The sequence below is a fragment of the Tursiops truncatus genome, chromosome 21 (genome assembly GCF_011762595.2).
Source record: "Tursiops truncatus isolate mTurTru1 chromosome 21, mTurTru1.mat.Y, whole genome shotgun sequence".
NCBI lineage: Eukaryota > Metazoa > Chordata > Mammalia > Artiodactyla > Delphinidae > Tursiops > Tursiops truncatus.
The window spans coordinates 10468149-10610377 of record NC_047054.1 but is presented as its reverse complement, the minus strand read 5'-3'; the positions used below and the strand labels follow the sequence as shown (position 1 = coordinate 10610377).

Below are 142229 nucleotides of genomic sequence, written 5' to 3'. Positions count from 1 at the left end.
TGAGTCTACCAGACAATGAATTAAAAATGCTAACTGAATTAAGAATTGATCTAAGCACAGATTATTTTAATAAGGAACTAGAAGCTATAAAGACAGCCTAATCAAAAATAGATAATTTTAAAAAAACAGATAATTAAATCTGAGATTAAAAAGCGCTCTAGAAGCAATGAATAGCAGACTGAATGACACAGAACAACACATAAGTGAACTGAGAGAGAGAATAGAAATCACCCAATCAGAACAGCAGACAGACAGACGCATGAAAAAAGGAAAGCAACATACAGGCTCTATGGGATAATATAAAATTGTGTCAGCATTTCCATAATAGGGATTCTCCACAAGGAGAAGGAAGGGGATCAAATGTATTTTGAAGAAATTATGGCTGAAAACTTCCCAAACCTAAAAAAGGAAACAGATACCCAAGTACAGGAAGCATAGAGGGTCCCAAACAACATGAACACAAAGAGACTCACACTGAGACATACCATGATTAAAACAGAAAAAGTTATAGAGGATTCTAAAGGCAACAACAGGAAAACAGAGTTATATACAAGGGAATCCCCATAACGCTATCAGCTGATTCCCCTGTGGAAAATTTGCAGGCCTAAAGGGGGCAGCATATATACAGAGTTCTCAAAGGGAAAACCCTGCCACCTCAGATACTGCACCCAGTAAGATCATCATATGAGACAGACGGATAAAGAATTTCTCAGGCAGTCAAAAACCAAAAGAATTCAGAAATACTAAAACTATTCTAGAAGTGTTGAAGGGTCTTTTTGAAACGGAGAAGTAGCAGGAATCTGTAGGAAAGGGAAAAGCCCAATAGGAAAGGCAAATATATACTAAGGATTTAAGATCACTGAAACCAGTATGTAGACTGAAACACAAAACAAGATTGTAAAAGTAATTATAACTACAACTAACAAAAAAGTGATGAATGTGAAGATGTAAACTATAACATCAAATATACACAGTGTACGAGGGGAGTAAAAAAAAATATTTTAGGACATGTCTGAACTTAAATGACTATCAGTTTAAAGCAAGTACATATAATTATGGGTCAACATATAAGCCCCATAGTAACCACAAATCAAAAACCTACCACAGATACACAAAAATCAAAAAGAAAGGAAACCAAGCATACTACTGAAGAAAAATCAAACCACAACATGAGAAACAAGAAACAGAAGAACTACAAAAAGTGGGAAACAAAGAATAAAAATAGCAATAGGTATGTACTTACCAATAATGCCTTTAAATGTCAGTGGTCTAAATGCTCCAATCAGCAGACACAGGGTGGATTTTTCAAAGTGTGCATTTTTCTCTGAGCTGGAACTCCTCCACAACTGACTATCCCTAAGGGGCTGATGAGCTGCCCGGGCCTGGGAGGAAAGGATCCAAACCTTCCGAAAGGCGAGCTCTGTGTTGGCCAAAAACGTTAAAGGTCTGATTTCCTCTCCTACAAGTGTGAGGACATAAATCAGTTTCTGGGCTGGAGAAAACTTTAGATAAACTAGAGGCAAGAAGGGAATAAAGCTCTCCAGCCTCTTCTTCAACTTGGTCACCGCTGCTGCTGCAGCCCCTCCTAGGATTCCCACCAAAATCACAACTGCTGAACAAGCATTGACAAAAAAAAAAAATGGAACTGAGATTGGTTCAAGATGGCAGAGTACAAGGACGTTCTGCACCAGAATCACAACTAACTGCTGAACAGTCATCCACAGGGAGACACTGGAACTCACCAAAAAAGATACCCCACATGCAAAGACAAAGGAGAAGCCACGATGAGACAGTAGGAGGGGCATAATCACAATAAAATCAAACCCCGTAACTGCTGGGTGGGTGATTCACAAACTGGAGAACACTTACACCACAGAAGTCCACTCACTGGAGTGAAGGTTCTGAGACCCAACCTGGGGGTGTGGCAATGGGAGGAGGAATTCCTAGAGAATCAGACCTTGAAGGCTAGTGAGATTTGATTGCAGGACTTCAACAGGACTGGGGGAAACAGAGACTCCACTCTTGGAGGACACACACAATGTACTGTGCACACTGGGATGCAGGGGAAGGAGCAGTGACCCCATAGGAGACTAAGCCAGACCTACCTGCTAGTGTTGGAGGGTCTCCTGCAGAGGCAGGGGGTGGCTCTGTTTCACCGTGGGGACAAGGACACTGGCAGCAGAAGTTCTGGGAAGTATTCCTTGGTGTGAGCCCTCCCAGAGTCCACCATTAGCTCCACCCAAGAGCCCAGGTACGCTCCAGTGTTGGGTCGCCTCAGGCCAAACAACCAACAGGGAGGAAACCCAGCCCCACCCATCAGCAAACAAGCAGATTAAAGTTTTATTGAGCTCTGCCCACCAGAGCAACACCCAGCTCTACCCACCACCAGTCCCTCTCATCAGGAACTTGCAGAAGCCTCTTAGATAGACTCATCCACCAGAGGGCAGACAGCAGAAGCAAGAAGAACTACAATCCTGCAGCCTGTGGGAAAAAAACCACATTCACAGAAAGATAGACAAGATGAAAAGGCAGAGGGCTGTGTACCAGATGAAGGAACAAGAGAAAACCCCAGAAAAACAACTAAATGAAGTGGAGATAGGCAACCTTCCAGAAAAAGAATTCAGAATAATGATAGTGAAGATGATCCAGGACCTCGGAAAAAGAATGGAGGCAAAGATCGAGAAGATGTAAGAAATGGTTAAAAAAGACCTAGAAGAATTAAAAAAACAAAGAAACAGAGATGAACAATACAATAACTGAAATGAAAAATACACTAGAAGGAATCAATAGCAGAATAAATGGGGCAGAAGAACGGATAAGTGACCTGGAAGGCAGAATGGTGGAATTCACTGCCATGGAACAGAATGAAAAAAAAAAAGAATGAAAAGAGGGCTTCCCTGGTGGCATAGTGGTTTAGGGTCCGCCTGCCGATGCAGGGGACATGGGTTCGTGCCCCGGTCCAGGAAGATCCCACACGCCGCGGAGCGGCTGGGCCTGTGAGCCATGGCCGCTGAGCCTGCGCGTCCGGAGCCTGTACTCCGCAACGGGAGTGGCCACAACAGTGAGAGGCCCGCGTACCGCAAAAAAAAAAAAAAAAACAACCAAAGAATAAAAAGAAATGTAGACAGCCTAAGAGACCTCTGGAACAACATTAAATCCAACAACATTCGCTTTGTAGGGGTCCCAGAAGGAGAAGAGAGAAAGGACCTGAGAAAATATTTGAAGAGATTATAGTTGAAAACTTCCCTACCATGGGAAAGGAAATAGCTACCCAAGTCCAGGAAGTGCAGAGAGTCCCATACAGGATAAATCCAAGGAGAGACATGCCGAGAGACACATAGTAATCAAATTGGCAAAAATTAAAGACAAAGAAAAATTATTGAAAGCAGCAAGGGAAAAAGGACAAACAACATACAAGGGAACTCCCATAAGGTTAATAGCTGATTTCTCAGCAGAAACTCTACAGGCCAGGAGGGAGTGGCATGACACATTTAAAGTGATGAAAGAGAAGAACCTACAACCAAGGTTAACTCTACCCAGCAAGGATCTCATTCAGATTCGATGGAGAAATCAAAAGCTTTACAGACAAGCAAAAGCTAAGAGAATTCAGCACCACCAAACCAGCTCTACAACAAATGCTAAAGGAACTTCTCTAAATGGGAAACACAAGAGAAGAAAAGGACCTACAAAAACAAACCGAAAACAATTAAGAAAATGGTAACAGGAACATACATATTGATAATTACCTTAAACGTGAATGGATTAAATGCTCCAACCCAAAGACACAGGCTCGCTGAAAGATACAAAAACAAGATCCATATACATGCTGTCTACAAGAGACCCACTTCAGACCTAGGGACACATACAGACTCAAAGTGAGGGGAAGGAAAAAGATATTCCATGCAAATGGAAATCCAAAGAAAGCTGGAGTAGCAATATTTATATCAGATAAAATACACTTTAAAATAAAGAAGTTACAAGAGACAAGGAAGGACTACATAATGATCAAGGGATCGATCCAAGAAGATATAGCAATCATAAATATATATGCACCCAACACAGGAGCACCTCAATACATAAGGCAGCTGCTAACAGCTCTCAAAGAAGAAATCGACAGCAACACAATAACACTGGGGGACTTTAACACCTCACTTACACCAACAGACAGATCATCCAAACAGAAAATTAGTAAGGAAACACAAGCTTTAAATGACACGATAGACGAGATAGATTTAACTGATATTTATAGGACATTCCATCCAAAAACAGCAGATTACACTTTCTTCTCAAGTACACACAGAACATTCTCCAGGATAGATCACATCTTGGGTCACAAATCAAGCCTCAGTAAATTTAAGAAAACTGAAGTCATATGAAGCATCTTTTCAGACCACAACACTATGAGATGAGAAATCAATTTAAAGGGGAAAAAAAAACATAAAAAACACAGACACATGGAGGGTAAATAATACGTTACTAAATAACCAAGAGATCACTGAAGAAATCAAAGAGGAAATCAAAAAATACCTAGAGACAAATGACAATGAAAACACAATGATCCAAAACCTGTGGGATGCAGGACTTCCCTGGTGGCGCAGTGGTTGAGAGTCCGCCTGCCGATGCAGGGCACACGGGTTCGTGCCCCGGTCCGCGGAAGATCCCACATGCCGCGGAGCGGCTAGTCCCGTGAGCCATGGCCACTGAGCCTGTGTGTCCAGAGCCTGTGCTCCGCAACGGGAGAAGCCACAACAGCCAGAGGCCCGCATACCGCAAAAAACAAAAAACAAAAAGAAAACCCTATGGGATGCAGCAAAAGCAGTTCTAAGAGGGAAGTTTACAGCAATACAAGCCTACCTCAAGAAAAATCAAACAATCTAACCTTACACCTCAAGGAACTAGAGAAAGAAGAACAAACAAAACCCAAAGTTAGCAGAAGGAAAGGAATCATAAAGATCACAGCAGAAATAAATGAAATAAAAACAAAGAAAACAATAGCAAAGATCAATACAACTAAAATCTGGTTCTTTGAGAAGATAAACAAAATTGATAAACCATTAGCCAGACTCATCAAAAGGGAGTGGACTCAAGAAAATTAGAAATGAAAAAAGAGAAGTTACAACAGAAATACAGAGCATCCTGAGAGACTACTACAAGCAACTCTATGCCAAAAAAATGGACAACCTGCAAGAAATGGACAAATTTTTAGAAAGGTATAACCTTCCAAGACTGAACCAGGAAGAAATAGAAAATATGAACAGACCAATCACAAATAATGAAATTGAAACTGTGATTAAAAATCTTCCAACAAACAAAGGTTCAGGACCAAATGGCTTCACAGGTGAATTCTATCAAACATTTAGAGAAGAGCTAACACCCATCTTTCTCAAACTCTTCCAAAAAATTGCAGAGGAAGGAACACTCCCAAGCTCATTCTATGAGGCCACCATCACCCTGATACCAAAACCAGACAAAGATACTACAAAAAAAGAAAATTACAGACCAATATCACTGATGAATATAGATGCAAAAATCCTCAACAAAATACTAGCAAACAAAATCCAACAACACATTAAAAGGATCATACACCAGGATCAAGTGGGATTTATCCCAGGGATGCAAGGTTCTTCAATACATGCAAATCAATCAATGTGCTACACCATATTAACAAATTGAAGCATAAAAACCATATGATCATCTCAATAGATGCAGAAAAAGCTTTTGACAAAATTCAACACCCATTTATGACAAAAACTCTCCAGAAAGTGGGCACAGAGGGAACCTACCTCAACATAATAAAGGCCATATATGACAAACCCACAGCAAACATCATTCTTAATGGTAAAAAACTGAAACCATTTCCTCTACGATCTGGAACAAGACAAGGATGTCCACTCTCACCACTATTATTCAACATAGTTTTGGAACTCCTAACCACAGCAGAGAAGAAATAAAAGGAATCCAAATTGGAAAAGAAGAAGTAAAACTGTCACTGTTTGCCGATGACATGATACATAGAGAATCCTAAAGATGCCACCAGAAAACTACTAGAGCTAGTCAATGAATTTGGTGAAGCTGCAGGATACACAATTAATGCACAGAAATCTCTTGCATTCCTATACACTAATGATGAAAAATCTGAAAGAGAAATTAAGGAAACACTCCCATTTACCACTGCAACAAAGAGAATAAAATACCTAGGAATAAACCTACCTAGGGAGACAAAAGACCTATATGCAGAAAATATAAGACACTGATGAAAGAAATTCAAGATGATACAGAGATATACCATGTTCTTGGACTGGAACAATTAACACTGTGAAAATGACTATACTACCCAAAGCAATCTACAGATTTAATGCAGTCAAATTGCCAATGGCATTTTTTTACAGAACTAGAACAAAAAAATCTTAATATTTGTATGGATACACAAAAGACCCCTAATAGCCGAAACAGTCTTGAGGGGAAAAAACAGAGCTGGAGGAATCAAGACTCCTGACTTCCGACTATACTACAAAGCTACAGTAATCAAGACAATATGGTACTGGCACAAAAACAGAAATACAGATCAATGGAACAGGATAGAAAGCCGAGAGATAAACCCACACACTTATGGTCAACTAATCTATGACAAAGGAGGCATGGATATACAATGGAGAAAAGACAGTGTCTTCAATAAGTGGTGGTGGGAAAACTGGACAGCTACATGTAAAAGAATGAATTTGAACACTCCCTAACACCATACACAAAAATAAACTCAAAATGGATTAGAGACCTAAAGACCGGACACTATAAAACTCTTAGAGGAAAACACAGGAAGAAAAACCTTTGACATAAATTACAGCAAGATCTTTTTCTATCCACCTCCTAGAGTAATGGAAATAAAAACAAAAGTAAATAAATGGGACCTAATTAAACTTAAAAGCTTTTGCACAGGAAACCATAAACAAAACCAAAAGACAACCCTCAGAATGGGAGAAAATATTTGCAAATAAAGCAACTGACAAGGGAGTAATCTCCAAAATACATAAACAGCTCATGCAGCTCAATATCAAAAAAACAAGCCAATAAAAAAATGGGTGGAAGATCAAAATAGACATTTCTCTAAAGAAGACATACAGATGGCCAAAAAGCACATGAAAAAAAGTTCACCATCACTAATTATTAGAGAAGTGCAAATCGAAACTACAATGAGATACACCTCACACCAGTCAGAATGGGCATCATCAAAAAATTTACAAACAATAAATGCTGGAGAGGTTGTGGAGTAAAGGGAACCCTCTTGTACTGTTGGTGGTAATGTAAATTGACACAGTCACTATGGAGCACAGTACAGAGGTTCCTTAAACTAACAACAGAATTACCATATGACCCAGCAGATGTGGATGGACCTAGAGTGTCATACAGAGTGAAGTAAGAAAGAGAAAAACAAATGGTACAGATGAACCAGTTTGCAAGGCAGAAATAGAGACACAGATGTAGAGAACAAACAGACGGACACCAAGGGGGTAAAGGATGGGTGGAATGAATTGAGAGACTGGGATTGACATATATACACTAATATGTATAAAACAGATAACTAATGAGATACTGCTGTATAGCACAGGGAACTCCACTTAGCTGTACAGCAGAAACTAACACAACGTTGTAAAACAACTATAACCCAATCTAAAAAAAAAAAACTTACAACGAGGTATCACCTCACACTGGTCAGAATGGCCATCGTCAAAAAGTCTATGAACAATAAACGCTGAAGCGGGTGGGGGAAAAGGGAACTTCCTACACTGTTGGTGGGAATGTAATTCATTTGGTGCAGCCACTATGGAAAACACTATAGAGGTTTCTTGAAAAAACTAAAAAGAGAACTACCATATGATCCAGCAGTCCCACTCCTAGGGATATATCCAATGAAAACGATCATTCAAAGAGATACATGCACCCCAGTGTTCACTGCAGCACTCTTTACACTAGCCAAGACATGGAAGCAACCTCAATGTCCCATCAACAGAGCAATGGATAAAAAAGATGTGGAACATACATACAATGGAATATTACTCATCCATAAAAAAATGAAACAATGCCATTTACAGCAAAATGGATGGACCTAGAGATTGACATACTACGTGAAGTCAGACAAATCTCATATGATATCACTTATATGTGTAATCTAAAAAGATGATTCAAATGAATTTATTTACAAAACAAAAACAGTCCCACAGACTTTGAATACAAACTTATGATTACCAAAGGGAAAAAGTGGAGGGGTGAGAGAGAAACTAGGAGTTTGGGATTAACATACACACACCACTATAATTAAAATAGATAATCAATGAGGACCTACCGTATAGCACAGGGAACTGTACTCAGTATTCTGTAATAACCTATATGGGAAAAGAATCTGAAAAAGAATGGATATATGTATAACTGAACTGCTTTGCTGTACACCTGAAAGCAACCCAACATTGTAAATCAACTATACCTGAATATAAAATAAAATTTAAATTAAAAAGAAAACAAATGCCCCAAACCAAATTATTATTTACTCCTTCCTCTGATATTGTTTTATCCTTTCTGCTTATAAGTTTAGATAATTATGTTGTTTTACCTTCAGTAGCAATATTTTAGTTGCAGGTAAAGTCATTCCTATGTGAAATAGTACGTAATACATGCACGTTTGGAATGAACATTATTCAACACATTCTGCTGTTACTTACAATTAGCAATTTATATTTTAATGTTGTAAGTAGTTGTGGAGTTTAGTCATTTATGTACATTGAATTATTTACTGTCATTAAATAAGTATCTTTTTTCTTTAGTGGCTCAAAATATAGCTTTGTAAATAAAAAAGACACAGGGTGGCTGCCTAGATTAAGAAAACAAAGCTCTTCAATATGCCGTCTACGAGAGACTCACTTCAGGGTGAAAGATGCGATGCACAGAGACTGAAAGTGAGGGGATAGGAAAAGATTTCACGCAAACAAAGAAGAAAGCAAGAGTAGCAATACTCCTGTCAGGCAGAACAGTCATTAAAACAAAGGATGAAAAGAGACACAGAAGAGCATTATATAATGATAAAGGGATCAATGCAAGAAGAGAATATTTGTTAACAAATACACACCCAATATAGGATCACCTAATCTATATAAAGCAAATACTGACAGACATGAAGGGAGAAATTGACAACAGGAGTAGACGAACACCCCAGTGACATCAGTGGGCAGGTAAGACCAAAAAAAAGTCAAGAAGGCAATCGTAGTCTTAAATGACAGAACAGATCAGTTGGACTTAAATGATATCCATAGGATATTACATCTAACAAAGCAGAATACAAATCCTTTTCTTAATTAATTAACTAATTTGTTTAATTAATTTTTTGTGTGCATTGGGTCTTTGTTGGTGTGCCCAGGCTTTCTCTAGTTGCGGCCACCGGGGGCTACTCTTCATTGTGGTGTGCGGGCTTCTCATTGCAGTGGCTTCTCTTTTTGCAGAGCACAGGCTGTAGGCACGCAGGCTCAGTAGTTGTGGCTCGCCGGCTCTAGACGCAGGCTCAGTAGCTGTGGCACACAGGCTTAGCTGCTCCATGGCATGTGGGATCTTCCCGGACAAGGGATCAAACCTGTGTCCCCAGCATTGGCAGGTGGATTCTTAACCACTGCGCCACCAGGGAAGTCCCACAAATCCTTGTTGAAGTGCACATGGATCATTCTCAAGGATAGAGCACTTACCACATGACAAAATAAGCCTCAACAAATATAAGAGGATAGAAATAATGTCAAGCATTTTTCCCACTATTACATCAACTGAAGAAAAAATGGGAAAAGAACAAACATGTGGAGACTAAACATGCCTCTAAAAATAATATCAGTGGGTTAACAATGACATCAAAGAGGAAATAAAATACCTGAAGACAAATGAAAATAAAAACATAACTACAGGGCTTCCCTGGTGGCACAGTGGTTGAGAGTCCGCCTGCCAATGCAGGGGACACAGGTTCGTGCTCCAGTCTGGGAAGATCCCGCATGCCGCGGAGCAGCTAGGCCTGTGAGCCATGGCCGCTAAGCCTGCACGTCCAGAGCCTGTGCTCCGCAACGGGAGAGGCCACAACAGTGAGAGGCCCGCGTACCGCAAAAATAAATAAATAAATAAATAACTCTACAAAATCTATAGGATGAAGGAAAAGTAGATCTAAGAGGGAAGTTCATAGCAATATAGGCCTCCAAGAAACAAGAAAAATCTCAAAACGACTTAACCTACCACCTAAAAGAATTAGGAAAAGAACAAAGCCCAATGTGAACAGAAGGAAGGAAATAAAGATCAGAGGGGAAATAAAAGATTAATGAAACAAAGACCTATTTGAAAGGATAAAATTGATAAACCTTTAGCCAGACTTACCAAGAAGAAAAGAGAGGACCAAGTAAACAAAATAAGAAAGGATCAATAACTGACACCACAGAAATATAAAAGAAAATCACATTACTATGACTAGTTATATGTCAACAAATTGGACAACCTAGAAGAAATGGACAAATTTCTAGAAATCTACAGACTGTGAAGACTAAGTCAAGAAGTAGACCATTTGAACTGATCACCAGAAGTGAAATTGAATCTGTAATAAAAATAAATAAATAAAAACTTCCAGCAAACAAAAGTGGGCTGTTTCACAGGGGAATGCTACCTAGCATACAAAGAACTTCTATCTATCCTTCCGAAACTCTTCCAAATAATTGAAGGGGGAGCACTGCCAACATCATTCTATGAAGCCACCATCATCCTGATACCAAAACCAGACAAAGACACTACAAAAGAAGAAAATTACTGGCCAATATCTTTCATGAACAAAGATGCAAAAATCCTCATCAAAATGTCAGCACACAAAATCCAACAATATATAAAAAGGGTCATATACCATTCTCAATTTGGATTGAGAATGAAATTCTCAATTTGGATTCATTCCAGGGTTGCAAGGATGGTTCAACATATGTGAAACGAAAACAAAAACACCAGTGTGATACTCCACACTAACAAAAGGAAAGACAAACCACATGATCATTTCAGTATTTTCAGAAAAAGCATTTGATAAAATTCAACATGACAAAAACTCTTACCAAAGTGGAGAGGGAACATGTCTCAACATTAATAAAAGTCATTAAAGCAAACCCACAGCCAATATAATACTCAATGGTGAAAAGCTGAAAGCCTTACTGCTAAATTCAGGAACAAGACAAGGATGCCTACTCTCACCACCTCTATTCAACATAATATTGGAAGTCCTAGGCACAGCAAATCAGATATGAAAAAGAAATAAAGGGTATCCAGATTGGAAGCAAAGAGGTACAACTGTCCCTATTTACAGATGACATGATACTGTGTATCAAGAACCCTAAAGTTTCTCCACCTAAAAACTATGAGAACTAATGAATTCAGCAAGCTTGTTAGTATACAGAAATACATTGCATTTCTATACACTAATAATGAAATATCAGAAAGGGATGTTTTTTTAATCCCATTTAAAAGTCACACTAAAAAAAAAAAAAAACCCTAGCTGAATAAACTTAACCAAGGAGGTGAAAAGCCTATATGCTGAAAACTATATAAAACATTGATAAAAGAAATGGAAAGAAACCCCATGCTCTTGGAGTGGAAGAATATTAAGATGGCCGTAAAACCCAAAGCAATCTACACATTTAACTCGGTCCCTATCAAAATACTAAGGAGATTTTTTCACAGAACTGGAATAATCCAAAAATTTGTACAGAACTACAAAAGACTATGAATTGCCAAAGCTATCTTAGAAAAAAGAGCAAAGCTGGAGGCATGACCCTCCCAGGCTTCAGACTATACTACAAAGCTACAGTAGTCAAAGCAGTGTTGTAGCGGCAGAAAAACGGACAGAGCAATGTCACAGAGAAGAGAACCCAGAAATAAACCCGTGCCCCTACAGTCAATGAATCTACAAAGGAGACAAGAATATATGATGGGGAAAAGATCGTCTCTTTCAACAAGTGGTTCTGGGAAAGCTGGACAGCCACATGTAAAAGAAAGATTATTTTTATATGTGGTGTGAGGGAACATTCTAAACTCAAAATAGTTTTAAGACCTAAAAGTAAGACAAAACCATAAGAGAACATAGGAACACTCTGACATAAATGGTAGCACTATTTCTTGAATCAGTCACCTAAGGCAAAAGAATTAAAGCAAAACAACAACACATAATAATAATAATAAAGACAAATAAGACCTAATTAAATATAAAAGATTTTGCACAGCAAAGTAAGCCAGCAACAAAACGAAAACACAACCTGCTGAATGGGAGGGACTGTTTGCACATCATGCACATCAACAAAGCGTGAATATCCAAAATACACCAACAGCTCATACAACTCAATACCAAAAAAAAATCCAATCAAAAAAATGGGCAGAAGACTCAAATAGACATTTTTTCCAAAGAAGACATATGGATGGCAAATGGGCCCATGAAGAGATGCTCAACTTTGCTAATCAATAGAGAAATACAAATCAAAACTACAATGAGGTATTACCCCAAATCAGTCAGAATGGCCACCATCAAAAAGTCTATAAATAATGCATGTTGGAGAAGTTACAGAGAAAAGGGAGCCTAAGTACCCTTTTCATGGGAATGTAAGTTGGTGCAGCCACTATGGAGAACAGTACAGAGGGTCCTCAAAAAACTAAAAATATAACTGCCACGTGATCCAGCAGTTCTACTCCTGGGCATATTTCCGGAAAAAACAACACCAATTTGAAAAGATACGTGCACCCCAATGTTCACAGCTGCACTATTTACAATATGTAAATAGCCAAGGCATGGAAGCAACCTAAATGCCCATCGACAGAGACATGGATAAAGAAGATGTAGTACATATATACAATGGAATATTACTCAGCCATAAAAAAGAATGAAGTAACGCCACTTGTAGCAATATGGATGGACTTACAGAATATTACGTTTAGAGAAATAAGTCAGAGAAAGACAAATACTATATGGTATCACTCATGTGTGGAATCTAAGAAACACAAATGAATGTATATGTAAAACAAACAGATTCACAGACAGACTTCTAGAAGACAAACTTAGGTTACCAAAGGGGAGATGGAAGCAGGGAGAGACACATTAGGGGTAAGGGAGTAACAGATACGAACTAGCAGATAAAAAAAATAAGCAACGAGGATTTACTGTATAGCACAGGGCACTACACTCATTATCTTGTAATTTGTAACAGTACAATCTGTAGAAACGCTGAATCTGAATCACTATACTGTGTACTTGAAACAATATTGTAGAACAACTATACTTCAATAGAAAAAAGAGGACCCATGCCCCAGAGTGGGTGGCCCACAAATGAGAGAAGAGTTACAACTGCAGAGGTGCTCCCCAAGGAGCAAGGGGTCTGGGCCCCACATCGGCTCCCCAGGCTGAGGGTGCCGCACCAGGAAGACAAGTCCCTAGACCACGTGGCTTTGGAGGCCAGTGGGCTTGCTTTCAGGAGACCCCGAGGGCTGTGGGGAAGAGACTCCACTCTTAAAGGATGCACACAGGCTCTCACAAGCTCCAAGACCCAGGGCAGCAGCAGCGATCTGAAGGAACCTGGGTCACACCCACCTGCCGATCATCTCATCCTCCTGGAGAGGCTGGGGGCTCACCCTGGGGACACAGACACTGGCAGCCACCATTTGGGAGGCCAGTGTACCACATGGACACTCACTGGCAACCTGCACTGTGGAATCCTCCCTCTAGCTTCTCAGCTTCAGGACCCAGCCCCACCCCTGCCCAATAGCCTCTAGGCACCAGTACTGGGATGCCTCAGGCTACGCAGTGAGCGGGCAGGGGCACAGCCCCACCCAGCAGACAGGCTTCTTTGAGAAACCCCAGCCCACAGCCACCCCTGGACATGCCCTGCCCACCAGAGGGCCCAGGACCTTGCCCCACACACCGGAGCACAGGCACTAGACCAGGGAGCCCCAGGCCCTGCAGTCAGAGATCCTGGGACTCAGCCCTGCCCACCAGCAAGCCTAGTCCAGCCTTGAGGCCACCCTCACCTACCAGTGGGCGGACACCAGCCCCAGGACAACTGCAGCCCCGCAGCCTGCTGTGACAGGACCCAGCCCGCTGACCAGCAGGCCAACACAAGCTTCAGGACCCCTGGACCCCACCCATAAGCAGTCTGACACCAGCTACTGAACCCCTGGGCCCTGCAGCCAGCTCCCAGGACCTGGCACTGCCCACCCGTGAGCCAGCACTAGCCCGGCGTGCCCCTGGGGATTCTGCAGCCAGCCACCTAGTGACCTGGCCCCACCGACCAGAATGCGGCAGCTCTGTGCAAGGCAGGGCCTGGCAACCAAATGGATGGGGGCTGGCCATGCCTACCAGGGCACCCTCAGTAGTCAGACCACCACAGCAGTAGGACCTATGCAGCCCTCACTGGGGGAACCACTAAAGCATACAGCTCTGGCGACAGGAGGAGAGTGTGCTTCTGGGGCACACAGGATGCCTCCTACAGAGCGCCACTTCTCCAAGGGCGGGAAACATAACCAACCACCAGATGCGTAGAAGTACAGCGATTCAGGCAAGATGAAGTGACAGAGGAACATATTCCAAATGAAGGAATGAGATAAAACCCCAGAAGAAAACCTAAGTGAAGTGGAGATAAGCAACCTACCTAAGGATAAATGATCACAAAGCTGATAGAAGAACTCAGGAGGAGAATGCATTAACGGAGCAAGAAGTGAGAAGTTTTAAAGAGTTAGAAAATATAAAAAGCCCAACAGAGATGAAGAGTGTAATAACTGAAATGAACACAGTAGGAGAAATCAACAGACTGATACAGAGGAACGGATGAGTAAGCTGTAAGACAGTAGTGGAAATCACTGATGCTACAGAGAAAAAATAAGAAATGACAGTATAAGAGACTCTTGGGACCTCAGATGCACTAATATTTACATATAAAGGTCCTAAAAAGGGAACAGAAAAAGGGGCAGAGAACACTTTTGTAGAAATAGCTGAAAACTTCTGTAACCTGGGAGAGGAAACAGACATCCAGGTCCTAGAAGCACAGACAGTCCCAAACAGGACCAACCGAAGGAGGATCACACCAAGACACACTGTACGTAAAATAGCAAAAATTGGAGCGAACGTTAAAAGCAGCAAAGGAAAAGCAACAGGTAACAAGGGGACTCCCGTAAGGCTATCAGCTGACTTTTGAACAAACTCTGCAGGCCAGAAGGGAGGAGTACAATATATGTAAAGTGATAAAAGGGAAAAACCTACAACCAGGAATACTCTGCCCGGCAAGACTTTGATTTGATGGAGAGATCAAGAAATTTACAGATGAGCAAAAGATAAAAGTTCAGCACCCCCAAACTAGCTTCACAAGAAATGTTAATGGGACTTCTCTAAGCAAAAAAAGAGAAGGCCACAACTAAAAACAGGAAAATTACAAACGGAAAAAGCTCATCAGTAAAGGCGAATATTTAGTAAAGGCACTAAATCATGTACAAAGCAAGTAAGAAAGTTAAAAGTCAGTTTAGTGTGATCATCTACAAAACAGACGTAAGATATGACAAAGATAGTAATCGTGAGGCGAGTAAAAATGCAGGATTGATAAAATGCGTCTAAAATTAAGTGATCAGCAACTTAAAGTAATCACACGTGAATATTACTATATATAACCTCATGGTAATGATAAACCCTAAATCTATAATGTTACACAAAGATACAAAGAACAGAGGAAATCTAAACACTAAAGATAGTCATCAAATCACAAAGAAAAGGAATTTTAAAAACCACAAAAACAACCCCAAAACAATTAACAAAATGGCAATAAGTACATACATATCAATAGTTACTTTAATGTAAATGGACTAAATACTCCAATAAGACAGAGTGACTGAAATGGATACAAAAGCAAAACCTGTATATACGCTGCCTACAAGAGACTCGCTTCAGATCTAAACATACAGACAAAGTGAGGGGACGGAAAGTGGTATTCCATGTGCACGGAAATCTAAACAAAGCTTAGGTAGCAACACTTATCAGACAAAAGAGACTTCAAAATGAAGACTGTTACAAGAAACAAAGAAGGACATTATATAATGCTCATGGGGTCAATCCAAGAAGATACAACTGCTGTAAATATATATGCACCCAACATAGGAACACCTAAATATATAAGGCAAGTATTGAGATAAAGGGAGAGATTGACAGCAGCACAGTAATAGTGGGGGACTTTTCAACACCACTTACAATCAGCGGACAGATCATCCAGATAGAAAATTCAATAAGGAAACACTGGCCTTAAACGACACATTAGTTCAGATGGACTTGATATGTACATATTTAGAATATCCCAAAAGCAGCATACAGTAAGTCTCCTACACATGAACCTTCAAGATGTGAACTTTTAAAGATGCAAACATACACTCGCATGTCCAATCACATGTTAGTTCACGTCTGGCGTGCATTGTCACATGCGTGCATCCTCTACAAGTGGTTGTGCTTTTGTGTAGTTTACTATACAGCATAGAGTACAGTAGGTACAGTACCTTTATTTCAAGCCCAGGATGCCGGAAGCAAGCGTAAAAGCAGTGGTGATGTAGCTGGTACTGCTAAGAAGCGCCAAGCGATAACAACTGAAACAAAAGTGAAAACAATTGAGAGAGTGGAGCAACAAGAGGAAGAAGAAGTAAGTGAAGAACCAAAGAGATTCACGAGTCATGAAATGGCATGGGGGCTTTATCTGAGGAGGCACTGTTAGTGTTTGAGGCACAGGACCCGAATGCAGAATGGTAGACAAAGGTTGCAGCCACTGTTCAGAATGTAATTCCATGCTACCGTGTCACCTATGATGAGGAAAAAAGAGCTACTACCCAGACATCACTGGGTCTTTTTTTCAAGAGGGTAGACAGAATTGAATCCAGCAAGGAACCAGAACGTGTGGCATCAACGTCAGGGGTGAGTGAAATGGCAGCTCGCCCTCTGTCTCCTATTGCTGACGATCCTTCAGCTCTACCATCTCCCACCTCCTCTCCCTCCTCCAGTCAGTAACTCTTCTCGCCTGTTCACTTGATGCCAGCCCCTGTATGCCAGCTGTTGTGCTGTACTACTGTACTTTTCAAGGTATTGTACTGTTAAAAATTAAAACATTTTTAATCTTGTTTGGTTTTATGTATTATTTGTGTGAAAAGTATTATAAACCTATTACAGTACAGTACTATATAGCTGACTGTGTTAGTTGGGTACCTAGGCTAACTTTGTTGGACTTACAAACAAATTGGACTTACAAATGCACTCTCGGAACAGAACTCATTCATGTGTAGGGAACTTACTGTACACATTCTTTTCAAGTGCACATGAAACATTCTCCAGTATAGATAACATGCTAGGCCTCAATACAAACCTCAGTAAGAAAATTGAAATAATATCAAGGATCTTTTCCAACCACAATGCTATGAGACTAGAAATCAACAAGAAAACTGCAAAAAGCACAAACACATGGAGCCTGAATAATATGCTACTAAACAACCAATGGGTCACTGAAGAAGTCAAAGAGTAAATTAAAAAAATACCCGGAGACAAATAAAAACAAAAACACAATGATCCAAAAATCTATGGGGTGCAGCAAAGGCAGTTCTGAGAAGGAAGTTTTAGGGATACAAGTTTACCTCAGGAATCAAGAAAAATCTGTAACAATCTAACCTTACACCCAAAGGAACTAGAAAAAGAATAAACAAAACCCACATTCAGAAGGAAAGAAATCTTGAAGATCAGAGCAGATATAAATGAAAAAGAAAACAGAAAGATCAATGAAACGAAGAGCTGGTTTTTTGAAGAGAGAAACAAAATAGATAAACCTTTACCCAGACTCAATCAAGAAAAAAAGGGAGAGGGCCCAATCAGTAAAAATCAGAAGTGAAAAAGAAGTTACAACCGGCACCACAGAAATACAAAGGATCGGAAGGAGACTACTATGAGCAACTATACACAGTGAAATGGGCAAACTGGAAGGAATGGACAAGTTCTTAGAGATGTACAAAATCTTGAGACTGAACCAGGAAGAAACAGAAAGCACGAACAGACCAATTACCAGTGGCGAAACTGAATGAGTAATTTAAAAACTCCCAACAAACAGAAGTCCAGGACCAGATGGCTTCACAGGTCAATTCCACTGGACTTTCAGAGAAGAGTTAATACCTACCCTTCTGAAATCATTCCAATAAACTGCAAAGGAGCACTTCTGAACTCATTATATGAGGCCACCGTCACCCTGATACCAAAACCAGACAAATCGAAGAAAAAACAAAGTTACAGGCCAGTAACACTGATGAACATACATGCAAAAATCCTCAGTGAATTAGCAGCTGAATCCAGGAATACATTAAAAGGATCGTACATCATGATCAAGCAGGGATATAAGAATGGTTCAGTATCCACAAATCAATGTGATACACCACATTAACAAATTGAATTAAACCCATATTATCGCAATAGATGCAGAAAAAGCTTCTGACAAAACTCAATAGCCATTTATGATAAAACCTCGAAGTGGGTATAGAGGAAACATACCTTGACATAAAGGCCATATAAATAAGCCCACAGCTAACATACTCAATGGTGAAAAGCTGAGACATTTCTTCTAAGATCAGGAACAAGACAAGGATGTCCTCTCTCGCCACTTTTATTTAGAAGTCCTAGCCACAGCAATCAAAGAAAAAGCAATAAAGGGGATCCAAATTGGGGAAGAAATAAAACTGTCATGTTTCCAGGTGGCATGATACCACACATAGAAAACCCTAAGACGCCACTAGAAAACTACTAGAGCTCAATGAATTTGGTAAGGTTGCAGGGTACCAAATTAATATACAGAAACCTGTTGTATTTCTGTACACAAACAAGCTTATCGGATGATGGTACAGACGAGCAGACACACATACAGCGGCTCTTCAAGCAATTCTGTGTAACCGTATTGGAGACGCTGGATTTATTATATCAATAGCATGATTTCTGTTTAATTTACATGCGTGAGATCTGCAACAAGTCTTCATACTTGACCTAAGGCACTCAAACCTACCTTTAATAGGACCTGTACTAGCTGCAGCTGGAAAATCCACCCCATTTTGGTCTCCGCCCTTGACTCCCTCGGCAATAGAAGGTGCTACCCGTTTCAGCCTTTCTCCCCTCAAGCACAACAGTTGTAGCAGGTATTTTCCTCCTCATCCTCTTCTCCCCTTTAACAGAAAAGAATGAGCTTATTCAGACAATAACACAATGCTTAGGGGCTAGTACTGCATTACTTACAGCAATATGCACTCTTACCCAAAAGGATATTAAAAAAATTGTCACTTTCTCCACTTCAAGCCAGTTAGGCCTTATAATGGTAACAACCGGTATTAACCAGCCTTATCTAGCATTCCTCCGTATCTGCACACACACACCTGTTTTAAGGCCATATTATTTATATGCTCTGGGTCTACTATTCACAGCCTAAACGATGAACAAGACATTCGAAAAATAGGGGGCCTAATCAAAGCAATACCCTTTACTACAACAGCCCTCGTTATCAGAAGCCTAGCCCTAACAGGAATACCTTTCTGTACTGGATTTTATTCTCAAGACCTAATTATCAAGACTGCTAATACGTCTTATACCAGCCGGCTGAGCCCTGCTAATAACCCTAATCACCACATCCCTCACAGCTGTTCACAGTACTCATTATCTTCTTTGAATTATTCGGACAACCTCGCTTTCCCACCTTAACTTTCATGAGCGAAAGTAACCCATTCCTAATCTATTCTATCAAACGCTTATTAACGGGGAGCATTTCGCGGGGTTTATCATCTCCAACAATACTCCTCCAGTAACAGTCCCTCAATCACCTATACCCTACTTCGTAAACCAGCTGCCCTTGCTGTAACTATCCTCGGCTTGACTCTAGCCCTCGAACTTAATCTTACTTCTCAGAACTTAAAATGTAAGTATTTCTCAGACATCTTCAAGTTTTCCAACCCCTCAGGATACTTTCCCACTCTCACACACCATCTAACACCCTACTGGAACCCGTCAACAAGCCAAAAATCAGCATCTTCTCTCCGAGACTTAATTTGACTAGAAAGCATTTTACCAAAAACCACCTCCCTTATTCAAATAAAATTCTCTACATTAGGATCAGAACAAAAAGGCCTAATCAAGCTATATCCCCTCTCACTCCTCACAACCCTCGCCCTGAGCACGATTCTAGTTACGAGTAACCTCTATAATAACCCCAACACGAATAAGCAGTGATCAACCAGGAACAATCGCCTGCCAAGAAGCGCAGCTGTACAACGCCACAATTCCCACAGCCTCTTCCTAAAACACCAGACTCACCACCCGTATCATAAATTACTCAATCCCCTAGCCCACTAAACTGAAGTACAGTTTCTACCTCCTCATCTTTCAAAACATAAAACACCACTGAAAACTCTATTAGTAAGCCTGAAATATACCCAAGACAGTCTTATTAAGAACCCACACTTCTGGGTACTGTTCAGTAGCTATAGCTGTCGTATTACCAAACACTACCAACATCCCCCCTAAATAAATCAAAAGTACCATTAATTTTCAGCCAGTTAAGCCAACTGTGCCCTTTTCCCCGTGGGGGCCCGGCGTGCACCTCCTCAGTGGTACGTGCAGCCTGTTGCCTGTACGGGTTGTCCTCAGGGACGCTGGGTTCAGCCCTTTCCAGTGGACACTCGTGACTGGAATGCTGTCCCCAGGTCTAGGCTGCAGACAGGGATGCGAGGTGCCCTTGGAGAGCTCCAGAGCACAGTGGCCAGGGTCCACGATGGCCAAGTCATCATGCACATCCACACCAAGCGCAGGACAAGGAGCTTGTGACTGAGGCCCTCTGCAGGGCCCAGTCCACGTACGTGCTCTGGCCTCCAGAAGATCTACGTCTCCACGAAGTGGGGACTTACTAAGTTTACTGCGGATGAATTTGATGACATGGTGGCAGAAAAGTGGCTCATCCCGGATGGCTGTGGGGTAAAATACAGCCCTAGTCATGGCCCCTGGACACGTGGCGGGCCTTGCACTCAGGAGGGCCTTGGCGCCATCCCCTCCTTAATCAGGCGCACCAATACATCCTACTTTCCTGCTTTTTTTAAAAAAGAAAAAACCATTAAATCTAAAAATGAACCACCAAAAGTCAACACAGTCCCACAACCAGCACCACCACCCAGTCAGTCCAAGCCCTCCAGAGACAGGGGAAGGTTTTGAAGAAAACCCCATAAAATCACAAAGGACTCAAAATAAATACATTGTATCATTATTCTTACGTGGAATCTAACCATGGCCAATGACATGCAAAATCATCATTGTTATTCAACTGTAAGAACACTAGTGACCAACATCTGAAAATCACACCCATTAATAAAAATCATCAACAGTACATCCATTGATATTCCAGCCTCATCAAACATTTCATCATGATGACATTCTGGCTCCCTGTTGGGTATCTTTGATTTTACAAATCTTAACAGGCTTGTTCCTAGCAATACATCACAATGTCAGACACAATAACTGCTTTCTGATCAGTGACACCCATCTGCCGTAAATCAGAGAAGAATCATTCGGTATGTACATGCAAACGGAGCTTCCGTATTCTTCATTTGCCTACTTATTCATGTAGGACGTGGGCTATATTATGGGTCCTGTGCTTTTCTAGAAACATAGAAGATCAAAACTATCCTATTTACAGTGACAGCCACAGCATTCATAGGCTAAGTATCACCCTGAGGACAAATACCGTTTTGAGCAGCAACAGTTCTTACCAGCCTCCTCTCAGCAATCCCATTCATCGGTACAGCCTGTCGAATGGATCTGAGGCTGCGTCTTGGTAGACAGAGCAACTCTACACAATTCTTCACCCTCCCTTTTATTCTCCCATTCATCGCTGCAGCACTAGCAGCCATCCACCTACTATTCCTTCACGAAACAGGACCTAATAACCCCAAAAGAATCCCATCTGACATGGACAAAATTCCATTTCACCCCTACTATACAATTAACGACATTTTAGGTGTTTTATTACTAGTTCTAGCATTGATAGTATTAGTCTTATTCTCACCCTACTTACTAGGAGACCCCGACAACTACACCCCAGCAAATCCTCTCAATATACCACCTCACGTTAAACAAGAATGTACTTCCTATTTGCATACACAATCCTACAATCAATCCCCAATAAACTAGGAGGAATACTAGCCCTAATCTTTTTGATCGTAATCCTAGCATTTATCCCAATGCTCCACACATCCAAGCAATGAAGCATAATATTCTGACCCCTTAGCCAATGCCTGTTCTGAATCCTAGTGGCAGACCTATTCACACTAACATGAATTGGAGGACAACATGTAGAGCATCCTTTCGTTATCACTGGACAACTAACATCTATTTTATACTTCTTTCTAATCCTAGCACTAATGCCAGTAACCAGTATTGCGGAAAACAATCGCCTGAAATGAAGAGTCTTTGTAGAAGATACATCATCCTGGTCTTATAAGCCAGAGAAGGAGAACAACCACCTCCCTAAGACTCGAGGAAGTAGCTCCAGCTCCACCACCAGCACCCGAAGCTGAAATGCTCCTTACACTATTCCCTGAAACTTTGGTCATGGGCCATTTACAAAATTGAGTACTATTTCAGTATTAAAGTGACCTCATTTTACAATAAACTAGTGTGTACTTCGTGCATATCTGCATCACCACATCAATACATACATACATGCCGTATCATACATAATACATTTTATGTATAATCATACATTTACCCCGTGCTTATAAGCATGTAATTGTATTATTGATATTACATAGAACATATACATTGTCAATCGTGCATAGCACGTTAAGTCAGATCAATTCAGGTCAACATGCATATCATATCCGATAGATCACGAGCTTAATCACCAGGCCGAGTGAGACCATCGATCCACTTGGCAGGTGTCCCTCTTCTCGCTCCAGGCCCGTGATCTCTGCAGGTTTCTATTGATGAACTTTATCAGACACCTGGTTCTTATTTCAGGACCATCTCACCTAAAATCGCCCATTCTTTCCTTTTAAACAAGACTTTTTTTTTTTTTTTTTTGCAGTACGCAGGCCTCTCACTGCTGTGGCCTCTCCCGTTGCGGAGCACAGGCTCCGGACGCGCAGGCTCAGCGGCCATGGCTCACGAGCCCAGCCGCTCCACAGCATGTGGGATCTTCCCGGACCGGGGCACGAACCCGCGTCCCCTGCATCGGCAGGCGGACGCTCAACCACTGCACCACCAGGGAAGCCCTAAACAAGACATCTTGATGGACTAATGACTAATCAGCCCATGCTCACACATAACTGTGGTGACATGCATTTGGTACTTTTTAACTTTTAAGGGATGCTTGGACTCAGCTATGGCCATCTGAGGCCTTAACTCAAATAAATTGTAACTGGACTTTAATTGAACATCATTTACCAACATCATCAACCATTAAGCTGCTGTTCAATGGTTACAGGACATAAGATTACACGCACGTGTGCAAGTAGAGTTTAACCACCTACCCAAAATTAAACAGACGAGAAAATAACCCAAACGCACTGTTGACCTTTTAAAAAACGCACAACATGAGAGTTGCGAGTTAAGTTTTATTTGAGACAAAATGAGGACTGCAGCCCAGGAGACAGCATCCCAGATGGCTCTGAGAGACTGCTCCCAAGAGGCAGGGGGAAGGTCAGTATATACGTGACTCTGGTGCAGGGGGAGTACCTGCAATCAAGCACATACTTTTTACTGAAGGTTTCTGCTGGTCTTGTGCAGGTTACTCTGCTGGTCTTGTGCAGGTTACTCTGCTAGTCACGAAGAGCAGACGTTGCCATGAAGGATTTTAGTGCTTTTCTAGATGTAAAGAGACACAAGAATTGGGCTCATAAAATGGGCTCCTGAAAACATCTAACTATCTGAAGACCTGTTCTGCCAGTTCTTCCCAGCACAGAGAGCCTCGTTCCAGCTCTCCACCTTGAACTCCTTTCAGGGGGTGCTGAAAGGGAGAGCTGCAGCAGCACAGGATTTACTCCTTGTAGAGGTCGATGGCCAGTGCCAATTTGTCATTAACAGCACCAATAAACTACTTAGATATTCACCACTTATATAAACAGACATCTCCCTAGATCCAGTAGCCATTTTAATCAAAATTTTAATACTAAATCTGACATAAGCCACATAAAATAATCACATAAATATTAGTCCATCACATACGTCAACTTGTTAATGTAGCTTAAACCCTAAAGCAAGGCACTGAAAATGCCTAGATGAGTTCATTAACTCCATGAACACATAGGTTTGGTCCCAGCCGTTCTCGTTTTTAATAAAATTGCACATGCAAGCATCCACGCCCCGGTGAGAATGCCCTCTAAACCACTGAGATCGAGAGAGGCAGGCGTCAAGCACGCTAACACCAGCAGCTCACAGCGCCTCGCTTAACCACACCCCACAGCAAACAGCAATGGTAAAAATTAAGCTACAAATGAAAGTTCGACTAAGTTATATTAATTAGGGTTGGTAAATTTCACGCTAGCCACCAGGGTCATAGATTAACTCAAATAATAAGAGATACGGCATAAAGCGTGTTAAAGAGTAATGCAAAATAAAGTTAAGTTTTAATTAAGCCATAACTCAAATGAAAGTAGATGAAGACGACTTTACTATTTCCTGATAACAGAGCAGCTAAGACCCAAACTGGGATTAGATACCCCACTATGCTTAGCCCTAAACCCAAATAATTACAAGAACAAAATTATTCGCCAAAGTACTACTGGCAACAGCTTCAACTCAAAGGACTTGGTGCTGCTCTACACCCCTCTAGAGGAGCCTCTTCTATAATCGGTGAACCCCAATAAACCTCACCAACCCTTGCTAGTTCAGTCTATATACCGCCATCCTCAGCGAACCCTAAAATGGCATACAAGCAAGCATAACAATTATACATAAAAACGTTAGGTCAAGTTGTAACCTACGGGGTGGGAAGAAATGGGCTACATTTTCTGTATCAAGAACATATTTTCGTCACACGAAACTTTTTATGAAATTTAAAAACCAAAGGAGCATTTAGTAGTAAATTAAGAATAGAGTGCTTAGCTGAATAAGGCAATGAAGCACGCACACACCGCCCGTCATCCTACTCAAATATAATAACTTCCTATAATCTATCAGCAAATACTAATCATATGCAAGGAGACAGGTCATAACAAGGTAAGCATGCTGGAAAGTGTGCTTGGATAAATCAAAGCATAGCTTAAATAAAGGACCTGTCCACCCAGGAGATTTCATATCCCATGAATGCCTTGACCTAAAGCTAGCCCAACACCCCTCCCATTATATTAGCATAAGCAGATTAAACATTCACTCAACACTTAAAAGTATAGGAGATAGAATTTAAATTACCCTCTGGCGCTATTGAGGAAGTACCGTAAGGGAATGATGAAATATTAAAAGTAATAAAAAGCAAAGTTTACCCCTTGTACCTTTTGCATAATGATTTAACTAGCAAAAATTTAACAAAGAGAACTTAAGTAACCCAAAACCAAACAAGCTACTTATGAACAGTTTATTAGAACAAACTCATCTATGTGGCAAAACAGTGAGAAGATTCGTAAGTAGAGCTAACAAGCCTAACGAGCCTGGTGACAGCTGGTTGTCCAAAAAAAGAATTTCAATTCAACCTTAAAAAGTACTAAAAACCGTTTTAAGTGTCTTTTTGTTTGTTTGTTTTTGCGGTACGCAGGCCTCTCACTGTTGTGGCCTCTCCTGTTGCGGAACACAGGCTCCAGACGCACAGGCTCAACGGCCATGGCTCACGGGCCCAGCTGCTCCGCGGCACGTGGGACCCTCCCGGACCGGGGCACGAACCCGCGTCCCCTGCATCGGCAGGCAGACTCTCAACCACTGCGCCACCAGGGAAGCCCCGTTGTAAGTTTTAATGTATTCTTAAATGTTAGTCTAAAAAGGTACAGCTTTTTACAAATGGATACGACCATAACCAGAGAGTAAAAAACAAACACCACAGCTGGCATAAAAGCAGCCACCAATTAAGAAGGCGTTCAAGCTCAACAATAAATATATCCCAATACCAACAATAAACAAATCATCTCCTAGTCTTACTACTGGACCAATCTATTAAGTTATAGAAGCAATACTGTTAATAACAGTAACAAGAAATATTTCTCCTTACATAAGTTTATATCAGTAACTAATAATATGCTGATAATTAACAGTAAATAAATACAACTCAGCACTAAATTATTAACTACACTGTTAATATAACACAGGCATGCACCAAAGGAAAGATTAAAAAAAGTAAAAGGAACTCGACAAACACAAACCCCGCCTGTTTACCAAACACATCAGTTCTAGCATAACCAGTATTAGAGGCACTGCCTGCCCAGTGACAACTGTTAAACGGCCGCAGTATCCTGACCGTGCAAAGTAGCATAATCATTTGTTCTCTAAATAAGGACTTGTATGAATGGCCACACGAGGGTTTTACTGTCTCTTACTTTTAATCAGTGAAATTGACCTTCCCATGAAGAGGCAGGAATAACAAAATAAGAAGACCCTATGGAGCTTTAATTAGTTAATCCAAAAATATATAATTAAACCACCAAGGGATGACAAAATTTCACATGGGTTAACAATTCTGGTTGGGGTGACCTCGCAGAACAAAAAAGCCTCCGAGTGCTTAAAGTCTAGACTCACCAGTCAAAACACAGTAGCCCTCATTGATCCAAAAACCGATCAACGGAACAAGTTACCCTAGAAGTAACAGCACAATCTTATTCCAGAGTTCATATCAACAACAGGGTTTACAACCTCCATGTTGGATCAGGTGGTTCTGAAGAACCTAGGGGCAGGACAGGAATAAAGACGCAGACGTAGAGAATGGACTTGAGGACACGGGGAGGGGGAAGGGTGAGAGAGTGGCATGGACGTATATACACTACCAAATGGAAAATAGCTAGCTAGTGGGAAGCAGCCGCATAGCACAGGGAGATCAGCTCAGTGCTTTGTGACCACCTAGAGGGGTGGGAGAGGGAGGGTGGGAGGGAGGGAGACGCAAGAGGAAGGGGATGTGGGGATATATGTATACATATAGCTGATTCACTTTGTTATAAAGCAGAAACTAACACACCATTGTAAAGCAATTATACTCCAATAAAGATGTAAAAAAAAAAAGTCCTACCTGATCTGAGTTCAGAGCGGAGTAATCCAGGTCAGTTCCTATTATATGTTTCTTCCAGTATGAAAGTACAAGAGAAATAAGACCCACTTCACATAAGCATCTTAAAATAATTAATGATATAATCTTAACTTAATTAACAAATACAAAATAGCCACCCTAGGCCAGGGTTTGTTAAGGCAGCAGAGCCCAGTAATTGCGTAAAACTTAAACCTTTATTACCAGAGGCTCAAATTCTCTCCCCAGCAAAATGTTTATAATCAACATCTTAATGCCTATTATCCCTATTCTTTTAGCCATAGCACACCTAACACTAACTGAACGAAAAATTTTAGGTTATATGCAACTCCGAAAAGGGCCAAATATCATGGGACCATACGGCCTATTACAACCCATTGCAGATGCAGTCAAGTTATTCATCAAAGAACGGCTACTACCAGCTACATCCTCCATCTCCATACTCATCATCGCCCCAATCCTAGCTACCCCTAACCGTACGAGTCCCCCTACTCCTTCATTAATAGAAGCCTGGGAGTGTTATTTATACTAGCTACATCAAGGCTGGCTGTATACTCTACGTGATCCCGATGGGCTTCCAACTCAAAATACACACTAATCGGGGCCCTACGAGCAGTAGCACAATTTCCTATGAAGTAACACCAGCAATTATTCTTTCATTGGTTCTCCTAATAAATGGATCTTTCACTCTTTCAACCCTCATCACAACACAAGAACAATTATGATAATTTTCCCATACGACCACTGGCTACAATATTTCTTTCCATTCTAGCAGAAACTAATTGAGACCCCTCTGACCTGACAGGAGAATCTTGATCTTGCATCAGGTTTCAATGTAGAATACGCAGCAAGCCCATTCACTGTGTTTTTCCCAGCAGAAGATGCCAACGTTATTATGATAAATATCTTCGTGACAATCTTACTCCTAGAAGCATTCCACAACCTATACATACCAGAACTCTATACCACCAATTTTATCATCAAAACACTATTACTGGGTTTCCCTGGTGGCGCAGTGGTTAAGAATTCGCCTGCCAATGCAGGGGACACAGGTTGGAGCCCTGGGGTCCAGGAAGATCCCACATGCCACGGAGCAACTAAGCCCATGCGCCACAATTACTGAGCCTGCACTCTAGAGCCCGTGCTCCACAACAAGAGAAGCCACCGCAATGAGAAGCCCATGCATCGCAACTAGAGAGAGCCGGTGTGCAACAAAGACCCAACACAGCCAAAAATAAATAAAACAAAAATAAATTTTAAAAAAACCTACTATTAACAGTCTCCTTCCTATGAATTCAAGCATCCTATCCTCGACTCTGATATGATTAACACATTTACTCTGAAAAAATTTCCTACCACTAACGCTAGCCCTATGCATATGACCCATCTCATCACCTATTATAATATCAAGCATCCCTCCACAAACATAGTATGTCTGACAAAAGACTTTGATAGAGTAAATGATACAGGTCTAAATCCTCTTATTTTTAGGATCATAGAAATTGAACCTACTTTTCAGAATTCAGAATTTTTCGTGCTTCCATATTACACCATATTCTATAATAAGGTCAGCTAAATAAGCTCTTGGGCCTCAAAAATGTTGGTTTATACCTTTCCTGCACTAATTAATCCCATCATCTTTATTATCATCTTAACAACCATTATCCCAGGAACTATAATAACCAGCTCCCACTGATTATTAATCTGAATCAGCTTCAAAATAAATATACTAGCCATTATTCCCATTATAATAAAAAGAATTTAACCCATGAGCTATAGAAGGATCCACTAAATATCTTCTAACACAAGCTGCCGCATCAATACTACTTATAATAGCAGTTGTTAACTTGCACTCCGGCCAATGAACCATCACCAAAATACTCAATCCAACAGCAGCAACAATAGCCCTAACCATAAAACCAGGCCTATCCCCATCCCACCTCAGTGCATCCCGTTAATAGCAGGCTCAACGCCATTAACACGACAAAAACCTGCACCCCCGTCAGTACTGTATCACATCTCACCATCTATCAACCTAAACCTCATATTATCTATAGCCCTGTTATCCATCTTAATTGGGGGCTGAGGTGGATTAAACCAAACCTCATTCAACATGCATGTAGTGGAGGATATTTTGCAACCACGTGGATGTAATAGAGGGTATTTTGCTAAATGAAATAAGTTAGAGAAAAACATACTGTATGAGTCTCACTTAAATGCGGAATCTAAAAAATAAAACTCGTGAACAAAAAACACTCAGAATGAACTAGTGGTTCCCAGCGAGGAGAGGCAGGGGGCGGGGTAATGCTGGGGGATGGGATCAAGAGGTACAAGCTACTGCGTATACAGTCAGCTTGAAGGATGTGCTGTACAACACAGGGAACACAGGCGATGCTGCACAGTAAGTGGCGCACGATGTACGTGCTGTAAAAGCTCGGAATCGCCACACTGTATATCCCAAAGGAACGCTGCTAGCTGACTACACCTCAGTGCAGTTATGCAGACATGACCGTAAGGGTGGGGCAGGGGACCCATCCCCTACACTGTTCAAGGTCACCTGCAGTCCCCGCGGTCCTGGCGTTGCCGGGTCTTCTTCCCGTCTCTCCAGCCTCTTCTTCCTGGGAGGGGAGGCAGTTCTGGTCTGCCTCAGGCTGTTCCTCTCAGAGATGAGGACTCAGCCTGGCCTGAGCATCTGCAGGTGACCCTTCTCCAGCGTTAATGTGGCACAGCGGGTAGGTTCGTGCCCCCTGGGCTCCGGCCTCAGCCCTGCTCCTGAGATGGACGAGGTCTAAGCACAGCCACGTGTGTCTCCTGGCCCTGTATGCCTGCCCAGGAGAACGGGGTGGGCAGCCTGAGAGCTCCGGCCTTCACTCTGCCAGCCACCCGCCCACCCACCGGGCTGTGAGGAGGCGCCTAAGACCCGCCTGGCCCAGGCCACCCCCAGACTGGCGAGCACGGTGGGCGTTATAACTGAAGCCGGCCAGCGAGGGACCTGGGGCCAGCCCCAGCCATGTCGGGAGCCAGAGACAGTCCTCCGCCGGGTCCCCCCTTCCCTGTGACACAGGCTGCTGCAGGGCCCCTGGATGACCTGCTGCAGGGCCCACAGCACGTGCTGCGCGGTACGCATTCAGCAGGCACTGAGCGCAGAGGTGACGGCATCTGTCGCAGCAGTAGCAGTAGAAGAAGTGTCTCTGGAGAACGCTCAGCGGGCGAAGGGCAGTAGTCACCAGCTCTGCGTGTGGTCACCTCGCTGGGAGAGGGGCAGGTGGCCGTGTTCCCAGGCCGGCTGCCCCAGTCGCCAGCATCCTTGCCCGCGGAGCAGAACAGGAGGCCTCCGTGCACGTGTGTCTGCAGAGAACAGGACGCAGCCAGGACCTGCAGGATCCGGGCTTCCCCAACCCGCAGCTGTGGCTCCATCCACACACAGCCCCACGGCCCACCCTCCTGCATCCCACCACCCTCCCCGCTCAGCTTCCCCCAGGCCCCGCCCAGCAGGGTCACGGAGCTGCCCAGCCTGAGGGTCATTCCAGGGGTCCACCTCCTGCATCACCCAGTCTCCTTCTGTCAGACTGGGGAGGTTGCTCAGGAAGCTAACAGACCTGCCCCATGACCCTGAAATCCTGCTTCTGGGTATTTATGGGCAGGACACAAAAAACAAGGTCTCAGAGGTAAAAGTTTTACCATGCGTCCACGCTACTGGGTACACGAGCGTTTACTGTGCACCCGGGAGTAGTCTGCACCTGTGTGGATACAGGCTGGGGTTTGGGGAGGACAGGGCAGGAGCTGGGACCCACCACGGTCAGAGGCAGATCAAGCCGGCCCTGTAAGAGGAGGGTGTCCGGAGGGTCTCGGAGATCAGAGCCCAGGCGGCGGGGAGGGGGATCTGAGCCTCTGCACCGAAGAGAACATCCAGATATTCTCACCTTCAAGTTCATCATCTCCCGCTGCCTCGAGGGCCCCGTCCGCACCCCGTCTAAGGCCTCTTCGCGCTGGCGCCAGGGGCCCATCCAGGCCTTTCTCAGCAGCCGCCCTCTCCCTGCACCTGACCGTTTCCTCTTCTGCTTTATGAAGGTTACCCCACAAACGCAGCGACAGCTCCCGACGCTGAGAGGTCCCGGGAGTTCACTCCTCCAACCGCCACTTTCCCTCTTCTCGGAACACCCGGCAAGGATCTCCCATACACGCGCCCCCCCCCCCAGCGCCCTCTGCCCCCCACATCAACAGGCCTGGCTCCCTCACCACCTCCCACCGCCCCGCCCCGCCCCGCCCCATGGGCACTGGTACCGGACGCTGATGGCGTTCGCTCGCTCGCTCCCCCTTCGCGAGGCTCCTCCTGGGGGTCCTGAACACGACCGTCTTCATCCTTCCGTCCTCCCGCTGCTTTCCCCCATCTCCCAGCCTCTCCCATCGTGCCCTCCACGGGCGCCCCCCGGCCCAGCTTTCAGCTACATCTGTTCCCCACAGGCTCCCGGGTTTTACCTCCGCCCCGGCTGCACAGCCAGCTTCCCTCGAACATCTCGTCCGCCGTGTCGGGCAGGCGTCGGGCTCCACTTCACCCCAAACCGGCTTTGATTTTCTCGACGGCCTGTCTTCCTTCAGCTTCATCTTCACTGCCTGTTTACGTCACAACTCCTGGCAGCGTCCTCGATTCCACCGTGTGATTCCTGAACATCCACTCCATCAGCAGGCCCCGCTGACTCTGCCCGCAAGGCACACCGTCACCTCCACCCATGTCTCCCCAGCTTCCCAGCCTCCGCCGTCGTCCCGCTGCTCCCTACAGCCCGGCCCACACGGCAGAGCGACCCTGGTGCTGGAGTGGGCACACAGCCGCCCTCGGCTGAAGGTCCCCCAGCAGCCCTGCTCTCAGGGTTGGAGCTACAGACCTCACATGCCGGCCAGGCTGCCGATGCAGTTGCCCGGGGGTGGCCTGGGGCCCCAGAGGTCACAGCTGGGTTCCCATCAGCCCCAGGGCATTATTCCCTCCACACTCACGTTCCCCCAGTTACGGGCCAGGGTTCCGGGCACTGGTACCATTACTACCAACAAATTCAGAAACAGGTGTTAACACTTCTCGCTTCTGTCAGTCGAGGATAAGATGACAAAAATGTATAATTTACTCTTCTCAGTGGAGAGCTGTTTTTGGAAAGCAGTTCTCACAAAACAAGAAATGTTTTGTTAGTATGTAACGGGCTTACTATATTTTAGTGATTACTATAAGTGAAAACCGAGACAACTATCGATACAGCCCACCAAATCCCAGCTCCACTCTCTCTGTGAAGTCAGTTGTCGCCCAGTCCTGAGACCAAACACATGAGGACACTGCCTGACAGGACGCACGGCAGCCACCCCTCTATCCTTAGGTCCCGTCGCTGTCCCACCCAACACTTGCCAAGACAGAAAAAGATCCAGGCGACAGGGATTCATTCCTGCCCTGGGGTTGTACATGGGGGACAAGTCGGACTCACCTCCCACTGTGGTGCGGGGGTGACAGCCGGGAGCAGGGTGGTGCCACCAACGGGCAGTCAGAGGAAACAGCAGAGGTGGAGGCGTCTGTCTGAGCTGCTCTAACAGGACCGGACTGGGGGCTTAAACACAAGTCGAGTCCTCACAGCCCAGAGACTGGACGTCCAGGACCAAGGTGACGGCAGATTCAACGTCTGGTGAGGCTTCTTCCTGGTTCACAGACAGTGTCTTCTCCCTGTGTCCTCACATGCGGGAAGGGCTGGGGGCTCTCTGGGGGCTCTCATCAGGGCACTAATCCCATTCACAGAGGCTCCACCCTCATGACATCATCACCTCCCAAAGGCCAACACCATCACGTCAGGCATTAGGATTCGACAGGAGCTTGGGGGACACACATTCAGATCACAGCACTGAACCGACGTACAGGATTCATGCTGAGGGCAGACCAGAGAGTGAGACCTCATTAGGGGGAGGACGAGTAATAAGGAATCCAGCCAGATGTTGATGGTGGTCGGAAGTTGAGCCTGGGGAGCTCTGACTAAACTGACAGGAATCTTGCTGAAATGAACAATGAAAATCCAGACGCTGAAGCCTGAAGGATCAGGGCCTAGTTGGGAACTGCTCAGAGAAGCCCAACCAGTTTGGTCCAGGAGAGACTGTGACCCTCCTCTGCTCCAGACCACTTGTCACTTCTGTCACACTGGTCCAGGCTGTCCCTTCTACAGGGTGCAGGGGGGCACAGTGTTCCTGGAGCCCCAGTCCTGTTCCCAGAGCTCCACAGGCTCCCCCAGGGCGTGTGACAGGCAGACCTCAGATGTGAATCCAAGATCTCTCCATCACTGGAAACTGATCACAATAACACGAATCACATGACTTGGTGGGTGTCCCGGTGCATATAAACCTTGTTCACACTATGTTTCAACCTGTTATGTATACAGACTTGCACCTGAACAGCCTATACACCTTAACACTTCATCGCTAAAAAACACTAACCAGCACCTGAGTTTTCCAAGTCAGAATCAGTAAAATCACTGTCACACATCAAATAACGGAAGTTTGAAACACTAAGAATAACTAAAACACGACAGGGTGAGTAAATGCAGTTGGAGAATCGGCACCAGGTTTGCTCAACGCAGGACTGCCACAAACCTTGGATTTGTAAGAAACGCAGCATCTGCAGAGCACAGAGCAGTGGTCGCCGGAGCCCGTGGGGAACAGCAGAAACGTGAGCGGCAGCTACTCGGGAGAAATGTGTTATCTGACCCAGTGCCAGGAAAGTCACCCAGGGTCCCACTCAAGGAGCACCTACCCTCAGCGCAGGACCAGGCGGGGGTCTCACGTGCAGGAAGCACAGCTGCCCACCACCCTCTCCTCAGCCCTGCAAACAATGGCATTTCCCACAGTGGTCGGGGGACTCGGCCCTTGTCCTTCACATTCAGAGCCTGCCATCTCTTGGAAAAGCGTTAGTGACCCTGGGCTTGCCTCGTACCCGGTTCCTCAGGGCTCCATCCTGCAAGTCGGCCCCTTGGGTTGATTGGGAGGGGCTGCACAGGCCAGCCCCAGGCCAGCCCTCCAGACCCCAGAGGCCTGGGCCACCTTCCTCCCCTGCTGCCCCGGGTAATTCCAGAGAACTCGGTGCTCTGACGGCACGGGGTCCGCTTCTCACTTTTAAAGGTGAGCAGCTTCCCCTGACGGAGGCTTTGCTGGGGTGAGACCCCCTTTCCAGCTGTGGCCCGGGGGTCACGCGACAACGCCCCCAGGATCAGCCAGGACGTGACAACACGGTTCCCTGCGTAGAGCCCGAGTATCTTATCTTGATCCACCCCGGAGGGGAGCCTGCCTGTCGCATCTTCATTTGGAAGTGGCAGCACAGGCGACTTACGTCTTGTGAAGTAACCCCACTTCCTCATAGCTCAGAAGACACTGAAATACGTACACCTGTGGTTTCTATTACGTTACATTTGAAACTGTACAATCAGACTTCCCTGGTGGCACAGTGGTTAAGAATCCACCTGGCAGTGCAGGGAACATGGGTTCGAGACCTGGTCCGGGAAGATCCCACATGCCGCAGAGCAACTAAACCCGTGTGCCACAACTACTGAGCCTGGGCTCTGGAGCCTGTGAGCCACAACTATTGAACCTATGTGCCACAACTACTAAAGCCAACACACCTAGAGTCTGTGCTCCACAATGAGAAGCCACCGCAGTGAGAAGCCCGTGCACCACAAAGAAGAGTAGACCCCGCTCGCCACAACCAGAGAAAGCCCACGCGCAGCAATGAAGACCCAATGTGGCCAAAAATTAACTAATTTAAAAAACCTGTACAATCAGGGAATGGAAATCCTGTGTCACAGCTGCTGATGAAATCCACAAACACGGTCTTACGGTGTTGAAGCCCCGGGCTGAGAATGGCATTCTGTCCGCTGCACCAAGGGCACATCCGCTCAGCCCGCAGCACAGGACGGCACGTGGGGACACAGCCCAGCGCCCCGGGCCTGAGTCTCTGCTGCGACGACTGGCCTTGCGGCCACGGGCAGCTGGCCCTCCCTCCGGCTCGTTCCTCCACCTGCAAGCTGAGCCTGGCCCTCACAGCCGCAGAGTTGTATCCGTGCTGCCAGGGACAGACAGACAGGACCCAGTCTGTGTCGAGGGTGAGGGGCTGGGGCTGGGTAGAAGCCTCAGGTCCCCACGCGGGCTGAGCGCAGATGAGGTTCCCTCAGCAGGTGACCTCTGTTCCCTGGGATGGCCTCCCTCCAGCCCACAGCTCTGCCTGCGGTGCGTCAGCCTCCCCCTCCAGCTTCACCTGCCGTGAAGGGTTAGGCGTTAGGAGAGCCGTTTACTAGTCCTCTGCGCCAAAAGCCAGATGTTTACCTCAGGCAGTCACCTCCCCGCTCTGGGTCAGGCTCGCCTCCCTGGGAGCTGAGATGCTGGACCGGTCCACGGGACCAGCTGGCGTCCATCCTGGAGGTGGGGGGACGGTCTACACCCCCCGGGATCCAGTGCCCTGGGCTCCTCCAGCCTTCGTCCTCCACTCAGGAAGTGCACTAGCCAGGAGGGAAGGGAGGACTGCGGGCCTGGGAGGAAGGAATTGCCTCCGAGTTCTGAGACCTAAACAACTGAAAGACTAGCTATTTCTGGTAACGAGTTACTTGTGTCTTCAGACCAACTGGAAAGGCCCAGTGTCTGAGGGTGCTGAGCCCAGCTGGACCAGGTTTCCCATGGGGGCTTTCTGGAGATGGTGCATTCGAGCACCCTCCTAGGCGACGTGTCACAATTAGTCACGGTTGCTGAACCAGGTTCGTTCTGCCTGGTGCACAGCCAGCCAAGACACTAAGCCGCCGAGGTCTGCAGCAAGAAGTGCTTAACTGCAAGGCAGCCAAGCAAGCAAGCTGGAGAACAAATCCCAGGTCTGCCTCCCAGAAGGCAAGGCGCTGGGGTGCTAATGGGACAGCAAACAGGGCAGCCACAATGGGAAAAAGGTGTGTACTCGTCCTTCTGCGCAGGCGTAACTAGGCTCCAGGCCTCTGCACGTTCACAAGGTCTCCAGTGCAGGCGCAGGCCCAGCTGAGGGGCCGGTGGTCCTACCCCATCTCAACTGGCTCAGCCCTAACTCTACACAGCTGACTCCAAGTTCCTGGAGAACAACTCCGACAAACACTGATTAGGCTGCCACGCAAGTCTTCACAACCTTCATTAGGGACGGCAGGTGAGTGCGTTTAACCCACGGTTCAAGGTTCAGCACCCCCATCTTCTCATCGTTCCTCAACCTCAGGGGAGGGGTGAGGATGCCTCTGGCTACTCCCTGCTCGTAAGGGGCATAGATCCAACAAGGGCTTGAGAAGTCAAACTGTCAAGCACTCATTTGAGTGTATTTTCTTGTTTCTGGTTTGACATTAACACTGATCCCAATAAACAAATTCCACCCAGACACCGCTGTCAAGGTAGCCACAGGACCAAGATTGGTAATTGAAACTGCAAAGACGTACCCCTCAGGGACACAGAGAATACCAGCCAGGGTTAACATTTAGGATTTTTAGGGATCCAGGGAAAGACAGGGGTCAGGTGATCAGCCTGATAGGTTACCAGCACAACCAAAGCAGAAGTCCTTCCAAGCCTGGGAGGTTAGAAACAAAGGACTGACAAGAGAACAGATCCTTCTTATAACAAGTTATTTAAATTGCCTTCTGAAGCATCTGATGTGACCAAAGCCACCACTGCAGCAAACCCACTCACCCTGATTTCTTTCTCGCAGCTTCTGAAAAGCAGCTGAAGATCTGTTGGGGTTCACCTGCCGCTGGAAGAAGTCAGTGTCGGGGACTGGAACCAGGCAAGGTTTGGATGACCTTGGTCGCGGTTTTCCATCGCATTTCTCATAACATCCCGTCCTGCAGGGATGAAGCCGGTCTCCTGTACGTTTATCCTTCAAGATTTCAGCCTAGGGTTTCTGTGTAACTGCCTTTAAAAGCTTCATTAAAAGGATTTTGCTATGAGTCCAAACCTGGGGGTCCAGGTATAGCAGCACCCAGGCGCTCCCAGGAATCCCACAGTTGTCTCCTGGTGGCAACTGCAGTCCTGGCTAGAGCTTCCCTCCCGGCAGGGAGCAGCTCTCTGTCCTTGAGTTCAAAACCCCAGAATATTTAACAGAGGGCTGAGAATCTATATTTTTCTTGGACACCTGACAGCCTCTTTCAGCCAAGAAGTTGGAAGTCAAACCCATACCTTGGTCTCAGAAGTCCTTTGTCTCACTGGTAATGAGGGCATTGTCCACAGCCTGGAGCAGGGCTCCCCTGTTTAGTTCAAGGTCCCTCAGGTCTCGCCAGGATTTCTCCAAGTATTGCGAGAATTTTTAACTCCCTGAGGAAGCACTGTCCAGCAGTGAAAGCAGACAACTCGGGATTCAAAACTCAAGGGTGTGCAAAAAAGACCTCCTTCAAGTCCAAGATGGTAACCCAACAAGAGTCTGTGGAGAGTGTCCTTAGCAGAGTATGGTTAGGGGCTAGGGATGAATTCCTACAGCTTGTTAATTGCTCTTCAATCACGTAACACACATTCAGCTGTGGACCAGTCAATCACCACGTGACCAGCAAGAGCATATTGGCTCATAATGCGAGGAGGCTGTTAGAAGTTCACCCCACGCTTTGCTTGCTGCTTTATTGGATACTGCATTAAGTTTGGAATGTCTGGCCCCCTGCAGAGCCTGGCCCATACAGGTGTGGCCATCTCTGCTCTCCCCAGCACCCCCCATCCGCCCATCCCCCAGACTCACCCTCTGTGGTATCGCTCCCGGAATCACTGCAGGCTGTTTCTGAGGTTAGAGCGATAGAGCCTGCAGCGTGCAGGTCTGCTCAGGCGGTGCTTCAATGTCCACTCAGCGTCCAGAGGCAAAGGCAACCCTGGTGTTTAATTCAGTCCGTCTCATCCCAGAAGGGGAGTGAGGCCACCAGGCATGTACGGAAAGCTATCAGTGGTTCTTTCCCAGCCGGAGAAAAGGTTTTCTCAAGGGCTCTCCGCACACCCCTATTACTAACAGTCTCAAAACAAAGTTTAGAAAGCCAGATATTTAAAACCGAGTTCCCCCCACCACCTGTGCTGGTAAGCCCCACCCTTGACTCCCACTGCCACGTCACCCATATGGAAAACAATAATGGACTCGGAGCGATCATTGGTCACCGGCATCATCAGTTACCTGGGGTACCTGAGGATCATCCTTGGTCACCGGCATCATCGGTTACCTGGGGCACCTGAGGCGCCACCTGCTTACCATCAAGAGTCTCAGGATGGGGCACTCTTCCAGCGTCCCTCCTGCCTGCAATATCCACATTTGCGGGGGGGGGGGTCCCTCTATCAGGCTCCGCATTCAAGGAGGGGGGCCTTGAGGCCTCCTACCTTTTGCCGAGTCCCTCACGGGGGCCTCCGTTTGGTCCGGCTCTTCCCTGGGTTCAGGCGGCCGCCAGCAGAATAACCTGTTTCATTCTCCTTTGCTCCCTTTTCTCCTGAACCTGGTCCCTGCGATTAAAAACAAAACAAGCAGACACAGACAGACATGAACACATGAGACCAGAAACCAGAGCCCCAGCCTCCCACCCCGGTACCTCAGCAGCCGCGACCTTTCCTATTGTCCCCCAAACGCCCGCCAGCCGGGCCTCCAGCCACCATTGGGTCAGGACCAACCAACGATGGAGACGCAGGTGCGGTTCCACTCACCCAGAAAATGTCTTCCTAACCAAACCCAAAAACCGTTTTTCTGGCACAAAACGAAACAAGCACAGAAGGTCGGGGTGCCTGGTGGGGAACTGGGGGACGGCCCTGGAGCCAAGGGACCCGAGGCTCAGGCTCGGCCACCGGCTCCCGGTACCCAAGAGGGGCCACAACCCTCGGGCCAAGGTTCCTCTGGACTCCCTCCCGGCCGGCTTCCAAATCTGTTACCAAACCAAGTTCGTTTTGCTCAACGCACAGCAAACTGAGGTTTGAAGCAAGGAGAGGTTTACTCACAGCCACACCAAGAGGAGACAGGGAGCCTCAAGCCCACCTCAGCGAAAGCCAGGCCTTGCCGGGTCAGGAACAAAGCGGCTGGGAGGGGTGGGGCCTGAGCTGCGTGGGGCACGTGGGGGCGGGCTGAGGCGGGGCGTGGAGGGGTCGCGGGGGACGTGGGGGGCGGGCTTAGGCCGGGCAGCTATGGGATGTGGGGGGGGGGGGTGGGCTGAGGCGTGAAGCACGTGGGGGCGGGCTGAGGCGGGGCGTGGAGGGGGCGTGGGAGACGTGGGGGGCGGGCTTAGACCAGGCGGCGTGGGGGACATGGGGGCTGGGCTGAGGCGGGGGGCGGGACGTGGGGGACGTGGGGGAACGGACGTGGGGCAACCGACGTGGGGCACGTGGGGGGCGGGCTGAGGCGGGGTTGTGCGGGGGCGTGGGGGATGTGGGGGGCGGGCTTAGACCAGGCTGCGTGGGGGACGTGGGGGGGGGGGGGGGGGGGGGGCTGAGGCGGGGGGGCGGAGCGTGGGGCACGTGGGGGGCGGGCTGAGGCGGGGCGTGCGGGGGCGTGGGGGACGTGGGAGGCGGGCTGAGGCGGGGCAGGGCGGGGTGTGGGGGACGTGGGGGGCGGGCTTAGGCTGGCGGCGTGGGGCACGTGGGGGCGGGCTGAGGCGAGGGGGGCGTGGGGGGCGTGGGGGCGTGGGCAGTGCGGGGAGGGCGCGGGGAAAGGGATGAGGTGCGTAATGGACCTTCTGCGCAGGCGTAACTAGGCGCTAGGCCTCCCCAAGGTCACTAGGCCTCCAGATCTCCGGCAGGCCCAGTTGAGTGGTCAGTGCTCCTATCCAGTCTCAACTGGCTCAGCCTAAGCTCGACGCAGCTGAGCCTGCAAGCTGCCGGGAAACAGCTCGGGCAAACAGCTTACTGTTTAGCATCCCTGCCGCTTGGAGGACATGAAGTCTTAAAATGACCTTGATTAGTGAGGGCAGGTGCAATGTATTGACTCATTACCCACGCTTTCAGTTTGAGCCTCAAACGAGGGACGTGGCTGTGATCCTTGACTTATAAGGAGGTTTTAAAATGAGATTGCTCACAGGAATAGAGCCTCCAGGAGACGTTCAATTGTTCACGGTCAGTGTCCGGGGTTGAAACCTGGCCCGACTAATAACAGGGTCTGGGTGGGGGCACAGCGTGTCTCATGCCTGCTTCCTCCTCCTGAAACCCCGGGGCAATGCCTCTGACGAGTGTTTAATGACTTAATGTAGGAAAGCAAATATCTCGACTTACTCTCATGTTTTAAACTGACAGCCAGCCCTTCTGAGGATCAGAACCTCAGGAACGGAAGCCTTAAAAATCATACAACCCAAGTTTAAAATGCGTTTTAGAGCATCACATAAGCAAACAACCTGACCTATAGGGGTTCAGAGAAAGAAGAAACCGCTAGGCGGCGGGGGCTACAACGGAGACAAGTCTTAAGCCCCGAGTTAGATGGGAGCTCTGAGGGCACAGGTGTGGCCTGTATGGTTGTTGACTGCACGAGGGACTTGTGGCAGCTGAAATCCAAGAGCTCCACTCACCAAGCCCCGTACTTCCACTTTGTGGACCAGTAGGAGAAGGGCAGTGATGAACCTCGTTCAGGGGGCAGAATCTATCAGCGTGGGTTTAGGGAGAAGGGCTGCACCACCTTCTAGAACTGGGACTTCATGGAGGGAGAAGGGAGCTGACTGGGGGCCAGTTTCAGCAGGAATCCGCCCTGCTTTACTTTGGTGCCTGGCAAAACAATCCCTCAGCATCAGCTGGGTGCAAGTAACAGCGGTACGAGCAATAAATAGTGATACAAGTAATAACTAGTGATACAAGCAATAAATATACAAGCAATAGTGATACAAGTAATAGTGATACAAGTAATAACTAGTGATACAAGCAATAAATAGTGATACAAGCAATAGTGATACAAGTAATAGTGATACAAGCAATAAATAGTGATACAAGCCATAAATAGTAGTATAGTAATAGTGATACAAGCAATAGTGATACAAGTAGTAAAGAGTGATACAAGCAATAAATAGTGATACAAGTAATAAATAGTAGTATATGTAATAAATAGTGATACAAGTAATAGTGATACAAGCAATAGTAGTATAATAAATAGTGATGATACAAGCAATAAATAGTAGTGTAAGTAATAAATAGTGACACAAGTAATAAATAGTTATAGAAACAATAAATAGTAGTACAAGTAATAAATAATGATAAAAGGGATAAGAGCGCAGCCACCACCACTCTTTTTCTTCCCCTGTGTCATGAAAGGCTTCATTACATTTACAAGGAAGTTCAGGCTTGAGTTTTATCGGTTTTTTTTCCAATTTTTTTAAAAAGGTATATTTGACATATAGCATTGTATTAGTTTCAGGTGCACAACATAATGATTTGATATATGTGTATATTGTGAAATAATCATCACGGTAATTCTAGTTAACATCCATCCCCTTACATGGTTACAAAATGTTTTTCTTGTGATCTTTTAAGATCTAGTCTCCTAGCAACTTTCAAATATACAATATTGTTAACTTTGGTCACCATGCTGTACATTACATCCCCGGAACTCATAACTGGAAGTCGGTAGCTTTTGACCCTCTTCACCCATTTCGCCCATTCCCCACCCTCATCTCTGGCAACTGTCAATACAATCTCTGTATACACATATATATATGTATACATAAGTGTGTATATATATACACACACACACATACACACACACACACACACACACACACACTACACCTTCTTCATCCAGTAATATGTTGATGGACACTTGGGTTGTTTCTATATCTTTGCTATTGTAAATAATGCCGTGGTGAACATGGGGGTGCAGATATCTTTTCCGGATAGCGGTTCTGTTTCCTTTGGATAAGTACCCAGAAGTGGGATTACTGGACCATATGGTAGTTCTATTTTTAATTTTTTTAGGAATCTCCATACTATTTTCCACAGTGCCTGCACAAATTTACTTTCCCACCAACAGTGTACAAGGTTTCCGTTTTCTCCACACCCTCACCAACACTTATTTCTTGTCGTTTTGATAACAGCCATTCTAACTGGTGTGAGGTGATGTTTCACTGTGGTTTTGATTTGCATTTCCCTGATGATTAGTGATGTTGAATATCTTTTCATATGCCTGTTGTCCACTTGTATGTCTTCTTTTGAAAAATGTCTATTCAGTTCCTCTGCCCATTTTTAATTAGATTGTCTGTTTGTTTTTTTTTGGCTACTGAGTTGTATGAGTCCTTTATATATATTTTGGGTATTAACCCCTTATCAGAAAAACAGGCTGTCTATTCCCCATTGTATTACTGGGGGGAAGTGTGAGATCATCCATCCCATCTCACAGGGCTGAGAAATTAAACACTTTATCCAGTCATCCAACTAGTTGAAGCATGGCTAAGGTGAAGACATACATCTTTCTATTTTCAGCCAAATTCACATTTTATTACCACAGGATGGTGCTTCTTATGAGTAATGTTTAACTAGCTTATCATTTTCCATTAAGATTCCCATGTCTGTTTTCAGAAAAGGAAATGCTTAGGAGATTTTAGAAAATGGTATCGTTTTCCCCCTCAAATTAGTTGGTTGATTTTTTTCATCTTCAGCAACATGGTGGTCTTGTCTAAGTTTCATTTGGGAGGGAAATAGGAAAACCACCATACTGTGAGCATACACTGAGTCATAGCTTTTCCACAAACACTTTCAAATCTTGGCTGGATCTGACCCAGCAGGGACCAAGAACCGGAAAGGGTGGGGCTCTTTGTTTTTGAGAATAGCTTCTTTGTTGTCTGCTTGTTAAATAATTCAGTCAGATTTAAATTTGGGGATAATTAGGTGAAAATCAAAAAAGGTAAAAAGTGATAAAAGCTAATTAAAATCTCTGATTTGGGATGTAGTAAGAAAATTGAATCTATTGCTACTAAGGGCTTGCCAGTAAAATTGGCACCTTATGGGGGAGTGTCTGGTAGACCGAGTGTCCCTAAGCTGAAGGTGGCTTCTGACACAGAACTTATCCTGCTCATTAGTTGAAGTTAATATCTGTGACAGTATTGCTCTGATTGCTGCTTTATACCCAGGCAAGCGCACAAAACCTAACAAAGCTACAATACCATGCATTTGGAACTATAACATAGAACACAGTGTTTCTATCCACATAAGTAAACCAAAGAGAAAAATAATAGAATTGAACCTGAAATTATTTAAATTTTCTATCAAATGTTGCTGCCCCCAAAGAAGTAAGTTTAATTAGAGAGGAAGGAGGGAGAGCCTTGAGAGTCTGAAAGGAGGCCGCAAAGATGATGAACTCTAACATTCACAGTGTTTCTTTATCACATTAAAACTCACTTCCGGGATTCCCTGGCAGTCCAGTGGTTAAGACTTCGCCTTCCAATGCAGGGGTACCGGTTTGATCCCTGGTCAGGGAGCTAAGATCCCACATGCCTTGCGGCCAAAAAACCAAAACAGAAACAATATTGTAACAAATTCAATAAAGACTTTAAAAATGGTCCACATAAAAAAAAATCTTAAAAAGAATAGTCTCTTTAAAAAAAAAGAAAAAACTCACTTCAAATTCTGCCTCTTCTTTACCTTGATATCTGACTCACTTAAAAAAAATGAACTCGGGGCTTCCCTGGTGATGCAGTGGTTGAGCACTTATACACTTAATTTATGAGACTGCAGGTGGTGTTCCCAATACAATGTCCTATCTGTGCCCCCATCACCAACATACAAGAATTCCAGTCGTCCCACAGCCTTGTCGACACTTGGTGTTGTCAGAATTCTCCGCTTTATCATTCCAGGAGCTGCCTCGTTAGTTAATCTTTCGAATAACTACAAGAATTAAACTGTAGTGTGATCTGCTAACACGGTCTAGTGGGAAAGGCAGAAACCAATGCAGCTGACCCTTGAACAATGTGGAGGTGGGAGCACTGACCCCCAAGCCATCGAAAACATGGGTACTGCTATCTCTGCCTCAAAAACAAAGGAAATGGTCCATGACTCGGCCGAGGGCAGGAAGCTGAAACAGTCTGGATGGAATCAGGACTCCACCCCTCGTTCTTTTGATCCCACATATTGTGATCTCTAATCAAACACAAACTTTCCCCAAACTTAGTCAATTTAAAAATCTGTAAAATGAAAATACAGGTACTACGCTTATTGAAAAAGAAAATTTGCATATAAGCAGACCCTTGTAGTTCAAACCCGTTCAAACCCGTTTAAGGGTCAGCTGCAATTATACACTCCAAGCTGCCCATTTCTGTAAAGCAGAGGTTGGGACTTGATTCTGCCGGGGGTCGGGAGGGAACCATCCTAGGTCCCTGAGATTCGGCGTGGCTGCATCCGATCTGCTTTGTGCGTCTCTGGCTGCTCTGCAGAGACTGGCCATCAGGAGGATGAAACTTAAAAAGGGAAAACACAGACACATGACACAGACCAGACTCTGATCCTGAAAGCTGACTGTAGGGCGGGAGAGAGTGTAGGCGGAGAAACGGGCGGGTCTGAAAACACCTTAACCAGGAAGGCACCATGTCAGCTAAGGGAGAAGGCAGCTTTGAGCAGCCAGGCCTCAGGGTGCAGAGCTCGGCACAGAGACAGAGCTGCCCGCTCGCTGCCTGGGGGCAGCAGCCGGGGACCAACCAGGTCCTCAGCCAGATGTTTCAGCAGAGTGATGGCAAGAGAAAGAACTTCTACTCACAACACTTCTGACACCAAGCGTGCGGGTTTTTCCGCATGCCAACCAATCCTCCGACGCCAGCTGGGTGTGCTACCATCCACACGGAGTTAGCATCACGTCCTGCAGTTGAGGGCTTGGTGCCACGATGCCCAGCTCCACACACCAGCCCAGGTCTCTCACACTTCTGACTTGGGTCCCCACAAGCCCTTTCTTGGGTTCAGTAATTTGCTCACAGAACTCAGGCAAACACTGCTTACGTTTACTGGTTTATTACCTACTGAGGGATAAGATTAAAGGTTACGGACGAACAGCCAGGTGAAGGGGCACAGAGGGCGAGGTCTGGGAGGGTCCTGGGGGCAGGAGCTTCCGTCCCGGGGAGTTGGGGATGTGTCCATCCACCTGGAAGCTCTCCAAACCCCATAGTTTGTGAATTTGTTTGGAGGCTTCATCACGTAGGCACGATCCATTGTTAACTCAATCTCCAGCCCTCTCCCCTCCCAGAGGATGGGGGTGGGGCTGGAAGTTCCAAGCCTCTCATCCTGGCTCAGTATTTCTGAGCCATCCGGGAGCTGCCTCACTAGAACCAACATGCTCCCATCACCCAGGAAGCCCCAGGGTATTGCGGAGCTCTGGGCACGGGCACTGGGGGCAGACACACATCTGTCCGCTAGGTCACAGCTGTGTCACAACAGCCAGGTGGGACGGGGCGCAGCGGGCAGGGGAGCTGGGAATTGAAGCGGTGAGCATCTCAGGTCGGGTTCTGCAGACACACACCCTCGTTCAGAGTTCACGTGAAGGGTCCCAGAAACAGAGGTGGGGCCCGCCTGCAGGCACCGTGATGAAGGTCTGGAAGTCGGGGTGGGGATCTGTGGGGTGGATGGAAGCAGAGACAGAGCAGAGGTCTGAACCTGGACTACAAAGTAACCGCGGTGACCTTGGGCAGGAGCAGGGCGACTCGTCCCCGAGAAAGGCGTTCATGTCCTTCTGGTGTGGACGGGAGTGGGCAGAGGGAGGTCACCCTCTGCCTCAGCAGTTCTAGATACAATGGGAGTCAGCGTCCTGCTGAGAGGGAGAAGCAGTGGTCAGGGGGTCAGCCCCGTGGGATGGTCAAGGCTGGGATCATCCCTGTGGGGATGGGAATGAACCCGAGCTTAGGAAACATCCTCGAGGATCGTCCTGGGTGACGCAGCTCCAGAAACGGGGGAGAACTAGAAGCAGGGACTGCGGGTGGGGTCGGTCTGAGCCCCTCTGTCCACTGCAGCCTCCTTCCTCTCCTCCGCTGCTCGGACCACTCGGCACCAGAATTCCCAGAGCCCGGACACGGTCCTCCCCCACCCCCTGCTCTTCCTAGCAGTCCTGGATAATAAGGTCAAGGTGGCTGACTGCCCAACCCTGAGGTGTGCTGGCCTCTTACAGGACAGCAGGGGCTGCAGATGCCCTACTTCTCACCGGCGGAGAAGCTCAGGCCACCAGGTCAGAAAAACAGATGTACCTACACACAGGAGTGGGGTGCGGGGCGTTCCTTTGGGCTCCTCGAATCATGGCACCTTCCTGACTGCGTGTCTCCTCGGCACTGACGACCCCTGTGCTCACCCTGCTGAGAATCAGAGCTTATTCTGGGCAGGACCAGGGCTCTCCGAGCAGGAAAGAAGCTTCTAGAACAACCGTCCTCCTTCTCTGTCCCTTCTTGGACATTCTTTTCCAGCTCCAGCTCCCCAAACTTTGAACCGTCCTGCCAGAGGAGAGGAGGGGAGGGCGGGATGGAAGGAGGGAAGAGACACAGCGCTCCAGCCCACACAAGTCCAGGTGTCACCTGCTGGCCTCAGGGGAGCCTGCATGTGAACCTGAAGCCCTGGGATGGAGGCCTTGCACCCGGCTCTCGACCCACGTCTGCGGCTGGTGGGCGCTGCCTGCCCTTCTCGGGGCCCTTCGCCTCCCCCGCTGGACACGGAGCAAAGCGAGAAAACAGCTCGGGCCTCATGGCAAGGGCTCTGGGAACAGAACAGCCCTGTCTCCGCCTGGAACAATGCTTCCTTCTCGCCCTCCAGATTCCCGTGACGCCAGAAACAGCAGCCGTGGGACCCGCCTCACTGATCTTGCCGGGTTCCTCCGCCTCGTCGCCGCTTCTTGGCTTTCCTTTCCCTCCCTCGCCCCCTCGTGTCTCGTCGGGCTGCCGGCCCTCGGAGGGGACGCGGGTAGGGGCGGGTAGGGGCGGGGCGGAGATGCTGCAGGCAGGGCGCGGAAGGCGAGCGAGAGCGAGGGAGGGAGCGGCCCGGATCAGGGCACAGGGGCTGGGAGCCCCTCCCACTCGCCAGCCGCCTCCGGCCCAGCCCGCTGGTTTGGGGCTGAGCGAAGGCACCCACACACCCACCACGGCGGTCGTTTCCGTAGAGACGGACACGCAGCTCTGGGCAGAGGGTGTGCTCCAGGTCTGTTCTCTTTTCACGCAACGCAGTGTGTTTGAGGTTCATCTCAGCCACTGAGTGCAGTTTATTCCTTTCTGTTACTGTCCTTTCTGATACTGTTACACGCAGCGCTCTCCTGTGGGACCAGACCACACTTCGTGGCTACAGCCACCCTTTGATGCAATTTGACTTTTCCCAGTTTTGAACTATGTGCACTGTTTTGAACAGTTTGAACTGTTAACGAATAAAAAAATTCTTTTAATGGTCTTTTTACGGGCTTATGTTTTCCTGTACCTTGAAGGAATACCTAAGAGGGCGGTTGCTGTGCTTGTCCTACGAGAAGCTGCAAAACAAATGTTCCAAATGATTGTACCATTTTACACTCCCATCAACAGTGTGTAGTTGTGATGGTTAATATTATGGGGCAACTGATGGCCATGGGTTACCCTGATTGAACATTTTTTCCAGGTGCTTCCAGAGAAGATTAGCGTTTGAGCCCGTGGACTCAGTAAATGGCCCCCACCCCATGTGCGTGGGGATCGTCCAATCAACTGAAGGCTTGAAAAAAACAAAAGACGGAGGAAGGAGGAATTCCCCATTTTTCTGCCTCATTGATGAGCTGGGTCATCTCAGGTCATCTCCTGTCCTCTGACTGGGATTCACACCATCGGCTCCCTGGGTTCACCGGCTTTCCTGAGTCAGACGGCACATCCTGGGGCTTGTCAGCCTCCATACCTGTGTGAGCCACTTCCTCATATTCAGTCTCTTTCTCTCTCTCTCTCTCCCCCTCTCCCTCTCCCTCTCTCCATATATATATATAATATCCCACTGGTCAAAGAGGAAATTACAATGGAAATTCTGATTCTTTTCCACATCAGGGCTTACAGGAAATGGTGATATATCTGAAGAACACTAGAATAAACTAGACAGGACTGGAGGCTTCAATCGGAGTTCTTTCTGCCCCAGCACCATGCCCACCCACTTCAGCATTGCCCTTCCTGATGGCCCTGAGCTTAGGGGGTCAACACAGCCATTGTGGAAATGGGGAAGCTGCACTCTGTGCTTCTAGTTATGATGCTGCTACTGTATTGTCCCCATGGTCCAAAATAGCATGATTTCTGAGTGGAAAATGATGACAATAGCAGCCTCCTGAACTTCCTTAAGTTTCTTAAAATGAACTTGTGAGCCATCTGTTAGAAATAGTGATTCAATATGTTTTCTTGTTCCTGAAAAAAAAAAAGTTAGACCCAAGTTATATTATGGCTTAGTGAGCATCTACTCTTCCCAGACATCATACTGCGTTCTTTATATAGTTCTCCCTTTTAAACATCTTATCTATGATGTAGATATTATTAGTTACATTTTCTAGATGGTGAGATGGAAGCTCAGAGAACTGTGTAAGTCACACAGGATTTTGTTAGTGTTAGAAACCAAAATAGGATCCCCAAATCGACTCCCAATCCCTTGTTTCATCCATATACAGTATAATTTCCCTCTTATCTCTGCTCCACTAGATCAGAAACACAACACGTAACAGGATTTTCCTGTTGTGTGGTGAACAGAACTAACTCACTTGGTCTTTCTACCTCTGTCCACCATGGCTACTAAGAAAATTGGGTAGGAGAACTCTGAATAAGGTACTCAAAGAGCCCTAGGAAAAGAGACCCCAAATAATGTTTCTGATACTAAAGACACTGAAAGGAAGTATCTTTTTCAATTGATTCAGGCTCTAGTATCTTCCCAGGGTGCTCTAAGATAGGTCTGAAATAGTATTTAAAAACAGCTCAGTCTTTTTCCATAAAATTAGAGAATGCTAATAATAAACATTGCTAAAATATTCCCTTACCTACTCTTATTTTTTTCCCAACCATTGTAGTCTTTATATGGTAGCTATGATTTATGAGTCACAATTTCCAGGGAAAGAAATTTTACAGAGCATGGGGGCTTTAAAGGCACTCAATGTTCAAATTAGCTTTCTGACATTTAGCTACATGGTCTTCCTTCTATAAACCTAGTGAATGGTACCTTAGATCTTTAAGGTGTCTGGCAGTTCTGACGTTCTGACTTTAAATTACTTCTAGAGAGAGATTTGGTTGAGAGATTTGGGCAGGAGATGGGAGAGGCTTAGGGCATGGCTCATATGTTTACCTTGTTGACCAGGTAACAGGCAACATTCTTCAGCTGTCATTTTGGTTTGTATTCTTGTTAAAGATGCTTTGTCTTGAGTTTTGTCCTATAGCAGAAATTAGAGCAATAATATGCTTCCTTTTTAAAATTATAAAACAAAGAAATGCTCCTGGCAAACAATTCCAACAGCACAGAAGGAAATTCTTGTTTATCTTAGGCGCTTCTGTGAGGAACCAAGCATATGCGTGGATTTTTTTTTTTTTTTTTTTTTTTTTTTTTTTCTTTTGCGGTACGCGGGCCTCTCACTGCTGCGGCCCCTCCCGCCGCGGAGCACAGGACCCGGACGCACAGGCCCAGTGGCCATGGCCCACGGGCCCAGCCGCTCCGCGGCATGCGGGACCCTCCCGGACCAGGGCACGAACCCGCGTCCCCTGCATCGGCAGGCGGACTCCCAACCACTGCGCCACCAGGGAAGCCCTGCGTGGATTTTTAACCTCAAATGGGCTCGTAGTATAAGGATGCTTTTTAGGCCCAATAAGCGCTGTCCATTCCAAGGGTGAAAACGCAGGGTCAAGCTCTCCCACTTATAGCATTGCTTTTTGGCTCTTACAAGATACGGAATTCTAGAACCCATGTTCACCGTCAAGGTAAAGGTGAAAATGAGCGCTTTCCAGTAAAAGGTAAGCTTTAAAAATTGTCTCGGCAATGTGAAATCATTGCATTTCCAAACTCCAAACACTTGGCGGGCCTCGGGGCAGCTGACCTTCTGAGGAGCCAGGAACGCCCCTGCTGGCAGGGCCAGCGAGCGAAGGGAGGGTGGGTGCTCTGGGGACAGCGAGGGGGGTGGGGAGATCTAGGGGTGTGATCTGCCCGGCGGACTCTGCCCACGCGCGCGCAGCCCGAGGGCTCCCCGGGGAAGAGATGGGGGTCTGGGGGTCCAGGGGTGCCCTGCCGGGCGCCCCCCTGCCCACGAGTGAGCAGCCCGAGGGCTCTGTAGGGAAAAGACACGGGTCTAGGGGTCCTGCCTGGCGCCCCCAGCCGACGTGGGCGCAGCCAGGCTGGGCTTTGAGCCGAAGGAGGGGGTGCGGGTGGCCACGTGGCTCCGCAGGAATGCGCGGGCGCGGGGGCGGGGCGCCGCAGAGGAACGGGCAGGCGCGGCAGCCAGTGGGCGCCCGGCACCACCCAATCCAGCCAATCACGGCGTGCGGGTGGGCCTGCCTCTCTGTGGGTGGGGCGGGGCCAGGGCGCATCTCGGGGCCGCGGACAAGAGGAGGGGAGAGGGGTCCTCGGAGGGACGGCGGGCCGGGGTCCTGTCCTGGCTGCAGGGTGAGTGCGGGCGGGGGATGGGCGGGGGTCCTGTGGGTTGAGCGCGGGCGGGGGGCGGATGGCGGGTGGGGTCCTGCGGGGTGAGAGTGGGTGGTAGGCGGGCGGGGGTCCTTGAACGGCGCCTCCAGCGAGCCCACCTATCGCGGGGATTCGGAGTTTCCTTTTTTTCCTTTGAAAGTTACACTTCTGCCTAACTCCCCCGAATTGGCCAGATACCACCGCTCCTTGAAGTCCGGGTTGCCCGCCAGCCCCAGGTTTTGGGTGACTGTGCGAGGGCCACTCGGGGTGCACCTTGCCCCCGGGCACGGACCGTGCAGGTGGCGGAGCTGAGGCCCGGGAAAGCCCCCATTTACCGCGAATCCCGGCGGTAATGGGAGCCGGGTCGAGACCCCGCAGGCTGTCAGGAGGGTGCAGGAGGGACCCCAGGCCGGGGCCCCAGTGACGTTGCAGGAGGAGTGGCGAGTTGGGGTGTTTAGGTGGGGAGCAGTCATGTATATTTTCCGATAGAGGAAAAAGTCCTTGGCCCACTTTAGGGTGAAAATAATTACTATTGTACTTAAAAAACCCGTACGTGTTTCCTCCCCCTCCCCCCATCTTCCATTCCTGGGGAGACTGAAGGGGGTGTGCTGCCAGTAGTCGGCAGGTACCTTGCTCATCCCCACCTGGCCACACCTCCCCTCTGGGAGACCCTCGGTTTGAGCGTAAAAATCTGAGTAAATGTTTCAGCTTTTAAAAGGACGTGAACATTCTGAGAAAGCAGCAGACGTACTTGGTGCAATGTAATATTCTTTTCAATTACTAGAGGTAAAAATTCTCATTAACTCAAAATGCAATGGATTTTTAGCTCTTCTTTGGTTGAGCCACAAAGAAAAAAATAAAGTAGCATCAGTGTTCTGGATTTTGTGCAAGAGTTACTTAATATCCCTTCAGGTAGAACATTGGGAGGGATAACGTTTTCACTGTTCATTTATTGCTTAAAAAATATATTTTGGACATCTGTTTTCTAGGAAATAACTTTTATTATAATGGAAAGATGAGATATACTCTGTGTAATTTAAAAATATAATTTACCCCTTAAGCTCGCACAGTGTTTACTTGATTGGCCCTGGGATATGATTTAGTGGCCGCATGTGCAGTTAGGTGACTCAGTGACTCTTTATGGTTTCCTGATTTCATGTCCATAAGAAAAGTCACTCATAGAAAGTGGTATTTCATAATAGATTAGTCTCTCCATACAGGCCAGATTCTATCAAAGCAGTTGTAGACATTTAGGGATGAAGTAAAATTCAAAGTTATTCAATATAGCTTTTCATCTTTTAAAAATCGAACTTGACTTTCTCGTTTTACCAAATTTGTCATCTTGATATTTTGACGTGCCGCGTTTTCTCTGCAGTTTTTCTGGTGGGGTTAGAAGAACTTCTTGACTCTTTGGGAATTCTTGGAGATCGAGGGGTTCTGGTGGCATTTGGACCCTGGGCTGAGTTCTGGAACTGCTCACCCCACCCTGGGGAGTCAGGTCCCCACAGAATTTGTTTACTCACTTTGGAAATTGCTGGACCGCAAGTGTGTGGAAATGTGTTTTAAAATAAGGACGTTCTGCATAAGTTAGAGCAAACTAAAAATGCTGTGAGTTTGGCTGTATTACTCTGGAATATCAATAATACAGACCCTTGTTGAAAACTACAGTGTTCTTATTGCACAAGGCATGATAGAAAAGCTGCAACAAAAAATTCACATCTTGGGATATTCAGAGCATATTCATGTATACTTCATACATTATTCATAGTTTGCACAGGTAGAAACATACGTGGAGTGAAACAAGATAGAAGGGGAACATAGATGTTAAACATTTATTGGGGTAGGATTACTGCTCTCTGGGTTAAGCCTTCTGGAAGTGTAATTTGAGAAAACGAGGTGGGAAGTTCTGGGAGCTTTGCGGTACAGAGGGGTGTGCAGGTCTGCGGATGGGGGGCAAGGCCAGCTCTGGGGTGATGGCTGTGAGCAGTGAGGCACAGGAGAGCTGGCAAAGGACCCTCTTATCTGCCACCAGCCCCTACCCACCATACCCCCCCCCCCGTTGTCTCTCCTTCCCAACTTTTCAAAGATCCAGACATCAAAGTTTGTTTTTGCTACTTCTTTGTTTTTGCGTGCACAGTTTCAAAACTTTGATTATAAAAATGAGCAGTCATGGCACTGGTGTTATTCTTTCATTTCCTGTTCTTCTTTATATCATGAAAGTAATGCGTACCTGCTAGTAGAAGGTGCTTTCTCTGGGTTGTTGATGTTTTATGGTTTCATTAAAGAGTGTTCAAAAGATTTTTTTAAAGTTTTTATTTATTTTTTTTAGGTTTAAAGTGTTTCTCTTCCATGAGCTACGTTCTGATACTAGAAATTACTTTTTGAAGTAAAATGCAGCGCCAAAAGCTTCTCCAGCCTTGCAGTGCCCTTGGGAAAGGGAGCTGTGAAGAAAGGTCATGGGTGGGTGAGGGTGCTGCTTTGCGCTCCCACACAGATGGCTGAGCTAGCCTTCCACCGGGTGAGGCGGGCGGCTGGTGACCTGGTGGCCTGTCTGAGACTCCAAGGGCTTGGCTCAGTGAGTCCCCTGTGACCCTGACATGGGCATTTAGGAAGAAAACAAAAGGAATAGGTGAGGATGCCCGAATACTCTGTACACTGATAGCTACACGTAGCAGAGGACCTTTCACACGCGAGGTGTGTCAGGGTCCTGAGGGCAGGGCTTTGCTTCCTGGGCTGAGGTTTCGCTCTTTTTCTTGGGCTGGAGGCCAGCAGGCTGTGGGGAACCCGAGCCTCATGTGTGGACATCATTTTTTTTTTTTTTTAAGAAAGCACTGTGGACATTCAGACTCCGAAGTCAAACAGATACGAACTTTGAACTTGAGTCATTTCTCAGTGGTGTGGAGAATGGGAGCTGACAGTACTGGAAAAGCTGAGGAGTTTTATTTTGATAAAAGTGTTCTGTGCACACCTAGTGTTTTATTCTGTTATTCGCCTTATTTCCCTGAAGGGAAGATGGGGGGGGGGTGACTTTAGCTGGTTTCTGACTTGACGGGACGGAGAACATCGAGCAGAAGGGGTAGCGTCTGTGCTGAGGCCGTGCTCAGCGCCCATCTCCACTGGGGTTGGAAGGCCTTAGACCCCCGGAAGGACGCAGGGGAGTCGCTTGGCTGCTTTGCCCTCGGGCCAGGCTCTGCCCTGCTTCAGCAATGGCTTGCAAGGGCTGCTCGAAAGTGTTGGCATCTGCCTGGTGGTGGGGATGGGAGGCGGTGTGGGCCACTGTAGATACTGCCCAGGAGTTCCAGATTTAACCGTGATCCCATCTTGGGAGCCAGAGCCTACTTCTGGGTGAGGAGTGCTGAGCTCTGAGGGCAGGAATCTGGCATGTGTCTTGCCTCCCTGTGTGTGTAGGTCTGAGCCTGGCCGGGTGGCGGCGCCTGCTCCGGGCTGGGGCTCGTCGTGGGGCTGGCCGCCTGCTCCCTTCCGAGGACGTGGACTTGGCCCCTGGCCCCGGCTGGCCGGCCCTCTCGCTGCAAAAGTGATAAGACGTTGACTGATGCTTTGTTCTCAAGCACTTGACTCCGCAGGTCGCTGGGAAGCGGCCACGTGGGCAGCACCGATTCACGTCCATCAGAGAAGCTTGGGCTGGACGTCACCTGCGTGGCCAGGGACTCAGCCAGCGGGGCCCTTCTCCCAGAGCAGTGCCGGGCATGGGCCTCCGTCTCAGAGTTCTTGTCCCGGCTGGCGTGCCCTAGGTCGCTTTTCAGTTGGAACCAAAATCAGACTCAGGCTGTTGGGGTCCAGGGTCTGTGGAGGACAGAGTCCCGTCTCAGGCCCAGAGCCGGGGTCTAGAGGGAGCCCACTGGGCCTGCTGCCGGCCTCTGTTCTGCAAGAGCGTTTAGACACGTGCTGCTCCTGGTGATTTAATAGGAAGGAATGAAAGGTGCAGCATTTGCCAGCCGACAGAAGTATTTGGGAAACGAATCCCAGGTAGTTGCAGGGGGGAGAGATTGTTTGCAGGGTGTGCGGCCGCTGCAGCCAGTCTGGGCCGACAAGAGGGCATCGGGACCCTGCCTCATCTCCTGCTTGCCCCGGAAGAGCCGCCTCCTTCTCCACCTTCGTGGGAGGAGGGTGAGGACCCCGGGGAAGGTGAGGAGGGTTCACACCAGGGTGCTGTGCCCACGGCTCATTCCCTGCCGGCGCCTGGGTGTGCTCCGTGGCCCCGTTTCCTGGGCGCACCTGCCGTCTGTCCGGAGCTTCCAGCAGGGAATCTAATGTTAGGCCATCGCCTTAGGCCTCCGTCTCTCCCCTGATGAAATACATTCAATGTCATTTTGTTTTCATGCGTTTTAAAAATCAAGTTCTTGTACTTAAAAAAAAAAAGAACGACCTTTTTACAGATGGGAAGAGGTGCAGGTGGTCACGTGCTGCAGCACATCTGGAAGGGATTTATTAATTTGGTGGATATTTAGTGAGCACCTACTGGGTGCTGACTACCAAGTGCCCTCAGTCCCAAGACTAGGCAGTGAGCAGAAGGCCCAGGTCCTTTTCTCATGGGGCTTGTGTCTTGTGCCCAGGAGACACTGTAGACAGGAAAGTAGATAGTACTTTAGATGATGATAGAAATAAAGCGGGAGACAGGCCTGGGGGTGCTGGGGGGAGGGGCCTGCTACTCACGAAGATGGCAGGTAAGGCCTCACCGGGAAGGTGATGTTCGAGTGAGGACCTGATGGAGAGTGACAGCTGCGCTCATGTCCACCCAAGAGCATTGCAGGCGGAAGGAGCAGCCCGTGCAAGGGCCCTGCGGCAGGAGTGTGTTGGGAGCAGCAGGAAGGCTGGTGGCCGCAGTGCTGAGTGATGGAGGCTGAGGCAGGGCTCCACCTTGGGGAGGAAACAGTGACAGACAGGGGTGCGAACGCTGACTGTGCTTTCATGGGGCCTGCTGGGTGCAGCCTTGAGAAGGTTACAGAGGAGCAGGAATGGGGGAAGGGAGGCCAGTTACGAGACTTTTACAGAAACTCAGGCAAGAGACGGATGGTGGCCATGGAGGGAGGGAGAGACGGCTCACCTCATTGGGGATGTGCTCTGAAGGTGGAGCTGACAGCATTTGCTGGTGGATTAGATGGTGGGGGGAGAGAGAGAGAGAGAGGGAGGGAGGGAGGGGGAGGAGAGAGGGGGCGTGAACAGATATCTTTGTGATATCCTGTTTTTATTTCCTTTGAATACATACCCAGAGATGGGATTGCTGGGTCATATGGTAGCTCTATTTTTTATATTTTTGAGGAACCTCCATACTGTTCTCCATAGCGGCTGCACCAATTTACATTCCCACCAACAGTGCACAAGGGTTCCCTTTTCTCCACACCCTCACCAACACTTGTTATTTCTTGTCTGTCTGTTGATGGCCGTTCTAACAGGTGTGAGCTGATATCTTATTATGGTTTTGGTTTGCATTTCCCTGATGATTAGTGATGTTGAGCATCTTTTCATTTGAATTTGTTCTTTGGAAAATGTCTATTCAGTTCTTCTGCCCGTGTTTTTAGAAATCAGATCGGTGGTTTTTTGGCTATTGCGTTGTATGAGTGCTTTATGTATTTTGGACATTAACCCCGTATTAGATAGATAATTTGCAGATACTTCCTCCCATTCTGTAGGTCGTCTTTTCACTTTGTTGATAGTTTCCTTTGCTGTGCAGAAAGTTTTTAGTTTGATGTGGTCTCGCTTGTTTATTTTTGCTTTTGTTACCTTTGCTTTTGGTGTCAAATCCAAAACCTCATCACTAAGACTGATGTCAAGGACTTTATCACCTGTGTTTTCTTTTAGAAGATGTATGGTTTCAGGCCATACATTCAAGTCTTTAATCCAGTTTGAGTTAATTTTTGTGTATGGTGTAAGGTAGTGACCTAGTTTCATTCTTTTGCATATAGCTGTCCAGTTTTCCCTGCACTAATCATCGAAGAGATTGTCCTTTCCTCTTTGACTGTTCTTGCCTCCTTTCTTGCAGATTAATTGAACATATACACATGGGTTTATTTCTGGGCTCTCAGTTCTTTTCCATTGATCTACGTGTCTATTTTTTTGCCAATACCATTCTGTTTTGATTACAGTAGCTTTGCAGTACAGTTTCAAGTCAAGAAATGTGATGCCTCCAGCTTTGTTCTTCTTTCTCCTGGCTATTTATGTGTTTCCATACAAATTTAAGGATTGTTTGTTCTATTTTTGTGAAAAAAAAACCATGGGAATTTTGATAGAGATTACATTGAATCTGTATATTGCTTTGAGTAGTGTATAGACATTTTAATGATAGTAATTTATCCAGTCCGTGAGCACAGAATATCTTTCTATTTATGTATGTCTTCTTCAGTTTCTTTTACCAGTATCTTATAGTTTTCAGTGTATAGGTCTTGTGCTTCCTTGGTTAAATTTTTTCCTAGATTTTTTCTTTTTGATGCAATTGTAAATGTGATTGTTTTCTTAATTTCTCTTTCTGACAGTTCATTATTAGCATATAGAAAGGAGACAGGTTTTTCTATATTGATTTTGTATCTTGCAACTTTACTGAACTTGTTTATTCTAACAATTTTTTTGGTGGAATCTTTAGGGTTTTCTATATATAATGTCATCAGCAAATATTGACAGTTTTACTTTTTCCTTTTGATTTGGATGCCTTTTATTTCTTTTTCTTGCCTAATTGCTCTGTCTAGGACTTCCAATACTATTTTGAATAAAAGAGGTGAGAGTGGGCATCCTAGGCTTGTTCCTGATCTTAGAGAAAAAGTTCTCTGCTTTCCATTCTTGAGTATGATGTTAGATGTGGGTTTGTCCTAAATGGCCTTTATTATGTTGAGGCACATTCCCTCTGTACCCACTTTGTTGAGAATTTTTGTTTTGAATGGGTGTTGAATTTTGTCAAATGCTTTTTCTGCATCTATTGAGATGATAATATGATTTTTATCCTTCTTTTTAAATTTATTTTTTATTTTATATATTTTTAGCATTTATTTTATTTTTGGCTGCGTTGGGTCTTCGTTGCTGTACTTGGGCTTTCTCTAGTTGCGGTGAGTGGGGGCTACTACTCTTTGTTGTGGTGCATGGGCTTCTCATTCCGGTGGCCTCTCCTGTTGCAGAGCATGGGCTCTAGGCACGTGGGCTTCAGTAGTTGTGGTTCGCGGGCTCTAGAGCGTGGGCTCAGTAGTTGTGGTGCATGGGCTTCATTGCCCCATGGCATGTGGGATCCTCCTGGACCAGGGCTTAAACCCGTGTTGCCTGTATTGGCAGGCAGGTTCTTAACCATTGTGCCACCAGGGAAGCCCCTGTCCTTCATTATTTTTTAAAATATGGTGTATCACATTGGTGGATTTGCAGATGTTGAACCATCCTTGCATTCCTGGAATAAATCCTTTTCACTTAATGTTGAATTTGGTTTGCCAGTATTTTGTTGAGGATTCTTGAATCTGTGTTTATCAGGGATATTGGCTTATAACTTTCTTTTCTTGTGACATCTTCATGTTCTGCAACTTTAGTGAATTTTATGAGATATGTACAGCACATTCCATCCAAAAGAAGCAGAATGGACATTTTTGTCAAGCACACATGGAACATTCTCCAGGATAGATCACGTTAGCTGACAAAACAAGTCTTGATACATTTAAGAAGACTGAAATCATATCAAGCATCTTTTCTGACCACGATGGTGTGAAACTGCTAATCAACCACCAGAAGAAAGTGGGAAGATTCGCAGAAGGTGCCCATCCCTGTGGCTTGGCTGCCATAGTTGCACTTTCTGTGCCGTCTCCTTTGCCTCTCCCTCCTCATTCCCATCATCATCATGGTCATGAGCCTAGCCTCTTGCCCTACAGCCTCCTGGGGGATGGCCTCCATCCACCTGGCCCTCCTCCCCGATGCCCTGTCCACCTGATGCCAGTGTGACTTTTTTTTTTTTTTTTGCGGTACGCGGGCCCCTCACTGCTCTGGCCTCTCCCGTTGCGGAGCACAGGCTCCGGACGCGCAGGCTCAGCGGCCATGGCTCACAGGCCCAGCCGCTCCGTGGCATGTGGGATCTTCCCGGACTGGGGCACGAACCCGCGTCCCCTGCATCGGCAGGCGGACTCTCAACCACTGCACCACCAGGGAAGCCCCAGTGTGACCTTTTAAAAAGGCAACTCTGGCCACATCAGTCCCTGATCAAACACCTTCCGTGGCGCCTTCCGAGCTGAGGCTCTGACCTGGACAGGCCCCACCTCAGGCCACAGCCTCCTCTGCCTGCCCTTGCCTCGTGCTGCTCTCCCCCCAGTCTTCCTCAGGAAAGCTCTCTCCGCTCCCCACACTGAGTCTGCACTCCGGCTCTGTCCTCCTTCCTCCCGTTCTAGGGGAGTCTCAGCCCCCCTGCAGCAGGGCAGATGTGATTGCAGATGCTGCCTGGACACAGCCCTCCTTCCCACCCCACAGTGGTCCACAGTGTGGCCCAAGCCAGTGCTGGGTGTGTGGACAGTGCCAGCATCCCAGGGGACGGCGATTATAGGGTGGGACCAGGTGGAGCCAGGCCGCCCCACACCTGGGCTGAGCTGCTGCCCCTGGACGCGTGATGAAAGGCTCCAGGGAGCTTTGCAGGGACAGTGGCTTCGTCTGCATCCGACTGCTGTAATTACACATTCGCACAGCACACTTCCTTCTCTGTGGAAGAATTCCATTGTGTTTCCTGTAAGTAACGGGAACTCCTGCTGGAATATGAGCCCCTCGGCCAGGGCCCTCACAGTCCGTCACCCTTGACCTTGACCCACGTGTCCCTGCAAGGAAGGCAGGGGGATGGACGTCAGCTCCAGGGTTTTCCCAGGTTCCTTCCATTCCTGAGGCTGGATGTCCTTGTCTGTAAGGATTGTTTCTGAAAGTTGGGATTCACATCATGCAAGAAATTGCTGCGCGTGTGGGTCACAGGAGGAAGGGTGGGGCGTTTGCTGCCGTCTCGCCTCCTCGCCGCCCTCCTCCCCTGATCCCTTGGGGTGATTTGGTGCCTGTTTGCTCTGCGTCCTTGGTCAAGTCCTGAACTGCCAGTGGCTGGGGTGCTCTGTGCCTGTCCTTGGAGGGGCATGTGTGGCGGGGGAGGTGACAGGGAGGCCTGGGCAGAGAGAGGACAGGCTGCAGCCCAAGAATTAATCAGAGGAAGAGATGCCCACCAGCCGACTGAGAGGGCACAGAATGTCACACACGGAGACGCAGAGTCCAGGCCGGTGGTGACCCCCTCGCAAGAGTAACTTTGTCCGGTTTTGTTTTATGAATATAATACCCCCTTTGATGAAAACATTTCTCAAGGACACTGCCAATTAAAGACAGAACTAACTGCGTCCTTGGTAAGTTTTGAGATGAAGCGACAGTGCTTTTTGTCTAGGTGGTTTTGAGGTTTCGAGAGAAGGCTCTCAGGCTGGGTTGTGTGGCCACGGACAGCCGTGTGGGGGGCCTTGGATGCGGGCAGGCTTCAGGAGTCCGTGGGGCGTGAAGCGTTTGTGCTGTGAGTCTCTGGGTGCCTTGGTCCTCGGGGGGCAGCGGGGCAGCTGTCTTCCTGATGCTTGAGTCTGGCTCGGGCGCGTGCATCCCAGCTGATGTGGGCCTGCGGCTGGGGGCAGGGCCTGCTGGATTCTGGAGGGACCTGGCACAGAACAGCAGCAGTGCAGGCCAGGCCAGTCCAGGTCAGTCCAGTCTGGTCCAGGCCAGTCCGGTCCAGGCCAGGTCAGTCCAGTCCAGGCCAGTCTGGTCCAGGCCAGGTCAGTCCGGTCCAGGCCAGTCTGGTCCAGGCCAGGTCAGTCCGGTCCAGGCCAGTCCAGTCCGGTCTGGGCCAGGCCTGGCCTGTGGTCCAGGTGTTTAAGGGATGGAAGAGTGAGGGGCAGAGAAGGTAAGGGAGAGTGGGGACAGGAGCATCGCCCCGCCCAGACCCCCTTCCCCCTTGTCCACCCCTGCCCCCCACAAGTGTTCTTCTGAAAGCAGACCCCGTGTCAGGCACAGTTCTGGGTTTTGTTCCTTATTAGGAGGCCCTAATAAATAATTAAATGCATGTTTTCATCCCATAAAAGTGCAGATTATGGCCTGGCATCAGCCAAGCTTCCACGTGTTCATTCTTTTGGGCCCGTGTGTCGCGCCCTGTGGTGTTTGCAGGAACAGTGTCTGGGGAGGCTCCAGGACTGTATCCCCCTCCCGAGCCACGTGGACTCCCCAGGGGGTGGGCACACTGAGAGAGACAGAGAGAGAGACACAGAGAGACACACACAGAGATACAGAGAGAGACACACACAGAGAGACACACACACAGAGATACAGAGAGACACAGAGAGACACACACAGAGAGATACAGAGACAGAGACACAGAGAGAGACAGAGAGAGAGACAGAGAGAGAGACACGGAGAGACAGAGACACAGAGAGACACACACAGAGATACAGAGAGAGAGACACAGAGAGACACACAGAGATACAGAAACATAGAGAGATACAGAGAGAGAGACAGAGAGAGACAGAGACACAGAGATACAGAGAGAGACACACAGAGATACAGAGAGACACACACAGAGACACACAGAGAGACACACAGATACAGAGAGAGACACAGAGAGACACACACAGAGATACAGAGACACACAGAGAGACACACATACAGAGAGAGACACAGAGAGACAGAGAGAGGACATGGAGAGACAGACACAGAGAGACAGAGAGGACATGGAGAGACAGAGACACACACACGCAGAGGTGCCCGGGAGCCGTTCGCAGGGTGAGTTCGGGTCAGGAGTATGCAGGAGGGGGTTGGTTCATAAAGATTTGCAGTCAGGGCAGCAGGGCCGAGGCAGCGCGGGTGTGGGTGGCAGAGCGTGCGCTGCCTGGGGCGGGGAGGGCACGATTCCCAGCCTCCGTCCAGGTGAGCACCCCTCCAGGAGTTCTGAGGGGTTGATCCCCTGGACAGGGGACCATTTGGAAAAGATGGTGAGCAGGTGAACATCTGGGGGTTGGATGCGGTGTAATAGCCATTGCCACACGGAATACATCACTTCTATTCGCTTTTTTCCTTTCTGAGGGGAGGGGAGGAGGCCCCATGGAAGTGGCCTCAGTCTGACGTGAGCAGAGACACACGGGACCCAGGACACACCCCCAGCGAGGCGCCATGTGTGCTCTGCACTCCTGTGCCCTTTGCGGTCCAAATTCGATGAGCACGAAATAGACGTCCCTGACGGCTAAGTTCTGTGCTCGGCTTAGGGAGTCCCTCCCTCTCTCCCCGCTCCCTTCCTTCCTTCTTGTTTCTGTGTTTTCCTTTCTTTCCCTCCCTCTCTCCCCGCTCCCTTCCTTCCTTCTTGTTTCTGTGAGCATTATGTCTACTTAAAAATCTATGAAAATGTTCAGTGAAAAGGGTTGTTGTGTTTGGTTTGCCCTGGAGTTTGTTTGGTTAAACTTAGATGGAGCCTTTCCAACAGGACTCATACCGTAAGGTCCTGTGAGCTTTTAGTTTTTCCTTCCTGGATCTCCATGTGGAGACAGAACCTTCCTGACGTGAGGTCGCTGGGAAGCTCGTGGTTTTAGGCAACGGCGGACCCAGCGCCAGCGGCCGTGAGCCATGAGGATTCGTGCGTCCCCCGCATCCCCGGGCTCTGTCCCCGGGCTTGAGGTGCACTGGCTCCCACTGGGCTCTGAGTGGACCTCCAGCCCTCGTGCGGGACGCTGGGTGCCCCTGACCTACCGCGGCGCGGTCTCTGGTGCGTGGACTCGACGGGTCCCAGCTGGGTGGGTCGGGGGCAGGCTCAGCCTGTAGTCTGTCCGCCAACTTTTTGTGACTGGACAGCACGGAGGCTGGGGTGGGAGTTGGGGAACCAACCTCAGTGCTGTCTGCTCCCAGGCCCGTGGCCGCCAGCAGAGATGTCCCTGTCACCTCGGTTCACAGCGAGGAGACCGAGCTCGTCCAGCCAGAGGGTCGGAGCCGAGCAGGGTCTCCCCGGACTGGCTCTCGAGTCCAGGCTCCCAGCCCCCTGCTTACTCGTCATGCTGCTTCTCAGCGGAAAGGACCTTGTGGAGAGCCCACTGCCTTCCACACCCACAGGACCCAGAGCGTCCCCTGCGCAGGGAATACCTGCTGGGAGGGGCGGCGGGTCCCGTCCCTCAGAGCGTCCACACGTTCATGGTGCTCTCCCTGCAGGTCTGCAGAGACGGCCAAGACGCTGGAAACCTCACTGGAGCAAAGACTCAGGCTATTTCCATGAACTTAAAAAAAATCAAGTGACTGGGGCACTTCTGTCACCGCCCAGGCTCTGAGGCAGAGTCACAGCCGCACTGCAGGGACCATCTCTGTGCCCGTCTCTCCGGGCTGCTGCTTCTACCGCGTGTGTCATCTTTTTGTTGGAAACCACAACCTGGGTGCACAGTGAAATCTCTCATTAGGATGCTTAAGTTGGAAAATGGCAGTGATGATCCCCACGGCCCTGCAGCCCAGGTTGGCCTTATTTCCTGCTGCTCCTCTGCCGGGGAGGAGCCTCGTGAAAGCGAGACTTGTCCTCCGTCTCGAGGTCGGTCGTGGGCCGATCGGGCTTCACCCGTCCCTAAAAACACCTGGAGGGCATCCGGGAGACGGCAGGTGCCCGGTTTCGGGGAGCAGGCTTCCTAGGGCTGCCGGGAGGTCCAGGGGCTGAAACTTCAGTGCTGGGTGATGCCTGTGTGGAGTGGAATTCAGATCACGGACACCCAGGCCCCCCACATCCAGAGGCAGATCCTGTGTGTGTGTGTGTGTGTGTGAGCTTCCAGGAAGGCAGTTTCCCATGGATGCCGATTTGGGAAGAAAAAACAGTCCCTGAGTGTCGTGGTCTGACTGAAATTCATACGCAGTCACACACACAGACCGAGGCACCAGGGGCCTGGGTTCCAGTCCCAGCTCTGCCTCTGGAGACAAGAGCCGTGCTCTCTCGGCTTCTCACCCTCGGGTAGGACGACTAGGACGGCTGCGAGGTCCATCTTGGCACCCTGGGAGCGCTCTGCGGGTGAGCGGTGGTTGTTTAATAGGATCGGGCATCAGAGTAAGAAAAAGCACAGGCATAGTCTTTCTTTCTTTTGTCCCACACGTTAGCAATGGGAAACGAGAAGTCAATTTGACTCTGTTTTGTGCATTTTCAGTAGAAACAAATAGCATTAATGAGATTTGTCCAGCGTGGTTTAAGGTGAGTAAATGACGTGATTGAGAAACCCGAATCTATAAGACACGGAAAGCCACGTGGCCGTCAGGTCCCGCATGGCTCTGCGTCCCACTTGTTCTGGACGAGCCCGGGCAACGTGCCAGCAGTGTCTGCGAGGGACGGTGCTGGGGTCACACAGAGGGGTGCATGGGGCGTGCTCTGCTCCGACGCCCAGCTCCCTGGCAACTTGGGCCCTGTTCTCACTGGCCCGGCAGGTCCTCGGACTGCTCTGCGTTTGGCTGGTTCGTGCTGGGGGAGTGAGGCAGAGCCTCCGTCCTCAGTCAGTGGTGCGGATGTAAGGTAACGTGGGAGCCCTCATCGCCCCGGGAGCCCCGACCAGTTCCTTCTTCCTCGCTTCCTCCCAGGACAGGGATCGCACTGTCTTCCTCCTGCGGACCTCCTGCCCAGCAGTGCCTGTGGGGTCCTGGCACCGGGTCCAGGGCCGCCCAGCGGCCCCACCTGCTTCCTTTTTGGGCGTCACCTAAGGCGCAGCGCCGTGGACGCGGTCCGTGTGTCTGTGTCATGTCACTGCTGACCTGGCGCCACACGAAGCCGATGTGAATCCAACGGGATGTTAAATTCGCACTCGGGTATTTTGATTTACTTCTTGGGAGAGGACACGGCAGCGGACGTCGCCCCAGTTCTGTGTGCTTCTGAGGCCCCGAATCCTCCTGTCCTCCCTCCTGTTCCTTCCCTGCAGCCCCCTGGGCCTCCGTGTGTGTGTGTGTGCGCGCGTGTGTGTGTGTGCACGTGCACACATGCACTCACCTCTGTGTGCGTGTGTGAGCACGTGTGTGTGCACTCACCTCTGTGCATGTGTGTGCACGCGCGTGAGCATGTGTGCGTGTGCACACACCTCGGTCACGTGGCCGTGCACGTGTGCATGCGTGTCCCCTTGTTGTGACTTCGCAGACCAGGATGTGGCAGGTGTTGGTTGAGGGTTTGTTGACTGAAACGGAAGCAGTCGTTTTACGTTCGCTCTCAGGAGCCGGCATGTCTCCCCGTGGAGAAAGGTTTGGTCGTCCGCTTACTGTTCCAGGTTCTCCGGGACTCGAGTTCCCTGACCCTTGTGGTCTGAACCTGTCTGTCGTAAATGGTTTGGAAACCGCACTGCAGTTTCTCTCTGAGAGGGTGAACCGCCTCGGTTGGCGTCACTGAATGTGGTGTGTCGTCCGTGGGGCTAGGGTGTCACTGAGGGGCTTCCCTGGGCCTCATCTGGGACCCTGAGAACCGGGAAGGTGCTTCTGCAAAGTGAGGCTTCCCGAGTGAGGTTTGCTTTCCTGCGACCATTCTGGAAGAATCCAGGCAGGTGTTGGTGGTGTCAACACCCATAACCAGAGACCTTGGTTCACAGGATGCTGAGGGGTGCGGGACCAGCCTTCTCACGGCCTGGCGGTTCACGCTCATTCTTAGACCAGCGTGCGAGGAAACAGGAAGAGCAGAAAAGAGAAAGGAAACAAAGCAGGATGCAGGCATCCGGGCCGGACCCAAGGGTTTACTGACCCGCCGGCTCGAAAGGGCTTGTGGAAACGGTCAGCCTCCTCCTTCATCCTCAGAAACGAATCCTTCACTCAGAACTGTTAAAGATTTAGTTGAAGGAGGAAGAAAAACCATTGGACTTGTGTGTCCATTTCTCCCCTTAGAACATGTGTGAAATTAAGCAGAGAATCAAGGCGTCCTGGGCCGGGCCGGGTCCGGCCATTGAATCCAGCTGCAAAAATCAACCCCTGGCTGCAATTCAAGGTGACGTCAAGACACCGGCAGTCTCCATCTGGCTTTGCCCTGAGTGTTATTTCAAGGCGGTTTGCGGTCCTCACGTCCTTAGATCTTTCGCTGCGGCTATGGATGGAATCTGCGTTTTCCTTCTCTCAGGCTGTCGGCGGGGTGCCCAGAGGCGTCCGGGGCCACCCTCCCCCCGGCCCTGACAGCCTGTTTCATCCTCGCAGGTCCCGGATCCTCCGAGCCCAGGAGCGAGGTGGACGCGGCAGCATGGACCAGCCGGGCCCGCCGGCTCCCGCCCGGGAAGGTAACAGGTTGCAGGCCGGTGGCGGGGCAGGTGAATTGGGGCTGTTTCCCAGGCTCCATGCTCTGGGCATCACTAACCCGCGGCCTCTGGGGTGGGGCCTGGGCTAGGAGCTCCTGGGAGGGAGGAGGGTCTACCCAGGCCCTAGGGGGCGGAGGCCTGGGGGTCCTGGCCGAGCCCCTCCACCCATCCCTGCGGTGCCCACACCAGTGTCTAGGGTCTCCTGTGTTTACTTTCACCTGACCCATCAGAACCCCCTGGAGGTGGTAAGGGGGGTGACGGCCCATTTCAGAGACGAGATTTAGGCCGAACCCTGCGGCCACTGGCCACCTGCCAGCGGAGCTTAAGGCAGCCTCCTTGTCGGCTCCCTCCAGGTCTGCCAGGGGTTCTGGGGCCTGTTTCTGGGCCGCAGTTTGATCTGAGTGTGACTGGCTGGCCTTTGAGGTCTTCCAGGCTAGACCCGACTTTGACTGTTTGAACTGAAAGCGAGACAGACCAACACCGCTCACCACTTTTCATCCCCGTCAAGGAGGTGATGCCCAGACGATGCCGGGCAGCGTGGCCTCTCAGGGACAGGCCTGGGGTCCCCATGGCCCCCTGTGCGCTGGGCTGTCTCCTGGTGCTGGCCGCACGCTCCCGAGCGTGGCCCGGGCAGTGGGCTCCCTCCTACCCGCCGACTGCCCTCCCGCCCCTTCCTTCCTGGCCTTTCACTGAAACCAGCCGTCGCTGTCTTCTGTGCCATTTCGCTGTTTCCATGGGGCACCAGCACCCTCGGCACCCATGCAGGATAGGGAGCTGCCGGGCTCCGAGGTGCTCAGGGGGCGTCGGCTATTGGGGGCATCAGAATACAAAAGGCAGGCCCAGAAGCACCTGCACCTGGTTTTTAGGACTGTGGGTGACGTGCGCGCTGTTCAAACCTGGTGGCAGGTGCGTTGTCCTTCCAGGACACAGGGTCTGCTTTCCGCAGAGGAGGCCACGCCTGCCTCCCCAGCTCTCGGCAAACGCCCGGTGTCCGCCGGTGCCCACCCCCCAGGGGCTTGGCCTCCCAGTCACGCCCCGAGTTCTGCAGAAACGCCCGTCCACCTTCACCCCCGGAGGCACCTCTGCGCTTGGTCCCGGGAGGAGAGGGCCTGGCCCAGCAGCACCGTGTCCTGGCGGGCGGGCCTGCAAGCCTGGGACAGGCCTCGGCCCAGGGCGCATGGCCAGACGCCCGGGCACCGCGAGGTGGCAGCCAGGCCTGTGCGGGGACTCAGCTGGCAGGAGGCCGCGTCCGAGGTCCAGCCGCAGGGATGAGATGCTCAGGCCTGTCTGCTGAGAGGGCAGCTTACATGTTCTGCCGGCGGGAAAAGCAGAGAAGAGAGAAGACGGTACCTGTGTGGGGTGGAGGCTGAGTGCGGTGATTATTTCACAGAGCACAGGTGGATCAAATCATCCAGTCCTGCGCCGTAAATACACAGTTTTTATTTGTCACTCATGCCTCAATAAAGACGGAAGAGGACGGGTGCAGAGAGCGAAGGGTCCCTCGGGGGGCTGGAGGGGCGCTGAGGGCCGAGCAGAGTTCACCGCCCTTTCCCACGAGCGCCGTCCGTCCTCTCCCCGCAGTGGGCCGCTTGCCCCCCCACCCCTTGCTGCTCCAGCACCAGGTGCTCCTGGGCCCTGCTCGCCTGCTGTCTTCACGGTCGCGAGCGAGTGTCACCGGCAAGGCCCGGGGCGCAGCCAGTCCTGCCAGGCTGTTCATGGGTGATTCCCCCGACCCTGTCCCCAGGCAGGGCCCCTCTTAGCTGGGAGGTGACTCGCAGCTGGGAGAAGGTGGGACCTTCTACATGGACCACCTTCTACATGAGCCGCCTGGGAAGTTTCCTCTGGGGAGCCTGGGGAGGTCCCGCCGACGTGGGGTGTTGAGGATGCCGGGAGAGGACCAGCTCCATCTCCCCGGGCTGATGGCTGTTTCCTGGTTGACAGCCCAGGGCTAAGACCACGATTTAAACATGTTAGTACCATGCCTTAAACATGATTATACTCTGATACAAGACTTTCTGGGTAGCTAACACTTGTGACGATTAGCAATGGGGATAACAGCCTGGCATCGTTTTTGATGATTCAGTGATGCTTTAGGTATAATTTCCCCCATTGTGAAAATGAAACTGTCCTCTTAAAAATTCCCTTGAGGGACTTCTCCGGTGGCGCAGTAGATAAGAATCCACCTGCCAATGCAGGGAACACGAGTTCGAGCCCTGGTCCAGGAAAATCCCACATGCCGTGGAACAACTAAGCCCGTGCGCCACAACTACTGAGCCTGCGCTCTAGAGCCCGTGAGCCACAACTACTGAGCCTGCGTGCTGCAGCTACTGAAGCCCGCATGCCTAGAGCCTGTGCTCCGCAACAAGAGAAGCCACCGCATGGAGAAGCCCGAGCACCGCAGCAAAGAGTAGCCCCCACTCGCCGCAACTAGAGAAAGTCCATGCACAGCAACAAAGACCCAACGCAGCCAAAAATAAATAAAATTAAATCTTAAAAAAAAAAAATTCCCTTGAACATGACAGAGGGGCTGGAAATCACTGAGGTCCGTTCTCCCCAGCACCACTGGGACACTTGTGTTTTCATCTGTTCTCTGTCTTTTCCCTCATATTTCTGTTCTGCATAATTGCAGCCGTTGAATTTACATTTTTAAGATTGTTGAGTATACATTTTTATGTCATACTTGAAACTTTACAAGTATTTTCCATGTCACCACATAGCTTTCACAGCTGTCATTCTCAGTGGCTGCATAGTGTCCTGTGCACAGTGTCATAACATGTTCAGGTGAGGTAACGCTATCCATGTCCATCGTTACCTGTCATCAGGCACCTGTGCCTTTTCCAGAAGCTTCCTTGGCGACAAGTCAAATCGTCCGGGTAAAGTGGGATTTGGGAGGAGGTGGGGTGTGGCGGAGAAGCCCGCGGCTTCGAGGGTTTTGCACACAGCTGCTCGGGTTTGAGCGTGGTCCCTGAGGTGTGTGAGCGGATGACCGGGGGTATGTGTGCATCTCTCCAGGCCTCGGTTTCCTTCTCCTTTGGGATAACAGCTGGAGCAGCCCTGCCCTCAGGAGGTAACATCCATAAAGCTCTTAGAGGCGGGGCCCCTGGAGGCTCTCAGAGAGTCAAGTTAGAAGATGCTCCGGGATGTAAACACGGTATTACAAGATGGTCCAGGATGTCTCAGGATGCAGAACTCAACACTTTGATGATGGTAAAGTCACTACCAGCTAAAGCTTTTCTATAATTAATAGCAAAACAAAAGAAAAGTGAGTCTTTTGAAAGGAAAAAGAAAGGAAGTCAGCAATGTCACCATGTTCCTGCTGCTTCAGGACAGTCCTCACCAGGTGCCCGGTGACGGTGACGAGCTCGGGCAGAAGTGAAGGACAGCGGGTGGCGTGCCAGCGGGTGACAGGGGGCGGCATTGTTCCGCCACCCTGCTGCCCTGGGACCTGGTCCCAGCTGTGACACGCAGAGCCTAGAGGCAGCAGAGGACGGGCTGTGAATAGCCCCTTGTTGGTGGGGCTGTGTGCAGCCTGTTGCTTCTTAAAGCTCTCCTTCATAACAGTAAGAGGAATTAAGAAACAAATGCCTTCATCTGAAATAAAGAGAAGCATATCTCGGGCTCAGCTTGCATATTGTAATCAGCTATGGTCTTACCAGCCCCAGGAACAACATGCCTAGCTCCGATCTCTGAATTTACAAATACTCTTTTATTTTTTTCCCTTGAAGTGTTAATTTGTGGCATATCTTTAAAAGGTGTTAATGGGTTTTCAGCTGTCCTGGAGGGTTGTCTGCTCACAGAGGAGGGATGACCCCTGCGGCCAGCGCTCTCCCACTGGGAGTGCCAGGGACCCCAGCCAGCCCATCCTGATTCCCGGGGTTCCTGGTCAGTTGTGTGGACTGTGGCCTTTGGTCCTAACTTCTGCCAGGAGTTGCGGGCTCCCGGGCTGGGCTGGGACTGATGGATTCCCTCCCCCACCCCACCCCGCTTTCCCTGCAGCTGCTGCCTCTTTCTCTCCTTTTTTTCGCTAAATCATTAGGTACTCAGTTTATTCACTGAAGTAAACCGGCGAACACATATTAGAGCAAAAAATCTCTGAAACAGGGCTTCCCTGGTGGCGCAGTGGTTGAGAGTCCGCCTGCCGATGCAGGGGACACAAGTTCGTGCCCCGGTCCGGGAAGATCCCACATGCCGCAGAGCGGCTGGGCCCGTGAGCCATGGCCGCTGAACCTGCGTATCCGGAGTTTGTGCTCCGCAACGGGAGAGGCCACAACAGTGAGAGGCCCGCGTACCCTAAAAAAAACAAAACAAAAAAAATAGGCAGTGGGCCAGCCCGGCGGGGGATGCGGGGAGGGCGTGTCCTGGCGCCGCCAGCACCTCCGGGTGCCCATCTGGGTGCTCATCGCTGGCTGACTTTGGCTGCGGTGTGTTTTGGAGCGTGGAGGCCGTTTTCCCGGTAACGCCAACACTGTGGTTTACGTTACTTTAAACTTCAGAGAATGAAGTCAAGTACGACACTAACAACAATGAGGAAGAGGAGGGGGAACAGCTGGATCTCGACGGCGTAGATGAAGCTCCAGAAGCAGACAGACGGGCTCCGGGCGCCCCCGAGGCCCGGGACACGGGAGCAGACAGCCCCGCGGCCAACACCACCATCCCCGCCGCCAACACCACCATCCCCGCCACCAGCACCGCGGCCGGATCAGGTGCGTCCTCGGGCCACCCAGGGACCAGCCGGCCCACCTGTGGGTTGGAACGTCCTGGGGAAGGTGGGGTCCGGGAGCCCGAGATGTGTGATGTTTCTGTGATACGATGTGAACTGAAATGACTTAACTCAAGTTTGGCCGAGATTCTCTTATTTGTTTTCTATTTTCCGTGATTTTCAGTCTTGTCTACCTACCTTTCTATTTATATTTTGGAGGAAACAGGTATTGTTATTTTCTAATAAAAATGGCCTCACCAGTTTGTCACTGTGTTGCATAAAACATTTTTTCAAAATAATGCTGTTTGAGATGAAATGTAGAAGTTTAACTTATATTTTAAAATTTGGGGGTGGAGTTGGTGACTTTTATTCACTCACCGATGGTCTGGTTGGGACCGTCCCCACCTCTCCACGTGGTTAGTGACCCCCCCGCTTCTGGCAGCGTGTCACCCATTCGCCTCATTGGAGGAGCCCCCCTGGGGTCAGCCAGGCTGCGTGCCCCGCCTCCGAGGTCGCGCTGACCCCACCGATGCCCCAAAGGACAGTGCTTCCAGGCCTGGGGTGTGTCGGCCGTGCCCTTGATGGCCGGGTGTCTGCCACGGGCTCCTCTCACCCTCAGGACACGAAAATGGCACGGGAGCAGACACAGACGCCCTGGCGGAACCGCTGAGACCCGGGGTCCCGACGAGAGTCAACCCCTACTCCGTCATCGACATCACGCCCCTCCATGAGGACCAGCCGCCGCCTCCGGACCCGGAGGCCGAGGGGGAGGGCGGGGGCCTGCACGTGCCCAGCGGGTACTCGGTGCCTGTGCCCTGCGGCTACGCCGTGCCGTCCGGCCTGCCCCTGCTGCTGCCTGCCTACTCCAGCCCTGCCCTCACCCCCGTGGGCCCCGCAGGTAGCGTTGCCACACCTGTGCCTCACCTGGCGGGGCGGCGGGGTTGGGGGGGAGGGCAGAGGTGCTCTCCGTCTCTCAGGGCAGACTGCCCACCTGGGACGTGTGTGTGCGTGTGCGTGCGTGTGTAGCAGGCGCACTGGGGACCCGGGAGAGGGGCAGGAGTCGGGAGAATCAGGAGGTTCCTCAGGAAGCCGGGCAGGTGCAGGGAGCCTGTCCCCGTACCTGTGATATTGGCTGTCGGGGGCCGGGGTGCTGAGGGGGCCCGGCTCCATGACTGGGGTTTTGGTTCAGTGAGTCACGGCTTTCACCTCCACTTAGCGGGAAGAAGCAGGCGTGTAGCTTCGAGGACGTGGTTTACACAGCCGCCTCCGTCGTCTTCGCAGATGCCCCTTGGCTGCGTTGTTTCAGCATCAGCTGTTTCTGCAGGGCTTCAGTTTTTAGGTTTAAAGGGAGAGTGTGTGTCTCCCCGAAAGTCACATGTTGAAACCTAACCCCCAAGGTGACGGTGTCAGGAGTGATGAGGTCATGAGGATGGACCCCCACGCATAGGTTCAGGGCCCTGATAAAGGACCCCAGAGAGCCCCCAGCCCTTCCTCCAAGTGAGGACGCAGAGAAGATGGTCTATGAACCTCATAGAGGGACCTATGCTGAGGGATCTCAGCAGACACCGCACCTGCCAGCGCCTTGACCTTGCGCGTCCAGCCTCCAGGTTGTCCATAAGCTGCGCAGGCTGCGGTGCTTTGTGGGAGCAGCCGGGGCCCGAGTGTGCAGCTCACCGTTGTCCCGGCCGAAGCCCGTGGGCAGTTGCCACTCCCTCCTCGCCTCCCACCCCCCGCACGTCCAGGTCAGGAGGGCAGCTGAAGACACAAACCATCCCTCCTCTGGAGAAGTGCAGTCGGTTCTGTTCAGAATGAGCCCAGTAAAGGCATCTCGGCTGAGTTTTCCCTTCTCTCACCTGCTCTGCTTCCATGCTCTGTGCTGGGACGCACCGTGAGGACTGTCCCAGGTGTGGACGTCCTGATGGGCAGGGGTAGCCCCGAGGACATCGGCGTCACGGAAGCATGATCAGGACATATTTGTGTGAAATTTCAGTAAGAGGGTTCTTTCCTTCCCAGTTAAGACAGTTGAGGAAAACAGGGAGTTTGGTTGTCAGATATCACCAACTTCAGTACTTCTTTCTTGAGAATCTTTTGAGCTTGTCATGTAGACACATTTTCAAGTAAATCACAATTGCAAATTCCCATGAAAACTTAAGAAACAGGAGATAATTAGGGTGTTTCTCTAGCTTGGTTTCTTTGGGCACCGTTTTATTTCAGGTAGTTTCATAAGACCTTTGGGTGTCACTCTTCATCATAATCCTATTTTGAATACGTTTGATCTAAAAACTGAAAATCTTAAATCTATCAGTTGATCATCTTCACAATAAGGTAAACCTCTCATTGATAAGAAAGGAAAATATGAAACCATTTTGAGGATAAAAAGCAACTTCCTCAACATTTCTTTCGGGCGTAAAACAATGTGAACTTCTTCTCTTTCCTGGCAGAGACACAGGAAGGAGCAGAAGACAGCCAGTTGAATTCCTTGAGTTCTGAGGATCCAACAAACAGGTATCTTTACTAATTTTCCGCGGATGTTCTGAGTCCCTGACCTTCTCCTGAAACGTCGTGCGCAGTGATTCCGAGGCTCTTACTGCCCAGGCCCCTCCCCCAACCCGTGGTCCTTCTGTCCTCCGTACCCTCTCCCCTCTCACCCAGGGACCCCAGATCGGGTGTTCCTGAACACCAGGACTCTTTAAGACGTTAACATTATGCTTTGCAGAAAAAGAGAAAACTGCGGGTCCACAGCCACAGAGAGCTGGATGACGCGCCACTCCCGTCTCCCTGCCAGAGACGTTCAGAGTACTTAACCTTGTAAAGGTTCTCAGAATCCCGAGGGGGAGAAAGGATCTTTAACTTTGTCTAACCCAGCTTTCATCTACAATTCTTGAAACTAACTTGATTATAAGTCTTTCTTTCACGCCACTTGCCTTCACAAATGCTGTTGCATCTGCTCGAAATTCCCAGGAAAATCCCCTCCCCTAGGCAAACTCCTACTCACCCTTCAAAACCCTTAATGTCTCGTTTAGCTTAAATGTCTCGTTTCATAAAACTGTCCTCCTCTGCGCTTCCAGAGCTGTGTGCACGCACCTGCATTGTGCTCTGCTTTGTGCTCTCACTGTTATTTCTGTGTCCCTTTCTGCTACTAGATTGAATTCTTCAAAGACAAAGACCAGGTTTTACCAAGTCTTAGAGCACCTACCACCTAGCATGGGCACATGCTTGGTGCAGGGTAGGTGTGTTTATTTTTTTGTTTTTAAACGGCTCTGTCGAGTTATAATTCCCATACCATAGTACATTTCACTTATTTAAAGTGGACCATTCTGTGGGTTTTGGTATATTGCATTATTCGTTTTAAAATTGTGGCAAAAATATATACCATAAAATTTGCCATTTTAACCATTTTAAAGTTTAAAATCTGGTGGCATTAAATACATTTACATTGCTGTGCAACCATCACCGCTATCTACTTTTGAAACTTTTTCATCGTCTCGAACAGAAACCCTACCCACAATCCCCCCTCTTCCCAGCTCCTGTAACCTTTATTCTGCATTCCGTCTCTATGAATTTGCCTACTCTAGGTAACTCATATAATTGGAATTGTACAGTATTTGTCCTTTTGTGTCTGGTTCATTTCACTCGGCATCGTGTTTTCCAGGTTCATCCGTATTGCAGTGTATGTTGGAATTTCCTTCCTGTTTAAGGCTCAGTAATATTCCATTGTGTGTATATACCACATTTTGTTTATCTACCCATCTACTGATGGACACTTGGTCATTTCCACCTTTTGGCTACTGTAAATAACGCTGCTGTGAACGTTGGTGTACAGGTATCTGTTCAGGTCCCTGCTCTCAATTCCTTTGGGTACATACCTAGGAGTGGAATTGCTGGATCACACAGTAATCCTATGTTTAACTTCCTGAGGAACAGCCAAACTTTTTTCCATCACAGCTGCACCATTTTACATTCCCACTGGCTGTGTGTGAGGGCTCCAATTTTTCCAAGCTTACTAAACGTATTTCCTGCTTTTCAAAATCATCGCCATCCTGGTGAATGTGAAGTGGTACCTCATGGTGGTTTTGATTTGTGTTTCCTTGATGACTAATGATGTTGAGCATCTTTTCATGTGCTTGTTGGCCATTTGCATGTCTTCTTTGGAGAAATGTTATTCAAGTCCTTTTGCCCATTTTTGAATTGGGTTTGTTGTTGTTGGGATGTAGGTTTTTTTTTTTTTTCCTGTGGTACGCGGGCCTCTCACTGTTGTGGCCTCTCCCGTTGCGGAGCACAGGCTCCGGACGCGCACACCCAGCGGCCATGGCTCACGGGCCCAGCCGCTCCGCGGCATGTGGGATCTTCCCAGACCAGGGCACGAACCCGGGTCCCCTGCATCGGCAGGCGGACTCTCAACCACTGTGCCACCAGGGAAGCCCCAGTTGTAGGTATTTTTTTTATATAGTCTCAATATTAAACCCCTATCAGATAAGTGATTCATGAATTTTCTCCCTTTCTGTGGGTTGTCTTTTCATTCTCTTGGTAGTGTCCTTTGAGGCACAAAAGTTTTTAATTTTGTTGAAGCCCAGTTTATCTATTTTTTCATATTATTTCCTGTGTTTTTGGTGTCCTGTCCGATAAATCATTGGCAAGACCAATGTCCTGAAGCTTTTTCATCCTTTACTTCTGAGAGTTTTATAATTGTAGCTCTTAAGCCTGGTGGGGGGTGTGTTCTGTAGAGGTCTGGTGAGTCCAGTTGGTCGGTAGTGCTGTTTACATCCTCTGTTTCCTTATTGATCTCCTGCCTGGTTTTTCTATCCAATATTGAAAGTGCTGTACTGAAGTCTGCCCTGTTGCTGGAACTGAGAGGCCCAAGTCTCACTTGGGTGTGTCCGTACAACCCAGCATCGTTTGGGGCACATAGTGGACCCTCTGCAAGATCTGAGAAACAGGAGGACGAGTCAGGCCTCTTGGGACAGGGACTGCGTTTCTTCATGTCTTGTTGCACTGGATGCTGTGCTAGACATGTGGTGTGTGTGTGGTAGGCATTCAAATGCACTTATTTATCCATGTTGTGGAGAAAATCTTGAACTTGGTGTATCCTGTAATGCTACCTGGGAAAGTGCCCAATTTGCCTGCACAGTGACTTTTTAATCACTGGAGGGATTCTCAACATCCTGATGTTCTGGTGTGTTTTCTTTAAGTGAAGGTCCAGTCCATAAGGAGGACAGTGCCCTTGCCCGGTGGGTTGCAGATCCGGCCAATACAGCCTGGATGGAAAGTGAGTACCACGGCCGCTGGGAGCCTGGAGGGCCACCCCTGAGCCCCCCGGGGACAGTGCGTATCTGTCAGCCTCAGCCAGTTATTCTCCTGTCCTGTGTCCATTCACCGGAAGTACTGACCAGAGCTGACGGTGTAGATGCTTCCCCAGGGCCCCGTGAAGCTGTCCCTTCGTCTCCCATCAGATCATCTCTGCTGTCTGCATCCCAGCATCTCCCCCTTCCTGATTGACTCTTTCTAGTACAGGTCTTGGTTTTTGTCATAAAAGTTAGAGATTTGGGGACTGAGGCATTAACAAGGCATTGTTTCTTATGATCCCCAATGAGATGATTTCTCATGGTACCGTTTTAAAGAGGGAGTGGTGGATGCTTCAGCCAGGCCACTGACCAGATGGTGCAGAAGACCTTCTGTTCCATGTGTGGTGTAGAAGGCAGAGCTAATTTTGTTTTTTATTATTTTTTTTAAAGTGAGACTTTTCTAATTACCCCTTTTACTATCCACTGGCTCACTAATTTTTGTGTAATCATCTTATATGATTGACTTACAAGGTAGAACCATCTTAATCTCCTAATTATTAAATTCTCTCCTGGAATGTTTGATTCTGGCTTTAATTATGACATTGCCAAAACAAACAACTCAGCATAAGTAGATGCTTCTGCTAGGGGGCTATTACCTCTGGATCATTACAGGATTAAGTTGTCACCTCACTATCCTCAAGCAATTTTATTTCCCAAGTAAAATCTGACGTTCTCCCATGACTCGTTTTTTGTTTTGTTTTGTTTTGTTTTGCGGTACGCGGGCCTCTCACTGCAGTGGCCTCTCCCATTGCGGAGCACAGGCTCCAGGTGCGCAGGCTCAGCGGCCATGGCTCACGGGCCCAGCCGCTCCGCGGCATGTGGGATCTTCCCGGACCGGGGCACGAACCCGCGTCCCCTGCATCGGCAGGCGGACTCTCAACCACTGCGCCACCAGGGAAGCCCCATGACTCGTTTTTATTAGTAGAACAGCTGTATTTGAAAGTAAGGTCTGTACATCAACAGCCCCCCACACTGCCTAACGGGGGTGCAAATACCGTGGTCGCAGTCGAGGAACATTATTCCGGGACAGCAAGCCTCTCTGACGTGGGAGCTTGAGCGCAGCACGAGAAGCAGCTGGGTCCTGGGAATGTGGGGAGGGGACGGTGGCCGCACGTCAGAGGAGGGCGAGGCTGTATTTATGTCATTTTGGCTTGCGTTGGTTAGTAACCAGTCACCTTCGTGGGTTCCAGGACGGAGGACCCTATAGTTTGGTTGGCTTCCCTGTAGAGCATGGAGCTCTTACGAATATGTGCATGAACTTCAAACCCCATTGCTCTCCTGTAGGACCACTGACACGCACACGGAGTATCTGCCCGTGGAGGATCCCTCCTTTTTTTTTTTTTTTTTTAAAGAAAACACCTTACAGTTTCCTAGGATGCTAACGTTTCACGTAATGCAGTTTGAGAGGTTTTGTCCTCAAAGCTCAGCATTTTTATACGTGCGTGTGGCCACGTTTCAGCTGCAGGGGTGAAAAATGAGATGAAGCTATCGGTTGATTTTGAAGCTTCCTACCCGACAGCAGCAGTGAAGCTGTCCCTTTGTTTCTGAGACTGCACGCCACCTTTGTAATTTTTGTGTATCAGAACACATCAACTGCATAAAGTTAAAAATGTTTATACAGAGCCATGTAGAGACGTGTAATTGAACGCAAAATAATGGAACAAATTGGCTTGGAGACCGTAAAACTCCTGTTGGATACATTTCACAACCGCTTCGTTTAGAGATGTCCTTCCATCCCAAGGAAGGGTTCTGCCCTAAAAACAGCGCTCATGCTTTGGTAAGGCCCCACGAGTCATCCTTCTCATAACACTAACTTCTCGAGTAGCCGTAACATCACAGGAGTCTGTAGCTCCGTGAAGTGCAGGACGTTCTCCCTGGGTCGGGGTCGGTTTTTAAAGTTCCCCCTCCTTCTCTTCCAGATCCGGAAGAAGCCATTTATGATGACGTGCCGAGAGAAAATTCGGACTCTGAGCCAGGTTTGATTTTTGTCTGGGCTGGAGTTTTATGAGATGCACTTTACCGTCATGCCCTCTGGATGTAGGCGGGCAGGCAGAAACCTTAGGTGCACAGCTCTGTGTGTCTGTAATCACGTTTCGTAAGGTTACGGCGTCTCACCGATGTTGTGTGGTACAGTTTCGTGTGTGCACGTGTTTATATCCCAGCCCTCAAGGTAGGGTAATTTTCTCAGTTATCCTAAAAAGAAACAGGAGGAGTTAAAGATGGGAAAAATATGAGTGGAAAGGGAAGAAACATGGAGGCTTGAAGGGCCGGCATGTCTCTAATAAATGATATACAGGAAGTCATGGAGGAAGGAATTACTAAGAATTTTCCAGGATTACAGATGTAAGTTCCCGGGTTGTCGAAATACGAATTCAAAGCAGGTTGAGCGTGAATCCGCCACGAGGCGTGCACAATTCCAACTGCCGAGCACAGCCCACTGTGCATATCTTAACAGCGACAGGAGCGAGGGCACAGTCACCCGGGAGGAACTGCAACTTCTCGACAGGCTGGGACACAGCAGGGTAATGTTCCCCAAGTGCTGAAGAAGGCTCGGTTCCAGCCCGCATCTTCACATCCAGCCCAAGTCTTGTCCTTGAACAAGAGAGAAACGGGCAACCTCAGACGCAGATTGGAGAGCTTCACCGCTCGTAGACCCTCGAGGAATAGTTCAAGGAAAAGGGTACTGAACCCCATAGAAGGCAGGAAAGAGTAGTGAGCAAGTGAACTGACCCTGAGGGTGTTAGCACAAACTTAGAGCCACTTTGCCCGAAAGGCGTGATGCAGAACACCCCAAATGAAATGTCAGGAAACCACGTCTGGCAGCATCCCAGCAAACAAGCCAAAGCCCATCCTAACCCTGGAGGTTTGTGTCCAGAGTTCAAGTATCTTTCAACATTGGCTGGTTCTTTAGATGTCATTTCCCACAGAACCAGGCGAATGACACAGACCATACGCTCATCCTGATACACGCTTAGAAGGTACTTGGTACCATGCCTTCCAGTGTTAAAAACTCCTGACAGGAGGGAACTTTCCCAGCCTAATAGAGGACATGTTCTTAAAACTGACAGCAAACTGCGTGGATTCATTTATTCATCCCACAAATGCCTTGGACGCTGTCAGGTCCCCAGCACTGTTAGGGCCTCAGCTAACGGAGGCCTCCTCCCGAGATTCCTACATGACAGGAGACCCGTGCTTACCTTCGGCCCTCTTTCTACATAAACCAGGCAGGTCCTTAGAATAAGTGTGCTCCGGGGTAGTTATTTAAGTACCTGCTGCAAATAACGTGGAAACTAAAGGCAGGTTGCTGTAAAACCAAGTTTGAAATGCATTTTTGAGTAATTGATCCTCCCTGGTAGACCTTTCCCAGCTCAGATGGGCTGATCTGGGGTCTCAAAAACCAAACGGCAACAAAAGGTGGGCTGGCGGTGCCCCTGTCGAAGGTGATAGCTGTTCTGTTAGACCGGTGTGTCCCCTCTGCAGGCAGTGCCTTTGGCATTGTATCTGGCGGCGTAAACAGATGTGCTTTTCACTAATTCTAAGATGACTGATGTGATGAAGATATTTAAATACAGTAACAGGTTATAGGTACTCTGGGCTAGTTTTAGCACAAAAGCCAAAATTATAGTTGTTTGCAGTAAGCTTCACTTGCATTCATATTTGAATATCTCTATCGTCCATCTGTTTGTGATCTGTTAATCTGTCTGTGTGTCTAATCTGTTTCTATTTCATACATTTATCTAAAGAAAAATTTTCCTTTGTCAGAAGTTCTCTATGGGCAAGACATCATTTGGTATAATTGTGGTGGCTTCTCATAGACCAGTGGTCCTCAGGACGTGGATGGGGCTGGGGGGTTATCAGAGCTTTGTCACCCCACGCCCATCAGTCCAGCGCCTTTCTGGGGGCGGCCACACCTGAGGTTCCGTTCCTCCAAGCTTTTCCGAGGTACCAGCCCCCAACGATGTGGTCAGATGACGAACGTGCACAGACAGAACAAGAGCCAGTGAGGGTCTACGTTTTAAATTTCCTTTTGGCATTTATGCATTCAGATGAAATGATTTATGATGATGTTGAGAATGGAGATGAAGGTGGAAACAGCTCTCTGGAGTACGGGTGGAGTTCGAGCGAATTTGAGAGCTACGAGGAACAGAGCGACTCGGAGAGCAGAAACGGGGTCCCCCAGTGCTTCCTGCGCAGCGACCACAAAAAGCAAGTACGTGTCCAGTGTGTGTGCCTGAGAGATAAAACGTTCTCACGTGGACATGTGGACGGGACTATAAGATGTCATTTTCATTCACGTACTATTTTAAACTGTCGTTTTTTAAGCTGTTGTTACGTGCTTTGAGAAAAGCACTAGATGTTGGCAAAAGAGAAGACTCCCCTTAGTTCACGCAGTAGAATCTCGGCAGGATGGGAAAATTAAATTTATATAAACCAAATCCCTCCAAAGGCCCTAAGCGAGTTCGCTATCTTGAATAACTTACGTAAATACGCATTCCCTGGATATTTGTGTTGTGTACACGTAATGCTGTCTGTGCCCAGCCCGCTGCATGGATGGAGCCTGGCCGGGTGGGACACAGCACAGCCCTGCTGTCCTTTACGGGATGTTTTGAACCTCAGTGTTCTCAACACAAACAGGAAGATGTAAAAATAGAACATGTTACAAAAGGATGTTATAGGACGAGAGCAGCTGAGCTGCCCAGGAGCACCCTCAAAGGGAGGGAGTGTGTGTGTGTGAAGCTCCCGAGATGAGGGTCCAGGGAGGAGCTCCAGGTTGCAGGAGTGGATTCCAGGGCTGGAGGTTGTAGGGTGGGGACCTGAGAGAGGCCCTGCTGAGGGAGATCACCCCACTGAGGTGTCCGGTGTCCAGGGGTGACTGGCCACCCCGAATACTCTTGTCGTTGGGCGTTTTGGCTGTTGGTAAAAGGATGATTCCCACTGCCGTCCACGGTCACGTCAGCGCGCCATGGCCTTTCTGTGTGAGGTCTAGATGCAGGCCGCACGCTGGTGGAGGCTGTGGCTAGTGCCTCGTCATCACAGCAGAGTCGATAAGTCAGGGCAGGACCAATCAGTTATGCCTCCCCCTGCCTGCACCCCCGTGACCAGGCCGATGGGCCCCTGGACGTGGCCTCCACGTCGGTACGGCTTACAGATTACTGCGGGCGCATAGGGTTCGCATAGTCTGTAATCTTGTCCTGAAACTCAAGAAGACTCTACCAGTTGGTGGTGGTGAACCCAGCTACTCAATATCATTAACGAGCTTTCCCCAGAACTTAGCTGTCTCTGTCACCAGAGTTATTACAGCCGAGACTTAACCAGCGAATGAAGCTACAGCTGTAATTTTAGACGGAGCTGGTAACTAAGGTGACACTTGGCTCTTTACAGCCGAGTCCAACATTCCAGGTTTAAATGGAGATTTTAAATACGGCACCGGGGCCTGATTTCAGCAGGATGGGGCACCCAGTGTGGCCTTGGAGAGCAGTTAAAACGCTCGTAAATTTCGACTTCAGCAGGCCTGGCGGATGACGTGCAAACTGGGCTGGTCAGGCGATGGCCCCTGAGCCGTGGGCACGATTACTGAGTGGACACTCTGCCCTCTTGGCCGCCCAGCTGGACCTGTGTTCCCAGATGCATCACCAGCAATGCTGATAGAGGAGGCCGGGTGGCCCAGCAGCAGAGACGGTGGAGGGCCAGCCCCGGGCGGCCGTGAGTGCAGAGTCCTCACCGGGTCCAGCACGCGTCCGTCCTGTGGGGCAGCGTCCCGAGGGCAGCGCTAAGGAGTACCAAGTTTCCTAGTTTAAAAAGTCGTATTTCAGAAGCTGCCAGGATGACACTGTAAGTCGTTTAAGACTCCTCTCATAGTCTCAGATTTTATAAAAAAAATCGCTGAGGTGTCCTTGTCTGGGCTGACATGGGAAACACTCACTAAGGAGCAGGGCCCTCGGTTTGCCTATTGGAGACGTTTGTGATCACGTGAGGACTGAATTACAAGATTTCACCCCATCCCCGTGGGCTGCAGAGAAAGTTATGTCAGTTTGGAGACTCAAAAATCTACGTGGTCGTCCCCAAATCATTTCCCCCATCGATACAGTCTTGAATTCAAGCTTCTTTGCTTTGGCGCTGACACAGCGGAACAATGTTATATGTATTTCTACATTTTTGATCATTTTAATTTCACCAAAACGTAAAGGCGTGACGGTGTCCACATATTTCTGTGCATTTACTTTCTCTTGTTCAGCATAGAAGAGTCTCCAGTCCGGCTCACCTGGAGTCTGTCTTCTGATGATGTGTCTTCCTCACTCATGTGTTTATTTCTCGAGAGCCGGTGGGCTAGGAGGGGGGGCCCGGGGCAGTAGGACCTTGGTGTGTGGACATCACCCACCAGACGCTGCTCAAGCCCTTTCAATGTAAGATTGTCTCAAAGCACCGGAAAGAGCGTGTTGTGAAAAGCTTGTATCTCTTTGTACTGTAGCTTTCCCATGACCTAACCCGCTTAAAGGAGCACTATGAGAAAAAGATGAGACATTTGGTGGCAAACGCGGTGGGCGCGGTAGAGATTCAGCAGCTAAAGCACAAACATGAACTGAAGGTAGTGTGGTTCACGCTGAAAACGCTTCTGCAAAAAACAGACTGTCCTTTAACGAGAAAACTCAGTCCCAGAGCTGGCCAGTTCTGCCGGGGTGGTGGTTCTCACGGTGCGGTCCAGGGAACCCCAGGGCCACCCGGGCAGTGGCGAGTTCCTGTCAATTCCGGGGCATCCTTCGCCTCTGTCCCCCTCCGTCCCCCAACGTGTGGACGGAGGCCCCAGGGCGTGACCCACGCCTGCTGGGACGTGGGATCCGCCGTCTCCACGCCAGACGCGAGGCAGGTTCCCCCAAGTGCAAAACAATTGCACTTTTTTTGTTGTTTTGGAAAATGTAGTAATTTTTTATAAAACGTTACCTGAGACAAAATGTCATAGGTTAAATATTTTTTAAATGAATATTAATAAAAATATTCAACATTTTTCTCAATTTTAACTCCTTACGTAGCGTAACATAGATAAAGGCGGTAAACCAGAACCGTTTGGGCTGCTCGATGACTTTTCTGAGTGTGAAGGGCTCCTGAGACCACAAAGTTGAGAACTGCTGGGTGTGAGTGTCGTGGTGTCCGCTGTTTGAGATGTTTTAAAAGGGCACTGTCAAGTAACCTTTCCTTCACTGGGATCTTCGTCCTGCTGACGTTTGTGATTTGTTCACACGTCTTGAAAGGCACTTACCTGAGGCAGGTGTTCACTCAGAAACGTCTCTGGAACATCACGGCTCTGTTCCACGCTTTTCGGTGCAGGAGCGAAGCCCCCGGAATCATGGCATCTCCTCCGGCACAGCGTTGGGCTGGTTCCGTGCAGGAAACAGGCGGAGCCCCTGGGATGATCTGGAGGCCGGGGTGGGGGTGGTTCCAGGGAGCACAGGGCCGGGTGGTCCAGGCAGGGGTACGAGGCAGGCCAGCTCAGCAAAGAGAGGGGAATGTGCTCGATCAGACGGTGGCAGAGCGGCAAGGAGCAGGTAGGGTGACTCGTCTGGGGCCGGCTACGCGCTGCCGTCCTCTGCAGAAGCAGGGCCTGGCGTGTTGCTGCAGCTGTGCGACCCTGGGCGGCCGTTCCCTCCGCCCGGAACCTGGCACCTGTGTGGCTTCACCTGGAGCCGGGGCTCGGCCCCCTGCAGACTCCCTGGCCATCTGTCTGTCCCTAATTCTCTGACTCCTTGGAGGGAGCATGGACAGCGTGTGCAGCCCGGGTCTGGGCGGCGGGATCTGGACGATGGGGGGGTAGGGAGCTAAGGAGGGGCGCACAGGCAGCGCGAGGTGCCAGCGGTGGCTGCGGAGAAGCGGGGACGGCGGGCGGCTATCCGGGGTCGTCAGCAGACGAAGCCGCGTTTGGATGAAGGGATACAGGAGTCGGAGCAGGCAGAGTGGCTTTGCCGCGTTTAACCTGGCGGGTAGGGCGGTGGTGAGTGGCTGGGCATCCGAGTCGGGGTCAGCCAGGCAGTGTGACTTGGATCTGGTGTCCATCGAGGTGGGTGGTGGGCCAGGGGCACATCCTCAGGGACACAGCCTAAGGTGCGGGGACAGCGAGGAATTGCAGAGTCGCTCGGGCTGGAGTTACGAGTGTCCGGCACCAGGCTGCAGGCTCCTCAAGTGGGAACCTCCCAGGGGCACAGCTCCCGAGTCCAGGGTGCACACTCAGCCCCCGAGAGCCCCTCAGCCGGCGGCGCTCTGCGCAAACGCGCAACCGGGCAGTGGCCCCGTAGAAAGGGCCGCCGGAGGGAGGCCAGGCGAAGCCCTGGAGCGGAGCGGGCGGGTGTTGAAGCCTCTCCCCTGGGGAGGATCGCAGGAGGGCGGGGAGGCCGGCACCTAGACAGACCCGAAGGGTGTTAGCTTGTGTCATAAGAGGCCATCTGGGTTTTCTCTAAAGGATCAGTCGCTCCGTACCCAGTGGCCAATATCTCAGACGTTAGAGTCCTAAGGATAAGAAATGGGGGTGAAATGCCAAAGCACATCATTGGGGGCTTTTGGCCCTAACGGCCAGTCTAAGTGTTATGCCAGGAGCCTGGCTTGAGGGAACCAGGATGGACAAACTCCTCTGCGGGGGCCGGTGGTCTTTCCAACCCTTCAGTCTCCGCGGAGGAGGGGGTCTGCCGACCCCTCCCGCGGGCCGTCCCTCTGTCTGTATCCCGGCAGGTCTCTCCAGCTGGCCATTCCTGTGACCATCAGTACGAAGGGCCCGTGAGCCGCTGGACCGGCCTCCATGGGGAGCCCCGGGGAGGCTGGGGAGTGTCCAGCGGCTGAGCCAGCTGGCGGGTCTCCAGCCAGGGGCTCCACTGTTTCCTGCCATCTGTCCGTTGACCTTGGGCAAACTGTTCACACCTGTGGCCTCAGCTCTCCGCACTCGGCTTCTGCAAAGCCCTTTGCAAGTGTTTGTAATAAAAACGAAGACTGACTTAAACACAGCAGGAGACTTTTTTAAAACTATGTTAAGGAAGGGCTCTGTTTGTAAATTTGTTTTTCCTTCTTTTTTTTTAACCAGCAAAATAAAAACCAAACAGCCCCAAACCACACACACACACACACACACACACACACACACTTTCACAACAGCCAAGAAAGCTCTCCCAGACCAAAAAGCCCATTTCAGATGATGTTTCCAGAGCAAACTACTTGACAGTGTTCTTTTAAAATGGAGCAAAAGCAGCAAGGAGGTTTTGCCAAGTCATCCCACCCTCACCCGGCCTCCCTTCCCCGCAGATGCAGAAGCTCGTGAAGGCCGCCAAGGAAGGCACCAAGGACGGCCTGGAGAAGACGAAGGCTGCGGTGAAGCGGGGCCGCTCCTTCATCAGGACCAAGTCCTTCGCCTCTGCAGGTCTGCGGGGCGCGGCCTCGGGGAGGCTGCCTGGGCTCGGGGCTGGCTCGGGGCAGTGAGGACTCCAGGGGCGGCAGGAAGTTGAGTGCATTCTCGCAGGGGGTGGATTTCGGCCCCCCCTTAACTGGCTCCTCCCAGCAGTCGGGTGATCGAGGGTCCCCCCGGGGGCTTGCTCTCCCTCCACAGAGCCCCTGGATTCTCAGCAGGGCCGTTGATAATAGAACACAGTCACGGGGGTGCGTTCACAGTGCCCGGGGCTCCTGGCACGTTTCCTGCCCCTTCACAGCTGAGGCTGGGTACGGTGGGCTCTGAGTGGGAACTCAGGATCCTCTGTGCTGGTGAGAGGATTCCAGAGTTCTCAGGTTTGTGAAACATTTCACTCAGGGGCAGGAGCCCGTGGCGCTTGTGTGTCAGAAAGATAGAGCCTGTCTGGGTGTGTTCACGTCGGCAGCAAGCTCTGGGCGCGGGTTCTCTAGCGTCTGAGCATGTCTGTGCGCTGGTGTGGTACGAGGTACCCGGCTGTGCGGGCAGCTGAGGGTTTACGTGCGGAATGACCGTCCTGACTCTCACTTGGTCCTTCAGGAGCACGTTTCTGTGTTGCCACTACGACCTTCTGATGGGCAAAGCGGGTGCCGGCTCAGTGCAGGTTGCTGATAGCCGTGCAGGGAGAGGACGTTAAGGTCACGTGTTTCCCCTGTGACTGGCCCGGGAAGACTGTAATTGGCCGTAAAGCCACCTGGGCCTTTAAAGAAGGTGTGATCCTCACGGAGCCCCCAGCCTCTTCACGTAGGATGGAGAGTGTGTCAGGGGCTGAGACAGGGATGTGGATTCTGATAGAGTGTGCTCCCCGGTGGGGAGCTGGCCGCGGGCAGGTGCCCCAGAGGGGGCCCTTCGTGGGAGGGCACACAGGCAGAGCCCCACAGGTGCAGAGGTTGGGGTTAGGGGCCCCGGAGTCTGGGGGCTGCTCAGAAATGCCGACTCGGGCCCACCTGAGACCCCTGGACCAGGATCGCAAGGGAACAGGGTCCAGGTGCACGGGGCAGGCCTGAAGGCAGCTCCAGGGGGAGAGTGACTAGAGTATCACAGGATCGTCCCTGGTTTGGGGGGAGGGGGGCCCATTACACACACCCCTGAACCCTGCGGCCTTAGCTTCCTGAGCTGTCAGGTGGGAAGCCCGGGCTAAAGTTTCGGCTCGTAGCCCTGGAGTTCACAGCGGGGAACCGGGAGCTCTTACAAATAGCGGTGCCAGGCCTCCACCCCCAGGCCGTCAGTGGACCTCTGAGGGAGACGTCCGCACACTGGAATGTTGTGGGTTTTTTAAAGACTATTTTGTTTTTAGAGCAGTTTTAGGTTCACGGCAAAACTGAATGAAAAGTACAGAGATTTCCCATAAACCCCTAGCCCCACTCAGGCACAGCCTCCCTCCCCACTGTCACCATCCCCACCAAGTGGTCCGTGTGTTACAATCGTGGACCTACACTGTCACATCACCATCACCCAGAGTCCATGGTTCACATCAGGTCTCACTCTTGCTGTTGTACATTCTGTGGGTTTGGACAAACGAATAAGGAAACATACCTATCATTATAGCATCATAGAGAGTAGTTTCACTGCCCTAAAAATCCTCTGTTCATCCTTCCCTCCCCCCAAGCCTTGGCAATCACTGATCTTTTTACTGCTTCCATAGTTTTACCTTTTCTAGTTGGACCCATACAGCCTGTAGTCTTTTCAAGTTGGCTTCTTTCACTTAGTGATATGCATTTAAGGTTCCTTCGTGTCTTTTCATGGCTTGGTAGCTCTTTTCTTTTTAGCTGAGTAACATCCGTGGTCCGGATGGACCACAGTTTATTTTATCCACTCACCTACGGAAGGACATCTTAGTTGCTTTCAAAGTTTTGGCGATTGTGAATCCAGCTGCTATAAACATCCGTGTGCAGGTTTTTGTGTGGTTATAAGTTTTTGGCCCCTTTGGGTGAACACCAAGGAGCATGACTGCTGGGTCATGTGATAAGAGGATGATTAGTTTTATAAGAAAGCACTAAACTGTCTCCCGAAGTGGCTGCGCCATCCTGCATCCCCACCAGCACTTGGTGTAGTCACTGCTCTGGATTTTGGCCGTTCCAATAGGTGTATAGACACTGTAGGTTCCTTAAAGCTCTTCTGACAGTTCTTCTGTGCAGCTAGGGTTTTGTATCTTTGAATTAGATCATCTCCAGGTTCCTATTACCTAAAATTTCCTGTGCTTTTCTGGTTTCTAGCTGTTTTGTGAATTCTTTTTTTTTTTTTTTTTTTTTTTTTTTGCGGTACACGGGCCCCTCACTGTTGTGGCCTCTCCCGTTGCGGAGCACAGGCTCCGGACGCGCAGGCTCAGCGGCCATGGCTCACGGGCCCAGCCGCTCCGCGGCATGTGGGATCTTCCCGGACCAGGGCACGAACCCGCGTCCCCTGCATCGGCAGGGGGACTCTCAACCACTGTGCCACCAGGGAAGCCCCATTGTGAATTCTTTAGATTACGTAGCTGCATCTAAGTTTTTAGAAATGAATTTAATTTTGGTCTAGAATTTTTGATCTTGGGGAAGTTGTGCTTTTTACAGACTTCTAGTGAGAAAGGGAGAAAGTCAGGAAGTTACTAAGTCTCCCTTCGTTTTCCCTGACTATCGAATGTTGGTTCTTAGTCATTCATAGCTGCTTTTCTTTGTTTCTGACTTTGATATGTCATAGATTAAGACATTGAAATATGTATTTCTACTCTGCCATCTAGGTGTTCAAATGACACCTCGGCTTTTTGAAGTTAGACTTCACGTATTGAAAGTCTCAAATATCAACAAACACCACATTCCTCTTGTGGGAAGGATGTTTTCTTGGGTTTGTTAAAACTTCACTTTACTCATTGCTGGGCGGAAAGGAGTCGTAGAACTGAGGTGTCTGCCCAGGGCGTTGCTTTGACAGCCAGCTTGACTGCGCTGTGACGTTATATCCTGTTTCAGTGTGAAACTAGCACATTCTGTCTTCCTTTAAGACCACAGACCCTGTCTTGAAGAGGAACAGAACTTGTTCATTGACGTGGACTGCAAGCATCCGGAAGCCGTCCTCACCCCAATGCCCGAAGGCTTGTCTCAGCAGCAGGTAGGATGCGCAGGGCGGATGCCCCCGTGCTTGCACCAGGACGGCTGTGCTGGCTGGGAATTACCTGCTGGCACAGACTCCCAGCCATTCCAGCCACCTGGGCTCGTCCACTGGCCTCTCCTGGTCCAGCAAGGAAGGGGTTAACCCAGCAGCGAGCCTACATATTTTGAGTATCAGCCCCAGTGTAATTGTAAAACTGCGTGGAATATCTGCATTCTTTGTGAGGGTCATTTATACTCATTCACACTGATGGGACATCTCCACAAAGGGACTAGATGTGACTGTGTAAAGGGTGTGTGTGTACATAGTGCCTGAGTCTGAGATTAAAAGATAGATTTCCAGCAGCTCACGAAGTTAGCCGAATATCGATGAATTTCTTCATCTCTGAAAATACTGTAGGTAGCAGAGGGAAGATACTCCGTGGTTTCCATTTCATTATCTTTGGGTAAAAGGAAAGGAAAGCTTCAGAAACAAGGGCGTCAGAGACAAGGGCGTACCACAGAGTTGGGGGCACTGAGGGGAGGAGTTGATGGTTTCAGGTGGGGTGTGATTTGAGTTTTTCCCACGTGGGCAGCCTGATGCAGGTCATGGAGACTGAGAGAGATGACAGATGTTGTAAATAGATGATGTAGGTAGATAGACGTAGGTGGGTGATAGGTATACAGGGTGGTTGATAGATGCATGCGTCATACACACGGCACGCGTGCACAGATGTGGTGTGCAGACAGAACCACATACAGACCCTCTGTGGCAGGTTCAGAGTCTGGTAAGAAGGATGCCAAGCTGCGTTGCAAAGGCCAAGGGGCTGTTAGCCGTAGGTCAGGCTGGAGGAGGAAGCTGGCTCTTGGTTGGGGTGCAGGGGGCAGCAGAGCGGGTTGAAGGTGCTAGTGAAGTGTCTGGTGTGTGGGTGCTGGGCTGTGAGAGGCCGGGCTCGTGTGCTCAGGAGGGGACACGTCAGGCAGGTGTAAAGGTCACCCCCCTCATCCTTGCATGCCCCCGTGGAGCACATTCACAGGAGGACACCCAGGCCCAGAGGGGCCTTGTGGTCAGGTGGCATTGGGCGACGGGCAGGTCCGGGTCCGGTGCCCCCCTGGACCCCGTGTCCTCAGCTCCCTCGTGCTCCTGGGGTTGAAATGTGGCCGCGTTGCTGGCAGCGACGTGCTGATGGTTTTTGCAGGAGCAGAGAGGCTGCTCTTCGCTGCCCCCCTGCTCGCTGCCCAAGTTCCTGGCTCACCCACCTCATTTTAGCCTCACGAGTCTGAAAAAGGGCACTGATTGCTCAGAAATACTCTCGATGTTTCCGGGAGGCCTCCCCTGGGGCTCCGGGACTTGGGTCCTCTTCCCGGACGGTGTGGGGGTCACGCGGTTGGGAGACTCGCGGAGCCTCCCCAGGGGGGCCCGCGGGGGAGGGACTGTGGCCGCCGTGCAGACGCATGTAGGTGCGGGGCGTCCCCGGCCAGGCCGAGGCTTGGAGACAGCAGGGCCTGCGGGTCGGCCAGGGGACAGGGGACAAGGGAGTTTCGAGCCCGCAGGATCTCAGCAGACACACACACCTGCCAGTCAGTTTTGTCCCCCGGAGGGCTGGGTGGTGACAACGAGGACGGGTCCCTGGTGCAGAAAGGGCACCTCTGTAGGCGCCCCCCACCCCGGCCCAGTTCCCACCCCGGGCCCCGCACTGGGGCAGGGGAAGCTCCCGCCAGGCCGCTCACTTGTTCCGCCAGCGCCGTCCTCCTTCCCTTGAAACGGGGACATGGCGTCTGCGGTGTCTTCCTCGCGGCCCCACAAGACAGTGACGCGACGTGTGTGGTGGCCCTCGGCTGAAGGCGCCACGCCAGGCGCACGGCGGCCAGAGAGGGTTTGTGTTTTGGTTTCTGCGCCGCTCCCCGCAGGCTCCCTTCTTACCCCCTGGTTCACAGAGGTTGCTTTCCCCACTGGTTACTGCTTGTTCTCTGGGGAGTTTTCCATTAAAAGATTAAACCCGATGTCAGTGCTCTTTGAATTTTTTCTTCCAAAGTTGAAATAAGGTAACGTATCTGTCAGGAAAAATGCTGCGTGTGAAGCGTTCTTTACATGCCCAGTTTGGTGGGAGGAAAGCCTTTATTTCCTGGGTTGTCATTTACTTGAAAGGTGGCACTGAAGCTGAAGGATGAGGCCAGCATCCTCTGCCGTCCGGCCTCTGATCCAGGGTCCAGGCATAGGGAGGGGCTGCTGTCCTCTTCCTCCTCCTCCTCCTCGTCTCCGCCCCTCCCCTTTACCCCTCCCCTCCCCTCCCCTTTACCCCCTCCTCCTCCTCCCCCTCCCCCCTCCCCTCCCCCTTTTACCCCCTCCTTATCCTCTTCCTCTCGCCCCCTCCCCCTCTCCCCTCCCCCCTTTACACCCTCCTTCTCCTCCTCCATTGCTCTAATCACCTCCTGGCCCAGGCACATCTCCCGCGGGTCCCCGTGGCCTCGTAGGATCTCAGTCCAGGGCTGAGGTCTCCCTGCAGCCTCGGGGTCAGGGTCCCGGGAAGCCTGAGGCCTGAGGACCCGTGTTGGCTGTGCTGTCCACGCACTGAGTTTAACTGAGGGGCCGACCCGACCTGCGGGAGCCCTGGGATCTGGGGGAGATTGGGGGTTTTATTTTGTATTTTTCAGTAATACCAATTCCAGGTCCTTTGACCTGATACATTAGTGTTATCTCAGGACTTAAAAAAACATATTTAATTCCTAGGTGAGACCCCCCCGCCCAAATCCTGAAATATCCTGACCCCAGAGTTGAGACCGTGTGTGGGAATCTGAATTTTGGGAGAAGGCTGGTCCACATTTGACCATCCGCAGTTTGGGGGTGTCTGGGTCGTGGGGTGCCACCCTCGTTTCAGAGGGAAGGGTCATCGCTGCGGCCACGTGTGCTTGTGCTTTAATTCCAGACTCATCTGCCTTTTACACACATCACTTTCTTCCTTAAGTGTCCTTGAAGGTTGCTTTTTGCCTTCATTTTGTGAAGGAGCAGCCCTTTCGTAAGGAGAGGAGTCGCTCCCTTGTGGATGTCGGTGACTCGACAAGAGGCGCGCCCCCGGAGGATGTGCCTTCTGCCGCCAGGGGGCGTCGCGGTTCCTGGGATGGGGCTGCCGGGGGTGGGGTGAGGAGCAGCCTTGTCCTTTCTATGCTCCACTTGCCATTTATTGGCAAAAACAACTTCGCAAATGGTGTGTAAACTGGACAAAAGTGCCCAGTGTCGTCATTGGCCTTAAACAGGCATCTTACAGCCAGAAACTTGTGCTTGTGTGTCCTCTAGTCATGAAAACAAATCCCAAAGTGATGTCACTGTTTGAAATGCAGGCATCTCAGGTCTGGAGGAGTTTTTGCACCTGGAATTGACGTTGGTAATTTACTCTCTGCGTTCCTAGCCTTGTAGTCTTCGAATGGCCTCAAAACAAAACAAAACTATACCTCCACCTTCCAAAAGTTGTTTTTTTTAAAAAAAACTTTGGAATAATGATTTTAGATGTGTTGGTAATAGCATTCTTTGAGTCAAGACTGGAAGGTTTTTTTTCTGTGCTTAATGTATACATGAAATACCATGTAATTCCATGCTCGGCACATAAAATACAACCCGTTAATTCAGTTCATTATCGTTGGATGAGTGAATGAAATTGTTGTTAATGCCGTGATTTAATTGTGTTACTGTAGTTGTGGTTTATAATTTGAGGTTTACAAATAACAGAATTGTAGTGATGGGGAACCAACGTTCTGTGCCCATCATGGTAGGTAGTTAATGCACTAATATATTTTAAGGCCTTGGGAGTTTTCATTCATGTACTGTCTTGAAAACAAAAAACTTTTTTGTCCACAAGCCTCAACAGAAGTCACATTCATCTGTTGTGTTTTCTGAGGCAGGTTTTGACTGTTGTCTTTTCAAATTCTCAACAGGTCGTAAGAAGATACATTCTGGGCTCGGTTGTCGACAGTGAGAAGAGCTACGTGGATGCCCTCAAGAGGATTCTGGAGGTACCTAAACGCCACGTTGTATAACGGATATGTTTCGTGAACCTGTGAATTATAAAATACTCAAATTGGCAAAATTCTTAAAAGAATCTGAGAATTGTGTCTGTGTATTGACATCAAAGGTCGCCTGGTCTGTTTGGGCACAAACGTAGCTGCGCAGGTGAGTTTCTCCGCGTTCTTTCATGAACCCTGAGAAAAGCCTGGGCCGTCCTTGTGCGTTTCTGCCTCAGCAATACGAGAAGCCGCTGTCTGAGATGGAGCCCAAGATCCTGAGCGAGAGGAAGCTGAAGACGGTCTTCTACCGGGTCAAGGAGGTCCTGCAGTGCCACTGCATGTTCCAGATCGCGCTGGCCAGCCGCGTGGCCGAGTGGGACTCGGTGGAGATGATCGGAGACGTCTTCGTGGCCTCGGTAACCAAGCCGGCGTGCCCAGAGGGTCTGCGGGGCTCCCCTGGGCTCAGGGCCCATCCCTTCTCCCACGGATGCCTCAGGGTGGGTGTCCTGCCGGCCTGAGCCCAGCTGCACCCCACAGCGCCCCGGCCGACCCTGCGGAGCTCTCCGCGGGGGCCGGTCTGAGGTCGGGAAGCTGAGCACGCGTGTGCGCCCAGAGGAAGGATGTAGAGAGAAACGTCCAGAGGCTCCGGTGGAGCTGCCCCTGGAACACTTCAGACTACACACCGTCCAGCTTGGGAGGCATCACAGGCAACTTGATGATGGTTTCGTCGCCGAGTCAGGGCCCTGCTTGTGAACGGTTTTGTGGGGTTGTCGGCGTTAAGCCCTCACAGGGTCTCACCCCTCCTGGGAACCGCCTTGTGGAAAGATACCCACCTGTTTCCCTCAGCCCTGTGCTCCCTGACCTGGTGTCCCGTTGTGCGGGCGCAGCCTCTGGGCCCCGCGGTGACACAGGACGCGAGGGGACGCGAGCTGGTCCCACAGCTGCGCTGACCTTTCCCAGCAGGAGCCGCCACAGCCCTGAGCTCCAGCGCTGGGTTGGCTACGAGCCATTTATCTTCGGCCCGTTTGTGAATCGTCCACACTGCGGACTGGCTAGTTTTCTATCTAGAGGTAGCAGAGGGATTCTGAAGTTGATTGAGGACAGCACTGTCAAGAGACAAGAGCTTGAAAGAATTTTACACTTGATCTTAGCCAAAAGGCCGAGAAGCGATTTGAAAGAATTTTAAGTGTCCGTATACTTAGAGGAGTGCTGTAATGTGATACGTGAAACCTTGTTTCTATATATTCTGTGCGTGTGCTTAACGAGGTATATAAAGTATGCTTTGAACGTAACGTGGAAAGAGAGTTCTTACTAAAATGAATTTGCATAACCCCCTTCAGTGATCTTTATGAAAAACAAAAAAGAGATATTGGACATTTACTTTTTTATTGCATTTCTGCCTATTTTATATATTAGTTTCAACTCTTAGTCCGTCCTTCTTAAAATGTTTACCTTGGGAACATTTTTTTAATGTAGAAGAAAATCTTTTTAAAAAATATATAATTTAGATGAAAGCATTTCTTCTCTAAGTGGCCCCACATCTACTTATGGGACTCGCTGTCTGTCTTCAAGAATATGTGGGATCTTAGAAGCATAAAAGGAAGTGAGGCCAATGTCTCTGCCTCTGGAAACCTTTGCGCTTTTGGGAAAATTGGGCAGTGGACCTATGTGGCGTTGCCCCTCAGCCTGGGGAAACAGGTGTGGTCAGCTGTCCTCCCCTGGGCATCTCAAGGGGATGGTTAGGTCAGGATGCTGGGACCTCCACATGCTGAGGTGCAGGACATTCTGTCCTGTAGGTGAAATCCACAAAATGCCAGTCAGCAGGAATTTAAAGGAGGATGTCTGTAAACACCATCTTTATACGACTGTAGACTGTAGTCAGGAACATTTCTTAACTGAAACCCAAACTTGCCACAGTTTTGAGCAGGGCAGCCTTAAAGAGCATTGGCAAATAAGATCAACCAGCCATTGAAAAAACCCTAGCAAGTCTGCTTAAGAAAACAATGATCACACACAGTCATCATGAAGTTTATCCTATGAAAACATCACAGTGACCGAGCGGTTATCGTTAGCACGGGTTCCGGCCTTTTATTGTGAGCTTGGAGAGGAAGCAGTTGGATTCTGCATTACTTACATGTCTCAATTTCCTCTTGTATTGCAGTTTTCTAAGTCCATGGTGCTGGATGCTTACAGTGAATATGTGAATAATTTTAGCACAGCTGTGGCAATCCTTAAGAAAACGTGTGCTACAAAACCTGCTTTTCTTGAATTTTTAAAGGTAGGCACTTAAACACTTTTTTGTGTGTTTTATCACCCTCTGATAACAGCTTTGATGTCAAGATACTTTGTAGTGAAATTTCACCAAACCTTCCCTCTAAATGTATCATGTTATTTATTGTGAAGATTTTAGCACCAGCAGGACCCTAGGTGTTGGATCAGGGCTGGAAAGGATGATGAAGTTTCTAGTGACAGCATAGCTCTTTGAAAATAACCTTCATTTGCACATCCTTAGACATATGTGGATAGATGGGAGGGGTCAGGAAGTGGAGATCAGACCCCGAACCAAGCGGCCAGCTGTTGCTCAGCACAGCGTTAGGAGTAACAGAAGGGGGCTTTGGAGTCGGTCGGGGGCTCCGTGGCTTCTTTGGGTCAGGCAGTGAGCAGACCCCCTAAAGATGAGCCCCCGCAGTGGGTAGGGGGGCTGCATGGTCCGCTCCTCCTCTGACATCGGGTGTCGATGGGTGACATTGAATCAGCGAGGCTGGGACGTAAACATGCCCAGAGGGCTCTCTGCCCGTGGAACCAGGATAAAGTTCCCCTTCAGATACTGAGTCCCGGGGCCGGGCCGGGGCCGGAGTCTCATCTGCCTGAGGCTCCAGTTTGCATTATGACCTGGGACCAAAGCCTGTTCCTGTTACGTGAACTGTGTTCTTGGAAGGTTCTGCCACCTGCACAGTGAACCCTGGGGGGTGTCCTCGCCCAGGGTGAAGGCTTATTTAGGCTGAGCTATACCCCCTCCCTCTCATGTGATATGGTGGTTCCCGCTGAGGCAGGACCCGGGTGGAGGTGGCCCGTCCTTAGATCGACCCCACTCTGGAAAGCTGCAGTTGGTGCTCTGGCCTTCCCCTGTCACAGCAGGAGAAAGGAAACACGGGACGACCTAAAGTATACTTTTTCTGAGGAGTTTGTTGTGGTCCTGCTGGTGCCGACAGTAGCTGACAGGAGGCCACCGCAGCCCTACCGTCAGGCCGCCAGCCCCCGGCGGCCTAGGAAGGCAGGCCATCCAGTCCCCTGTCCTACCCCAGGCGCCTGGTGTCCACGAGGTCAAGCCGGGCTCTGGGCTCCGCACCGCGTGGCCCCTCAGCTGGAGAGAGCTGGGGACTCCTCCCCAGTTTGTAAATGGTCAGCCTGGGGCGTCCCCTCCTGCCAGAGAAGCCTCCCCTGCGGAGGGAAGGGGGCGCCTGGCCCTGGACTCCCTCCCCCCCCGGCCTCCCTTGGGGAGACTTGCCAGGACACGGACACGCCCCAGCCACACCCCGAATCTCCACGGCAGAGCGAGGGCTGAAGTGGGGAGGTTTGTCCCAATGCAGGACACGCCGCAGCAGCCGCAGGTGCTGTGCCCCAGGTGCAGGGCGGGTGCCTTTAGGGGCCCGTGCTACTCCAACTTGGGATTCTGTCACTTTCTTCTTCTTCTTTCTTCTTTTTTTTTTTTTTTGTAGCTGCACTTTGTTGTGATTGTAGAATCTTAGAAACTAGTTTGACTCTTAGAGTATTGAAATCAGCTCATAAATGGCTCTTAAAACATCAAAGAAAAATATTGAAGCTTTCAGTTCAGAAACCAGCCAGGGCTCGCCGCAGCCTGAATGACGTGAGCGTGCACTGGCGGTGTGTGAGGTGTAGAAGGTGTTTGGAGCAGGTTTGGAGGCAGCCTCTCCGTAGAGGGGAGCAGGGGCGAGCTCCCCCCGGGGCGGCGTCCAGGCGGGAGCCGCGAGTGCCGGCCCTTTGTCCCCCGCAGCAGTGCCAGGAGGCCAGCCCCGACCGCGTCACGCTGCACAGCCTGATGATGAAGCCCATCCAGAGGTTCCCGCAGTTCATCCTGCTGCTCCAGGTGAGGCCTCCTGCGCGATCCGGCCAGCGGTCCCGTCGTGCCGTCGTCCGTCCCTCCGTGTCCAAGCGTCTCCTCGTGGAGACGGCAGGCTCTCAGCTGCCCCCGCTCCCAGGTCGCTTACATCAGGGCAGGGCCAGGGGCGGCGAGACCCCAGCCTGCAGCTGCCGGTCCCTCTGGCCCCCACCCGTGCTGAGCTCCTCTCCTGGGCCCGTCGGGACCCCCTCGTCAGCATAGACTCTGGGGGGTGAGAGGGACTTGTTAGGAACACCACATGCCCCTCCCCCCATCCCTCAGGAAATTCCGAGGGCTGTAGGGGCCCCGGGCCAGGGACCTGAACGGGGGCAAAGCCGAGGGAGTTTTCATTAACCACACGCGCTCGTGCCCTGGGGGAGGCGGGCTGGTCCCCAGGCAGGTAGACACAAGATGTCCAGGGTCCTGCTCTGGGGTCAGGTGTGTGCCCAGTGGGGAGGGGCAGGCCCAGAAAGCTGCCGGTCAGCCGCGGAGCCGACCCGCTGCTTGGAGAGCGGGAGCTGCGCAGAGAGATTTCCCAGGTACTCCGACCGTACATTGTTTTAGACTAAGAATTCTCAGTTAGGTACGTGCGTTGATCTAAAGAGTAGAGCTGGCTTTGAGTGCAGACATAAAGCATCGTCGGATCAGGAAGGCCTTGCCCTGCCGTGTGACGTGCTGTCAGGCCCCCGAGACCTGGGACCCGCGTGCCTTGCGGGCTCAGGGCTCACCCTCCTTAGATGAGCGTCAGGGCGTTTGAATCGGTTATTTCCGAGGAGGGTCTGCAGTGGCCTCCGCCTCTTCCGGTTTCTCAGTGAACACTCAGCTCGTTTCTAGAGTTAAATCAGGCGACTTGTTGGCTCCCCTAGTCATTAAAAGTGATGAAAGATGAACCGTGAAACCATCCCCAGGGACAGGGAGGGTGCGTCAAAGGCCTCGAGGCCTCGCTGGGCCCGCCCGTCACACGGTTCCAAATTTTAAAACTTGGTTCTTGTAAGAAGTTTGCTCTTTCCTTTTATTTTTATTTTTACTTCCCTCTAAATGTTTCACTTTGCTGAGCAGAAACAGATGAAAATTCTTAAAGTCCGAATCCAGTTACGATAGACTCCAGGGTTTTGGTTTAAGCACACGTCCTCGTGGACAGACGCGGCCCCTGGGCCTGGCCCTTCCCGGGTCCCTTAGAGCTTCCTGTACGGCTCGTCCCCTCCCACGCCCCCGACCCTCCAGGGCAGGAAACAGCCTTCACCCCGGCCTGATGGCGGCACAGCACCCAGACGGCTGGTCCCAGGTTTGTGTGAATGCGGTTCCCGTGGGCAGGTGTTCAGTCCTTCCTGTGGTCTGAGCACAGGCAGTTCTCAGGGGCAGGGGGCTCAGACAGAGCAGGGCCGGTTCCCAGGAGAACGCAGTCGGCGTCAGAGGGGCGGTGTCTGTACTTCTGTATTTCCGTACTTCAGAGATACCTACAGGTCCGTGTGCAGGGACCCTGCTCTGCGGGTAAGATGCTCCTGGGAGTTGGTCCTGGAGAGGAACGGGGTGGGAGATGGGCAGGTGCTTCCCTCCCGCCGAGCTCCGAGCCCTGCTGCGCCCGCGTGCGCCGAGGGGGCGGCGAAGGGGGATGGCGTGGAGGGGCCTGTGCCTCTGACCCCCGGCCGCTCCCCTGCCTCTCCTCGTCTCACCACACCTGACCCTCCTTGGCTCTCGGGGCCTGTTACCTGTAGTTGCGATGACCCTATAGCCGTCCCCCAGAGCTCGGGATCAGGCTGTGGCCGTGGCTTTTCTGGGCTGCCGGTTTCCACCACGTGGTCCCCCAGGAGGCTCTGTCTTTATCCCGACTCCCGTGTTCTCCCCCGTATTGTACCCCAATAAGTAACAGCCTGGCAGCCGCCGCGCACCCCCCGTTCCTCCGCTCAGCTGTCCGTCCACGTGCGGCGCTGGTTCTGCGGATGGTGCTGGGATCCGGGCGGGCGCGACCCAGCTGCGCTGCTGGTACCAGAGCTCCTGCGAAGATGATTCATTCTGCTTGTAGGGTTTGACGTGGCTCACAGGGAAACCATCGCGTGGAGCAGTGTGTGTTGTTCATTCAGACGGGGAACATGCGATCGTTAGGCGAGTTCTTTCCAGACCGAAGAGAACAGGAAGCTTAAAAAGACAGGGCTGCTGAAGCTCCCGGGGGCGGGCGGGCCGGGTGGCCCGGGCAGGGAGGCCTTGGTCTGGCTCGCCCTCCTCTGCGAAGCCGGCAAGGTGACTGCACCCGGCGCGTAGACGTCCCCCTCGAAAGTTGACTCAGAGCCTGGAGTTGGCTCTCACCACGCTCGCGGTGCCGTTGGTGCCTGTGCTGTGCTCCTGCAGGGCCGCCGCGCTCCGCACGAACCAACGGCTCAGAGCTGGGCGCTCAGGACGCAGACCCGCCGGCGGGAAGGGGACTCCGGCCGTCGGTGGGTCCACTGGTCTGGCTCACGCTGAGAACATCAGCCTGACCGTTACCAGAGAGCAGAGATTTCTGAGGTCCTGGCGAGCTCGCAGTAGGGATGGGTCCCTTCCTGGAAAATGGTGTCTTGTTTCCATTCCCATCCCCGCTTAATAAGGCAGTTTTGTTTTTGCAAAAGGAGCTTTGAACGTTCAGCCAGATTGTGACTCACTGAGTTTGTTACCCTTTCCCAGGGCTTACTTTATTCCCCAGAAGCAGCGGATGCCAGGGCCAGCCTCCGGCTGCCAGAGCCGCGGGATGCTGTCGGTGGGGGTGCGCGGTGACCGCCCGCTGCTCCCACCCCCGCATCACACGTCCGCCTCCCCTCTGCCTTGTTCCTCCTCAAGGACATGCTGAAGAACACGCCCCGAGGACACCCCGACCGGCTGCCCCTCCAGATGGCGCTGACGGAGCTCGAGACGCTGGCGGAGAAATTAAACGAGAGGAAGAGGGACGCTGATCAACGCTGCGAAATCAAACAGATCGCAAAAGCCATAAACGAGCGGTACCTGAACAAGGTGGGGAGTTTTCCTCTCTGTGCTGAGGCTGCCCTGCTTCGTGCTAATGAGCCTTCGCCCTCTGAGCCACTTATCACTAACCTCCTGGAACCTCTCGGCCAGTCCCTTGGCCCAGAGTTCTTGACTGAGGGTCCGTGGAGAGCCTCGGGGTCACGAACGCTGCACAGTGTGCACAGAGCCTTCGTAGTCTGTGCGTTTTCTCAGGAAAGGGGCTCGCAGATTGACTAGGTCCTCACATGGACCCAGGACCCCAAAAAGGTTAAGAGCCACTCTTAGCCGAATTTTACTCTCACAATGCAGTGTTTCATCCTAGTCCTACTTGAAGCATAGATACTCACGTGCATTCTTACTTGTATCCACGGTGCGTGGACTGGGCTGTATTTATCATGAAGAAGGGACGCAGAACACAGCATGAAAGCAGTTCCTCAGCACAGCTGTACCTCAGCTTCATATTTCCAAAGCCATCTTCCTGCCACCATAATCCAGTTTCACATAGGCTTTGCCGTTTTTATCTGAAGCTCTAGTCCACAGGAAGAGGTTAATGGATATGAGCCGTGTTAAATAATTCTGTTTTGTCAGCAGGGGTACTTTCCTACTGGATACTGACATCCAGTGATGTAACTACAAGAACTTTATTGTCATATGTTTTAAGCTTCGGTTTTCCCTGATTCTCCAAAGGATTTGTCCAGGAATTTTTACAGGCAGAAAATTCCCTTCGCTGATATTCTCGAGGTGGCCCATGTTGTTTAAAATCCTGCTTCCCTATGGTACCCGAATGTCTGGGAACCCCTGACAGTCCGAGGGCCCTCAGAGGTGACGCATTGCTTACCGTTGCGCTGGTGAGGTTGCAGCCTCATCCCCGTGAGGTCGGCCGGCCCGTGTGGACGTCTGGGCCAAGGACTCCGGATTTCCTTCTGGGCTGAACGGCTAAAATAAGTTCTGTATGACCTATGTCACTTTACTAGTAAATATGAAGCCTCTTTCCAGAGAACCCAGAGTCCTTTGTTTGGCCCAGAGAAGTAAAACATGGCAAACCATGAGCAGTCAGGAGGTTTTCTTCAGTTTGCTGTCCTTGGGAAAAGTAAAATCCCAGACGTTCCCGGTTGATACGGCGTCCTAAGTAACAGAAAGGTTGGGGCGACCGTCTGTAAGGATCGGAGCGTGTATTCCGAGGAGTCACTGAAAGAGAGAGAGCACATTGGGTGATGGGTGAAAACCAGCGGAGCCCTCGTGGCTGCGTGAGCATCTCATAGCTAGAGAAGCTGCTCACGTCAGGAAGTTAGATCCCCGCCACTGTGTAGATTCCTTAAAAAAAAGCCACTTTTTGAACTCTATACCGTACGTGCACGAAGCGTGATTGGGAATATAAGGATTATCTGTAGAGAAAAAAGAATCTATAAAACCTTGACGTTGTCTGCTTGTGTATTTTGCCAGGCTTCATTCTCATTGTTCTTCTTTTTCTCGGTGGTCTTTGAACGTCCAGCTTCTCAGCAGCGGGAGTCGCTACCTCGTCCGCTCCGACGACGTGGTAGAAACCGTCTACAACGACCGGGGGGAGATCGTGAAAACCAAGGAGCGCCGGCTCTTCATGCTGAATGACGTGCTCATGTGCGCCACGGTCAGCGCCCGGTAGGTCAGCGCCCGGCAGGTCAGCGCCCGGCAGGTCAGCACCCAGTAGGTCAGCGCCCAGCAGGTCAGCACCTGGTAGGTCAGCGCCCGGTAGGTCAGCGCCCGGCAGGTCAGCACCCAGTAGGTCAGCGCCTGGCAGGTCAGCATCCAGTAGGTCAGCGCCCAGTAGGTCAGCGTCCAGTAAGATGCATGGCCCCGTGGGGAGCTCTGTGGTCACAGGCGGTCTGTGTCTCGGTGAGCGGATGCCTTCACTTCCCCTTCACTCTGGGCAGATGTGTATGCAGAGCTCAGCCTCTCATCCTGTGACTTGCATGGGTCCAGGGAGGGTCCCCGACTCACTGCTGGTGGAGCTGAGGGGCGCGTGGGTGGGTTTTCTCTGTAAACGTCAGGCAGATGTCAGAGCTGGAAACTGAACCAAACTCTGTTTCTAGCCATCCTGAATCAGCTATGGTTCCTGTCCGTATCATCGTTCAAATCCTTTCTCATTAGTTGCTTCTCTATAAACATGTTTTTGATGGTTTTTCTTATAAAATTTGGGTATATTGGGCTTCCCTGGTGGCGCAGTGGTTGAGAGTCCGCCTGCCGGTGCAGGGGACACGGGTTCATGCCCCAGTCCGGGAAGATCCCACATGCTGCAGAGCGGCTGGGCCTGTGAGCCATGGCTGCTGGGTCTGCGTGTCCGGAGCCTGTGCTCCGCAACGGGAGAGGCCACAACAGTGAGAGGCCCGCGTACCACAAAAAAAAGAAAAAAAAAAAGAAAAAAAATTGGGTATATTTATACTCTCTGAAAACCCACTGTGGAACCGCGTGGTCAGTCCTGGTGGGAACGCCAGAAGCACCCAAGCCCGCAGTTCAGAGGCGTCTCTCTTGAGTCTCCAGGGGATGAGGCGTCCCGTGACTGACTCCTTGGCTGTGCCTGACACGAGGGTTTCTGCCCCTTGCAGCACCTCCCATGACAGCGGTGCCCTGACATCGACCGGCCAGAGGTATTTGTTGAAGTGGAGCGTCCCTCTCGGGCACGTGGAAGTGATAGAATACGGCGGCGGCGAGGGCGCGGGGGAGAATGGCAGGGGTCCCGTGGTGCCCGCGCCCGAGAGCCTGGCAGTGGTGGCCGGCGCCAAGCCAAGTGAGTGATGCGTCTCGGACGCGCTTGCAGGTCTGGGGCCACCCTGGCTCTGATGTAACCTGCTCGGTCCTCAGCCCCTCACCGTGTCAGGAGACCTGGTTAAGACGGTAAATCTGTCGGGTGACACGGTCCTAGAGCCTGTGCTTATTAACATTGGCTGGCGCACGTGGACACACGTGCCAGCCGGGAGGCTCCTCTCTGAGCCTGTCCCGGTCGGGGTCCGGGGGCGGGGGCCCTGCCCTTGGGATGCATTCCATCTTCCTGGTTCGCGTCCTGTCCTGCGCTTCCCGCCAGCAGCTGCGGCGGGGGCCCTGCTCTCTCCAGAGGGTGCATTGAGTGGATGCAGAGAAGGTCCCAGAGAGCGTGGGCCTGGGTGGTGCTCTCAGCTCTGCCACCCCTTCCCCTTCGGTCTCCACGGAGGTGGTGCCCGCCTGTGCCTTTCACAGAGAATCGGGGGAAGAGGGTCCCAGCGCTTGCCCAACAGTCTTATAATATAGTTATTGTTACTCAACGGTCTGAAGATTCTAGATTTTGAACTTGGTGTCATAATCATTACTTTCTTCTTCTGTTTTCTTTTTGTTTTGCTTTGTTTTTATCCAAGTAAAGCCTGGCTAAATTTACTCACTCACTGGCCTTGACCCCTGAATTGTGGAGCACTTAGAGTACAGTGAATGGGAACTTTCCATAAATTGTTTTGTATATAAAATGAGCCTTTATGTTTAAATTTATAATACTAAAAATAAGTGTGTCAGGGCTTCCCTGGTGGCGCAGTGGTTGAGAGTCCGCCTGCTGATGCAGGGGACGCGGGTTCGTGCCCCGGTCCGGGAAAATCCCACATGCCGTGGAGCGGCTGGGCCCGTGAGCCACGGCCGCTGAGCCTGCGCGTCCGGAGCCTGTGTTCCGTGACCTTTTAGACTGTGTTGTTTCTGACACGGTCAGAAGGAGGCTGCTTTTGAAAGATGCAGCTTTTCTGAGCGAACATGCACGTTCATTTGGGTTTACAGGAACAGGTCGTGGTGACTGTTGGGTCCCATCTGATGGGGCATCTCTTTTATTGTTTGTTCTTCTTCTTCGCCTGATGTTAACAGTCTTGCGGTTTGGTGGTCTGCTTGGGATGCTAGTTCCTTGAGCATGTGCTCCTAAACTCCTGAATTGCTGATGAAAAAATCATGCTCCTGTTTAAATAACATGCATACCGTCTCAAGTAACAATCGAAATACCAAACGGTATCACAGACTTTTGTAAGGAGGGACCAGCTGAGGAGTGGTTTTGGGAGGGGGACAGAGTGGGAAAGGGCGGGAGGGAGAAGCGGTCTCCCAGTTGACTTGACCGATTAAAATTTTACCTAGTAAGAGCAACGTGAAGATTTTGTGTGTTAAATGTTCTTAAAAATCCGTTTAAATTACTTGGAAGTATAGCAAATCCTATTTATGTCTCGGTTTTGTGAACAAAAATAATGCCTTTGTGTGTATTACAATGGAAGCAATCCCAAGGCGGATTTGTGGTCAAGATTGCCTCATTGTGCTCAGGTCTCCAAGGATGCCTTCGCTTCATGAAGTAGATGCTGTGTTACAGGGAACACTGCGTTCTCACGTTCAACTTCTAATTTATGGTTCGTACTGAGCCAACTTAGAATAAGATTCAAGTCAGCAGTATTGAAAAGCAGAAAGCAGGATGACTTAATTTGTAAAATATTACACGCGAGAAAGAACCTGGGCTGTTTCCTGCTGCATTTGAGCCCTAGACCTTATCTCGCGCTCCTGTCAGCTATGGCCCTAGATGTTATCTCGAGCTCCTGTCAGCTATGGCCCTAGATGTTATCTCGAGCTCCTGTCAGCTATGGCCCTAGATGTTATCATCTCAAGCTCCTGTCAGCTGTGGCCCTAAATGTTATCTCGCGCTCCTGTCAGCTATGGCCCTAGATGTTATCTCGCGCTCCTGTCAGCTATGGCCCTAGATGTTATCTCGAGCTCCTGTCAGCTATGGCCCTAGATGTTATCATCTCGAGCTCCTGCCAGCTATGGCCCTAGATATTATCTATCTCGAGCTCCTGTCAGCTATGGCCCTACATGTTATCATCTCGAGCTCCTGCCAGCTATGGCCCTAGATATTATCTATCTCGAACTCCTGTCAGCTATGGCCCTGGATGTTATCTCGAGCTCCTGTCAGCTATGCCCTACATGTTATCATCTCGAGCTCCTGCCAGCTATGGCCCTAGATATTATCTATCTCGAGCTCCTGTCAGCTATGGCCCTGGATGTTATCTCGAGCTCCTGTCAGCTATGGCCCTACATGTTATCATCTCGAGCTCCTGCCAGCTATGGCCCTAGATATTATCTATCTCGAGCTCCTGTCAGCTATGGCCCTGGATGTTATCTCGAGCTCCTGTCAGCTGTGGCCCTACATGTTATCATCTCGAGCTCCTGTCAGCTGTGGCCCTACATGTTATCATCTCGAGCTCCTGTCAGCTATGGCCCTACATGTTATCATCTCGAGCTCCTGCCAGCTATGGCCCTAGATATTATCTATCTCGAGCTCCTGTCAGCTATGGCCCTGGATGTTATCTCGAGCTCCTGTCAGCTATGGCCCTACATGTTATCATCTCGAGCTCCTGCCAGCTATGGCCCTAGATATTATCTATCTCGAGCTCCTGTCAGCTATGGCCCTGGATGTTATCTCGAGCTCCTGTCAGCTGTGGCCCTACATGTTATCATCTCGAGCTCCTGTCAGCTATGGCCCTAGATGTTATCATCTCGAGCTCCTGTCAGCTATGGCCCTGGATGTTATCATCTCGAGCTCCTGTCAGCTATGGCCCTAGATGTTATCTCGAGCTCCTGTCAGCTATGGCCCTAGATGTTATCATCTCGAGCTCCTGTCAGCTATGGCCCTAGATGTTATCTCGAGCTCCTGTCAGCTATGGCCCTAGACGTTATCTCGAGCTCCTGTCACCTGTGGCAAATGCAGATACGTAATCCTCATTGTCTGTCGAAAGAGAATGTCACTCTGTAGGGTACATCTTTTTCTTCATTCTGAGTTTAAGGAGAACTTTGCTTCCAGGTTATCTAGCTGCTCACTCTGGCTTTACAACTGGTGATACTGCTAAGTCCTTAAAGGCAGGACCGAGACCACTGAGTGGTCCGCAGATAGACCTCAAGACCTGAGAAGTTGCTGTAGAATCGGGGACCCTGGATCCATCTCCATCCAAGGATCCTCTTACTCTTATGGTTTCCATTACATGTGTGGTCGGACGCCAGGAGAACAAAGGCTAAGGTCAGAGAAGCAAAACAAAACAGTTGCTGGTAACGCAGTAGAATTTCTGTCTCTTGGGATGAAGGAGAGCAGAGTGCAGGGGATTGGTAATGTTTAGGCAATGCTGGCTTCTCGAGGAGAAAGAATGAAGGTGCCCATTCGTCCCTTAGCAGGTCTGTGTCATCAGCAGGTTGTGACAGTGGGAGTTTGACTGGCTGGTGTCTTGGTGCAGGTATCCAGGTGGGGAGACTCCCGGGGAGGACATGTTCTCGGTCCAGCTGTCCTGGGAAGGGCGCTTTGCAGAGCCACTGCCCATGCTGGTGTTCACGTTGTCCAAAACTCTATTAATAGTCCTAGATACATGTTACTTCTTAACTTTTTATTTTATTTTGGAGTGTAGTTGATTAACAGTCTAATGTTGTGTTAGTTTCAGGCGTACAGCAAAGTGATACAGTTATACATATATCTATTCTTTTTCAAGTTCTTTTCCCTGTAAGATTTAACCTTATAGGTTATTACAAAATGTTGAATATAGTTCCCTGTGCTACACAGTAGGTCCTTGTTGGTTGTCTATTTTAAATATAGCAGTGTGCACATGTCAATCCCAGACTCCCTAACTATCCTTCCCCCCGATTCTTTCCCTCTGGTTGACCTAGAGATTTGTCATACTGAGTGAAGTAAGTCAGAGAAAGACAAATATCGTATGATATCACTTATATGCGGAACCCAGAAAAAAATGATACAGATGAACGCCATTCACCAGCGTTAAGTGCAGGGTGTTACCAGTCGAGGTGCCAAGTGGACAGACAGTGCGGGGGGCGGGCGGGGGACAGGATGCTCTGGGTACCGAGTCTGGAGATCAGGGGCAATGCTGGCAGAGATGCAGTCAGCGCCGTGGGCGCAGATGTTTGCCTGGGATCCTGGTTTAGCGCGTGCCTCTGTAGTTTCCTCATCCTTAAAGTGGGTTTAATTTTTAGCTCTGAGCTGTGAAAGGGGAGTGTGGAGTAGATGGTTTTCAAAATGCCTTCTAGATTAAAAAAAATGGTTTTTAACGAACTGAAGTTTGCTAATTCTGAATGTGCTGGAAGACGGGACTCAAGCCCCGTCAGCTAAGTTAGAAGTCCTGTTCCCCGTTGATATTCATGTGACTGTTCTGCTGTTTGAACGACTCTGTTCTGAAGCTCAGTGCTGCAAGATTGGGTCTGTTACTCAGCGGCGGAGACAGCGTGACCCCTGCTGCGTGCCTTTGCTTTGCACCCTCCGTGTCCTTGAGTTGTGACACGTGATGGCCTTAAACGTTTCCCTCTAGTGCAGGGCCCTGCAAGCTGGGCTCCCTGGGTTGGTTTAAGCTTCCAACCCCCGGAACTGACTCTGCAAAATTCTGTGCTAATAGCGTCTTATTTTCACCCTGCTCCACGCTTTCTCAGGAGGTGGGTTTATGAGAAAATAAATTTCCCTTTTGCTAGAAATAAGGTGACGCTGTAGAGTGTTTTCTTCATTTAGTTCCCACAGTGGGCCCTAAAGCGCCCCCAGTTTGCAAGGAATTGTACCAGGTGGGCGCCGTGGAAGGTGTGAGGGGCCGTGGCCACAGTGCCGGCTCCGCAGGGGCCTTGGGGGGATGAGCTTCCGGACCCTCAGAGAGTCACGTACACAGGAAGGAGAAACCTTCACCACCCAGCAACAAACACTTCCCAAGGAGAGGTTCCTGAGACATTTCAACAGGTGAGAAGCAGCTAGATCTGGTTTCAAGGGAAGCACTTTTTCATGTGCAAATACTGATACAGGCCGTCTTGTAAAAATCGTACCCAGTGCTCTCCGCTTCATTACTTAATCCTTAAAATGGGCAGTAAAAGCCAGACGCGTAGCTGGGCCTCTTTGTCTCACAGTGAGACACACTGTAGGGGCACAGGAACGGCCTGGGCTCTGGGGCGCTGAGCGGCTGGACCAGCGTCCAGCTGTGGAGCTTTCCTGTCGTGGGGCAGGGACGCAGGCCAGGGAGAGCCGTGGTGGACATGGCGCTGACCTGCGTGTCGGCGGTGGTCTTCCCTGTGCCCCCCGCCCCTGCCGGCAGCCTGCAGGGGCACAGATGGCAGTTCCAGGGAGCCAGGCGCCCCTGTTTGGAAATGGGGCCCTCGTTTGCCATCAGGAACTTTGCAGAGAGAATGGAAGGCCAGCCTGACAGTGTCACTTCCCATCCTGAAGCATTTACAGCGTGTCCCCTGTAGGCTGAAATCTAACACAGGTGCCCAGATCCCTGCAATCTGGCTGTGAAGTGGGAAGCTGGGGCAGTGGGTACAGCAGCTCAGGAACGAGGGAGGGGGCTACTGCCATGATTAAAAGTAAGCTGGAGGCTTCCCTGGTGGCGCAGTGGTTGAGAGTCCGCCTGCTGATGCAGGGCACGCAGGTTCGTGCCCCGGTCCGGGAGGATCCCACGTGCCGCGGAGTGGCTGGGCCCGTGAGCCACGGCCGCTGAGCCTGTGCGTCCGGAGCCTGTGCTCCGCAACGGGAGAGGCCACAACAGTGAGAGGCCCGCGTACCGCAAAAAAAAAAAGAAAATGTAAGCTGGAAGAGGGACTTTCCTGGCGGTCCAGTGGTTGAGACTTCGCCTTCCAATGCCGGGGGAGCGGGTTCGATCCCCAGTCCGGGAGCTAAGATCCCACATGCCTCCTCGGCCAAAAAACCAAAACATAAAACAGAAGCAACATTGTAACAAATTCAATAAAGACTTTAAAAGTGGTCCACATCCAAAAAAAAAAAATCTTAAAAAAAAAAAGCCGGAAGAGCCCTAAGCATCCTTACACTCCAGGGAGCAGCATCTGGGCAGGGGGTGCGGGGGACGGAGCCCCTCTGGGGACGCAGGGAGGGTCTCCACAGCCAAGTGCAGAGGCCGGGGTGGGAGAAGGGCAGATAAAACCGAAGACCGGAGAAGTGAGCCCAGCTGAAGACAAAGTGTGAAGAATAAACATGAAGCAGGTGCTCAGGGGCAGGGAGGAGGTGCTCTTCATGATACAAACAGAAGTGAAACCTGCATGAGGTTGGCTGTAATCTTGCACGTGAGGCCAGCTCTGAGGCAGACGGAGGGGCCCTGGACCCAGGGTCCAGGGCCGGAGCTGATGCTCGCTCTGCAGGGCGTCAAGCTTTCTTTCGGCTGCAGATGCGACTTTGGGTCGACTCCATTCTGGAAGGAAAAGGAGGGAAAGTTCCCTGTTAGACCCAGGCTCCTTTGTAGGCACCAGCCTCGCCATCAGAGGAAGCAGAGAAGTGTGTTCCCCATGCGGAAGCAGCTGCCCAAGAGGGACAGGGTGCTCGGCGGGGGCTGGCCTGCCAGGCAGAGGCCACCGCGCAGTCCAGGCGGGAGGGTGGGAGAGAGGCTCCCACAGAAGTGTGCGTATCCGGTCGCCAGACTGTGCCCTGAAGATGTGTAATTTTTAACAGTCCGTTCTTCCTCGGTAAAAAAAAAGTCCTTGATTTGTAAGATATCAAACTTTTCTGAATGAAAGGAAAGTTCTGGAAAGGAGAGCTTGTCCCGAGGCCTGCTGACTGCTGGGTGGGGCAGGTCTGCCTCTCTCGTTCAGTGGGGTGTTTACTCAGCCCCCGCCCTGCATCCCTCTCGCCACCCCAGAACCACCCACTGTCTCTGGGTTGGATTCCGTTTGCAGTGTCTCCGTACCCCGTTTACTCCTCCTTGCCGCGCCTCCTGCCTGGAGACCCCCGGGCCCGGACTCTCCCACCACCCCGGTGGCTGGTGTGACGCAGGGGCCTCGGCCTCAGAGCTGCAGCCAGTCCACACCCGCCGGGGCCTGAGTCCGCACCACGGGGAGTCTCTGGGCAGTGTTGCTGTTTCCTTGGCCACATGGACTCCACTTAGCTTTCAAACCCTGAATTTTCAAGCCAAACTGCAGGGGTTTCCATGGAGACGGGCGCAGTGAGAAGCCGTCTGCTCCCAGAAACCCAGGGTGCTGGGCATTGTGACCAGATGGTAGGAAGTCCACCCAACAAAAATCTTGATTTGCAGATCTGTTGTTTATATGAATGTAGCCAGAAAAAGAGATTCTTTCCTAAACTGAAAGTAACGTTTGGGAAAAGAACGACGGCTCTTTGTTCTGTCTTGTGTGACTTGAGTGGATGCTGTGGTGTTTCGTGCGCGTCCTCCGGGTTCATTAGCATCTTACTCGCTGTTTGTGCGTTTGTGTCCCCAGCGTGCCCTTCCATAAAGCATCTCTGACGCTCACCACACGTGTGAACTTTGAGATGTTTTCACGTTGGGTAAAGGCAGAGAAACTCTTTCTGCCCAATAAGGAAGATTCTCTAACCCGCCAGGAAAAGTCCTCTTCTCCCTCTGGGGATGGGGTGACTCAGGCAGCGTTGGTTTTATCCTTGATGAGATAGGATGGGGCTGGTGGGGCCTCGTGAACGCAGCTTTAAGGAGGAACCAGGCCCAGTCCTGTGACCTCCCGTTTCCTGTCCTTCCCCGTTTCCAGAGCCTGTCCCGGGCGCCTGCTGACCTCTCTGCTCCAACACGTGACTCTAGACCACCCTGGACGCTGGGCCTCGTCCTCCCCGGCTCCCACCCCGCCCTCCCTCTGCTTGGACAGGCTGGGCCTGTCGGGTCCCAGCTGCCGGGTGGTGGACGGCATCAGTCCAGTGTGTCGGGTTGGCAGGAGGCTCCTGGTGACCCGGGAGTCCGAGTGCGGCTGCCCTGGGGCTGCCCGAGCCCTTCTTGTTTTCACACCGAGGACCATCCGCCCACCTCCAGGGCGTCCCTGTGTGTTCAGAAGGTGCACAGAGGAATCTGCCCTTTCCTTCCTTCCTTCCTTTTCTTTCTTGTTCTGCCGTCTCTGTCTGAACCTTGCACTTTACCTACTCTCTGATAAAGAGTAAAGAGGCTTTACAGGTACCTATTCATTTATGATGCTCTTGGTTACAGACACAGAAGGCAGAGCTCTAAATCAGCTCCAAATCTCTTCACTGTCCCCCCTGGGATGGCTGCTCACACAGGGCTTCCAGATGACTCCACCGGTCAGGCAAGAGTTACACTGAGGTGCGTAGAAAGTCACCATCCTCACCATCCACCCACTTCACTCCCGAAACCCTCCAGTAGCTTCAGAACTCTTTGTGTGCTAACCGTTTGCTTAATGTCCCCCAGACTTAGATCATTTGGCTAAGCGATCAGCCCGAGTCAGCAGTGGGTGCTGTTCTCGCGGGCACTGGGAGCCTGTGCACCCACCCAGCTCATTGCAGGCCTCCTCTCCATCCTTTTAGAAAAGCGTTTAGAGAAGACTCACTGGGGCGCTCAGGTTGGCGTTGGGAAGAGCGCGGTTGTTGAAACTTTGGTTGCGATTAAAGGTCATTTCTAGAGACCAGGGATCTTTTACTAATAGTGATTACATCAACGGTGCTTTAAAAATACAAATTGTGATACATCCGATGGACTAATTCACCAGCGTCCTTCAAAAATGTCAAGGTCGTGAGAGAGAGATGGCCTGAGGCACTGACCTAGCAGACTGGAGGAGACTTATGGAGGTGTGAAAGCTTCATGCGTCGTGGGACCCGCCTTCGCGTCCCTGGGAAGCTGGCCTCCGCGGGGAAGCCAGTGAGGTCTGAGTAGAGCCCGCGCTGGCTGGAGTTGCTGCAGCAATGGGAATTCCTGCTTTGCACGATGCTTCTGTGGTTCTGCAAGGTTAACATCCAAGACCTGGTCCAGGGAACTCTGTGCTGTTGCAGCTTTTCTGTAAAGTCTAAAATTATGTCAAAATGAAAGGTCGGAAAGGGAAAATCATCTACTTACTTGAAAACGTTCACTTTTAGAAAAATCTGGATGAACAAGACTCCCTTCTTGTGTCTCCTTCCTCAAGCCCCGGCGTGAACACGCCTGAGATTTGTGCTTTTTGTTGTCTTGTTTTGCAGACAGAGTTTACATGGGGCCGGGGCAGCTGTATCAAGATTTACAAAACTTGCTGCATGACTTAAATGTCATCGGTCAAATCACTCAACTGGTTGGAAACCTCAAAGGAAACTATCAGGTGACAGTCGAAGCCACTTGGCTTCAAATTCTCTTTTAATTTCTAAGTCGTTGTCAGCACGTGACCCCACCCTCCTGGTTCTGTCAAAAGCAAGAACTGATGTTACTTTAAGAATCCATCTGATTGTGTATTTTCTCCTATTTCGGAGAAGGTGAAGCGCTTTTGGTGTAACTTTTGTTCATCCGGAGGCTGACTTGAGCGTCAGTTCTCTTAGGAATGTCCCAGCACCACGTGACCCACCTCCCAAAGGTGCTTTCTTCCTGATCCGATGAGTGTTACTGGTCTCCCTGGGTTTTTCATGTCTCGGCATCCCTTTTTTTCTCTCCCTCGGGATGGTCCCGTCTTATTAACACCTTTACGTGTGCTTGTGCATCTCCTTCCTAGAATTTGAACCAGTCGGTAGCCCACGACTGGACCTCGGGTTTACAGAGGCTTATTCTGAAGAAGGAAGAGGAGATCAGAGCGGCCGACTGCTGTCGGATCCAGTTACAGCTCCCGGGGAAACAGGACAAGTCAGTAAACATCGGAAGGGAGCCTCCGGGCCAGCAGCGAGAACGGGGCCCTTTGTCATGACGTGCATGTCTTCGCGGTTTGGGGATTGTATCGGAGGGGCAGGCCCCGTGATTGGGTTTCACAGGACGGAGCCCACTGCGTGGAGTGCAGTGTCTTTTCTTCTCCCCGGCAGGTGCGGCCGGCCGACTTTCTTCACTGCCGTGTTCAATACCTTCACCGCCGCCATCAAGGAGTCCTGGATCAACAACCTGCAGATGGCCAAGCTCGCCCTCGGTAAGAGCCGGTTGATCTCAGCTAAATGAGGCATGTTTGAACCAGACACAATGCCCGTTCCTCTTCTGTGATGAAATGCACGCCCGAGAGGACGAGGTCACGGCTGAGAAGTAAACCTTACAACAGGTTCACCCATTCACCTGAAAGAATGTTTCCACGTGGGAAAAATCAACCCTAGTGCAGCGATTTTTAAGACGTTTGTGTTATAAGTTAAGGGTTGTAGGGGAAAAAACCCTCACTTTTATTATAACAAAACATTAATATGAGTTGAGATGGTTCAACACAAGTGAAAGTCCTCTGAGTCTGTGGCCTGTGAGAAAGGACCCAGTCCCGGGTCTGGCCCACAGGATGAGAAGGTGATGTCTCATCTCAGCCTGTTTCCTTACCCCTCACCTGTGAAATAAAACACAGGAGTGGACCGAATTGTCCCTGAAGACCCTCTAAGCATGAAAAATAAGTCCTGTGGTTCTATCAGAGATGGGAGTGGCTCTGATTATTTTCTTGTCCCTACGTCCCTTTAGCCTTGCCTTCTTTTGATCTGTGTAGCAAACATTTAGATAGATGGGTGGGTAGGATAAGATACCTGGATGTTATTTACACACACACAGGTCTGTTACTCAGGACACGGGGATGTCCTGCGTCCATGTGTGTGTAAAACTCTCATTCAGGTGCAGAACAATCCGAAATGTTAACCGAAAATAAAATACGGAAGAGAAATAGGCCTTGTGATCTGAGGCTGGTGGCAGGAAGACCATCCGGGCTGGCCTGTGATCCTCGGAACAGGGCTCCCTCCCTCCCCGAATGACTCAGTGGTTTATCAGGCCAGCTTTGGGGTGACCCCGTGAACAAGGACACGGATAGGCTCTGAGGATAAGCTCCTGTTTATCTTCAGATGCGTCACGTTTTCAAAGCTGAGATGGATGACTTGCTTTGTAGTAAAACATTTCTTGATTTCGTCGTACTTTTTTGTCCCATGGTTTTGTGCCATGTTAGAAAACTTCTCACTCTGTCCCTGGTGTTTGAATCTAAACATCTCAGCTAGTTTGAAAAAGGGACAGAGGAAAACAGACCAGACCCAGGTGGTTTGCGCTTTGATGGTTCGCAGCGCCCCCGCCCCCAGCCGATGGCTGGTCCACAAGGCGGGAACGGGGCGGTGGGCGTCCGTTAGACTCAGGGCAGAGCGCTTACCTCATAAAGCCACAAGTCTGCAGCCTCCCCCGTGAGAAGAGGCTGTGCTGTTTTCCAGAAGGAAAACCCTCAGTTCTCCAGTCTTACCCAAAGTAGGGGCCAGACTCTCCCCCAGCCCCCAGGGCTGTGCTCGTTGCCCACCTCTGTTCCCTTCCCCCGGCGCGGGCACAGAGGAAGAGAACCACCTGGGCTGGTTCTACGTGGAGGACGACGGGAATCAGATCAAGAAGGAGAGGCACCCCCTCCTCGTGGGACACATGCCCGTGACGGTGGCCAAGCAGCAGGAGTTCAAGGTGACGGGCGGCGGGCGGTTACCAGGAAGGGGCGCCGAGGCAGCCTTGGGCGTGGCCCCTCCGGGGCCCGTTTGTGTAGAAGTCATTTAGGAGGGTGGTGGTCTGAAGCCAGAGACTGCTTACCCGGAGCCGGAGCCGGTGCTGGGCCTTCCTCCGAGGCCCCGCGCTCAGGCCCCGCGGCTCAGGTCCGGCAGCTCCGTGCCCGTCGCTGGGCGGCTCGGCTTCCACGTGGTCATAATTGGAGACCTTCCGGTGGCCCGAGGCATGGTGCCCGCTCTTGGCTGAAGCAGACCCCGTCTGCGGGTGGCGTTTTGTCGGTGTCCCTGTGCAGTGGACCCAAGCACTGCGGCCGGTGTCCACACAGACTGCAGAGACGCGTGGGTGTGTCTTTCTTTAAGAAACGCATTATCCTTTCTCACTTTGGTCTCTGGCCGACACTCAGTCCTGGAACCCGGGCTTCCCTGGAGCTCCCTCAGCTGATGGGGACCATTCCCGCTGGCAGAACCTGCTCCCCGGGAGAGGCAAGGGCCCTGTCGGTGTGGCCTCAACCCAGAGCTGCAGCTACCCGGGGCACACTTAGGTGTTGCTTCTAAAAAGCAAATTTCTGAGACTCGTACGTCGATCTTTCCCTCTCTTAGCCTTTGGAGTTGCCGTGGTTTATGTCAGAACGCTGTCATCCCTGTGAGACGTGCCCTCTGGCCTCCTCTGAGTCCCATTTGAAATTCGGGCCTTTGATTTTTTTCTCCCCTTTAGATCGAATGTGCCGTTTATAATCCTGAGCCTTACCTAAGTAATGAGAATCAGCCAGACTCGTTTTCCACGGCTCATGGTTTCCTATGGGTAAGATGCTTTTGTTTGTTTTTTGTTTGTTTGTTTTTGCGGTACGCGGGCCTCTCACTGCTGTGGCCTCTCCCGCTTTGGAGCACAGGCTCCGGACGCGCAGGCTCAGCGGCCATGGCTCACGGGCGCAGCCGCTCCGTGGCATGTGGGATCCTCCCGGACCGGGGCACGAACCCGTGTCCCCTGCATCGGCAGGCGGACTCTCAACCACTGCGCCACCAGGGAAGCCCCTTTTTGTTTGTTTTTAATGCAAGTTCATGAATAATCCATGTCCACAGCTAATGAGATGAGAAATGGCAGAGTTGAGTGGTCTGATAGCTCGTTGTGGCTGGTGTGTCCCAAATTGTGTCTATAAACATGGGGGACACAAACAGGAAAGGGGGCTGATCACTTTTGGAAAAGGTGTCGAGTTCTAAGGCATTAAAACATTTCTCTCTTTTCTTTTTCCTGTAAAACTTAACCAGATTAAATTCAGTCCAAAGTCCATGAACTAATAGAAGCATTGGAATATTTTTTCAGTTTGGGCGGTTAAATGTCATGGAGTTTTTTCTCTTCCAAGACCATGCTGGCTGTTCACGCTGGGGACTTAGCAGTTAAAATTAGTTTCTTCCAAATGAAGCGCTGCCTTTGAACGGTCCTGCGTTTGCAGTAGACGTTGCTGGCTCGTGCAAACCAGAGGAATTGCTCTGTGGTGCGTTTTCAGGTCTCCTGGTGCCCCCCTTGTGGGGAGCCGCCAGACCTCCTCCACGATGGGCCCTCTGTCCTTTTGCAGCCCTACCTGGCTCTCTCCCGGGTGTCCTGACCCCGCGTAACTCCCCACACACCCCGCCCCGTCTCACAGCCAGAGCGCTGGCCTGCTTGGAGTCCCTGGTTGAGTTTTGGAAAGAAAACAGCCTGATGAGCTGATAGCTCTCTGCACTCAGCCCAGAACGAAGGGATGGGCTGAATTCCCTCAGGGCTTTTGAATTTTAGAGGAGGTTTTTCCCATTTCAGGACCTGCACCTGGTCAGACCCCGCTTCCTGTAGGCCCGAGTGGGCCTGGCAGTTCGCCATTGTCCCGGGAAAGGCGGCATGCTTATTGATCAGAAGGGGAAAATCCGTTAGAATAAGGAGAGGGTCACGACATCCTCAATGTTGATGGAAAAGAAGAGGCATTTGTGAAGAACGCACACTGCCCGGAACCAGGCGAGCGTTCTCGTGTAGAGCCAGGCGTGCTCTTCCCTGGTGACAGGATCCGGCTCCTTCCCACTGAAAAGACAATCCAATTTAGGTTTAAGTTGGGAAACAAACCTTGCTGAGCAAACAGGGGGCTCATAACTATCATGGCAGCAGTAGTACAAGTTCTAGAAAAACAACAACACTCCCTGATATGTTAAATGCCGGGGACCCACTTTGAGATCCAGTCTCACCCGTTTTTGTCTCTTTTTAAGCCTTGTTTCTTCAGGCAAGGCCTGGTTTAAAATTGACACCAGCCTGCTTTTTCAGACTTTGAACTGTGCTCGGATAGGCCTTTACCATCCTGTGGTGCTAGGTGTGTGGTTTTTAAAGGATGTAAATGTGACTTTTACAAAAACAAAGCTGTGTTCTTGTTATTAAAATTAAAAGAAAAAGATGACCTAATCAAACATGTTGCAGGGGGGCGGGGCTCTGTGAGCAGACTGTGTAAAGGTTATTTGGTCCTCATCGGCCAGCTGGTTCCCACGTGGGAGCCGGGTCTTGCCGTGGCTGTGGGGTGTCAGCCGTGCACGTGCTGTGGAGCCCCTTGCAGCCCACTTCTTCCCTCCCGAACCCCCCAGATCGGAAGCTGCACCAGTCAGATGGGTCAGATAGCCATCGTCTCCTTTCAAAACTCCAGCCCCAAGGTCATCGAGTGCTTCAACGTGGAGTCCCGCGTCCTGTGCATGGTGTACGTGCCCGCAGAGGACAGGCCCCGGGAGCCCGAGAGCACGGGGGGCCGAGTGCTGGGCATCCCCACCGTCTGCCTGGGGACGGAGGAGGGGAGGTGAGCGTCGCACACGGGCCCCTCGGCTTTGCCAGCCGCGAGGCGGCGGAGTCCGCCGGCCCCTCCCTGACCCCCCTCTGTTGGGACGCGGGTGGAGACTGTTGGGTCCAGGACTTTGAAGGAGCCAGTGACTGAGGAAGTCACCCTAGGAAACCCAGGGGGGCAGCAGCTCCTTGCGGGGAAAGTTCTAGTTCTTCCTGCCCTTCGCCGTGGACACGCTTCATCCTTGTTCATGCTTTAAAGTGCACGTCACTCTTACGCTTTGCAACGAGACAGAGCCTTGTTCTGTGTTCTTCTCACACGGAACATGGTCAGAGTATAAAGGAGAGTTACGATGATTTTCCTGATGTGAAGTTCCTAGATCTACAGGAAGAACTAAGGTGTTTGTTTGTTTAATACCGCAGAACTTCTCTTTTAAAAGAAAAAAGAGGGAGATCAAAGTGGTAGCAGTCTTTACAACACGGCCAAGTGGGACGTTTCTGGAAGGAGTGGCAGGATGCGGGGGATGGACAGGAAGGTCGAACATGGTTCTGCTCGGCGGGCTTGCACTTCCCGTGAGCAAACGTACCCACGAGCTGCCCTTTCTCTTTTCCAGCATTTCCATTTATAAAAGCAGCCAAGGCTCCAAGAAGGTGCGGCTCCAGCACTTCTTCACCCCCGAGAAATCCACGGTCATGAGCTTGGCCTGCACGCCCCAGAGCCTGTACGCCGGCCTGGTCAACGGGGCCGTGGCCATCTATGCCAGGGCGGACGGTGAGCGGGACACAGACGCGTCTGCAGGGCGGCAGGGGCCACGGCCGTGCCTGGGGTGGGCCGAGGGAGTGTCACTCTGCACCGGGCCTCGCAGAATGCGAGGCTCATCGGCGTTTTTCACCCCTTGTCCTGAGGCACCTGTGACTCGCTCGGTCCTTAAAGGAGTGTGTGAGATAGACAGCCACCCGCCATCGTTGCACAGTCAGTCCTCCTGCTGGCTTCTCCGTGTTCCTCAAAGGGATGCGTTCAGTGCAGGCCTTTATCCTGCCCTTGCTCAAGGCCCTCGGGGCTTCTCGTTGGGGTGGAGTGAGGTGCATGCCCCTTCGGTGTGGTGTGGCTGTCACCAGGCTGGGGGCCCGGTGTCACCGTCACCACAGGGAGAATCTGATTGTCAGCCTGGTTCGGGAGACCCTGGGCTGATCCCCTGTGGCCACAGGTTCGAGCAGTCCTACTTCTCACACCCTGAGGGGTTGGACCATAAACAGACCATAAAACTAGGGCTTAGGCCAGCTTGGGGGGCGACTGGGGGGCTCAGGAGCCCTGGGAGGAGCGCCTGCAGGCATTGGGGTCCAGGCTCTTTGGAGGACGGCAGTCAGGCGAGCCCTGGAGGATGAGCGTCCATCCCAGGAGTCCTGAGGCTGGAGCCACTGCAGGTCCCTGGGACGCGAGGGGCTGGAAGGGCAGGAGCCGTTCCTTCTGAAGGCGGATTCCGGGGGTGGGGGTGGGTGTCAGGATCAGGGGCACCTCGGGGGGCATGATTACTCTGCGAGGACGCGTTGTTTCGCTCCTGCTGGATGGGATTTGTGTTTAAATACACGTTTATTTAGAACCATGTGAGTGTTTATCGTGGGATTCTCTGTTTCTCTTCTCTGCGACCTTTATCTGGCTTTGGTAGCACGGCTTTGCTCATTCAAGTTGTTTTTTCCACTGATCCGGTAGAGATTAAATTTCATGGGAATTATTAACAAGTTGAAATTTTGAAATTACTATAATATGTCTGGTCTAGCAGGCCTCCCAACTTGATTTGGAGTGTCTGTGTCCATTTCTTCCAGTGTTATGAATTTATTTAGGCTTTATTTTGATTTATTTAATTGGGGAGGGGGGTATTTGAACCTTTTTTCCCAGCTTTATTGAGCTGTAACTGACATATAACATTGTGTAGGTTTAAGGTGTACAGTGTCTTGATTTGAGGCATATCGCAAAATGATCACCGCCGTCTGCCAGCTCACACCTCCATCACGTCACATACTTACCGTTGCTTTTTTGTGGTGAGAACATTTAAGATCTAGTCTCTTAACAACTTTTAAGTGTACCATACAGTGTTGTTAACTGTAATCGTAATGCTGTGCACTAGATCCTCAGAGCTTATTCATCTTATGACTGAAGTTTGAACCCTTTGCCAACATCTCCCATTTTCCCACCCACAGCCCCTGTCAACCACCCTTCTACTCTCTGTTTCTATGAGTTTGGCTTTCTTAGATCCCACATAAAAGTGAGATCATACGGTATTTGTCTTTCTCTGTCTGACTCATTTCAGTTAGCATAATGCCCTCGAGTTCCATCGTGTTGTCACGAATGGCAAGATTTCATTCTTTTTTATGGCTGAGTAATATTCCATCGTATGTAGGTACCACATCTTCTTTATCCGTTCATCTGTTAATAGACACTTAGGTTGCTTCCAGGTCTTGGCTGCTGTAAATAGTACTGCATTGAACATTGGGGTGCAAGTGTCATTTCAAATTAGTGTTTTCATTTTGTTCGGTTATATACCAAGGACTAGAATTGCTGGATCATACGGCAGTTCTATTTTTAGTTTTTTGAGGAACCTCTGTACTATTTTCCACAGCGGCTGCACCAATTTATTACATTCCCACCGAGAGTGCACAAGGGTTGTCACTTCCTCACATCCTCACCAATACTTGTATTTTTTTGTGTTTTTGATGATGGCCGTTCTGACAGGTGCGAGGTGACATCTCATGGTGGTTTTGATTTGCATTTCCCTGATGATGAGTGATGTTGAGCACCTTTTCATGTACCTGTTGCCCATCTGTATTTCTTCTTTGGAGAAATGTCTGTTTGAGAAACTGAATTTGAATGGAATTGAAAGAAATATCTTCTTTTAAGATGGATCCTGGAATTCCGAACCTCAAACAGTGATAAAATTAGGCGTCCTCCCAGTTCGAAGTCTGCTAATGATGGAAGACACACTGTGGGCGGCGTCTGGAGGTCAAGTGTCTGTAATCAGTGTGGAGACTCACGCCGTGGAGGTAAGTCATTTTAAGTGGCTACACAGTGCGGGAAGACGCACTTCAGAGCCAGTGCGACTAACTTCCCAGGCTGATGTCGAGGATCGCCTCTCGCGGGTAGAGAGGTCAGGCAGTGTCCTGCCTGCGGCTCTGTGCGGAAAGAAAATCCCTCCTGGTGTGGCTTAGAAGGAAGGATTAACTCAGAAGTCCCAGAGCCCTTGTCTAGCCACATCCATGGACTGATTGTCTGTTATTTACCTTTAATACAGACGTTACTTTAAAAGGTGTATTCAGTATGAACATACTAGTAAGTGTTCAAGGACATGTGGAAAATTAGTGTTTGATTGAAGAGGCGTTTCAAGTCAGTGTGATAAATGGATTATTCAGTAGAGATCATAGTCATTGGGAGAAACCAGACTGCGTCTCAGGCCCCAGCTCTCCACCGTTGGCGGCATTCTGGAGCGAGGGATGTTAGAATTACAAACAAAGCCACAGACTGACAAGGTACAAACAGTAGGATGGTTCCGTGACTTTGCAGTGGGGGGATCTTTCCAGATACGTCGTATACCTAGAAGTTGCCACGGTAAAGAATATGATAAATTTGGTGAAGTTTTAGAACTTTTTTTTTTTTTAACATCTACTGTGTGTTGTTTGTATCAAAACTCTCGTAAATGAAAACTGATAAAATATTTGCTGCACCTGCCACCAAGTGTTAGTGTTCTTATAGAAAGAGGATTCTTGCTAAGTTAAAGAGAAGAAACCAAGATAATAGAAAACGTTCAAAGGACATGAACAGGCAGCTCACAGAAGAAATACAAGTAGGCGACGTACTCACAATACACACACACAGGTAGTGTACTCACACGTGGGTGTACGTAAACATGTAGCCATACACGCGTATGTGTGTGTGTACATATATACACATGGAGATGAATTTCACTTCTCATTGGACCTCTTGAATGTTTTAGCCACGTTACTAAAACATGCGATAACACGTGTAATGTGTTTAGCCATGTTACTCCTTTTATTGTTAAAGATGAGACAGACCTACTTATTTCCTCCCTGTTCATCACCGTCTGTCTGTTCGCTCAGCTCTGCCGTAAGGAAACTCCTATAACACGGGTGCTTTTGCAGCCAGTGAACTACCTCACAAGTGAAAATCTCACAGCCCTCACAAGGAAGGTAGTGGGAAGGGAAGTGTGTTCAGGTGAGGGTTGCGGGGGGTGGGCCCACCTCTCTGTGGATCCGGGGCCTCTTCAGATGCTGCCCCGAATCCCTGTGGGTGGCTTGGGGAGCAGGTCCACGCCCAGGAGCCGAGGTGCTGCGGCCAGGAGCTCGGTCCTGCATGGACTCTAGGCTGGCACTCTTGCTGTTAGACCGCAAACCGTTCTTCCACCTGTGTTGTTTCCGATGTGAGCTCCCCAGGGGCCCGCAGGACGGAGCCTCCTCAAGTGACGGGGTCAGCCGGTCAGCCGGCCGGCCATAGAGGAGATGGGGCTGATGTCCAGAATAGGAGGCAGGAGACAAACCTGTGAAATTGCTTTTGCTCGTTTTTTTGTTTTTTTTTTTCCCCCACTGCACCGCGTGGCTTCTGGGATCTTAGTTCCCTGACCAGGGATTGAACCCAGGGCCTTGGCAGTGAGAGTGCAGTCCTAACCACTGGACCGCCAGGGAAGTCTCTGCCCAGTATTTTTATGGTAACTTTTGTTTCTACTTCTCTCCACCTGCTCCTTTTTACTTCGCATGCCTCAGAGTAATAAGAAGCCCTCAGTGGGGTGTGGAGAGGTCATTAACCACGGCCCCTGTGCAGGGCACTTTATAGACGCTGTAACCACTGCTGGGCTGTATTCCACTGCCTTGTACACCATCAGTGTCGCACCTTATCGGTGACGTAGTGAGGGTCAGAGTCCAGATCCTAACTCAACCGTGCACTGCACGGTGGTCGCAGGTGAGCCGCTTACCTGGGCCTCAGGCTCTGATCCACAAGCTGGCGATCAACCAACTTCCTCATCAAAATGAGAGGTAATATTGCCAGCAAAGAGCACCCCAGTAGTGGTTGCTGTTTATTACTAGAATAAATTATTATTAGAGTAAATATACAAGAGCCAGAAATAGCATTCTGTTAGCTGTATTTCAGTTTCTTTTCACAGAGAAGGAATAATAACGTAACAATCTTTCTTTAGAACATCTCTCCAAAACCAATACGTTAATTTTGCCATAAATTCGTACCGAAAGCCGGAATGATGGTTTCTATAGCTGCCGCCAAGGCGATTCCAGACTAACATAAGGTTATGACCTTATTATCATTAAAGGGTTATTTCCACATGCTCCAAAGGATGTGTATGCTGTAAATCTTGAAGGCTCAGAAGTAACATATTTGGATTTAAATAAAAGCCTCCTTTCTGTGCATTTTTAGTACCAAAATGAGTAAATGTGTTTATAGAGAGAGAAGCAAAATCTACTCTGTTATTAAAAAGACGTAATTTATCCAGTAGTTCCGCCGGGCAGGGAAACCACAGTTGGGGTACCGGTGCAGCTCTGCAGGCTTGAAACCGCAATGCGTCTGCAGCCTCTTTGGTTGGGATGAGGGCAGCTGCTACAGGGAAGCTCCCTGAATGTGCCCTGTCTGTAGGGCCAGCGACATGGGGCCACGAGGCTGCACTCGCTCTGCGGTGGGCTGAGCAGGGTGTGAGTTCTGATGTCCAGGGGCATGAACGTTCTCGCGGTGGCCTCTGCACGGCAGTGGCTGGCACAGTTGCAGCGGGGACAGCGGGGCTGCAGTGCCAGCTCGGCGTTCTGATGGGGCAGCGCCGAGCACCTCACCCAGAGGTGCCGAGCCAGGCGGGCTGTGCGCGCCCAGCGCGGCAGCAATAAAACTCCCCGCCTTCCCGCCAGGTCAGGGGAAGCAGACGGGGAAGCATAAGCGTTAAATGCACGTAATGAAGCTGCAGTCATTGCACCTGGATCTGGGGTGGGGGGGCGCCTTCTTTCTTCCTTCCCAGCTACGTAGGGCCTTCTTCACGGGGTTTACTTCATGCCCTTTAAGAAAACGTTGAGCTTTAGGAACACGGACACAGCTCTGAAAGCAACCTGACGTTGAAGAGCGGGAGGTTTGTTGATACGGCGGGTGCTGACCTCACAGCTTTGTTTCTCGGAGCCCCGATTTCACAGGTAGTTTCGGTTTAATTACTGGAGCTGTTTAAAGTAAGACCTGTCCTTCCTTACTTTCGATTTTCTGCAATGTGCAGTGTTCCTGACTCAGGACAGACAGACAGAAGGACAGGAGAAGAAGAAAAAGCTTTCCTTCCAACCCTACCCCCGACGTTGAAGACAAAAATAGAATGAAAGAATGAAATGGATACGATACTAAAGGTGACCTAGTAGCAGAGCGTTTTCTGAGTTGATGCGTTTTTTTCCTGATGAGATAAATTCCCGTCATCGTATAGAAAGACACAAATGCAGGGCACAGAGGCGACAGACCCAAGCTGGTAGGCAGACCGGTTCTTGAACACCTACTGCCGGTCCCGGCCCTGCTACCCTACCCTGCAGAGACCTTCAGATCCGCATGATTTCAAGGTGGCAGGAGACTCCGACACCCTGTTGCCCAAAGTTCCTGTTTTCACACAGAAGACCAAGCCTCTGAGAAGGTGGGAGACAATGGCCAGCATCCCAGAGATAAATTATTGTTCACATCACCCATCATCCAGCACAAATGTGTCACGCATTTAAGAAGTACAGTGCTGTACCAAAGCCCAGGAAGAACTCACAGGCCAGGTGCCGTGCCAGAACAGATGAGGGCAACACCAGCTACCTGGCCCCTGGGGGCAGGTCTGGGGTCAGGACTGGCTACGGCACCTGCAGGGCCCCACGTCCAACGTCAGTTAGCCCGGACTCCGAGATGCCAGCAGCCCGAGCATCACGCCAGGTGCGGAGCCCTCTGAGCCTGAGACCCCGCGAGGGTCACAGGCCCGTAAAGCCGCCCTGTCCGGGGAGAGGAGGACTTCAGCGGGCGGCAAAAACGCGCGACATCTCAGAGGAGGAGTGCTGTGTGTCAGGACACGAGAAGGCAGTTCCTGGAGGACCTTTGCCCAGAAACAGGGTGAGTCCGAGCGTGGGGACGTGGGGTTGGCGCAGGTGTGGTCAGAGGGCACCTGGTCCCTCGCACGCAGGAGCATGCGGTCCCCGCCTCAGTTCCCGGGGTTTCAGCCTCTGTTGCCGTGAGCGCCCACGGGGCCTGTCTGGGCAGCTCTGGTGAGGCCGAGGCCGTGACCGTGAGGGCAGCCGCTCTTGGCTTGGTTCCCGGGGCAGATCGACGCGTGACGTCCTGAGCCCCGCCACGCTGTGCGCGACGGGGGCCGTGTGGGGATTTAACCAAGGGACAGACGCCAGGAAATCTGTCTTCTCCGAGGACTTTTTTTTGCAAGGAGTTGAAAGGGGGGTGAGATTGGGGACTGAAGACTCACTGAGAAGGTTGCTCCAGAGCTCTGTCGGGAGAATTCCACTCCCCGTGGGTGGAGGACAGAGAGGGAGAATCTGAGGTAGGTTTTGCAGAACGAGGCACTTCTGTAAAGAAAAACAGCCAGTTGTGAGACGCCGAAGACCTGTGAGCAGACAGTGGTGGACCCGGGCAGCCGCTGCAGCGGTGGAGGTGGCCACAGGGCGGCCGGGAAGCAGCGTGCAGGACGCGTGGGACAAGATGGCCCGCAAGACAGAGGATGGGAGTGGGGCGGCCAAGGCAGTAACCGAACGGAGCCGCCGGACGGCAGGGACGGGGTGGGCCCCGACCAGCAGCGGCTCTGGGCTGCCTCCTCCCCGGGCTTGCTGAGTTCTTAGAAAGAAACGGGGGTTGAGGACCAGCAGACCGCGACTTTCTCTCTTCTTCCACGAGAAGTTTCAACAGTAACTGTGAAAGAGCCAGCAGCCGGGAGAGCGAGTACCTGAGCTCCTTTACGCTCAGGTAGCACAAGGACTTCTCAGCATCACGTGACGTTTTTCTTCCCTTTTTAACCTCTCTTTGGAAGCCGCCTTGCTCTGCCAGAGATGGCCTTCCGGGAGCAGTGAGTGCTTTGTCCTGAGCTGACCTGAAGGACCAGCTGGGCTTCTCCTCTTCAGAGACGCAGAGCTGTGAGGCCGAGACTCAGCGCATGTGGGGGGGAGGTGGGCTGCTTGCCCCGTTCCTCCCCGTCAGCCCCGCTCTGCTGCTGAAACCTTACTGCTCGGTGATACACACACAGGGCAGTGGGACGCGAAACAGTGCTACCGCTTCCTGCAGCCCTGGTCTCGGCAGTGGGCCTCCTCCGAGGGGATCTGTGCCGGTTCACAAAACAGCATGGAAGCTATCCCCTTGAAGCCTGCCGGAGAGGAAAGCCAGGTCTGTTTCTGTGGTACAGGGCAGCCCAAGCCACCTCCACGGGCTGTCCGCAAAGTGAAAAGACGACCCACGGAACGGCAGAAAATACTTAAGAATCGTGTATCTTCCAAGAGTGCATAACAAACAGCTTATATAACTACAGCTCAACGATCAAAAGAAAAATAGTCCAGTTCAGACACGGACCAAGGATCCGAACGGACATTTCTACAAAGAAGATACACAGTCGGCCACACAGGGAAGGGTGTGCACCATCCTTAGTCCTCAGGGAAATGCAAACCAAAGCCACCATGAGACATCACGTCACGCCCACGAGGATGACAGCAATAGAAAAGGGACGTTAACAAGTGCCGAGAGGACGCGGAGAAGCCGAGAGCTGCACGCATCGCCGATGGGGACGTGACATGGGGCAGCTGTTGGAAAACAGTCTGTCCTTCCTCTAAAAGTGAAACGTGGAGTTGCCGTGTGGCCCAGCGTTTCCAGTCATACGTGTTTACTCAGGAGGACTCACTCTGTAAGAACTCGGGGGTCCTTCCTAACCGCCGGCACCGGCTCGTCCCCACTGACGCGTGTTTAAATTAGACCTGTGAGGATCGGGGTCGCTTTGTGGGAGGGTGCACACGTGCGCGGAGGGAGGTGTCTGTGGAGGTGAGCATAGCATGGGCGTCTCGGAGGAAACGGCGGCCCCCCGGCTTTGGCTGCAGGAGGGGCCGAGGGCCCGAGCCAGTTGTCCGCCCCGAGAGCAGGGTCCTCGTCTTCCCTCCCGGGAGGTGCACAGGTACTCCGGAGGGAATGCGCGGCCCCGGGCAGGTGGTGATGGCAGGACTGGGCGCTCAGGCCGTCGGGGGCGTCTGCGAACTCCAGAATCACTGTCACGCCTGAGTCCCGGCTTCAGACGACCCCCAGGCCGCTCTTCAGCCCTGCCTGTCCAGCTGCAGTCTTCACTTAAAACAAGGTGTGGTGCCCTTGGATGGGCAGCCTCCCTTCCGACAAAATCAGAGACTCACGTGTCCCCCTCGGTCCAGCTCGGGAGTGCCGCGCAGCGTGGGTGCAGCGTGAGGGGCTAACCGGCGAGCCCTTTCCACGCGGGTAGGCGTGCGAGGATGGCGCCTTTGGCCTCCTCGGCCCATAGTGGGTTGTAAAGAGCATCCCGCACTGTTCTCAGTCCTTGAGGAAGGGGACAGAGGCATAAGCCTGTTTTTTTCCTAGGGGGTTTTAAGTTACCTCTTTTCAGGCTAGAGAGCTGTGCAGGATTGTGACCTGCTGTGGACTAAGAGAACTTCTTTGAGGGTAGTGTTTCTTCTCACTGTGTCTCCAAGCTTCACCCCACCTGCCCCCCGCCAATCCCTGGTAGGCAGTGACCACAGCTGCCCAGCACCAGCCCGTCCACCATGGGGACAAGTTCCAAAAGTTCCCTCTCGGGGGCCCTGTGGGCAGGGTTGTCGGGATGGAGACCTGGGGCAGAGCACAGCCCGGAGGCTTGGGAAGGGCCTGGTCAAACGGAGAAGCAGCAGGTGGCCACCCGGGGACCGGACGGGGCTGGACACCGAGGGGACGCTGTGAGCTCGGCAGGGGCTTAGCCGCCCGTACAGGCCTCCTCGCAGGCAGACGTGGCCCTCGTTCCCGCTCAGGTTTGGGGGTGCTGATGGTCCACAGGCGTCCAGGGCGCTGCTCAGCACCTGCGGATCTGGGGTGACGGTGCCCTTGCTGTAGGTGGTTGAGGGCAGGTGAGATCCGGGGCGCCAGCTGGACACGCTGGCATGGTGGGGACGACAGTACCACCCGAGGCTTCACGCGCAGCCCAGAGGGCGGGTCCGTGACGGCGACGTGGGGTGCAGCTCCGTGCTGTACCCCCGACACCCCGCCATCGCCTTCTCCTTGGTCTCCGCAGAGCCAGCTGGAGGCCCACCAGGAGGAGGGCATGGTGGTCTCACACATGGCCATTGCCGGCGTGGGCATCTGGCTCGCCTTCACCTCGGGGTCCACGCTCCGCCTCTTCCACACAGAGACGCTCAAACATCTCCAGGACGTCAACGTCGCCACCCCGGTCCACCACATGCTGCCAGGTGGGCCCTGGGGCGCTGGTGGGCGGTGCCACATCCCCCGGGGCCGGGGCTCGGGGCTGTCAGGTGACCCGAACTAAAGCGCCCTTCTTAGAGGTCAGAGCCGCCCATCGCAGACAGTTTAGTGCTGTTAGTAAAGCACTGGGGCGGGGGGCGGGGGCAAGGATCTGAGGTTGAAGGGCAGAGAAAAGGAGACTCTCTGGTGGGGGGGCTCCACGGGGCTCCGCCAGCCCCACGCGGGCAGGGTGTTCCTGGCAGTGGGAGTCAAACCAGCCAAGGTGCAGGAGTGGGGTGTGGGGGCTGCATGTGGCTGGCGTGTGGCTAGTATGCACACACGTGAGCTTGTTATGTACGGGCGTGTGGCTAGTATGTACACGGCTTGCTATGTACTGGCATGTGGCTAGTGTGTACACCTGGGCCTGTTATGTACGGGTGTGTGGCTAGTATGTACACACGTGAGCTTGTTAGGTACGGGCGTGTGGCTAGTATGTACACGTGTGGGCTTGTTATGCAGGGCATGTTGCAAATGTGTGTATGTATGTATATAACTCGTGTGTATATGCGTTGCTTGCTGTGTACAGGTGTGTGTGCCTGGTGTGTATTGGCCCACGTCTCCACGGGGCTTTTAAGGACCAGGCTCACGCCGCACGGCATTCCCCTCCTTTCCCACGTTGGCTGCGTCTCCTGGCTCCCGGTTGGAGAAGAGAAAGATCTCGTGATCTTTCTCCGCGTGAACAGACCTGTGCAGGAAGCCCTCCCAGGGTGCTCGAATCCCCTGTTGTACCAAAGCCCAGCGGTCACGTACCCGTGGCCACATAACCTGTTTGCACCTGGGCCACCGGCTGTACTTCATCGTGTTTTCTTTCCTTCTTTCCATCCCCCAGTTAACGACTCCCTTGTTTCTTATCCACCTGCGTGGCTTTCACTGTTCAGGTCAGGATCCGCCTGGGTTCCTGTGGAGCCAGGAGACCGTGTGGTCAGGTGGGGACACCTGGCGGCCCCACGTCCCCGGGCCCCTTGGCAGGTGTGCCCCTGCCTGCTGTCACCATCACCACACACAGTCCCTGCCCCCCCCTCGGGGCCCCCGCCGCCCTGGGCCTCCTATCCCTGTGCCAGGACTTAAGGCTCTTTCTCCCAAGCCCGAGCCCCACGCAGAAGGAGCCTTTGGGTGGCGTGTTCTCCCGCATCTGCCTGCTGTGCGCGAAATACCTCCAGGGTCACCAGTATCCGGGGATTCTGTCCTTTCTCTGCATCTCATGTTTTACTCCCAGGTTTGTAGCTGCTAGACCTGGCGGACGTGAGGAAGGTGGACAGTTAGAGCAGAAATCAGGGGCACTTAGAATGAGAGTCCTCTTGCCACACCTGGGCAGTGGTTCTTGAATGTGGTCCTCAGAAAGGCGTCTGACGTTGGTCTGATTTTCTTGCATTTTTGGGAACAGGGAGGCCAGACACCCATGTCTTGTCTGTCCTTCTTTGAATCGCCTTACCCTTGGGCCAGTGTTTCGCGGTGAGAAGTGTTTCATTGTGTCCTCTCTGACACTTCAATACTTGTGTCAGTGCGTGTTTGCACCCTATGTGAGCCTGTGGAACGGCAGGTCCTTGGACCACCGTCATCCTGGACACGTGTGTAAACCTCATTCTAGAGTTGTGTTCGTGATGTTGCCCAAATGGGTTTTTTATGTATATATGGCAATAACGTGTAAACTGTCCTTTCGTGCTCTCACTGGAATATAAAATTCCAGTAGGTTCTAGAGATGAAGCCTTCCCAGGCCAAAAAGAACACAATTGGAAAAAAAAAATTACTGTACTATACTGTAACTCGTGACTTTTTGTAGCAGAACTGAGAACCTATTTAGTTCCCTCGAGGTCTCAGCGTGCTTTCCCCTGTGGACTGGGACTCGTGTGCTGAGCTGCATCTTTCTGTCCGGTTTGGAGCTCTGTTCTGAGCACCATTAGTTCGAGCGCTTTGCCGTAAACCACATGATACTTGGCAGACACAGTGGATGACGGCGCCTGGGGTCAGCACACACATTTCGAGGGGCCGTCGGTCAACCTTCCCGGCCCCCAAGGTGGTTACAGCCCATGGTTCAGAGGGCGGCATCTCCTCTGGGTCATGAGGCTGCGTGAGTCACGTCAGGATGCAGCTGTTTCCTCTTCGTCCAGAACAGTCAGGGGAGGGTATTTGGATGAAAAAGTGCTGAGACCCCCGCCCCCTGTCAGATTAGCCTTCCCAGGTCCCCACTGAGTGAGCACGTTGCTTTCCAGGGGTGACGTAACCAAATGAAGTGGCACGATTTTCTATGTAATACAAAAGTCAGTGTAACTCTTCTAAGTACCATCAACCACATTATAAGGGAATTCAGCAACTTAAACTAGACTCAAGGTTATTTATGAGTTAGGGAACAGACCGAGGAGTGGATTTCATGTCCCCTGGGCTCTGGTGCCATCCTGTGCTAACCAGCAGCTGCTCAACCAGCAGTTGGTCCTGAGCTAACCAGCAGCTTCCTTAACCAGCAGTTGATCCCGCGCTAACCAGCGGCTCCTTAAGCAGCAGTTGATCCCGCGCTAACCAGTGGCTCCTTAAGCAGCAGTTGATTCCGTGCTAACCAGCGGCTCCTTAACCAGCAGTTGATCCCACGCTAACCAGCAGTTCCTTAAGCAGCAATTGATCCCGCGCTAACCAGCGGCTCCTTAAGCAACAGTTGATCCCGCGCTAACCAGCAGCTGCTCAATCAGCAGTTGGTCCTGAGCTAACTAGCAGCTTCTTTAACCAGCAGTTGATCCCGCGCTAACCAGCAGCTCCTGTACCAGCAGATGATCCTGAGCTAACTAGCAGCTTCCTTAACCAGCAGTTGATCCTGCGCTAACCAGCAGCTCTTTAACCAGCAGTTAATCCGGCGCTAACCTGCCCGCCTCCCTGGTCTCTGTCCCGGGTGGGAGCCAGGAGTGGGTTCCAATCATAGCCTTTCCAAGCACACTTGGAAGGCTGGCTGCTTCTCCTATTCTCTCCCCTGTTTGTGTGTTTCTCGCGAGCATTTGAATAAACCTGGCGGCCTCTCCTGTGCTCCTGTGTCCCCGTGTGAGAGGACAGCAGGGTTTCCGGAGAGCGTGCATCACACAGCGGCCAGCTCCCCTGCCCCTTCGTGTTGATAACTCACTTCCGGCCCATGCCAACTGCAGCCTTTGTCGGCATCTCTGCCCCGCCCCTCCCGCCTCGCCTCCCCCTTAGATGCTGAGTGGGTGGCCCCTCTGCCTGCAGCTTGGCCAGCTCAGAAGGCCACAGCTGGTGCTTCCACAAGGAGTAGCCTGGACACCTCTCAGCAGCTCTGTCTGCAGACCCTCCGGAATGGGAAAATCTCCACGTTCCCTAATTACCATTCAGTTAAACTTTCATATGTGAAATTAAAGATGAATCCTAGACTACTTTGAAAATGGAACAAACCATCATTCGCTGGAACTGACGGCTTTCAAACCAGTTAGAAAGAAAAACATCCCAGTTTTCCCTGCTTTCGCGTTTGTTATGATGAAGTGAAGGTCTGGGGGTGTCCTCCCAGGAGCACCTCCCAGAAGCCCCGGGGTTGTTTCCGTTGGTCTTTCCCACCGGCCATGTAGTTTTTCCCCTTCTCGTCATGTTTCGTAACCTTTCCCCACACGGTGACTTTTCCCCATCCCGACGCCACACAGGGCACCTTCTGTACCTTTAAATTGTTTTGTCCTTTCTCTTTAGAGAGATCCACTTCTGGAGAGAGTTTCTTTACAGAGACTAGAGAGTTTCCCAGATTTTCACTGCATATAACGTAACACAGATGTAAAAGCTGGAGACAGGATGAAAAGTCAGATGTTCCTAATATGCTATTTACAGGCAAAGAGGCGGGAAAATTCCTAAGGGGGATAGAAGGTCACTTTCAAAATGCATTTATGAATGAAAATAAGTAGTAAACTTTTATCCTTTGTAATTTGCAAGTAAGATCTTCTTAATGTTTTTATTAGTGGTTGGAAATATTTCACATCATATTTTACAAGGATCTGTTAATTCTCACTGTGGAGGTGGGCTGTTTGAAATTCCCTTTTCCTCATTAGTTTTCTTTAAAGCCAAGTGGTAGATTAAAAGTATTTCAGATGCTTCTTTAATAGTCCTAGGCCGATATTTTATTTTATTTTATTTATTTTATTTTATTTTTTATTTTTTGCAGTACACGGGCCTCTCACTGTCGCGGCCTCTCCCGTTGCGGAGCACAGGCTCCGGACGTGCAGGCCCAGCGGCCATGGCTCACGGGCCCAGCCGCTCCGCGGCATGCGGGATCCTCCCAGACCAGGGCACGAACCCGTGTCCCCTGCATCGGCAGGCGGACTCCCAACCACTGCGCCACCAGGGAAGCCCGGCCGATATTTTAAAAATGATATATTCTCTGTGAAAGAAAATTTAACTCACAAATTCCTTTTTTGGAGAAGAATTAAAGGAAACTCAGTTTCCCAGACCAAAATATTTCAGGACGATCAAATAAATCACAAAACAGTTTATTCATACAAACAGTTTTTGCTTATATGCAGGACTTGGCTACCAAAATGAGGGTGTGGGTGGACTTAAATGATATAAAAACCCACAGCCAACCTCGGAACCGAGCCCTGAGACCACGTCATGAGAGTCTGCTTGTTTTTATTGTTGCCAGTACTTTCGTGTGTTAAAAAGGAAATTTATTCACATCTAGGACCACAGGACTATACCACTGCCCCAGTTTCTGTATTCCTTCCAGGAGGGTGGCTTCAGAAAGCGGCTGCAAAAAGGAAATAATAGCTCTGTCCCCTGTCCATCCCGTTGTCATGACATTCTCCACGTTGGTGTTGAGAAGTAAGATATCCAGATGGAATGTAACCTGCCGCCCCTGTGCACCAGGGTAGTGGCGGAGGCCGTACGTCACTGGAACAAAACAAAACACAGAGCAGTGAGCCAGTTCCAAAAGTCGCCTCCACCAAAGGTTCCCAGAGGGTTGGAGAGGAGGGTCTCCGCTTTGCGGGTTTGCTTTCTGTCTCGAGCGTAGCTGTGGGGAATCTTTAGGTCACGTGGCTTCAAGTGAGGCTTCTGCTCTGGAAGGCACACCCGTGTGTCCTGGGATGTTCCCTGGTCCCTGGAGCTCCTCTCCGAAGGGCTGCCCCACGATGGGACCACCTGCCCCTGGATAGCAATCGTGAGCTGTGCCCAGAGCCGTGTTTCTAAACGGCTTCTGCAGTTCTCCCTGGCGTTTGGAAATGGCAGCTCCCGGCCCAGGTGTAGACAGACACGCAGGTCCCAGGCGTCTCTGAAGCCCCAGCTGCTTCCACGGGCACGCATTTGGATGAACTTAATACATTAGCTTTTCTTCAAAAAATATGCCTGTATTTAGAGGTAAACCAGATCTTTAGTTTTTGTAGCTGTTGTCTCGGTTTGGCTTCAGTGTTCCGTTGCCTAAATAATCATAAAATAACTTCAGTGGGCGTGGTGACCTGCCTTTGGCTTTGGTGTTGAGACCATTTGTTTTCATGCTTTTTATCTAAGATGAACTTAGGTCAAACACAGAGATACTGAAAATGACTCGTTTCCAGAGAGCAGAAGAACCCAGCTGTTTCGAAGCGCCCTCCATGCCTTCCTGGGAGCAGCCGCGTGACCCTTCTCTGCTCTCGAGCCTGAGCGCTGAGCAGAGACGCCAGGAGGGGCTTAAAGCCCCTGTCGAAGGTGGTGGTGCTGTGGGCAGGGTCAGGGCAGGGGTGCGGTGCTCGGGGCCCAGACTCAGTCCCTGAGACGAGTCACGGGGAGGCACGCACCTTTCCCTCCACTTCCTAACGTTGTCAGGCTGACCCACCTCTCTGGGCCTCAGAGCCTCGACTGCAGAACAAAACAAAACAAGGCGGAGCGGACAGCCAGAAGCTCCAAAGCCCTTGGACTCCAGCGTTGGGTGTCCGCGCCTCCCGGACTTTCCCACCGAGGCCGTGAGGGGTCTCCTTCCGACGGAGCCTTTGGGTGCTCGCTTGCGTCTCTCCCCTGTGATGCTGAGCGCGGGCTGCGCTGGGAGCCCGTCCTACCTGCGAGGTTCCCTCTTACCTGCCTAGGTGGGCGCTTGCGCACACGGGGCTGCCATCTGACGTGCGTGTGTGTGCGTGTGTGTGCGTGTGTGTACGTGTGTGTGTGCAGCTCTGCCTGGAAGTGGGTGATTTACATGGACGGTTCAGGGCGGGAGTGTGTGATCAGCTCTGGAAGGGCCGCGCTAGCAGTGCTGAGAGCACCGTGCACGTGTCCTGAGGCCGTGGCCATGCTCTGCCGGGGTGCAGCCAGGACGCCCCCCAGATCTCTCTCTTGCTCGTCCGGCTGAAGGAGCCGCGGTGTGTGGCTAGGGCTCCGGTGACACCCGCTGGCCGGGAGGGCTCGGGGCTGCCCGGGGAGCATTCTGGCGGGTCTGTAGGGTTTCTGGGCAGTGCCCGGGGCCCCTGCCCCAGCGTGTGGGCTGCAGAGGCCAGACTGCGGGGCACAAGTCTCTCCTGTCCCCCAGGACACCAGCGGCTGTCTGTGACCAGCCTGCTCGTCTGCCACGGCCTGCTGATGGTTGGCACCAGCCTGGGCGTCGTGGTGGCCCTGCCCGTCCCTCGTCTGCAGGGGATCCCCAAGGTGACCGGTGAGTGCACCCCCCGAGTGCCTGCGTCTCCCGGGCCTCTGTCCTGTACTGTACTCTCGTCAAGCCCATGGGTCTGTGGTCAGCTGTGTCTTTGCTTAAACAGTGTAAATTACTTAGGTGGCTTTCTCTCTCCCTTCGTCCCTTCCTTTTTCCTTCCTTTCTTTCCTACTATAAAGACTATGTCTATTAATTTGAATCATCAGGTCATACTTTTGTCTTCCTGTTTCTGATGTCAGTGGTCCAGGGAGACCCTTATCCCCAGGACGTGTTTTCACGTTACCTTTTTTGCCACCTGTTGGTTTTGATCATTCTGTACAGTTTTGCTCAGTGAAAATGGATGCTTTTTTATGTTTTGCAAAGAAAGAGGCCCAGCATCTGAGAAAGCTCAGTTGTGCTGTTTTGCAGTGTTGCGGGGAGCTCAAATGGGCACAGCCTTTTTGGAAAGCACTTTGGTGTTTAGGACTTGAAGATGCTTTTGTGTCAGGAGTCAGGGTTTCCAATTCAGGAAATTCTGTCTCGTGAAGCAGCCAACTCTACGAATAAACCATGATGCAGAAAGAACAGGAAACAGCCTAAACATCCAAAATTAGGAGTAGGGAGACGCCTAAGACAGTGGTCGCGTTGCCATTTTAGAACGTAACACAGCCAGTGCAAATGATGTTTGCAGAGAGCTTGGAATGATACAGAGAAATGTTAATTCTGTGAGTTAAGTAAAACCAAGATCTTAAAATTTTATGTCGATTATGTAATAACTCTCAGAGAAAAAGATTTGTAGGAAACTCATTGAAATGTTAATAAAGATCTCTGTCTATAGTTTCTTCCTACTGTCAGCGCTGGAATATTTCACTCTGACCGCAGGCAGCCCTTCCTTCCCTCAACAAGCTCTCACGGGTCTACTGCAAATAGGTCTGCGCTTTAGATAAATTCCTATTTTGTCAATGATCCACCTGTTAGGATCACGGAATTCCAACTTGGTTTATTCATTTCTTAACTGCTGTCTTCGTTATGACCTGCCTGTGATACATGCAGAAGCTACATGGTGACTACGGGCAGTTTGAGTGGTATAGGCTCAGGAGTGAGAAGCTCTTCCCGTCACAGCTGGGGACGCTTCTCCCCGACAACCAAACATAGCCGTTCTCCTGCTGGGTCTCACGTCACCGTTCCATTGGTTTTTCTCCATAGTTTTGCTAACTTGTACCTTTTTTAAAAAAGAAGTCTTTAATTGTGCCATTTTCACAGTTTCTATCATTGTCTCGTCGTGTATGTATTCCTCTCCGACTGCTTTCTTTCCACGTTATTTCTGAGGCGCATCCTTGTTGGTCACGTGACCGTAGCTCATGCGTGTCACTGCTCTGTAGCGTGGCTTTGTTCCCCATGTGACGTACAGTGGGTATTTAGTTGTTTCCTGTTCTGTGTGTTACGTGCTATGCCTCTGTGGGGGTTCCTCTGGCCACCCCTTCTCATAGGGACTCGGGTTCCTCTGGCTGTGTGTCCGGGAGGGGACCACAGGTGTGTAGGAAACACTCACATTCAGGTTCACCCGGTGATGCTGGGATGTTCCCCTGGGCTGTCGCGTCAGATCGCACCTCCATGCCCGGTGTCTGGGCGTCCCCATCCCTTCACCCTCCCCCAGTACCCGCTGTTGGAGGAGTTCTTGACTTGTCCTTCAGCTCATGGAGGAAGTCACCTCGCCCAGCTGAGGAATCCTGTAATGTCCTCTGCTTCGGCCAGAGTGGGAGGGAGGTGCTAGGGCCCTGTTTCAGCCTCAAAGCATTTGGTGAAAAGGGCATCTACCCCCATTTCTGTCACCTCACCTGCGAGGCGCTTAAAAATGGGCATCCGTTCCCGCCTGGCCCTTGGAGTCCCGCTGTTATGGGGGAGTCTGCATTTCGTAAAAAAGGCCTACAGGGAGCTTCTGGTGCTTCTTTTAAAATTGAACTCACATCACCCTTGAACTGAAGAGCCCCCATTCTAATCGATGCATTAGGACTAACTTATTCTAAACCACAGAATCTTTTTAAAGTGAAAAATGGCAGGAAACTACTTAGAGTTTAGGCATCTTATTCCTAGCATTGACATGTTTCAGGCATTTAAGGTTTTTTTTTTGTTTTTGTTTTTGTTTGTTTTTTTTTGTGGCGGTACGCGGGCCTCTCACTGCTGTGGCCTCTCCTGTTGCGGAGCACAGGCTCCGGACGCTCAGGCTCAGCGGCCATGGCTCACGGGCCCAGCCACTCCGCGGCATGTGGGATCTTCCCGGACCGGGGCACGAACCCGCGTCCCCTGCATCGGCAGGCGGACTCTCAACCACTGCGCCACCAGGGAAGCCCCAGGCATTTAAGTTTTTAAAACCAAGATTTAGGGAAACTTTTCCTAAATATATTATCTTAGAGCAGGCGAGAAGGCATTTATACAGAGAACAGGAAAATATCTACTTTATCCCTTTAAAAGTACCACGCAAGTACCAGAACTGAGATACCAATGACGAAAACCACGGTTGTATTTTAGACCATGGTTTTGAGAGCATTCTTGGACTTCACTAGAAATCCACGAGAACGTGGTCTGGAAGCTGTTTTCGCTCTGAGCTGTCGAGTACAGGGTTTTGCCGTGTGGACGGGGGGTGCCCGGGGCCCTGCCCGGCATGCGGAGCCCTGCTGAGTGCTGTGCCCTTTCAGGTCGAGGCCTGGTCTCCTACCATGCTCACAACGGGCCCGTCAAGTTCCTGGTCGTGGCCACAGCCGCCTCCAAGGCGGACAGAGACAAGCCCAGGGACAGCCCGCCCCCCGGTACCGACCCCCAGGATGAAGACCAGAGGGACACGCTCCCCGGTGAGGGGCCCGGGCCCTGCCCAAGCCGCAGCGGCCCCGACGCCGTCTGGCTGGGGGCTTCGCTGGGCTCCCTCGCCCAGGCCAGCGACGTCTCCTCCACGTCTGGGTCCCCGACGCCTTCCCAGGGCTCGGGTTCCCTGGGGCCCCGCTCAGAGGAGAGCTTCGTCCAGGACCCCCTGCGGCTCCCCTGCAGCTCCCCCGGCCGAGGGCGGCGGGCCAGGAAGGCCAAGGCCAGCTCCGTGCTGGTGGCCTGCGGGGGACAGGGCCACCGGCGGGTGAGCAGGAAGGCCAGGCAGCAGCGGCCGGAGGAGTTGGCCTCGTCCGTCATGGTCTGGCAGATCCCCCTGCTGAATGTGTGAGCCAGGGTCGAGATTCGGGGGTGGCCTTTCAGTCAAGTCACACACCCCGAGCGGTCCCGCCGCATCTGCGCTGGCTGGGCGTGAATCGCCAGCCGTCTCGGGGCCGAAAAGTGCAATATCGTCAAGGCGGCATCTCCGGCAGCCCCTCCCTCCACCCCAGGCAGGGGAGCCCCGTGTGAACGCGCATGAGGAAGGGGGGTGGACGCCGTGTTTGAGTGGGTGGGGGTCCCGGGAGGATGCTCCCCCTCTGACCCCCGTGGTCCTTAATAAACACGGGACGCTGCAGACCTGTTCTCATAGCCTGTCACCTAGAGAACTCGCAGACTCAGAACTCACGGGGAAATACAGCATGTTCACTGGTGGAGGGGTTTATTAACAATTCTTAAAGTAATTGTACTTGATTCAGATTCACTACTTTTATTTATATTGTATATCTTTTAACTCCAGAATAGAATTTGTAACAATGAAGAAAGCCACGTAACACATACCAGGCCGGGTGGTGTTATGTGCTTTCTGAGTTGAACTGAGTTTTCCAAAGTGGTATAATGCGTGTACTGTATATTTTTAACAAAGTAGTATTTTTATATCGCATTTTTCTATTAAAAAAATTAACAAAGTTTTAGGCACTATGTTATCTGTAACGTTTCACAAATAACGTTTGCTTTGAACCAAAATCCTCAATGCCTGTCAACATTTAGACTCAAGCGTCAATACCAAAATACCCACGTTGGAGATGCATGTGTTTTAGTGTCTCAGGAGACGTACAAGGTGTCTTGGCCCATCCTTTCCTGCTGTGTTTGCATCTGTCGACCAGGAGCGCTTCTAGCTTTGAATGCACGTCCCGAAGGATGCACGGTGCTGGTCAGGGTGGGCGCCGGTGCTGGCGGCGGACACAGGACACAGGAAAGGTGGCCCTTGGTCGGCAGACTGGCACTTAGGGCCCCTTCTGCGGGCGTCATGCCCGAGTGGTCCGTGAGTTCGCTGTGCTCCACGTGTAGTTATCTATCAATGTTCTACTTACTGGATGGTTAAGAAAAACAATGCAGGTCCACCCGAGATTAATGTCTCAGCACTTTACAGGTGACTAAAAATGCTAATTTTATGACTTTGCCAAATATTTTCCAAGGTGCATGTGTGCCCCCATGTGAAAGAAATATCTCCCCCAGCCTTCCTTAAACTATTAGCTGCTGTCTTATTTCATGAATAAAGTCTTTTTATTTAAAAATACAATATCGTGAGTTGCCTTTTTTCCTGTGAAACGCAAAGGGGCAGTTAGGTTCGAGGGACGGCCAGGTGATCCTTTCCAATGTGGCATCCCCACGTGCTGGTTTGGGAGTTTACGTGTGGATTCCAGAGACGGGCACAATGTACGTGTCAAAGAGCGCTTTGAATCCCATGTCGGTGCTGAGAAACTCTCTAGAGGCGCGTGTACTTGCCAGTTTTTATTTTGAGTGACGTCATGAGTTGAATTAGTTTAATATAAAATATGAAGAGGAGTGTCTAAAGTCAGCTCCATATCGTTCGCACTGATTAAAAATATACAGTTTCTCCGTGTTTTCAGTGTCCACATAAAACAGAAGTACTTGGATATGCCTTTTACTTAAACCTTGATGCTCAAAGACTGGTCTTCATCAGTACCTCAAAACACTCAACTTACAAGTACCACATTTTCTTATGGGATAAATAAGTAAACAATGAAAATAGTGCCAGCTGAGGTCTCCACTTACGTTGTAATATTGGTGACGTATTCAGGAAAGCCTTGCTGTCACTCACGCCCATCTGTCACTTCACCAGGTTTTACTTTTCAGTTGTGTGGTGAAGCTTTCAATATCACTTTATTCTATTCCCATCTTTTAATTAAAGTGTGAGTAGTCACTCCGGGACCGGCCCTGCCGAGAGGCCCTGGTTCCAGCGCGGGGGAGGGACGCCGTGCCTTTTGAACCTGCAGTGCTCACAGCAGGAGTCCGGACCCTGGAGCCCGGAGAGGAGGTTTCCTTCCAGACGGTCTCTTTCCGGTGACAGGACTCCGGGCCTGAACAGAGTTCATGCTGGTCTGGAGGACTCCCTGAATTAGTACGTGTAACTGCTTCTCTCTCCGACAAGCTGCAGGAAATGGGATTCTTTACAAGTGGAATCATCTGATTTGATTCTCTAAATCACGTCCCAAAGTATCTTTTTCTGTAAATATTTTCATATATTGAATTTGATAAAAATGTTCTAGATCCTGAGGACAGAGGGATAATTTATAGCCGCAGTTTTCTCACCTGTCAAATGGACAGAATTTAAGCCCTAGCGACTGCACATTTTTTGGGTGGCTTTTAGATTTATACACGCGTGAAAGCATTTCATAAAACTGGGTATTTTTCAGGCATAAAGCTTTCAAAGTAGCGGGAGCTCTGCATTGACATAGACCCGCCATCGGATGCCAGGTCACAGCTCCTGAGGGAAGCAGTGTGTGGAGATCGCAGCCACTTCACTTACTTTCTTTAAAAAAAAAACTGAGTGAGGGCTTCCCTGGTGGCACAGTGGTTGAGAGTCCGCCTGCCGATGCAGGGGACGCGGGTTCGTGCCCCGGTCCGGGAGGATCCCACGTGCCGCGGAGCGGCTGGGCCCGTGAGCCATGGCCGCTGAGCCTGCGCGTCCGGAGCCTGTGCTCCGCAACGAGAGAGGCCACAGCGGTGAGAGGCCCGCGTACCGCAAAAAAAAAAAAAAAAAAAACAAAACTGAGTGAATATGGAAGAAAAACTGAGTAGATGATTGCGTGGTACTCTTCTGGAAGTTTCCTTACCCGTGTGTCAGTTCTATCCGGGCCCAGGGCGTTTCGGGCTCCCTGGGAAACCTCTTCTCCCTTCATCCCCTCCGCCACCCTGCGGGCGGGTGCACACACCCCTGCGGCCCCCACCCAAGGCCCCAGCGGTGCCGTGCGTTTGTTGGGCTGGCAGCGCGGCCCTCAGAGTCTGAAAGAATTAACCCCTGCAAAGCGGGTTAGTGAGTTCTTTGCTGCCTGACAGCTTCTGGGAGTTGAAGGCACATTTCTGCAGCATCTTAATGGGGGAAATGCCATCCTGGTCCTTCCAGGTGGATTCCTGGTGCCTCTTTCGCCTTCCGGGCCCGTATCTGGCGACACTTCTGCCTGGTTCTGGTAAGAACAGGCCGAGTCCTGGTTCCGAGGTAGACAGGGGCCGAGTCAGGGCAGAAACTTCCATGTTGTCACGTGTAAATGGAAGGCTGTGACCCTGGAGCTTCGCCTGTCCCCCGGGCCCCCCTGCAGTGCGGGGCCCAGGGCAGCTCATTGCAGCTTCGCAGACACGGGGCCGGGACCGCTGTGCTCACGTCCCTCCGCAGATGGACACCGGCTTGGAGAAGGGCCAGCGGGCTGGGCCGGGCAGCGGGGAGGCCGGTTGGTGGGTGCACTGAGGCTGCAGGAGATGCCAGCAGAGGGGCTGGAGTAGGCCCGCGTCCTTCCCCGAAGTTACCAGATCTTGGATGACAGGGCTGGACTCACTGAGGAGGAAGGAGGGAGACAAGGGCTGGAGCCTCTACTGGGAGACTGGGGCGTGGCCAGGACTGTGTGACCGTCTGCCTGGAGCCCAGCCAGGGCACGGAGCAGGGAGACCAAGGGCTGGGAGCACAGACCTCAGAAAAGCCGCCCACGGAAATCGGGGATCCAGGAGCTCTTCCCTCAGTGTTTCCTGCCACTTGCTGCGATAATCGAGCACCCGTTACCGCGGCTTGCCTCCTGGAAATTCCGAACCCGGTTGCGTCCACCTGCATGCAGAGGGCCTTGGTAAGTCGGGGTCACGTAGACCACCTTGTCTGGCGTGTACAGCCAAGGATGTACGGCTGCCTTCTAGGGGATGACCTTCCTGAGTGTGGGGGATGCTGTTTGCCGCCTGACGGCAAAGCCAGGGTGTGTGTGGAGCGCAGGCAGCAGGCTGGGGGCAGCAAAACCGAGGCCTAGGCGGTGGGGGCCTGCCCAGAGCCAGCGGAGCCCCGGGAAGGGACACTGCAAGACTCTGAGAAGCAGCCAGGAAGCCGCCTTCCCCGGCGTCCACAGGAGAGCTGTCAGGGCCGGACACCTGCGCCAGGCGAGGAAGGGAACAGCGCGTGTGCTGCTCCAGTCCGTAAGTAATGGGGGAGTTACCTTTATCTTCTTCTGCTCATCAAAAATAATTGCCGCTTTTCTTTTTTGGTGCTAGCGTATGGGATTCCTGTTCTGTCTTCAGTTCAGTGGTTCTCAATCGGGGTGAACTGGCCCCGGGGGCCATGGGGCAGTTTCTGGTCACCACCTGTGCGGGCGTGAGTGCCACAGGCACCCAGAGCATAGCAGCCAGGGATGCTGCCAGACACCCCGCAGGGCACAGGACACCCCGAACATCCCCGGGGCTGAGGTCAGGTCCCGGAGGTTCCTTCTTCTTTCCTTCCAGCCCATTGCAGACATCACACAGTGTGGTGTCTTTTGTGATGTGAACATACAGGATTCCCGTTCTGTTCCCAGATGTCCCCGACTTCTCACTGGTCTGTCTCATTTTAGCACTGTTATTCTGAGTATAAAAATACCTTGTTTAGGTCATGAAACAGAACTTTTCCTACAGACTAACAGGTGTGAACAGGGGCAAACAGCCCACATTCAAATACCCTTACTTAAATTGGTCTTTAAGCAAGATTCACTGTAATGGCTGGTCTAGAGCCTGAAGAAGATACAGATTCATACTTGGCCAAGAGAGAGAAAGGAAACCCGTGCTGGCAGGAGACACCTTAATATACGCTATTTTAAGCAAGTTCAGCGTACGCGTATCCAGATGTACGCAAGCGACGGACGTGAGCTCTGGCTTCCCAGATACACTCACGGTAGACGCGCTGTTGAATTCCTCAAGCACAGAACGTGTTTAGACGAGGATCCTCTGCCTAGACTTCGTGTCTCCCCAGGGTCCACGGTTGACGTCAGGGGCTGTGAATTTCCAGAAAGAATATGCTGACCACCACGCTCTGGGCTGCATCCCCGCCCTGGGAGAAAGGTCCATCCCACCGTCCAAACTGACGATCAGGAAACTATGTGAAGCCACCTTCCTGGTGCGTGAAGTTTGTGTTGCGTCTGAATTCCATTTCAGTTAGTTTTCTAGAAACACAAACCGGGGTAAGAACACAGGCTTTACTGCTG

General features: G+C 50.7%; 1 protein-coding gene, 1 long non-coding RNA gene, 1 other non-coding gene and 1 pseudogene across 24 annotated transcripts in view; 3 read left to right on the top strand and 1 right to left on the bottom strand.

Moving 5' to 3' along the window:
* Positions 1 to 22722, top strand: part of LOC101335736 (CLN8 transmembrane ER and ERGIC protein) — a 59864-nt gene extending 37142 nt beyond the window's left edge. For all 3 annotated transcript variants that reach the window (XR_012329092.1, XR_012329090.1, XR_012329082.1), the window contains one exon: positions 22469 to 22722. This is a non-coding gene — a transcript (CLN8 transmembrane ER and ERGIC protein). The remainder of the gene's footprint in view (positions 1 to 22468) is intronic.
* Positions 7944 to 28087, bottom strand: LOC141277536 (uncharacterized). The gene is made up of 4 exons (XR_012329098.1): positions 27258 to 28087; positions 23807 to 23917; positions 19083 to 19239; positions 7944 to 8395 (listed from the first exon to the last, which is right to left on the bottom strand). It is a non-coding gene; the product is annotated as an uncharacterized lncRNA (long non-coding RNA).
* Positions 20610 to 20727, top strand: LOC117310079 (small nucleolar RNA SNORA70; annotated as a pseudogene).
* A 22588-nt stretch (positions 28088 to 50675) lies between the features above and the next one.
* On the top strand, positions 50676 to 138298 carry ARHGEF10 (Rho guanine nucleotide exchange factor 10). Of its 20 annotated transcripts, XM_073798656.1 has the most exons (30): positions 65345 to 65522; positions 65634 to 65733; positions 65937 to 66046; positions 70528 to 70737; positions 71353 to 71631; positions 73175 to 73238; positions 75923 to 75999; positions 77995 to 78051; positions 80122 to 80285; positions 82545 to 82661; positions 85355 to 85469; positions 88489 to 88595; positions 92504 to 92581; positions 92809 to 92988; positions 94734 to 94850; positions 96588 to 96680; positions 99504 to 99674; positions 101158 to 101303; positions 102248 to 102429; positions 111586 to 111701; positions 112086 to 112213; positions 112387 to 112487; positions 113847 to 113968; positions 114722 to 114808; positions 116605 to 116810; positions 117406 to 117563; positions 119688 to 119830; positions 127069 to 127243; positions 133762 to 133884; positions 136557 to 138298. In XM_073798656.1, exons 3-30 carry the CDS (start codon positions 65980 to 65982, stop codon positions 137066 to 137068), a joined length of 4095 nt encoding a protein of 1364 aa, XP_073654757.1. In that variant the 5' UTR covers positions 65345 to 65522; positions 65634 to 65733; positions 65937 to 65979; the 3' UTR covers positions 137069 to 138298. The 20 variants fall into 20 exon arrangements, 19 of the variants coding, with proteins under 19 accessions (XP_073654758.1, XP_019777139.2, XP_073654755.1 ...); XM_073798657.1 differs by lacking the exons at positions 65345 to 65522; positions 65634 to 65733 and adding an exon at positions 50676 to 50780 and having other exon boundaries at positions 65937 to 66016; XM_019921580.3 differs by lacking the exons at positions 65345 to 65522; positions 65634 to 65733 and adding an exon at positions 50676 to 50780 and having other exon boundaries at positions 65937 to 66016; positions 70522 to 70737.
* Positions 138299 to 142229: the final 3931 nt, after the last annotated feature.

Coding starts and splice junctions, on each gene's coding strand:
- ARHGEF10 (XM_073798654.1), top strand. CDS start 65,980: ATGGACCAGCCGGGCCCGCCGGCTCCCGCCCGGGAAGGTAACAGGTTG. Junction 101,304..102,247: donor TGCGCCACGGTCAGCGCCCG/GTAGGTCAGCGC, acceptor TGCCCCTTGCAG/CACCTCCCATGACAGCGGTG. Junction 117,564..119,687: donor CATCTATGCCAGGGCGGACG/GTGAGCGGGACA, acceptor TCTTCTTTTAAG/ATGGATCCTGGAATTCCGAA.